The following is a 144179-nucleotide window of genomic DNA, read 5'->3' as shown; positions in this document are numbered from 1 at the left end:
CAGTTTAATATTAAAGTATGGAGTGCAGATGAGAGATCAGTGCAAGTTTTGATTTGATAGAAAAAAAGGTAGTTCATCTTTGGACCTTTCTTTGCAATTGCGCTACTGCTCTAGCAAATGCAACGTTTCACAGGTATAATGCATTGAAACATTTCACTGCTATATTCCTGTGAGAAGCAAGAACTCATAAAAACCAAAATAAAGTTTTGTTTTATTTGTTTCACAAATGAGCAGTTTCATTTTTATAGGAAAGCAGTTACCTTTCCCCTGCTTTTTATTTTTTTTATTGTAAATGTTGAGGAATTCTGGCAGTAGCTAAGACTTTTTGGAGCCAAGTATGCCTTAGTTTTCTTCTATTATAACAGTTTCTCTTTTTCAATAAGTGTTTTTGCCATTTACCAGTTAGAATAACTTTCCAATGAAGGAGATTTCTCTGGAATTGCAACCTAACAATTTCTAAGCAGGACCATCTCCCTCTTCCTCATTAAAGAAAGTCACTAGAGAACTATTAAAAACTTTTCTTAAGAGTCAGATCCTAAGTATATTTTAGGTGTAGAACAGATTGAGGTAAGTTGGTGGGGAGAGAGGTGGTGGTGGAAGGGATGCCAATTCTAATTCAATTTTTAAGAAAGTTGCTTCTAAATAAATTGTTTTCTTAAAGGATTATAAGTCCTTTTGAACCTTTGCGAAATACAAGCATAGTCTGTGGTCAGTTGTCTAATTTTGGGTTAGTTTTGCTCACCCTCCCACAGGAAAAGGAATACAAGTTGATGGCACACCAACTGGTCCCTTGCCTTTCCTTGCTGCATCTGTTTATTTACTTCTAGATTTTTCGTACTGTTCTGCAGATTAGTCTGTGGCTCAGTCAGTAGACAAAATTATTACAACAATATCTTTGATTTATCTAATGCCTATCTCTTGATTGACTTCCCATGTATGATTTCACCTAAATTTATATGATATTTCTGTCACTAAGTTAGAGAAGGCAGGCACTATTATTCCCACTTTTTGATCGAGTTAGTGACTGTTGGAAACAGGGCCAGAACACAGATTTAATTTTTTTTTTCAGATTTAAAAATTTTATCTTAAAAAAGGGAAAAAGCAAAAAAAGAAAGGAAGATAAAAGATAAAGGAAGGAGGGCCTCCTCTGGTGGCACAGCGGTTGAGCTCTGGGTTGCGAGGCTGCCTGCAGCCTCTGCAGCGCCGGTTCATTCCCCGGCTGCCGGTGAGGGTCCCACCAAAAAAAAAAAAAAAAGGAAGGAGGTAGGAGAAAGAGTAACAAATAGCAAGTAAAATGAGTTTATTTCTTCAAGAAAACTTTTTCTTCAGCATCTTCAAAGTTCTTATTGCTGAGAACACAATGATGTACAATGATGTACATGTTCCTGGTTACATGCCAGGAACTAAAACTCCAGTGGGAGAGATAAACCTATGAATGTTATGGTATAACGGGAGAATTAAAGAAGGGCCAAGGAACAAACTCTGCCTGAAATAAAAATAACACAAAGTAATTTTTGTCAATGGCCTCAATTCTCAATCCCAAATAGCTAATTTGTTTGTCTTAAAGTGGTTGCCATGTTTTATTATATGTTGTTATTTTTCATTTAGGTACTTTTGTGTCTTCATACTGCTTTGTCTATGTTTTGGCATAGGATTCTTTGATTTTCTCAAATGTGTGTCTCTCAATACACAGTAGCCCACTCAGGTTGTTGTAATCTCCCATTTTCAATTTCATGCTTCCAGAATTTTGGATTTGGAGGAGGATAGGACTACTGAAGTTCTTCCCACCCTGTCTCCTGGGATCTCTAGTATTTCTATGGGAAACCTTGATGGAGCACCATGTCTTACTGCTGGACTTCCATATACCAAATTTTCCCTATTACAATCTTGTCTAGGGGTAAGAATGGACTGGATGCTATACCTTGGGCTTACCTTGTTTTAAAAATTATAAAAATATAATTGTAAAAGATCTTGTTATAGCATTATTGAGCAGAATTGTTTGGAGTTGAGTGCAGAAAAGGTATGGTAACTAATATAAATCATTTAACAGAAATTTAATTACCTATTTATTTATTTATTTTTAAAGATTTATTTGTTTATTTATACAAGCACTGGGTACAGTCAGAAGCGCAGGAGGGTGAGAGAATTCACCAGAGCCAGAGCAGAGAGCAGAACAGTAGACGGACGAGATACACTGCTGAGGGGCGCAGCGGGCGGCAGGAGAGGTCTGTGCGCCATGTGGGACCCTCTCCCGGAGGCCGGGGAATGAACCGGCGCTGCAGAGGCTGCTGGCAGCTTCGCAATCCAGCGCTCAACCACCGGGGGAGGCCCTTAATTACCTTTTTAGTGGAACATATCATGCTACTTTGTATGTGTGCATGTGAATTTTCAAGATGCAAACCACTGCTATTTTTTTTCATTTGAGATGTTGTAACTGATTCTTATGCTCAATTTGGAAAAGGAAAGTTTGCTTACATATACATTTATTCAAAAAGTATTTATTGGGGCCTCCATGGTGCCACAGTGGTTAAAGTCTCAGCACATACCAAGCTATGGCCAGCCACTGGAGCATGAGTTCTATTCCAGCCAGGGAGCTGACCCACATGATGCAGCAGACCTCTCCTGTCTCACCTGCTGCTTCCCTCAGCAGCATATTTTAATAGATCCACCTATTCTGCAACCCCCTTCTGTCTCTGGTGAATCCTCTCACCCCCACACCTCTGGCCTACACCCCAGTTCTTGTATGCATAAGTAAGTAAAAATAAATCTTTAAAAATAAAATGAAATTAAAAAAAAGTATTTATTGAGTACCTACAGTATTCAAGGCATACTTAGATACAGGAGAGATACAGAGGTGTACTACTCCCAGGGTGGAGGCAGGGTTCAAATGAGTACTAGTATAACATGTTTATGTGAAAACTGCTTTATAAAAACCGAAGTACCTGCAAATATTTTAGTATTGTTATTTAAAAAAATCAATTCATCTCTTCCTGTGGCTTTTTCAGCACAGAGGTGAAATCTTTCAGTTTTGCACTTATAAGCCCGAGCAATTGAACAGCATTAAGTCTGCCTTGGACTTGGTTTACATTCTTAGATCTCAGGAACTATAGGGACTCTGAGTGTGACAGTACCATTCATCTTGTTCTCTGTAAGCCCATAGAGTTATAATCTTCACTCCAATTTGGGTAGAAGAGGAAGTTGAGACTAGTTTTGCCTTTTGAATCACGTAGACATTTGAGGAACATGGATTTTCATCCTCACTGATTTCTTTTGCAAAATGGCCTTGTATGTCAGGTGTGGACAGAGAAACTATGGCAGACTCCCTCCCCTTGCAAAACAAAGTGGAGTGTTACTGTCACAACAAACACAGCTTTTCATTTCCTCTAGTTTTCATAAATGTCCAGGTGCTTAAACAAATGTCATAGGAGTATTTGTGCGTTGCTAAAAGTTATAATAATTTCTCTGTCTTCCATGTTTGAGATCTACTTTTGCCTCTTTCCCTAAATTCTGTTATCTGGTTTACCAAGGGGTGATGCTTATTCTCAAAATATAAAGAAAACTAAGGCTCCATATAGGGAAACCAGTTCAACCTGTTGGGCCCTTCTTCACAGACTTGTATATCTTGTTATGGTGTATTAATTGCTCTGAAATCTATGGTACAAACTAGTAATGACCTTACTTGTATTTGGCATTAAAAATAGCACACATTTTATTCTGTGGAGTAGTTCCAGCTGGTGCTGACTAGAGCCACCTGACTTTTAAACAGTGTTTATTGCAAAGGTCATCTTACATCATTGCTCTGTCATCCAAGGTTAATTGCCAATTTGCTTTAAAATATTATGCAAAAGCATTGGCTTAGTTGTAGAAAACTTTATCTTAGAGAATTTGATTCACTTAGTGATGAATAATTAATGTCCCATGAAGTCACATGCCTGAAAAATAATCCTTAAGTTCAACAGGACCGTTCTTCCTTCTAAATGGAAACTATTTTTAAAAATTCATGGAAACTACTCTTTTTAAAAAAGAAACAAAAACATAATAACAAACATGCTGTGAAAATATTTATAGAAAATAACATAGGTGAAAGATGGCTAGTTTTGTTATAAATAGCTTTATATGAACTTATAAGATTTTAATTAAGAATCATTAGGTAAATGGAGAAAGGAAATGAACAAACATTTGCTAAAAGACGATTCAATTAATAAACATGAAAAATTGGTCAATCTAACAAGTATCAAAGGAAACCTGAGATTATAATATTGGTGAGAGTATGGTGAAATAGGTACTATCACATTATTTTTTGAGTGCATAAATTGATAAGATTCTTTGCAAAGTAAGTTGGAAAATTATATGAAGATTCTTAAAATTACTCATACTCAATTTTCAGTAATTCCACTTCTAGGAGTCTACTCTAAGAGTATAATGTTCCACAAAACACATAGTGAATAAATATACTAACCTAAAGCAAAAACAGAGAACCACAATTAGCACGTTAAACAGTAGGAAATGAAGTAATAAACTATATATATTTAATGCTTTGCCCTTTTAGTTTATTCATTTATATCAGCATAAACTCATGGATTCCTGCCTTATTTTTCTGAAAAATTTTTTTATTTATGCATTAAAATATTTTTTATTGATTTACTATTGGTTTATAATACAATATAGTTTAGAGTAGGATAGTTGCACACTTTGATATATACTTTGATATATGTATGATAAAGGATATATGTATGATGGTGTATGTATGTATAACATATACGCCACCAAAGTTCTTTTTTTTTTTAAGATATATTTATTTATTTATGCATAGAAGAACTGTGGTGTGGGCCAGAGGTGTGGGGAGTGAGAGGATTCACCAGAGACAGAGTGGGGAGCAGAGCAGGCCGATCTACTAGAGTACACTGCTAAGGGAAGCAGTCAGTAGCAAGACAGGAAAGGTCTTCTGGGCCATATTGGTTTAGGTAATAGCTTGATAGCACTGAGACTTAACCCCTACACCACCAGGGAGGCCTCCAAAGTTCTAATACTATTCACTTCCATCTAATTGAGCCCCTCTACTCATTCTTCCTATTCCTCTCCCTTTTCCCATTTTGTTCTCAGGGTCTGAGATTTTTTTGTTGTGTTTTGTTTGTTTGGTTGCTTTGTTTAATATATGTCATCATGACAAAGAGAACTATTGTTTAATGGGTACACAGTTTCAGTTTGAGAAGATAAAAGTACTGGAGACAGTGATCATTGTTACACAGCAATGTAATTGTACTTAATGTCACAGAACTATACACCGAAAGATGACTAAAATGATAAATTTTATCGCATTGCAAGATCCTTATAATAGTATGAGGAATGCTAATTATATGATCTTAATTAAAAAAATATTAAAAAATTAAAAAAAATAACACCTCCCCTAAAAAAAAGCATGCATGTTTTTGCAAAAGTGATTTTCAAGAGGAAGAGAAGAGAAACTACAGAATGGGAGAAAATATTTGCAGAAGACATATCTGATAAAAGAGTATTATCCACAATATACAAAAAGCTCTTAAAACCCAACAAAAAAAGAAAACAAACCACTTGTTAAAAATGGATCAAAGATTTCAATAGTCTCATCACCAAAGAAGATATAAATGTAGCAAATTAACCCATGAGAAAATGCACAGAATATATCTTTAGGGACCTGCAAACTAAAACAGGAATGAGACACCACTACATGCCTAAGACCATGGTAAAAATCCCAAACACTTACAATACCAAATACTGGTGAGCATGTGGAGCAACAGAAACCCTTATTATACATTGGTTTCAATGCAAAGTGGTACAACCTCTTTGGAAGATAGTTGGTAGTTTCTTATTAAACTAATTATACTCTTATATGATGCAGCAATTATGCTTCTTGGTATTTTCTCGAAGGAAGTGAAAAGTTAACTCTATACAAAAACTAGTACAGATATTTGTAGTAGTGTTATTCATGACTGCCCACCCTTGGAAACAACTAACCTGTCTTTCAGTAGGTGAATGGATAAATAAACAGTGGTATGTGCTAAAAAGAATTGCATTATCAAGCCATGAAAAGACTTGGGAGGAACTTAAATGCATATTACAAAGAAACCAATTTGAGAAGGCTACATACTGTATAATTCCAACTATATGATTTTCTAGAAAAGGCCAAATTATGGAGATGGTAAAAAGATCAATGTTTCCCAGGGGTTTGGGAGGTGGAAGAAATGAATAGCTACAACACAGAAGAGTTTGGGGGCAGCACAACTATTCTGTATGGTACTGGACTAATGGATACGTACTGACATATTTGTGAAAATTGATAGTACAATACTAAGAGTGAAATTGATTTAAAACTACAGTCTTTGGGTGATGATATGTCAATGTGGGCTCGTAGATTGTAACAAATACCCTTTATTTCTTCAGAATAGTCTTCATTTCATAAAAATTGAGAAGAAGATATAAGATGTATAAGTTTAAGTTGTATAACATGCTGATTTGATACGCTTATATGTTGCAATATGGTTGCCAGTGACACATTAGCTAATACCTCTGTTACATAATATACTTATAATTTTTTTTAAAGATTTATTTATTTATGCATACAAGGGCTGAGGTACAGGCCAGAGGTATGGGGGGTAAGAGGATTCACCAGAGACAGAGTGGGGAACAGAACAGGCAGATTGACCAAAGTACACTGCTGAGGGGAGCAGCAGGTGAGGCAGGAGAGGTCTGCTGCACCATGTGGGTTGCTCCCTGGCTGGCCAGGCGATTGAACTCATGCTGCAGAAGCCGCAGACAGCTTCATAGGTTGCATCTTAACACCGTGTGCCACCAGGGAGGCCCTTTACAATTTTATTTATTTATTTATTTATTTATTTTGTAGTGGTAACAAAGTCAAGTCTCATAGCAACTTTGAAGCTTAAAATACATATTGTTGTTTATAATCACTATATAGATTGACTCTTCAGGACTTAACTACTGGCAGCAAAGTTTAAGATACGTGGTTAAAGTTCATCTCCCAAACTCCCCGACCTTCAGACATTGGTAAACACCATTCTACCCTGTTTCTATGAGTTGGTTTACTTAAGAGTCCACATATAAGTGTAACATACAGTATACATATTATTTGTTTTTTCTCTCTGACTTATTTTGACCTTCAAAGTCTACCCATGTTGTTGCAAATGGTGGGATTTCTATCTGAATCTTCTCTATTGATAGGCACTTGGGTTTTTTCCATATCTTGGCTATTGTGAATAATGTTGCCATAAACATGGGGTTATATATATCTTTCATATTGTTCTCACTTCCTTTGGGTATATGACCTGAAGAGGAATTGATGGATCATATGGTAGTTCTATAGTTAATTTTTTTTTGGAAACTTGATACTGTTCTCCATAGTGGCTGAACCAATTTGTGTCCCCCCACCCCCCAAATAATGCATATAAGTTCCTTTTCTTCACATCCTTGCCAACACTTATTGTCACTTATCTTCTGGATGATAGTCATTATAACAGGTGTGAGTTGATATCTCTTTGTGGTTTTGATATATATATATATATCTGATAATGAGAGATGTTGTGTTTCTTTTTGCCATTTGGATGTATTCTTTGGAAATTTGTGCATTTAGTTCCTCTGCCTATTTTTTTATTGGCTTTTTGTAATTATGTTATTTCTTTGTATATTTTAGATATTAACTTCCTTAGATATATGGCTTGTGGATGTTTTCCTTCATTCTAGAGGCTGCCCTTTTTATTTTATTTTTTTATTTCTCTCTTTGGTTCTACAGAAGCCTTTTAGTTTGATGCAGAGTTAGGAATTCCTGATACTTTCATGAGTTTTACCTCTAGGAATTCCACTATATTCTTGGAGTGAAGAGTTAAGAAAAACCCTCATATTCTTGCTAAGGATAAGGGAAAAACAATCTTTTTAAAACACACCTTAGTATTCTACTTAACAAAAGTCCACTCAGCAACAGAAAAGATAACCAGATCCTTATCTGAAGTGGGGCAAGAAGATTACTCAATCCAACCTCCTCTTACTTAAGGGAGAAAAAAAAAATAATAGCCATGGAACACAGACCCACTAAAAGTCTGAGACAGGATTATAGAGTGCTTCCCTCCACTATTATGACTGGGGATTCAACACTCTTCTTTTGGCAACTAATAGATCAAGGAGGCATAAAATCAGTGAGGAATTAGTTGAAGTAAACAGCACCACCAATCAACTTAACCTAATATTGACATTTATAGAGTACTTCATCTAACAACAGCAGAATACACATTCTTCTCAAGTTCACATGGAACGTTCATTAAAATAGACCACATTCTAGACCAGAAAACACACCTGAACAAACCTAAAAGAATAGGAACATAAAAGTATGTTAGTATGTTCCTCAAAGTACAATGAAATGAAACTAGAAATAATAAAACAGATAGATGGAAATTCTAAAATATTTGAAGATTAAATAGCATACTACTAAATAACACAAGGGTCAGAGAAGAAGTCTTGAGAAATTTGCTTTTATCCACATAGATATCCATCAAGCACATACTACACAAGGTATGGCCAAGCCTGACTGATTTGATCATAAAGACATAATGAATAACTTATAGATTCAGATAGTTTATTTTGACATAGTCAGTGAATAAATGAAAGCTGTCCATGGTTTTTGTCTCATACACCAAAAAAGATAATACCAAAACAGAAGGGGGAGGAGCTAAGGGGCCAAAGAATATGCTCTTTGGAATTACACAAATCTGGATTTGAAACCATATGATTACCCATATGATAATCAATGATATCTCAGAACCTTCATTTTCTCATCTATAAAGTGAAAGTACTATAGAAGTACTTCTATAAAGGAGTAATACTTCTCACTAATCTTAAATGATTATTTATCTAGCTAGATATAAATATGGAGGTTAGTACAAGTGCATAGTGTAGGAATTTAATGCATATGAGCTATTGATAAATAAGGCAGAGAAAAATAAATAAGTGCATTTAATGATTACAGAATGCACAGTTTCCTCAAACACACATAGAAAGTCTTGAAAAATTGAACATCAAGGGCCTCCCTGGTGGCCCTGGGGTTAAAATCTCAGCACTATCAAACTATCACCAGCCAGAGTGGCATGAGTTCAATCCCTGGCCAAGGAGATGACCCACATGGTGCAGAAGACCTCTCCTGTCTTGCCCACTGCTCCCCTCAGCAGTGTATTTCAGTCAATTTGCCTGTTCTGCTCCCCACTCTGTCTCTGGTGCATCCTCTCACCCCCTGCACCTCTGGTCTACACCCCAGTGCTTCTATGCAAAAATAAATAAATAAAATCTTTAAAAATAAAAAATAAATGGGTGTGAACTTTAAAAAAAAGAAAACTTGTACACCAAGCAAGTCTCAACAAATTTCAAAGAATCAATAACATACTATTCTCATCCTCTGACCATAATTCTCTGAGTTAAAAGTCAACCACAAAACAATCAACCTCACAGGTGTTCCAATCACTTTGGGAAACTGTTTGGGAAGCTGAATATACTTATAAACTATGACTCTGCAATTCCATTCCTTTAACAGAAATGCATACATATGTTTAACAACAACAAAAGATGTACTAGAATGTTCTCAGCAGCACTACTCATAATATCCCAAAGCTGGAAATTACCCAAATGTTCATCAACAGTAAAGAAATGGTAGTACGTTCATACAACAAAGGCCTGTACAACAAGGACAATTAACAAACTAGTTATAATCAGCAACATGGATGAATATAGATATAGGCTGAATGAAAGAAGCCAGACAAAAACAGCTAACATATTGTGTAAAATTTTATTAAATACGAGAGTAGGCATAGCTATGCTGTTGGAAGTTAGGAATGTACTTTACTCTTGGGGAGGGGTAGTAAGTGGAAGGAAATATAAAGATGATGTCTAGGATACTTGCAAAGTTCTGTTTAGTGATTTTGGTGTTGGTGACATGGCTATATTTAGTTTGTAGAAAATTTGCAAACGGTGCGTTTTTAGCATGTCCCTTGTGTATGCATATTGTTCTTCAATGAAAAGTTAAAATTAAACCCATATGACCTTCATATATTGGAAATTTTAAAGTGTTTACTAAGTAACTCATGAATAAGAGTATAGTCAACAAATCTGTAAATACCTAGAACTGCCAGAAAGTGCTAAACAAAAATTCATGAAACATAGCAAAAACAGAGGAAAATGTCCAGTTTTGCATGTTTACATTATAAAAGAGGGAAAGCTGAAAATTGATGAGCTAAGCATCCAACTTAAGATAGAAAAGTATTAAAGGACTAAACTCAAAGAAAACAGAAGGGAAGAAGATAAGGGCAATAGAAAAAACATAAAATACAGAGGGTCAACAAAGCTAGAAGTTGGTTCTTTGGAAAGGCTAATAAAATAGACAAAACCTTGACAAGACTGATCATGAGGAAAAGGAGGAAGGGAATAAATAAACAATGTTAATAATGGAAGAGATCCATCATGCACATTCAGCAGAAAGTAAAAAGACAATAAGGGAAAGTTATGAATGACTTTATGTCAATGAATTTGCAAATGTAGATAAACTAGACAATTTCCTAGAAACCGATAACATGCCAATACTGATTTAGGAAGCAATAGAAAGTTTGAGACATACTTAAGAAATATATAGCATAACCTCCATCCCCAACTTAAAGTAGAGGGTGATCCCTATAGACTCTCACTGTGAGCATGAAATATAGTGCAGCTGTACACTAAGCCAATACTTACAAACCCAGTGTTGATTTAAGTTGTGATGCGAAGGGGCAGAGAGATGATAGGTTGGACTCTGGACTAATATGGTGACATAGGAAGATCCTGACTTTTTCTCCTTCCACTGATTTACTGAATATAAAACTATACATGAAACAAACCTCTGAGAGAAATCCACAAACTAGATGAATGACTCCTACATTCAATGCCTGAGAAAACACCTACCTTAAAATGGGTTGGAAAGTCTGAGACCATACTCTTTTCATAACCACACCTCAAGTATAGCACCATAAGATAGTGAGGGAATCCCCAATTTTACTTCTCTCTGAAGAGCAAAAGGTTTGAAACTGCACTTAGTGCCCCAATTTTTATGACTGCCAACCAAGAGATGGGCCCCCAAATCATCTAGCTCTGATAGCCAATAGGTCTTCATTCATAGGTCTCACAAACCTATAGCAAATTAAGAAGCAGTTTAGAAACTGGTATAGGAGTAACTCCCCAGTGGCTATACACCTGGGCTCAGTGGAGAAGGAGCAGAGAAAACCACCCATCTCCCAGTTTCTCCCTGGAGGGGATTTGACTACATACCTTATCAGTTGCTGCCTGAGGGTTCCGTTTCTAATAAGCCTTCATCTAGATGAAGATTGTAATCCTCTTTCCTGAGAAACTAATGTGTCTTATCACACCCTCAACTACTGACAGTCACTGAAAACAAAAACAGTAGTTTAAATAGTCACAGAGACTTGAGAGGCAACCAGGAGCTTGATGATTGATAACATTTACCTCCAACACAAGACCAGTCTATCAAGACTGGAGGAGATGGTTATTTTAACTAATGTGCAGAAACAAACATAGAGAGTCAAGGGAAGTGAATAAACAGGGGACTATGTTCCAAATAAAGACATAAGATACATCTTCAGAAACCAGTCCTAATGAAATTAAGAGAAGTGATTTACCTGATAGAGATTTCAAAATCACAGCAGTAAAGATACTCATTAAGGAAAGGAGAGGAAGGCAAAAAGAAAGTGAGAACTTCAACTAAGAGAAAATATTAAAAAGTACCAAGTAGAAATCATAGAGCTAAAGAATACAAAAACTAAACTGAAAATTTTGATAGATTCAACAGCAGATAAGATCAAGTGGAAGAAAGGATCAGCAAATCCAAAAACAGGGCAATGAAATTTATTTAATTAGAGAAGTAAAAGAAAAATGAAGCTAGCTTAAGGGACTTAGAGGACAACATCAAATAGGTCAGTATATTCATTATAGGGGTCTCAGATACAGAAAAGAGAAGGGACAAACTCTTATTAAAAGACATAATGTGGGGGCCTCTCCAGTGGCGAAGTGGTTGAGCGCTGGGTTGCGAAGCTGCCCGCAGCCTCTGCAGCATCGGTTCAAACCCCGGCTCTGCTCCCCGCTCTGGCTCTGGTGGATTCTCTCACCCTTCCACGCTTCTGACTGTACCCAGTGCTTGTATAAATAAATAAATAAATAATCTAAAAAAAAAAATAGACATAATGTGTGGGGGACTTCCTGGCGGTGCAAGGGGTTATGCACAGCACTGTGAGGCTGTCCACAGACTGCAGCATGAGTTCAATCCCTGGCTGGCCAGGGAACTACCCAAATGGCTCTGTAAACCTCTCCTGTCTCACCCACTGCTCCTCTCAGCAGTGTATTTCAGTCTGCCTGTTCTGTTCCCCACCCTGTCTCTAGTGAATCCTCTCACCCACCCCCCACACCTCTGGCCTGTACCCCAGTTCTTGTATGCATAAATAAATACAATTTTAAAAAAAGGAGAAAAAAAAGAAATAATGTGTGAAAACTTTCCCAACCTGGTGAAAGAAATAATTAACTAAATCCAAGAAGTTCAGGGAGTTTATTTTCGATATATATATATTTTTACATCATTGTTCATTTTTAAAAAATGTTTGCCTCTACCTCCTCACCTCAGGCATAGTCCCTATAGAATTTCCTTCCCCAATGCACTGTGTGCCATCACCACAGGCCCCTGTGCTCCTCCCTCCCTCCCTCTGATGGCTCTCCCTCCTCCTTCCCAGTTCAGAGAGTTTAAAATAATAAGGTTGGTAGATGAAATAGAGAAAGGCTGCTAAAAGGTACACACATTTATAAGATTAAAAAAGTCTGAGTCTGTAATGTATAATACAATGACTATAGTTGATTATATTCTTGTATAATTGAAATTTGCTAAGTACAACTTAACTGTCACACACAAAAAAGATAAATATGTGAGGTGATAGGTATGTTAATTAACTTGATGATGGCAATCATCTCACAATACATACATATATCAAATCATCATATTATACAAATACACTTAAATATAATTTTCTTTGTCAATTAAACCTCATAAAATTGATAAAAGGAAAAATAAAATAATTCTGCATCTGAATCACTTGCCATATTAAAAAAAAAAGTAACCATGCTATACTGATTCAAATGCTAGTTGTCTCACAGACACATCCATAATAATGTTTGATCAAAAGTCTGGCACAGTGACCTAGTCGAGTTGGTTTATAAAATGTCCCATCAAACTCCATCACTTTTCTGCATACCTGTCACTTTATGTGACTCTCAGCCATATGCTTCCCACAGATGACATGTGCTTTATTCCTGTCTGCAGATGAGATGACTGGGTCTTATAAGTATTCTCCCAAGAATTGAAGATGAGGGAGATATGATGGGATAGGATCAGTGATGTCATAATTGCATAGAAATGATAGAAATAGTTATAATTTGGCATGTGAATACCTATTTTCAACTACAGGTTTCCCCTGCCGCCCCAAAGTATAATCTCCCTACTTGGTAAGATCTGGTAAGTTATTTTTTGAGTCTGGAAAGTGCAACATTTTTTTCCATATAAATGAATGGTAATGGCATCCCCAGACCCAAGAAATAACCTGTCAACTCTAACAAGTAAGAAGGTTCTACCTTTTGATAGTGGAGGAAACGTGTATTAAGAACGACAATTTAGTTGAAAGTAAGTATTAAGATAAAAATGCTGATGATAGGGGGCCTCCCTGGTGGCGCAAGGGGTTAAGCACCGCACTGTGAAGCTTACCGCAGCCTCAGAGGCATGAGTTCCATCCCTGGCCACCAGGGAGTAACCCACATGGCACAAAAGACCTTTTCTGTCTTGCCTGCTGCTCCCCTCAGCAGCGTGCTTCGGTCAACCTGCCTGTTCTGTTCCCCACTCTGTCTCTGGTGAATCCTCTCACTCCCCACACCTCTGGCCTGTACCCCAGCTCTTGTATGCATAAATAAATAAATTTTTAAAAATGCTGATGATAATACTATAAATAACTACCAAATAAAAGCCTTTTGTGTAAGCTGAGCAGTATTCTAACTATTTGACATATATCACCTTATTTAATCATCACTACAATCAATACTACAAGATAAATCCTGATAACTATCTTACAAATTAGGAAATTGAGCAGAGATGGGTACAGTTACTTGGCAAGGATACAAAGCTTGATGGTGTGGAGCCGGGACTTTTTACCCGGGCATAAAAGTATATAATACCCACATAGTCATGGCAGAGGCAGAGAGGTGTGATGTTCCCAGGAGAAAACCTTCACACCTCTGCAATCTATTACACACATTCTTGGTGCCCCCCTCACCCCCTGCCCCCCAGCATTCCTTGTATTCTTGCCCAGCAAAGGTGTGTGTTTTTGTTCCTTTCCTCTTGTTTATTTTTTCTCCTTAAAAATACTAGTAATTATTTTAATAAAAACCTTTCTGGAAAAGAAACACCAGGCACCACTTGCATTCCAAGCCTGGTTTTTGTTACCAGATTTGCTTTCCACATATGATTCTCACCATGAGCCCTTCTTGTGACACAATGTAGTTGGCTCTGCTTTGTAGTTGGTGCTGCCAACCTCTGGATTAAATAATAAAGAGCCAATTGTATATTTCAGGGCTATTATACCGTTTAATCAGGATTTTAAAAAACTGTATAGAGTAATGGAATCTGTAAGTATATTTATAATTATTGCTATTTTCATTTCACTGAAGTAAAAACACATTATGCGGATTATGAAGGAAGGACTATTCTAATTTTTCTTCTCTAGAAATGAGCATTTTTCCATCTAGAGTCTCCCTTCTCAATACCAAAAAATATGCATGTCATTATAATTTCCTGTCGGAAAAAATGAGATTGGTCAACTCCAGCATATTTTTAAACTAAAAAAAAACCCCTAAATAATAGGGTATAGCTCACATTACTATATATAAATAAATGTAATGTCTTTTTTAAGTTTTCATACATCATAAGGAGGGGGAAAAGCACTGAAATGGGGTAAATATTCTGATAATTTAATTCCCTTCTCAGGATTTTTATTTTGCAGAAATCTTGTTAAATGTGCTTTTATAGGCAATGAACATTTACCTTGGAGGAAAAAGAATTGTCAGCATCTTAAGTGACCGCTCTATAAACCGTGGTGTTTTCAGAGCAAAATCAAAGTTCTTTCCCAATTTTTCTTGATTAACAAATGAGATTAAAGAAAATAACTATCCTACAAAGCACTTTTTGATGGAAGAGCCATAAACTGGGCATTTAAATGTTAGAATGGAGAAGTTTTCTAGAGGATTCGCTGGTACCAGACCTATGCATAAGCTGCTGTCTTTGGGGCTAAAAAGTTGAACTCACTGTCAGTTTTCCTTTGAGGGAACAACATTGGCTTCATATTGTGGGGCAGCTAGAGGAATGATTCCAGAGAATATATGAGAAATATACTATGTATTTAGAAATGTTCTTTCTCAGCTGTGAAAGGGCTGTTATTTGTGACCCTAAAATATTTTGGTAGAGAAGTCATTGGGCATTTTCCACTCAATAAAGACTTTTCAGTGTGTCCCTGGTGGCATAAGGGGTTAAGCATCGCACTATGAAGCAATCCGAAGCCTCTGCAGCACAAGTTCATTCCCCAGCCCGCCAGGGAGCAACCCACATGGCGAAGCAGACTTCTCCCATCTCGCCCGCTGCTCCCCTCAGCAGTGTATTTCAGTTAGTCTGCCTGTTTGGTTTCCCACTCTTTCTCTGGTGGGTCCTCTCGCCCCCCACCCTCACATCTCTGGCCTGTGCCCCAGCTCTTGTGTGCATAAATAAATAAATATTAAAAAAAAATAAGGACTTTTCAGGAACCCATACCCATATAGAAAAACTGCAGAAAAATCCATGCTCCAACCAGAAAAAAATATATCCCTTTTGTCTTTTAAATTCCTTTTGGTGTCTGGATTCATGAATTCAGACAATTCTGGAACAGAAGAATTGGAGCTATAGAATTGGAATAGAAGTTTCTGGGGCCAAATTTGGATTGACCTTGTGCAAGTCACTTACCTCTTTGGGCCTGGTATTTTTTCCCCTGCTGCATTTATTTATTTATTTTTAAATTCTTTTTTTTTTTTTTTAAAGATTTATTTATTCATTTATACAAGCACTGGGTATAGTCAGAAGTGCGGGAGGGTGAGAGAATTCACCAGAGCCAGAGTGGGGAAGAGAAACAGGCAGACTGACGAAATACACTGCTGAGGGGAGCAGCGGGCAGCAGGAGAGGTCTGCGCGCCATATGGGACCCTCACAGGTGGCCGGGGATCGAACCGGCGCTGCAGAGGCTGCAGGCAGCTTCGCAGGCCAGCGCTCAACCGCTGTGCCACCGGGGGAGGCCCCCCTGCTGCATTTAAATAAACTGGACTGTTTTCCAGATTTTCTCATCTGGAAGAAGAAGAAAATGTGTCCTTGACAAAGAAGTTAGAAGTCAAATGATAATTTTATGTGCTTTATTTTTAGCTATTAAAGACTTACTTTCTAACTTAAAAGTAGAATCATGATAGGTATTGTCAAGAATTTGATCAATGAATGGATGACACTGATGGACATGCAAATTACTGCTTCGATGTGGCTTTCTTCTCTCAAGGATCATAGGGACAAACCTGCCTGTAATTATATGTCGCTTAGATATGGCACTTTTCATTACAGGATGTCAAAATGTTTTGTAAACATTAATTAAGGCTTGCATCTTTCCTGTGAAGTGAATATGATTGTTTTCCTATTACAGAGAGCAGCAAACTGAGACACAGAACACTTCAGAAGCTGCCCAAGATTAGATTCCTAAACAGTGCCATCAAGAACCAAGTTACTTGCTCTAACTTGCCACACCATACGTTATTCGGTGAAGGTCAAGTAATTAAGAAACTTCTGAGCAGCTACCCTTGTTTGGGGGCTGTTCTGTACCCAAGGCAGGAGGAAGGTGGCTGCAAAGAAGACAAATAGAGTTGCTGGAGTTCATCAACTGTAGTCTCCAACTTGCTATGAAAAGTAGAAAGTACCTACTGGAACACAGGCAAATTCTGAAAATGATTACACATGGCAAAGCAAAACCTGTCAGCCTCACAAATAACTTCCCGCCTAGAGGAAATCTGAAATAGAATACTTCCCATATTGGCCCAAACTGGTGACAGTAAGTTGCAGTGGCCATAATACTGAGTTGGGCACAGCCTGTGGAAAATACCACAGAGTAAGCACACTGGCTGTCTTTGATCCAGATGATTCTGATATCACTACACTTGATCTTGGCCAAAAGACGGAGAAGTGATGGCTCTATCATTAGATGGAAGCCAGAACAGACTGGTGAAAAGTAAATCCTGCAAAATGTTTAATAAAGCTGACCAAAGCTTGTTTTAAAAGATGAAAATAATACAAAAAAGACATTTTTGAAGAAGGCCAGTTAGCTTTGGTGCTTCTCAGATGCTTGGGAATATTTGTCTTTGTAGAAATGGAGACAATCCTACCCATGAGCATGAGGGAAAGGACCCAAGAGGTGGGCCGACTCTGTCTTCTCATCAGAAGTTGTGGGCTTCATTGCCACCTGGTGTGCTGGATAGATTCTACAGCATGAGGTGGAATTTGTCAAAGCAGGGTTTCTGAGGAAAGGGCACACTGCCCAAGGGTTACCGTGGCCTCACTGGGAGCCTCAAAGTCTAAGTGGAGCAGGCAAGGGTTGAGTAAGTGGCCCTGGCTGAAACTGCTGGAATAATACCTGATTGCCTTCTAGGATTATCGAACTCTATTTGTATAGGTTTTCAATGTGGGAAGATTTTGCTGTCTTGATTGTCCACATGGAGGCCATTGGAGAAGTGGCTGACAGACAAAAATAATAGTTACAGTGGAACTTATTTTTTGTTCCTCTGCCCTCGTTGCTCACTCCTGGATCACTGCCTCCTCTTCAGCTCTGTCATATTTAGTTGTCACTTCTTCACTCTATCCTCTGCAAAACTGCCAGATTATGCTAAAATACTGAGTGCCTGGCACATCTCTTAGAAATTTCCCACACCTTTTCATTGCACGACATCAACAATGGCAATAACTAATAAAGCGGAGTCCCTAATTATGAATAGACAGTGAACTCAGGGCTTTACATGGCTAATTTTTATTTAACTCCAGAGTCTGTGTAACTTTGAAGACTCCTCCAAAATTGGATCCTACCATCCCCCCTCCTTTTTTTAAAGATTTATTTAATTATGCATACAAGAACTGTGGTGTAGGCCTGAGGTGTGGGAGGGGGTGAGAGGATTCACCAGAGACAGAGTGGGGAACAGAACAGGTGGATTGACTGAAATACACTGCTGAGGGGAGCAGTGGGTGAGGCAGGAGAGGTCTGCTGTGCCATGTGGGTAGCTCCTGGCTGGCAGGGAACGAACTCGTGCTGCAGTGGCTGCGGATAGCTTCATAGTGCTGCATCTTAACACCCTGTGTTAAGGACCCTGTGTAAGGACCATGGGTCCCTACCATCCCTTTCCAATTATATTTTCTTCTGTTTTAACGTGAACTCTCCGCTGGGTTGAGAGTCTGTCTCTTTTTTGTGCCTACTCCCCTCCCCCACTCTCAAGGCCATTTTCACTGCTTTGGTTCAATCTGTTTTCCACCCATTGAATGGGCCCATTTCCCTCTGCCCATTCAATTCGTCTTTCAAGAATAAACTTGAATTTCACTTTAGGCTTCTATCAACAATTCTATCTTCTTTTTATATACTTTTCACTGATGTTTAGCACTCAATTACCTGCCAGTCCATTTTCTGATAGACTGTTAGGATGTATTGAATGTCAATATGCAAGATATTCCTTGATCTTTTCACTTTGTCATGGATCATATCTTTTTCAAACTTGGTTCCTATACCAGACAGGATAGGTAAAGTTACACTGCAGTAGCAAATAAATCAAGGGCCCAGCACCCTTAATCTTTTGCAAATTCCAAACTTCTACTCAGTGAAAATCCCAGTCCATACATCTTTATATCTATCCTCTTGCTACTAAATACTACTAGTGAAAAATCATCTCCTCATGAAGACTCCGTGGAGGGTGGAAGCCATACATTTGTAGAGATCCACTCCCTAAAATGGTGTGATCCATGCAGCACCTCTCCACGCGTCCTGATCCAGCACCCTCTTCTCTGCAAATGTGTAACAGTGGAGGCCTTTTTGGACTTGCTCCTACAACTTTTCACCTCATGTACATAAACTGAACAGTATCTACATTCATTTTCTTTCACTTCCTGGTCTCAGAGAAGGAGTTGCTACATTATGATATCTTAAGGGCTCTTATTATTTATTATCCCGATTCCTCCAGGAGCAGTACTATTTCATTGGACTTGCATTCTAATCATCCTACCTACCTACTTACCCTACCTGGATATAGGATGTCTTTGGTAAGGTGTTACTTTTCTCTTGGGCTCATTTGGTGGCTGGTGTTCTTAAATGGCAGCAATCCTATAGGAAGTGCAAGGCAAATAATCTTTGGTCTTCGAAGCCAGCCCCTCCTGAGTCACCTGGAAGAGGCCTCTGCTCTCTGTTTTCCTAGGTTGGGGGTCAGGGAAGATCTAGCCTTACCATTGGATCTCTCCTGACTTTGGAGGTTGGGAAGACCATCATGCTCATGTGTAGAGTCAAGGTCAGCTATCCCCACGAGTCAAGCTTTGCTGAATACCATGTGTCCACTGACTCCATTCTCACCCTTGAGTCTAGTTCACAGAGAAGGAAGCACCATACTAGGTCACCTCACTGGGAGGCTATATAGCTACAGCTTTATCCAGTTGCCTGAATGTTTCAGCAACTCCATGACTTAGGAGAGTTAGATACTTTTGGGGAATGGACAGGAAGGAGCTGTCTTCAGGATGCCCTTTTGGGGGGATCTAGATAGCTAATTATCTCTCTAGTTTTGTGCTTATAGATTACTTTCATGTATTGCCAATATTCTAATAAAATAAAACTACATGTTTTCTCCCTTTCCTATCTCATGTGCACTTTCAAATTCACTGAAGTAAAGCATTATCTCCACCACTTCCCTGAAATTGTTTTGGTAAAGACAACATTGACCTAATTGCCACATCCCTTGGAATCTTCATGGTTCTCAGGTCTTTCTTGACTTCTCAGCTCCATTAACTCTTGGTGATTACCCTCACTCTCTTCTTGACTCTTTCTTTGGCTTCCATTACAATTCTCTCTTCCAGTTTTATAATATTTTCTTATTTCCCTGGTTCTTTTTAGTCATCTCTTTTGACTTTCCATCTCTCCTAAGCTCTTAATTTTGGTGTCACTTGTAGTTCTGTTCTCACTTTACTTGCTTTCTCATTTAATTTTTTTTCTATATTTAGCCACTTGTATGTGAATGATTCCCAAATTCAGGTCTCTAACCCAGATCTCTATTCCAAACTACAGATCCATTTATATAACACTCACCCAGTAGGATATTTCTACCTGGACATTCCATAGGTGTTCTGAGCACAGTGATCCAAAATGCAAAGTAATCTTTCTCAAAAGCAGTACCATAAAGCTCAAGGATTGGAAAATTTAGATTCATAGGTCAGATCTGGCTTGCTACCTATTTTTTCTATGACCTGAGAATACAGGGTGTTTTTTATATTTTTAAGTGTTTGGAAAAATCAAAAGAAGAATATTTCATATACACATGGAAAGTATATGACATTCTAAATTCAATGTTAATAAGGAAAGTTTTATTGTAACATAGTCCCAGCCATTTATCTATGTTACTGTTTATATTTACTGATAGCTTTCTACTTCAGTAGCAGAGGTTAGTAGTTTCAACAAGTATCAAACGATCCACAAAACTGAAAATATTTACTATATGGTCCTTTACAAAAAAAGCTTGTTGACTCCTGGTGTAGGTAAATGGACCTAATTTTAAATCTCAGCTCTATACTTATTCTTTATGTAACCAGAGGAAATTATTTCACATTTCTCAATCATTGTCTCTTCATCTATAAAATGAACATAGATGTATTTACTGCTCAAAGATTTTCTGTAGCTTAAGTGAGACAAAGCATGTAGGACACTTGGTCCAATGCATGGTATGAAGTTTTCCCCAAACTCACTCCTCCTCTTGATTTTTCTCTCTGGGAGAGCAACATTGTTCTACCAGTCACCCATGTCAGAAACTCAGAGGTCATTCTAAACCTTATATCATATGTGTTGTTGGTTTTACCTCCTCAAAATCTAAGATGTTCTCCTTTTTTTTTTTCCACATGCACTGCTACTGCTGTAAGTCTCACCTAATCTTTTCCTGCCTCATCTAATATTGTTCCCATTTCTCTGTTTTCTATACAACACTTGGAATTTTTTAAAATGAAAAATTGATCATGTTACCCTTAAAGCCATTTAAGGACTCACCATTGTCTGCATGAAAAAGCTGAGACTCTTTCTTTGCTTCCCCCTTAACTCTTATTATGTCTACCTTGGACACCAAGAGTCAGTCCTATTATGGGTTGGCATTTCCAAGGCAGTCTAGAACTTTCCCCAGCTGTGAATGCAGGTAGCTCTACTTCATTTTCAACATGCAACTCAAGCATTACTGCCACAATGAAGTAAGTCTTTCTTCTAACCTCTTCTATTACTTTTTTACATCCTGAAAGGACAGGTTTATTATGAAAAAGGGAAGGAAAGGTAAAGATGCTTGCATAGACATAAGCAGGCAGCAACAGCTGCCCCTGAAAGAGACAGATATGTGAAGCGAAACACCTACAAAGCCACGGGTGGGCAGGAGATCTGCTGACTTCCCCTGTTCTTGTACAGAACCAAGCACATCCTTCTTTGGGTTTCATGGACCTTTAAGTTCTTTTGTCACAGTGTGTAACTGTGATTTTAGGTTCTAAGCTCCCTGGGGACAGGATGCATATTCAAATTTAGGAGTTTAGTACAATAATTGACACAGTGTGGATCCTTACAAATGTTTATTAAAAGAAAGGATGAATAAAGTTCCACAAATACAGAATATAGACACACATATAGACAGCCAAACGATCACTTACCTACCTATCTTTTCACTCTGATTTAAAAAAAACAAAATGGTTCTCAAAATGTGGTCTCCTTGGATAGCATTATCTGGAAATTTGTTCAAAGTAGATATTCTTAGACCCTATTCCTCATTTCTGGAATGGGAAACTTTGGAAGTGGGGCCCAGCAAACTATTTCAATAAGCAGTACGGGTAATTTTGATGCATGATAAACCTTGAAAACCACTGCCCTAGACTAGTTTTTCTCAAATTGTATCCGTGGGGCCCCTGTATTAGAATCACCAAACCTCTTGTTGAAGCTAAAGATGCTAGTCTCCAGACTCCATCCCAGAGACTGTGACTACATAAAATAGCCATGGTTTCAATCCTGGCTGTATATTGGAAGTATGTGGGCAAGACTTGAAAAAAAATAAAAACAGTGCTCTGTCTTTATTCCTAGAGATTCTAGTTCTCTGAGACCCAGCACAGGTACGGATGTTTTTAAAGATACACATCAGCTCTCTGAGCATTGGCTCTGAGATCTGATGACACCTCTAGTCCTAGCCATGTGGCTTTGGGTTAACTGCTTCAGATTTTTCTTTGTCATAAGGATTAAGTGAAATAATATATGTAATGTGCTTAACACAGGGTCTGGTCCACAGCCAGCTCTGTAATAGAGTGAATTATATATTTTCCTTAATGAATATGATCCCCTAAGATTCTTTATGCACATTAACATTTAAAAAGCATCAAACTAGAGAATATTCTTATTCCCTGAAATGGATTGGGTGCTACTTTGCTCTTCAGATGGTTTGATATGGAACTATGGCCATCTCTCAATTTTTGGTTGTGTTATTTCATTCAGATAATTGGTCTGTTTATTCCTGGTGGTGGTGACAGGTGCACTTGCAGACACACACAATGTTGGAAGTAACTTAAAAGTGTATATCATGATCTCTTACTCATAAATATCTTATAGGAGTATCTCCTTCCTAAAGAGATTTCATTTTGTGGGCAGAATCAACTTATACTTCCGTTTCATATCACAGCATCTAGCAAAGTGCTTGGCCTATAAGATCCTTACCTTGACTGTAATGCAGGCTCTGCATATGCCAATGTCAGCACTACCTTGTGTGATCCTGATTAGGTTTTTTGAATTCCTTTTGTCTGGATTTTCTTATCTGGGAAATAGAATGCATTAGATATTTCAATTTATATCTCAGGGCTTCTGTGAAAAATAAATATCTACCTACACAAAATGAAGCATGGCTTCATTTTGCAAATAAACAAAGAAAACAGATATAAAACTTCCCCATAGCTGGTGTTGGAGATCTGAGTGTTTATTTTAGGTTGATGTTGCTGGTATTACCAGGTAGCTGAGTACATACAGCTACCCTCACTGTAATAGCTCATTGTGGGTGGTCATTTTAATATGAATTGTATAAATGTCTAACAACAAAAGGAATAGTTTTTCAAAATGAAGTTGCTTCCTTTTTTCCTTTTATTTTCCTCTTCTTGAAATTCCAAATGGCATCTGTTCTCTAAGAGTTAATTGGCATTTTTTTAAAAAATGAAAATAGTTAATTATGGAGGCACAGAAAGCCTCTCTTTAAATCTTATATATTTTATGGACTAAGAATATGTTAAGTAAGCAAAGACTGGGTTTTTCATCTATGATGAAATACACAAATCTTATTTTCCAGGATATTGATATGGGTGTTTCAGTAATCAAGGCTTTGTAATGATGCCACCTACATGATTTTTTTTTTTTATTTATTTGTTTGTTTGTTTTGTTTATACAAGCACTGGGTACAGTCAGAAGCGCGGGAGGGTAAGAGAATTCACCAGAGCCAGAGCTGGGAGCAGAGCAGGCAGAAGGACCGAAGTACACTGCTGAGGGGAGCAGCGGGCGGCAGGAGAGGTCTGCGCGCCATGTGGGACCCTCCTCCGGTGGCCGGGGAGCAGCTGGGGATCGAACCGGCGCCACAGAGGTCGCCGGCAGGTTCGCAACCCAGCGCTCAACCGCTGCGCCACCGGGGAGGCCCGCCACCTACATGATTTTAAGTATTTTAATCCCATTAGGAATGTTTTTCACCTCTCAAGTGTTTTGGTAAGAAATGGGTACATCAGAGACTAGTTCCTTTGAAATATTATTTAAGTGGAACTTTGACTGAAGTAGGCTGGAGTGATTTTCACAGGCACCTTTTCTCACTAGAGTTATGTTCTGTACCTTTCTCTATCTTCAATTTATATTACATTACATTTATATAAATTTTTATATAAAGTCATTCTACTGCTTCAAACAGCTGGTTTTTATTTTAGTTAGGATTAGTCACACTGTTCTTTGGCCTTGGACTTTGTAAGAGTTTTGGATTGAGAGACTGTTCTTGGAAGCTGTAATTTTGTTAAAGTTTTTTTGGCTCGCTAAATTCACTGTTGTGGTTCTTGACAGATGAAGGGTGTGTGTGAACTGGCTGTATTTCTTTGTTGTATCAGGCAAACTCTCCTCTAGTGACTTAATAAATCAGTTTGATTTACTTTGTGAATGTTAGACTATTACATAGACTCCTATAAAGAAGTTGGGTAGTTTTGAGTGCTTGCAGATTGTTTTAACACTGTAAGATGCCTCAAAATGTCTCTAAGTGTGTACTGATATAAGATATGCAATTCAGGTTTATGAGCATTTGTAAGATTATTCCAATTTTCTTGAATGTTTGCATTTGGATAATCTATTTAAGGAACTGTCATATATATATATATCATAATTTATCCTACAGATAAGCCCATTAAGAATCACTTAATTTTCCACAATGGAGGTTTCCAGGAATATTGTGCCTTTGTATATCAAAGTTGGTTTAATTTCTTGTATTTAATCAAACCAAAAACTAATGTTTTGCATTGCAATGTGCAGAGCTAGTTGGTAGAAAACATTTAGTATTGATGTTAAGTTTGATTTATTTTTCCACCTGAAAATTCCAGTGGGTTCTTTCACTTGTCAGATGTTTGTTGATTTTCTGCCGGTGCAGAAATGCCTGCCCATGTTCAAGGCTGGGATAGCTTGGGAATGCACAGATGGAGGGCAGTCTCTTCTCTCAAGGAGCCCACAGTCAAGAGGATGTCATTTGAGTAAGCAGTCTAATACAGTGTGCTAACGGGCTGAGCTGGACACTGTTGCTTAGAGCGAATTCCAGTAGTTTACTCCTTCTGTCCAGAGAGAATCAAGGGACAGTCTTTCTGGTCTTTTCCCACCTGCAACTTCTCCAGAAAACTAGTGAAGGCTCCATGATTCAGAGCAGAGGGATGTAGGCTTCTGATTGGTTCTTGAGGAAACAAAGCAAAACAGAAAGCAGAAAGCTTTTGCTCGCGAGGTGGTGCTGCTGCTCCACTTAGAGCAAGAACTGGCCGGTTCGCTTGGAGAATTCTTAGACTGCTCTCCTTGGCTTTCTAGAACTTTCAATTCATAGGTACATTTATTTTCTGAATGAAAAGACCTACTTCATCTCTGAAGTGCTATTCATCTCCCAGCTTACAAGGGAATGCTTTTGCTTCCATTGAAGTTATCAAGCGGGAGTATTCTTGAGAAATATGGTATTTACTGCTTGAATGCCCAAGGTTTTTTTGTTTTGTTTTGTGAGTTTGGTTGGCCTAAAAAGTTTTGGAATGGCTTCAGCTATTGAAGGGGTTTTTTGGAAGGGTGGAATGAAGGCAGGAGAGGGAGGCCCCGAAGCACTGAATTGCATTAGAGAATTTTACAATTGCTGCAGTATTTCTGGTAAGAAAAGTTATTAGGTGTTTATGGATGTTTCAAAAGACCAAGGGAAAATAAGCAGATTCCATGTTAAAATATCCACTTGGGGACCCTTAACACTCAGAACAGAACCTACACTGGGAATGCTGAGGGGTGTGATCAGTGTAAAGCAGCAGTTGTTTCTAACATGGGGGCATTGGTTGGCTGCAGTCCAAGAGGAAAGGGGTCGCCAGGGCATTCCCAGGGGCCGATGGGTTGCCAGGGCCAGGTGCATCAGGAATATGGGTTTTCTTCCTACTGAGTCATACCAACTTCTTCCCAAATAGAGAAAGCCCAGCTTAGTTAATGGAGGACTCTTTCCTTGTCTGCCTGCTTTAGGAAGTGTGGCGGAAAGCAGGCTAATGGGAAGAGGTGGAAAACCAGAGTTCCATGAGGGACACAAAAAGGAAGTGTTTCAGGCTAATAATTTTGGGTTGTTCTTTTAGAACAAAATAATCCCTTCCAATTCCCATTAGAGATGAGGTTGCTTGGAATTATCTTTTGTTGTTGTTGTTTTTGCACGACAAGTGAGGGAGTGGCCTTGATCCAGTCCACTTCTCCGTCTGACCCACTTGGGAATCCACAATAGTAGAATCCAATTCTACTATTACCAATCTAGCATTTGGCCATGGACTACTTTACATTCCATAATTAGAGTATTATAGAGGGAAAACTTGTTTTTGAGGTTATATTTAAGAGATGATGAAAATTGTGTCAGATATTCTTTTCCATATAGTGTTTTGAATAAGTGGTATGAATAATGGGGGTCAATGTTCATCTCTTTCTATCTCTTCAGTGGGATGTAGTGAACAGAGTGTCCTGCCACTTCTCATGATACTGTTAGATGTGAATTATAATGTATTATGGAAAGAACTTGTATTCATTCATATTATATCAAAGTTTAAATAGTACACTGTGTATGAGTCATGTATACAACACTAAGATAGGACTGTAATCAACATTGTAATTTTATATTAATGTGTATGACTTCTTTTTATTGTGTGTAGTGGGATATGGGGGGGCAATAAAAAGATTTCTACTTTGTAAGGCCTAGAACTATCTAAATCAGTAATTATATATTCTAAAGTTCATTACTTTGGCCCACTCTATAAAATTTTTTTAGATACTCTATTTGATATATCCATAAATTCAGGACAAAGTTATGAAAAATTAAATGAATTAAGCAATACCCAACTTAAAATGGGTTTTGTTCCAAATGTTTCTTTTAAACCTTCTTGTAAATCAGAACGTATTTCTATTAAATGTATTATATATGTTGTTAGTTTATCTGAGCACCCATCAAAAGCTCAACTCAAACATGAAGGTTTTTGCAATTAACTCCAACTTGATTTCTGGGTCTTGGAGGGAAGAAGCCTTGCAGCATAGATTAGAAGAAAGAAGAGTTTTTCTGCTTTTTTGAAGCAGAACAAATTCTAGGCAAAACATTTTTAAATAAGAAAAAATTTTGTCAATACCAATTTCCTTTTTGCAAACTTCTGTCAAGGATGCAGGGCGCCCATGCCATCCTAAATGCTTCCCACATTGTGATACCCCAAGCAAGTGTACACTCGTATTGCTCCAGGTTCTAGAGTTACCCACCCTACCCACTGTATTAGTGATTTAGAAAATGTGATCATTTCACCACCTGCATTCAAATCGCCTGGCTTACTTGTTAAAAACAGATTTCTGGATCCCACTCTAGACTTGCTGTCAATCAGAATCCTATCCAAGGACGGGGACTGGGAATCTATCTGGATTTATAATTCCTTGAATCATATTTAGATTGTGCCTCTGAAATGAAATCTCTTCTTTCATTAAAGAGACTATAGCATACAATATTATTCAATCTTAAAAAAAGAGATTATCCTATTTATGACATTGTGGGTGAACCTGGGGCAGGGGGAAAAATGGGAGAGATGCTGGTGAAAAAATACAAAGTTGCAGCGCTGTGGGATGAATAAGATCAAGGACTAGTGATTAACTTAATGACTATTGTCAATAATACTATAGTGAATAATGGAAATTTGATGAGAGTGGATTTCAGGTGCTCTCAACCATACACCAAAAATGGTAACTGTATGAGGACATGTATCTCTTAATTAGCTTAGCTGTAGTATTATTCACTATGTATATTATATCAAAACATCTTGTTGTAACTTTAAATATACACAATTTTTCTTAAAAAGTTCTCTGCGGGGGCACAGTTAATTGGGTAAATCAATGTTTTTCTAACTTTGGATATATCAGAATTCCACGAGGGTTTTCTAAAGCACAAATTACTGGGTCCTGAGCCCAGAGGATTTGATTTAGAAGGTTCTCAGGTGCCTCATGCTGCTGACATGAGGACCACACTTTGAGAACCACTAATCTGTTTTGCAGATTCTGAAATCCAGAGACATTTGCATTTTAGAAAGAGGATGCTCAGTAACCCACACGGATCTCAGAAAACAGCTCATTGTGAAATGAAGATGGGAAGGATATACATGGTTAAGACTGTTGGGTGAAGGCGTGTGTGTGTGTGTGTGTGTGTATTAGATCTAACTATGCATTTGTCTGGATTCCTCCCTACTAGACTGTTTTTCACAACTTCTTTTTAACTTCTCTTTAGCCCCAAATTTTCCCCCTAGTAGTTTCAGTTGCAATGATAATAAGAATATGAAAACCAAGTGAACAGATGTAAGGCACGGAAGTTAATGCCTTTTCTGAAATTGTTCATTTCTGGAAAGCTATTTTGTTCCAGTTAAAGTTTCCAACATTAGAATTTTACTTTGGCCACCAGAGGGCTCTCCTAACATTGTTTAAACTGATTCTGCCACAGTGGAATAGAGAAATGGCTTAGCTCTAAACCTAAAAAGACTAGAGTGTATGTTAGAATTTACAATCAGGTGATTTCACGCTATTTTGATCATTAGGTTTTCCCTGAAAAGGTAGTAAGATTGCAAAATTAGTAATAAGTAAGTAGAAAAGAACAGTGAAATAGGTAACAATTAGGGGGGTTCTGCGTTATTTTAAGTTTTCCTTGAAATTATAATAAAATTTAAAAATTACTTGGTGAGTGGAAAGAACAATAATAGGTAAAAAACCAATAAGTAAATAGAGATATGGAAGTATGAGTTCTTACTGTGGATTTTGTCTAATATATAGGTATGATAATTGCCAGATATCAGATATTTGGGGCAGGTATGTAAGAATGAGTTCTTAAAAGAGACTTTTATTTCAGACTCAGAGAGGTTTTGTTTTGTTCTGCTGTCTAGATAAGGGAGACTTTATTTAGAGTTAACAGTTTGTAGGTAAGATTTTTTTTCTATTGTGGTGGGGTTATGAAATATGAATCCAAAATGTCTCTACACAGTGGTTCTGTAGTTCAGTCTTTTATTAGACTTGACAAAGTGAGGGTGTTTTCAAGGCAAATTAAGATGTTTAAGTAGACAATAATATTGCTTAGAGAACAGTTATTTGTGGGGTCTTAGAGACAATGAATACCACATTGAGAAAAGACATACATATCCTAGCTATTCCAAAGAGACTTGTTTCTAAAAAATAAAGTAAAATACTTAGTTTGGTTTAGTAAAGAATGGAATCAAGGCTAGTTTCACAGGAACGTGGCCTGGACAGTCACACAGGGCCCTGTGCTTAGAAGGACCCAGTGCTTGGTTCAATACTCTAGTCATCTTGAATTCTTAATAATTTTTGAATAAAGGGCTTGTAGGAGCAGGAACAGGGCACTGAGCAGGTTTTCTATGATCTAGCAGACCGGGTAAAGGAGGAGTCAGAGTCCTCAGTAGCTTTTTGCTTTTATCGGGGTTTACCAGGTACACAGCAGGCAGGGGTACAGGGGGGGCGGGAGACTGGCAGGCCTCCCAGCCCCCAGCAAGTCTTCACTCTATCTGGGCTCTCCGGCGTTCTCTCTCTCCCTCTCAGCTTCTGCTGCTTCTTTCTCGACTTCTCTTTCAGTTTCTACTGGCTCCTCATGATGCTGCCCTTAAAAGCCCAGAAAAAAACCCTGAAAACTATGTAGCTGATCCTGAAAGGAATAGATAATTATCTTCCATCCTACTGTTTAGCGTTTCTCTAGAAAGGCAGTTCTTGTCCTTGGTTGGATATTAGACTCACTTAGGGGGGTTTTGAAACAACCAATGCTCAGGCCCTCTCCCAGAACAATTACACCCTAATTTTTATTTTATTTTATCTTATTTTCAAAGATTTATTTATTTATGCATACAAGAACTGGGGTACAGGACAGAGTTGTAGGGGGTGAGAGGATTCACCAGAGACAGAGTGGGGAACAGACAGGCAGATCTACTGAAAAACACTGCTAAGGGGAGCCATGGGTGAGACAGGAGAGGTCTGTGCACCATTTGGGTTGCTCCCTGGTCAGTTGGGGGATCAAACTCGTGCTGCAGAGGCTATGGATGGCTTCATAGTGGTGTGCTTAACCCCTTGTGCCACCAGGGAGTTCCACACCCCAATTTTATAAGTGGGCTCCAGGCACTAGAATTTTAAAAAATTCCTAAGGTGATTCCAGTGTGCAGCCCAGGTTGAGAACCACTGTAAATTTGACACATCTCATTTTCAGAACCTTCCTTCTTTACCAATCTACTTGGATTGCTCTTGCAGCTTAATGGACTTGGAAGATTTTGGCTTCTTCACACAGGCTTTAAGTGTGAAGAACATAAAGAAGAACAAAAATACGGAACTCCCTGGTGGCACAAGGGATTAAGACGCAGCACTATGAAGCAATCTGCAACCACTGCAGCACGAGTTCAATCCTGGGCAAGGAAGGTAACCCAGATGGTACAGCAGACTTCTCCTGTCTCACCTGCTACTCCCCTCAGCAGTGTATTTCAGTAGATCTGCCTGTTCTGCTCCGCATTCTGTCTCTGGTAAATCCTCTCATCCCCTGCTTCTCTGGCCTGCACCTCAGCTCTTGTATGCATAAATAAATAAATCTTTTTAAAAAAGGTTAAAAAAAGAGCAACAATATATGAAACTTGAGTTCTCTAAATAATGTATTTTATTTTTATTGCTTACTTTAAACATTGTTGCATTACAAAGAAAACCATCTTCCTTAAAAATAAGGTCTAATCACACGTATTCCCTTGTAAGTAGCAAATGAGCACACTCTGGGAGGAAAAACCTCAGGTATTTAGTAAGATTAAAACTGAAGAGGGAAGTACATGGACTTTCCTTTGCTAATAGCTGAATATTTCCTAAATACCTTGCCCTGGCTGGCCCTGCATCAGGTTTCATTAAATGCTTCTTTTTCTATCTGAAGGTTTTTGGGACACTAATTGTTTTCTCCTCATGAGTCACCTGTGGGCTTTTGCAATAATCTAGAAGCATCTGGTCCCAATCCTTCTGGATTACAGGAATTGAAATTCCCAATTAGAGACCTGGGGTCCTGCAAGGGCAAATCCTTTTACCTTAATTCACTGGAGGCCTCCTCTTAACAGAGCTGCTTTTGCTTCCTTCAACTTTCTTGTTCCCTTACAAAACTGCACAAAATGAATTGCTTTCTTCTTAGTTTGTCTTTCTAAAGTTATGCCTACATGCAGGTAAATTAAGGATTAATTCCAATCCTAGGTAATTTACTATAAGATTTATATTAATTCGTTCCATTTGTTTAGCTTTGAATTGAGCACTGAGCTGGGAAAGAATCACTTAATAATAAAGTAATTAAATGTTTAATGAAAATATTAGTAAGCTGAAACCCAAAGGGAGATGAAAAACAGAATAATCCTTTGGCTCTCAAAGCCCAAAGATTCAGACTCACAGGGAGATGACCTTTTACTGCTATCGTTTATGACCAAATTAGAAATAAAGTTTGGGGAAGTTAAAGTTTGAAATAAGATATTTTGATATTAATAACTGTCTCTTTAGCAATAAATAGGAATCTAAATAATTTATCTATAACGTCAAATTTTGAAAAGTGAATTTGCTCTTTAAATGAAATTGAAATGGGTATTTTTTTTTCATAGACTATCATTTAACGAGCATCCACTCAGGTGCTTTACATATACTATCTCTAAACCTCACAGCAATCATGCAAAGTAGGGATTTTCCAATTAAAAAAATTATGATAAAATATTTAAACCTTTTCAAGTATACAATTCAGTGGCATTAAGCACTCTCACATTTTTATGTAACCATCACCATTTTCCATATCAACAATTTTTTTTTGGATCTTAAATTGAAATGCTGTTCCCATCAAATAATAACTCTCTATTTCTCTTTCTTCCCAGCTATTGGGAAGCACTCTTCTACCTTCTATCTTCATGAATTTGACCACCATAGGGACTTCATATAAATTAAATCATACAAAGTTTGTACTTTTGTGTCTGGCTTGTTTTACTTGGATATTTTTAAAGGTTCGTCCATGTTGAGGCATGCATCAGAATATTATTCTCTTTTGAGGCTGAATAATATACCATTGTGTGTATATTCCACACTTCCTTTAGGCCCTCATACATCCATGGACAGCTAGATGGTTTCCACCTTTTGGCTGTTGTGCATAATGATGCTTTGAACATTGGTGTTCAAACAGCTGTTCTTTTGGGCCTTCCTGGTGGCGCAAGGGGTTAAGCACTACACTATGAAGCAATCCTCCACAGCCATTGCAGCAAGAGTTCGCTCCCAGGCCAGCCAGGGAGCTGCCCACATGGTGCAGTAGACCTCTTTTGACTCACCTGCTGCTCCCCTCAGCAGTGTACTGTACTCCACTCTGTCTTTGGTGAAACCTCTCACCCCCCGCATCTCTGGCCTGTACCCCAGCTCTTGTATGCATAAATTAATAAATATTTTTTAAAAAGCTATTCTTTCAATTCTTATGTGTGTTTACCTAGAAATGGAATTTATATATCAAATGGTAATTGTCTCTCTTTTTTTTTTTAAAGATTTATTTATTCATACATACAAGAACCGGGGTATAGATCAGACGTGTGGGAGGGTGAGAGGATTCACCAGAGACAGAGTGGGGAACAGAGAGGTAGATCTACTGAAATACACTGCTGAGGGGAACAGCAGGCGAGTCAGGCAAGATCTGCTGTGCCATGTGGGTTGCTCCCTGGCTGGGGATCAAACTCGTGCTGCAGTGGCTGTCAATAGCTTTATAGATTGTGTCTTAACCCCTTGTGCCACAAGGGAGGCCCTCAAATGGTAATTCTAAGCCTAATTCTTTTTGAAGAACCATCAGACTGTCTTGAAGGCAGAAAATATTACATTAGTGCATCTGATTAAAAAAAAATCCACTACATAGAATATTGAGGTAAAATTCAACTACTTAATGAGTCAACAGGACTAGATCTGTGTCCTTGGTTTGTGGCTTCTGGGTCAGGTGTAGAATTAAGGGAAAAGTCTCTGAAGGAGATGTAGTAAGGAACTGATCTTCCTCTTCCCTGTGGGGCCTAACCAACAAGTGGCCATCCACAGTTGTCTCTCTCCTACCATGAGTATTCCAGAAAAAAGGAAGTTCTTTTGAAAGTATGTACGTAGATTTATCTTTCTCAAGAAAACTAAATCCTAGTATCTTTCTTTCTGGATGCTGGAGGAGCAAGACCTAATTTCTGAGCAGACAGCAGAACCACCTTACTGTTGGTTTGTATGTTCTCCTGATCGCTAAACCAACATGCCTTCTTGTTTTCCTTGATATCTCAGCAGGAATCCCATAGGCACTTCAAACTCCACAACACCAAAACTGAGCTCAGGACCTTTCTTTATGCCTGCTTTTCCTCCAGTATTCACTGTCTTAATAAAGGGCACTGTGGAAACCATACCTTAGCTATTATAAATAGTGCTGCAATGAAATTAGGAGTACATAAAATTAGATGGATAATTTAAGCAGAGATATAGAAACCATAAGAAAGAATTAAAATGAAAAACCAAAAGGGCCTCCCCGGTGGTGCAGCAGTTTGAGCGCTGCACTGTGAAGCTGTCCACAGCCTCTGCAGCGCGGGTTTGATTCCAGGCCAGCCAGGGAGACACACACATGGCATGTCAGACCTCTCCTGTCTCGCCCGCTGCTCCTCTCAGCAGTGCTTTTGGTATGTCTGCCTGTTCTGCTTCCCATTCTGTCTCTGGTGAATTCTCTCACTCTCCTGCGCCTCTGACTGTACCCCAGTTCTTGTATAAATAAATAAATCTTTAAAAAAAAATTAAAAAACAAGAAAATTTGGCCTCCCCGTTGGCAAAGCAGGTTGAGTGCTGCACTATGAAGCTGTCTGCAGCCTCTGCAGTGCGAGTTTGATACCTGGTGGCCAGGAAATACCCACATGGCGAGGCAGACCTCTTCTGTCTTGCCCACTGCTTCCCTCAGCAGTGCTTTTGGTATGTCTGCCTGTTCTGCTCCCCATTCTGTCTCTGGTGAACCCTCTCATCCTCCCACTCCTCTCGCCTGTACCCCAGCTCTTGTATAAATAAATAAATCTTTTAAAAAATTTAAAAATTAAAAAAAACAAGAAATGAAAAATACAGAAACCGAAATGAAGAATGCCCCTTTTGGACGTATCTGTGAACTGACCTGGACAGGGTAAACAATCTGCAGTTTGAAAAAAATGTTAAGAAGGGTAAATTATTATTTTTTTTTTTTTAAGATTATTTATTTATTTATTTATACATACAAGCACTGGGTACAGTCAGAAGCGCGGGAGGGTGAGAGAATTCACCAGAGCCAGAGCAGGGAGCAGAGCAGGCAGAAGGACCGAAGTACACTGCTGAAGGGAGCAGCGGGCGGCAGGAGAGGTCTGCGCGCCATGTGGGACCCTCCTCCGATGGCCTGGGAGCAGCCGGGGATCGAACCGGCGCCGCAGAGGCCGCGGGCAGCTTCGCAACCCAGCGCTCAACCGCTGCGCCAGCGGGGAGGCCCAAGAAGGGTAAATTATTTAAAATATTGAAAGAAAAACCCATAATTCTAGAATTTTGTATTCAGCAGACATATCTTTCAAAAGTGAAGGGAAATGAAAACTTTTTCAGACAAGCAAAATTAAGGGAATTTGATGACTGTAGACATACCTTCAAAAAATGTTCTACAGAGAAAAGGGAAATGTTAGAGGTCAGAAATGCAGATCTACATAAAGAAATAGGATTAGAAAAGGAGTAAATAAATTAATATAAAATCTTTTATTTTTCCTAACAACTACAGATAATAGTTTGTTTAAATTAATAATAGCAATAATGATTATAGCTTATAGATAAGTACAATTAATCATGGTAGAATAAGGGACAGAAGTGAGGAACTGGGAATGCTTCTACTCGAGTAGAAGGTATTTTAACTACCTGCAAAGTAGTAGTATTATTTGAAAGTGGACTTGGATCAGTTGTAAATGTATATTGTACTTCTGGAACAATCACTAAATTTTGTTTAAAATTAAGTATGGTTTATATGTTGAGACACAAGAGAAAATAGAATCACATAAATTTCTCAGTTAAAACCAGAAAATGAAGAAAAAAATGAAACAAAAGAAACCAACAAAGATCAACAGCAATGAATAGAAAAGTTACAAATATGATAGATAGTATTGCAACTATATCAATAAATGGGAGTAGCCTAAAGATACAAATTAAAAGACAGATTGTCACAATGGATAAAAAAAATAAGTCCTAAATATTTGCTGCTTGCTAGACACTTATTTTATTTTATTTTTTTAAACTGGTACCACTTTTTAAAAAACATTTATTTATTTATGCATACAAGAGCTGGGGTACAGGCCAGAGGTGTGGGAGGGGTGAGAGAATTCACCAGAGACAGAGTGGGGAACAGAACAGGCAGATTCACCAAAGTACACTGCTGAGGGCTGCAGCAGGGAGAGTCAGGAGAGGTCTGCTGCGCCATGTGGGTTACTCCCTGGCTGGCAGGGAATCGAACTCATGTTGCAGTGGCTGCAGATAGCTTCATAGGTTGCATCTTAACATTTGCACCACCAGGGAGGCCTCTAGAAGCCTATTTTATTTTATTTTTTAAAATAAATCTTATTTTTATATTCCCCATACAATTGCAACCCCCTTATTTTGACCCCAATCCCTCTCCTCCCCGCCGCCTACCCCCCATAGAGTGTCTCTGGTTCATAGTTTTTTGTTGATTTTGATTTTCACTTTCTTACAGTTATTCATTTTCCTGGTCCCTTATTTAAGTTTTCTAGATTCCTGCTATGAGTGAGACCATCCAGTATTTTTCTTTTTCTTTCTGGCTTATTTCGCTGAGCATGATCCCTTCCAGCTCCATCCATGTTGCTGCAAATTGCATGTGCTTATCTTTTTTGAATGCTGAGTAATATTCCATGGTGTATATGTACCACATCTTCTTGATCCAGTCATCTATTTTTGGGCATTTGGGTTGTTTCCAAAGCTTAGCTATTGTAAACAGTGCTGCTATAAACATAGGGGTGCAGGTGCTCTTTGGAATGGATGTTTCTGTGCCCTTTGGGTAAATACCTAGGAGTGGAATTGCTGGATCATATGGAAGCTCTATGTTTAGTAGAAGCCTATTTTAAATGGAAAGTCTCGGGTAGATTAAAAATAAAGGGATGTGGAACAGAATTCAAAGTCCAGATATAGGGCCTCCCTGGTGGCGCAAGGTGTTAAGATGCAACATTATGAAGCTACCCGGAGCCATTGTAGCATTAGTTCAATCCCGGCCAGGGAGATAACCCACATGGCAGAAGAATGTATTTAGCACACAACAGTTACATGAGTTTAAGAAATAATTCAGAGGCAACACCATGCTATGTTTTGCCTCAGAGATTCAATAGTAAGAAATAGTACATTTTAGGAAGTCTCCCTGGTGGAACAAGGGGTAAGATGCAACCTAAGAAATTATCTGCAGCCTCTGCAGCATGAGTTCGATCCCTAGCCAGCCAGGGAGCAACCCACATGGTGCAGCAGACCTCTCCTGTCTCACTTGCTGCTCTCCTCAGCAGTGTACTTCAATCCGTCTGCCTGTTCTGTTCCCCACTCTGTGTCTGGTGAATCTTCTCATCCCCCACCTCTGTCCTGTACCCCAGCTCTTGTAATCATAAATAAATAAATCTTAAAAACAAACAAAAAAGAAACAGTACATTTTAAAGGAAACTAAAAAAAAAAAAACAAAAACCAAAATCTTTGATTAGGAAATGTCACGTTAACAAGTAGATAAAAATGAAAAACCAACATGCCAGTGGTGATTCCTGATGACTCAGCAAAAGCAGTCTGGTAATTCTAGTACAGGTTGTTTTTTGATGTCCTCCTCAGTTTTAGGATAGTTTTTGTTGCTTTTTTGTTGAGGAGGGGATGAAGAGGGACAGAGGAAATCTAATGTTTTTCATTTAGGAGAATTAAAATTATGCAAAATTACTTTTCTTGGTTTTTGCAGTATGACTAGCAAATGAAAATAAGCACATGTCTACTTGGCACACTCTATCACACCTACCCGGAAGCTTAAACATGCAGGAGCCCTCTCTTACAAAGAATGTATGGACTCTGGAATAGTTGACAATAGATATATTTTACTTTTGCTCTTATAATAATTTTAGATATAGAAATTTTGCAAAGATAGGACTAAGATTTTATGCTTCCCCCTGGTTCCTCTAGTGTTATCTTTTTAGGTAACTATTGTACAATTGAAAGACCAAGAAATTAACATTTATCAATGACTATTATCTAAATTAAGTGCTTTATTTAAAGTTCACCAGTTTTCCCCCAATGTCCTTATTTTCTGTTTTGAGATCCTATCTAGGATTCCACATTGCATTTAGTTGGGGGTCTCTTTAGTTAATCTGTGACATTCTTAAGTCTTTCCTTGTCTGTCCTAACCTTGATACTCAATTTGGATTGAGTATCCAAATTTTGCATTTATGGCAAAAAACGCCATCTAAGTCACCTAGTGTCCTCAGGACTTCATAACAGAGGTCCATGATGTTGATGCATCTTATTACTAGTGATGTTTACTTTTATTGCTTGGTTAACTTGGTTGTGTTAGCTTAGGTTTCTTCACTTATAAGTTACTATTTTCCCTTGTGTAATTGATAACTATTTGGGATATTTCAAGAATAAGCCAAGGGCCTCCCCTGGTGGCGCAGGTGGTTGAGCACCGCGCTGTGAAGCTGTCCGCAGCCTCTGCAGCCACGGTTTGATCCCGGCCAGCCGGCGAGGGTCCCACCTCTCCTGTGGTGCCTGATCCTCCCCTCAGCACTGTATTTCATCAGTCTGCCTGTTCTGTTGCACGCTCTGTCTCTGGTGAATCCTCTCACCCTGCCGCGAATCTGGCCAGTACCCCAGTTCTTGTATAAATAAATAAATAAATCTTTAAAAAAAAAAAAACCAGCCAATATCTTGTTTCTTCCCAAATGTTTGTCCACTGAATTTTGCATCCATATGTACAATTTACCTACAATAATTATTTCTGCAGGACTTACCTAATAAAACTGATGTTTCAAATCATGAAACTCCAGGGTCTCCCTGGTGGCACAAGGGGTTAAGCACTGCACTATGAAGCAATCCGCAGCCTCTGCAGCATGAATTTGATCCCTGGCCAGCCAGGGAGCAACCCACATGGCGCATCAGACCTCTCCTGGCTCACCCGCTGCTCCCCTCAGCAGTGTATTTCAGTCAGTCTGCCTGTTCTGTTCCCTACTCTATCTCTGGTGAATCCTCTCATCCCCCGCATCTCTGCCCAGTACCCCAGTTCTTGTAGGCATAAATAAATAAATCTTAAATAAAAACCCAAATCATGAAGCTCTAGAAAGAGTTTATGACCTAAATGAAGTCATATAAACCACTATGATGGATAATGCTAATAGCAATAAAATTAAGCAGGTTTTTGAAATCAGTTTTATTGAAGTATAATTTACATACAACAAATTTCACCCACATGAAAGTATAAATTTTGATTAAGTTCTAACAAAAGGGCTCTGTGTTCTGGAAGGAGAAACACTAATTTTTAGATAAAGAATTCTGAGTTCTCTGTGATCCTTTTTTTTTTTATGAAATAATTTTGCTTGAACCCTTTGCATTTAGCTCCAACATTACTGTCATTATCATCACCAGGCCTGTTTGCTTCATTTGTTGAGACCTCTGAGAGTGCATATCATCTTTATCTCTGAATTCTTTGAACTATCACATTTTTTTAAACCAGAGCATGGTGCTGTCACTATACATATTAAGAAAGTAGGTTTTTCCTTTCATCTTGTACGCAAATGATCTATACCCAAATTAATGCTACTTTTATTTATTAACGTATTTAGTTTTAACTTAACTTTTGAATAGTCAATGATTCACCTGGTTAAAAACATACCAAGTATACAGTGAGAAGTCTCTCACCTCTGTCACCTTCTATGCTTCTGCTTAGTTGTTCCCCCAACTGGAAGTCACTGTGTATAGTTTACTTGTATTATTCAAAAGTTTACTTAGATATGAATAAATATGAATATACTGTCTCATTTTTCCACCTTTAAAAAATCTCTGGCACATTTATTATTCACTATTTTTTCCTAGTCATGAGTGGGCCATTTCTACTTTAATTTTTTTGCTGTAAAAGACCTTTTTTAATAACTTTAGATTATTCAGGCTAAAATATCTTGAACTGAAACAAGGAGATTCCAGGTGTCTTTTAGTTATGTTCATTTATTCATTCATTTAATTCATTCATTCAGCAAAGCTCTATTGATTTTCTGCTGTGTCAAAGATCTTGCACTCATTTCTAAGCTGATTACTGAGATTATGAATCTTGCTGTTGAAGAATATAGATATAGTAAGATATATTTGACATGAAGTTAGGTAACTAAAAGAGATATATGACATGCCAAAGCAGTTCACAGAAGGCAGTGACCAGTTAAATCCTAGGATCCAGGAAGGCTCTGGGGAGAAAATGGCCTTTGAATTGAATCAGGAAAGTTGGTTCTATGTATCTGTGGAGACAGGGTGAAGAAAAAGGAAGAACATTCTCTGTTATATCTTAGTACTCTTGTTTGAATGTGACAGAAACTCCAAGTAACTTAAAGAAAAAAAGAAGTACAAGGGCAATAGTAACCCAAATCTACAAAGACAAGACTGGAGCTAGCTTCAGTGTCAACAACATAAAAGACTGCATCAGAATGAGCTTATTCTGTTTCTCTTTTCTCCATCCTGCTGTTTCTTGTAACAGGTAATAGAGTTGCCAACAACTTTGGCATCATATTCTTACCATTCTCAATCCAAGTGTAAAGAGAAACAGTGCCCCACTGCTTCCAATTCAGAAATTTCTGGAAAGAACTGGCTGAGTTTGGGGGTTATGCCCCAATGTGAATTTGGAAGAGAGATCCTGTGATTGGCAGCCTCATCAGAAACACACTGAATGTGAAGGAACATTTCCCTAAAGGTGCTGCCACCAGGAGAAGGTAGGACCCGCACAGGGCAGGCACAAAATACAAAGGTTCATTTACACTCGTAGCATGAACAAAAGCATGAAGGCAGCAAATTGCAGGTCATGGATGCTCTGACTATGTTGAGAAGCTCAGTTATGTTTCAATAGCAGGGCTATGTTTCAGAGAAGTCAAGCATGGATGGTGCAAAATTTAAGGAAATACTCTCTGGTGCCAAGCCTGAACTTGTAGGACCCTGAGTAACAGCGCCTCCTTAAATTTTGTTCCTGAGGCCCCCTGCTTGTCTTAATCCAATCTGTACCTGTTTAAAAGGAAGGGATGCCCAACAGTGTTGAAGATCAACAGGCTGAGTAGTATGAAGATCAAATAAAATGACCTCTGATGGACAGTTTTGATGCAATTATGCAAGTAAAAGTCAGATTTGCAGGGGTTAAGGAGAGAGCATGTAGCAAAGAAACGGAGGCAAAGAATGCAGGCTATTCTCTTATAAAGTTTGGTGATAAGGGAATGATGGAGAAAAATTTGCAACTTAAGGGAACACTGGCTGACAAATTTATTTTACTTCATTTTAAATATTGGTGATATGTGACACAAAAAGCAGTCATCTACTTCCATGGAATGATTTGAAGCATTCCTGGCTCTCTTCCAACCAAAAATAATTTCTACTAGACCACTAGGGATGTCTGAATTGCTACCATTAGTGATGTGGGGTTATTGAATTAAAGGATTATCTCTTAGCAGTAAGTACCCTCCCAGGTCCCCATCTGTAGGTAATTCATTAAGCTTTTAGCAGCTATTTGTGTGTTGATGTGAATTGGCTTATCTGATTTTTTTTTCCTTTGGCAACAACTGAGAATAGATTTTGATAAACAGAGGTGGAAGAGCACTGAAGGGTTTTTGACAGCTAGGGATGGGGCACCAATAAGGAGACAGGTGAAGAACCCCCTAAAAGGAAAGGTAACCAGGTACTGATAGATTATCTTTCTACCTCACAGTTCTACTCAAGGCCAGCTTTCCATCTGCATTCTTCCTCTATCCATCAATGACTCTCTTAAAGACAGCTGTTGAGTAGAACCTTGTTAAAACTCTCTGGGAAAAATACATTATTCCAGACAACAGAAAAGGGTACTGCATTTGGAGACAGAAAACTACATCTCATCAACTACTTCCTGGGACCCAGGTTAAGGTAGAATTACATTGAAGTAAATGATGCTTAAGTTTTAAGACACCTTACCGGTACAGACTGCGTCTGTGGTCTGGGGGGAGATCCTAGCAATATGTTCATATTACCTTGCATTTTTGAAATATTTGCAAAATCAGATAATTTAACTATAACACACCACTGTCTCTTTCCACTCTTATCTATTCTTTGTCATATTTCCCTGGTGTTGGGTGGCACATTTTTGCAATACAGAAGTTAAAAGGGAGTTGAGGGCCTTCCTGGTGGCACAAAGGGTTAAGACACAACCTATGAAGCTATCCGCAGCCACTGCACCATGAGTTCAATCCCCGGCCAGGGAGCTACCCACATGGCGCAGCAGACCTCTCCTGATTTGCCCACTGCTCCCCTCAGCAGTGTACTTCAGTCAATCTGCCTGTTCTGTTCCCCACTCTGTGTCTGGTGAATCCTCTCAACCCACCCCCCCCCCCAACACCTCTGGCCTGTAACCCAGTTCTTGTATGCATAAATAAATTAATCTTAAAAAAAAAATAAGGGAGGGCCTCCCCGGTGGCGCAGCGGTTGAGCGCTGGGTTGCGAAACTGCGCGCGGCCTCTGCGGCGCCAGTTCGATCCCCGGCTGCTCCCCGGCCACCAGAGGAGGGTCCCACATGGCGCGCAGACCTCTCCTGCCGCCCGCTGCTCCCCTCAGCAGTGTACTTCGGTCCTTCTGCCTGCTCTGCTCCCCGCTCTGGCTCTGGTGAATTCTCTCACCCTCCCTTCCGCACTTCTGACTGTACCCAGTGCATGTATAAACAAAACAAACAAACAAACCAGCAAACAAATAAAATAAAGCATGCCTCTATAAAAAAAAAATAAGGGAAAAGCGATGTTCCAGTCACTAAATATCTATTATCAGGGTCAATGTGTTGGTGGGGTGGGAAGGATGTCCTGTAACAAATGCTAGGTGTTCTATATACAATATCCCACTAACAATATTCCACTTTGCAAATGTGAAAATAAGGCTCAAAGAGTTGATTGACTTGTTCAAATTTACAATGATTTTAAGCAAGGTCTGTTTGATCCTACCTACTCAGGTGCCAGTCTGTTGCCTCATGCTGCTTATCCTACAGTTTTCCTTTTTCTATATGCTTGTCTGTTTTAAATTGAGTCTAGCTCATACAGTCACCATTGCCTGCAAAAATGATTTTGTAGATCAGCTGCTGAATATATACTCATAGATCTTTAGTTAAAATGCATATATTCTCATGACTTTATGGAAAATCAGTATATGCAAGGCAATAAAAATCTGCTATAAATGGTGCTTAATTTAAATGGACAAATGTTTAACAGGAATTTTAAATATCTGAAATGCATAATAAATGAGTATGCCACCAACCAGACTGATCGTGAATTAATACATATGATCTGATCTTAGATATTTGATTTCATCTAGAAAATTCAAGACTAATCTCTTTCAGCCTGAAAAAGAAAATATTCTCAGGTTGCAGATTGATAGTGCCAGACCAAAATGGCTTTCCAAGAAGATAGACAGATAGATAGTCAAAACTCAAAATTATAGTTCACTGGTTTCTGTCTATCAGTTTGAAAACTGAGATGAGTTTGTAGCCAGTAGACCTTCACCAGGGTTTCTGTGATTTAAGATTTTAATGAAAACTCTGGGGTTTTTCCCTGGAGTTAAACTAAACGTGGCAGTGGGATGCCCATGTACTGTCTTAAAATTGAACGCCTTGTCTGAGTCTACGATTGTGTGTGTGTGTGTGTGTGTGCACTCATTTACTTTTAAATTTGCAGGTTGAATTTAAAGGGGGGGGTAGGAAGAGATAAAAAGGGTAAGTTATCTTAGAAAGGAGAATGCCATTCTAAACTTCTATCATTCTAGAACAAATACTAGGTATTATATTGTATAGGATTCAGAAAGTGCAATAATTAGAATTTTTGAAATATGAGATGATGCTTACCTTAGTTTGAGAAAGTCTGTGTATGAGAAAAGATAATTTTCATTTTATGAACCCAAAGCCACAGGGGATTCTGAAAAGCCACATGCCTAGAGGCAGAACCATCCCAGTGAATCTGAGGTAAGAGCCAGTAACCTGAGCTGGTAAGGATTACCAGCTGGTAGGATAAGTAAACTGCGGATCCAGTCAAAACTAGTCCTCTTTGTTGTTCAAAGAGGAGCTAGGCTTGCTCCTCCACTAAATCGGCAAAAGCTTCAAGGAAGATTCATTAATTCATTTCGTTCTAAAATATCTTTTGAGCGCCTACTAATGTAGGCCAGGTACTAGAAATATAAAGATGAATAAGATTCACTTCTTGCCCTTAAGGAGCTTACACTGGGGCGGGGGGGGGGGTGGTGGTGGAGGAAGGACGGGTCAAACATATAGAAAAATAAACGCACAAACGTATTACAAAATTTAAAACAGACGTTTAGGTAAAATACAGTGGAAACATTAAAAAGGAAGTGGAAAAAGTCTTTGTTGGGAGCCGGCTGGATGGAAAGAAAGTCGAGGTAGGGTAGGCTCGAAGAATTGACAGGTGAGCTGTCGTGGCAGGGGGCAGCGACCCAGCCCAGCGGCCCGGCTGGCGGAAACCGCGTGAGCAGAGGCCCCACGGCGTGGAGCTGCTAGTTCTGCCCCGGGCTCGCCCTCACACCCCTTTGTCTGCAGACAAGGAGGCGAAACCGGTTCGTTCCCCTACATTAGTGTAGGTCTGAATAACTTTAGGAATATAAATCCTAAAAAAGAGAGCTGCAAGGCAGACTATAATAACCTTGGCTGCATAATAAAAATGGGCTGAAATGGGAGCCGTAAAATTTCTCAAAGAGGGAGAAACGAAGAGTCGGGGGCTTAAGGTCCTCAGGGCGCCCTGGCCGCGTCCCAACCCGGACAGTCGCCCCCAAAATTGCCCAGACGGTAAAGTCCTCTTGAGGTGTCAGCGCCCACAAACCCCCGCTCTCCGCGTCTGCCTCCTCCGTCCCTGCTCCAGCGACTCGACCGGCACCGACGCGAAGGGTCGACGGCGACCTTGGCTGTTCTCCCGCCTGGCTGGGCCACAGCGCTCGCGGCGACCCCCCCAGAGCGCGGCGCTCCGCGGGTTCGAAGCGGGCGTCCCGGGTGCAGGTGGGACCGCAGCATCTTGCTCAGGCTGAGCGCAGACGCGCGCGGCGGCCCCGGCCCGGGGCTCCGGGTCCTTTACGCGCCGCGCCGTCAAAGGCTCGAGCGCGAGCGCGCGTTTGTGTGTCTACCTCCTCGCCTTGAATTCAGCCCCAGTGCCCCCCGTAGTTTGGAGAGGTGTCCCTCCTCGAGTCCCTCGGGTCAGGCAGCCTAACAATAGGAGTGGCTCGAGGCCGGGCCGTCGGGGGGCTCCCGGGCGCGGCACGGAGAAGGCGAGTTGTGGTTTCAGTAACTCAAGAGTCGCGATTGGGATTGGGACCCCGGGGGGACCACCCGCCCCCAACCCCCGGGGACCGTGGGCCTTCGCAGAGAACCCATTTCGGGCCCTGACTCCTTGAGAAGGGCTGCCTCGCCCAGGGCCCCGACGGGCCGGCTACTCAGGCACGCACCACCTCCCGGGGGGCCTCCAGGGCGCCGCGCCCCAGCCCGGTGGGGGCGGGGACGCGCCTCGGCGCCCTGGCCCGGCCGCGGACAATGACTGCTTCTCCCCTCGCGCCGCCGCCTCCCGACACCGCCCCCCTCGCAGCCCCCAGGCGAACCTATTAGCCATTGTGGCCGACAAAACCCCGCGGCCCCGCGCATTGTCCCGCCGAGCGCCCGGCCGCCGTCATTAGCCCTGATTACGCGGAGCCGCCCCGCCGCGCCGCGGGCCGCCGGGCAGACCCCGCGGGCACCGCGCCCCCGGCCCCGCCGCACAAAGGGAGCGGAAGCCGCCCGCGCCCCCGCGTCGGGCCTGAATAGGGCAAAAAGCTGCTGCTCTGCTCTGCCCGCCCTATTCACGTTCTCTTTGGATACATTTTTTTTTTCCTTTTTGTTAAAATTTGGGAGAGAGAACGAGGTCAAGGAAGATTTTGCTTGAGCTCTTTGCCTGTCATTTGTTTAATGTAAACAAAGAGCAAGTCCTCTCCAGCCCCAGCCTCCCATCCCCTCCCGCCCAGATTTTTATAAACAAGCTGGGGAAGGCGGCGGGTGGAAGCGGAGTGGGTCGTTCAAGTGATGGAGACTGGAACGGTGGCATTTGGGGGACAGGAGCCGTCGCGCTTTTGGTGGAGATGCGGGTGGTTGTAATATTCATAAGCGGTAAAGTTGCCCGAGTTAGAACCAGGGCAGGGGAGAGTGTAAAATCCTCTCATTGAGCAGGCCCGGTGAAATGTAAAAATGTAGTTTCTTTCCACTCCCCTGGTAGACGTGCTTTTTGGGAAAACCCAAAAGAAAGGAACCCTTAAAAAAAAAAAAAAGCATCTTGACCAGAGTAAAACTAATACGGGAAAAAAAAAAAAAAAAAAACCTTTACAATACCTGTCCGTGGGAGGATTTGGACCAATTAAAAGCAACTGAATCTCTGTGAAGATTTTGATCAATTTCCATCATGTGGTAGTCAAAGAATTAATTATTCACAAAAACAGGGGCCAACCCAGATAAACATTTAAAATATTTTATATAACATTTCACCCCTAAGAGACTAAAAGGAATTATGTAAATAAATCTCCAGGTTGGTGAAACAGAATAGCAGAATATACTTTATATGTAATCCTTAATTTAAGCATATAGTAAACGTACTTTAAAGACTTTCACCAAAGAATGAAGAAAAATCCTCTCTCTCTCTCTCTCCTTTCTCTCTCTCTGTAATTAAGCATTATTTAAAATGTGTTTTCTAAGGAGAAAGTCTTATTTCTAGGTGAATTCTGTTTTCTTGAGAATGCATAATAGACATTTCCTTCTGCTTTTAGGCACCATTTGAACTGGTGAGTAGGATAGATTTTTAGAATCTCTAATTCCTTTACATCATTTCACTAATTCTTTTCCTTTCCTCTTGAATATGGAGGTGTCAGTTTAAAAGATAAAAATTGTCAACTAACTTCTCCAATGTGAGTTCTGGAGAGCCCGATTTAAAAAGGGGGTGGGAAGTGTGACTGGTAAGCAAGATTGAACATCCCTATATTTTTCATTGAAATACAATGAAATGAATGGCAGTGCAGGGCTAACATGAAGCAAATGAGACCCTAAGAGTGCTTTAAGGAGGCACTCACTCTCAGATGCCTTGCATTTTCCTCATGGAGTCCAGGAGCTTCTCCTTGGCACTTTAGAAACAACCAGGGCTCCATGAAACAAAATAGAATTTGGGGACGCTCTACCATGCTAGCCTTTCCAGACCCACAGAAAGCCCTTTGCTTGCTTTCCGTTGCTTGTTTCGAGGGAAGAAGACCAACTTAATCATATAGACTTTCCCACTCCTTCAATCTAGAGCTCTTGTACAGTAGTTTTGATATCAACAATTCTCTGGATAACGGCTACTGTATACACAGTGACAACCATTTATAAAACCCACGTGAGGTCAAATCTGTTTAAGTGATTTGGAAACCCCCAAATCAACCCTTATTCATGTCATGGGCTTCTCCCATATATTGCTTTTTGTCTTCCGTGACTTCACTTATTTTGGGTTGCATTGCATTTCAACACTTGTACCCAAGTAGGTTAACCAGTTTCTGAATCCAAGAACATCTGCTAAGGACAGAGAAGCATCCATTGAGGGCTGAGGGTGGCTTGAGAAGGGAAGTTCAACTCAACTGATTTAAAGATCAGTGTCAAATTTTATAATAAACAAGCATTTCATTAGAGAAAAAGCTTACAGAATCTCTGGATAGCATTTATTTTCTCTAGTGCAAGGAGAGTAGCTGTGTGTATGAGTGTACACACTTTGGGAAAGCAAATTAGGTCTTAGGACTATTTGATATTTTCAAGTGAGGCCATTACCAGGATAATGGGTTCTGGATGATGTTTTATATTTAATACAGAGGTCATATTTTTAAATAATTTCTATGCAGCCTTCTAATTCATCTCCATATATGATGCCATCATATCCTTATTCCCATTTCAGTATTCCTTTTATTGAAAATAATTTGTTTGATTAAAAATGGGTTCTTTAGAGCCTCCCCTGGTGGCGCAGCAGTTGAGCACTGGGCTGCGAAGCTGCCTGCAGCCTCTGCAGCGCCTGTTCGATCCTTGGCTGCTGACGAGGGTCCCACATGGCACGACAGACCTCTCCCGCAGCTCCCGCTGCTCCCCTCAGCAGTGTGTTTCATCAGTCTACCTGTTCTGTTCCCCTCTCTGGCTCTGGTGAGTTCTCTCACTCTCCGGCTCTTCTGACTATACCCAGTGCTTATATAAATAAATAAATCTTTTTTTTTTAAAAGGGGTTCTTTAGCAAAAAGATGCTAGTCTAGGTATTAAACCTCTCTTATCTTCTTTTTTCTTATTTTAATATGAGTTTAATCCTAAATGTAGTGTATTCTTACTCTAGCCTAATCATGAGTACCTACTGCTTTTGAATGACCTCAAAGGAGATGGAAAGTCTTTCTCATTGCACAGTCTGTGTCAGAACAGTCTTGCATTTTATAAATGGGACTCACTATTGCATCCCAGAGTTTATGACTTCTTAAATTGTTCCTGAAAACCACTGATATGTCATTAAAGTGAGTGTCAGGTGAACACACCATAGTTAGCCTGTGCTGGCATGTGGGGAGTTGTCTTATAGGGGATGCTCATGTTGCCAATTTCTAGGTTTAAATATACATACATGCATATAAACATACACACATATACAAACACACATACAATTTGATGAAGGAAGTGGTTATAGGACTACTGTGGGCAATTTTTAGAATATACTGAGACATCAGAGAAGACAAAAGATACAGAGAGGACAATTTGTATAAGGGCCCCTGCCTGCTTAGTGAAGAGAATGGTTGGTTTTGTTTGTCAGGGTTTTTTTTTTTTTTTTTTTTAAAGGAATCTGAGCACAGCTCCCTTAATTAGGAAAGATTAATCACCAGTTTTTATTGTTTGGCTTCTTCACACAGAACCCATGACTCCACCCTGTGCCTTTAGAAACAGCAAGTTCCCAATATATAGAGGAAACTACCTCTGGCCAGTCACTTAAATAAGTAAATAAACAGCATATTTATGTTTTGTTTTAAAAATTTTAAAGCAAAAGTTTATATATATATAAACGGTGTCCTTTCGACGTGAAATACCCAATGGAGATTCAGGATAGCATTCAGCGTGCAATTCGGGTTCTATGGGCATCTTTTCGGCACAATCCTTGGGAAAAAGCAAAGCAAGGAAAACGTGGCTCTAGGTTGGGCCTCACTGCCAGGTCCTGTGGTGGCCACTGGACCCCGCCAGTGGAGCCTGTCCAGAGGTGGGGCGGGTGAGCAAGCAGGTCCCCGGGTCTCTGGCCACCGGGAGCCTGGTTACCTAGTTTCACAAGTGCTGGGTTTGCTTGGTCTCTCATCCTCCCTCCACTTTGTCTCATTTTTTACACCGGATTCTGTTCCTGAGCGTGCTGTGTGGGCAGCTCAGATATCGCACTCGCTGTCGCTGGAAGTGATGGAGATGGCCGAAGTGGCTGCCTTGCTGGATAGGCTGGCGGCGGGACTGGCTGCGGTGCCCAGCACCTCGGGGGTGCCCTCTTCCTCTGCCCTTAGCACCCGCCCAGAGCCTTGCGACAGGACCTGCTGCTGGAGTCTACGGGGAAGGGAAGGGATAGGAGTCACAAGTAGTAATGCAGCCATCTGTGGCCTCCCTCCCTCACCCTCCAACAGTGTTTCCCTTGTTGGCAGCTCTCCCTCAGATTTGGGCAGTGAAAGTGGGTAAGGTGACATAAAAGAGGCCAGGCAGGTGTTGGTGGTCGCCACTTGGTGCCCCATCCTTCCAGTCTTCTCTGCCTGTTTCCCGCATGTTGGGGGTGCTGGGTTGCAGGGCCATTCTCTGTTGCTCACCACCCTTGAGAGACTAGCAATACTGTCAGGTGTGGGTGATAAGGATAGATTAGGCTCTGGGTAGGGGAACCCCTTCCCAGTCTGTGTCTGCCTGAGGCCCACACCTGTGTCAGAGACTTCTAGGGTAGCTGGGTCCAAGTTAAAGGCAAACCCAACTGCCTAAAGAACTGCATGGAGCTTTTGGGTCTGTGAAGAAAAGGCTGGGTTCTTGGCCAAAATATCTGACTAATTGAGAGTCGCACAGTGGGTATGAAAAACCCCAACTATCTAGTTTACTGTTTTAAGACAGGGCTGGTGATTAGTGCAAGAGGGGACCTCCACTTCACACTTCTTAGAAAGAGAAGCCCATCAAAAGGTGATGAGGGAATCATCTGAACTTTCGTGAGGGAATCGTCTGAACTTAAAAAATGACAACACACTCACAAAACAACACTAAAGTGCCACCTTGCTAACAAGTTAGACTTCATGTGATAGGAGCCCAGACCTGTGCTGAGTTAGCTTTGAGCCAATGTCCCTAATTATCTCTGGGACTTTATTTTTTATTTCTTTCCGCCTCCCCAAGCAGCCTTGGTTTGGTGAGAAACAGTTGTTGGACTGTCCCCCAGGTGCCCAGAAAGGAGAGTGGGGAACCAAGAGCAGGGAAGGTAACTCCCACCCCAGATCCCAAAACACAGAGGGCTCTTAACCCAGACAGACCCGTTCCCCACTTGTACGGAATCTAAGTCCCAAGGGCGCCCAGGGTGCTATTACCCGCCAGCTCCTCGGTGAGAGTAAGGCGCAGAGGCCTTTAGGTACCAACCTGTTCTTGGCTGCAGCCGCCCGGTCCCTTTGTCGGCGGTTTTTGAACCAGTTGCCCACCTGTGTAGGGGTCAGTCCGGTTGCTTGGGCAAGCTCCCGTTTTTTGCTGGGGTTGGGATATGGGTCCTGCAGGTACCATTCCCGTAGCAGGTGCCGCGTGCGCTCCTTGAAACAGTGCGTCTTCTGTTCGCCGTCCCAAATGGTGCGTGGCAGCGGGAACTTCTTCCTCACCCGGTACTTGTCCACCGGCCCCAGGGGCCTTCCGCGCAGCTTCTCAGCCTCCTGGTAGTGCGCTTCGAGCCACAGAGCCTGCAGCTTAGCGTGCGACTCCTTGGTGAACTTATGATTTTCCAGGATATGGTAGAGCTCGCGGTAGTTGCCACCGTGAAAGGCCACGATGGCCCGCGCTCGCAGCACCGATTCATTTTTATTGAGGGCCTCGCAGGCCGCAGGGGCCACGGGTAAGGACCAGAGGAAGCGACCCAGGCGCTCCACGTCGCCGCTCTCCTCCAGAGTCTCGCATACCCCGGCCACTTGCTGGGGGCTGAAATTCAAGAGTGGTAACTGGAACATCGAGGCAGCACTGGCGCCGGTGGGGACGCTGAGCCTGGAGCGGGACGCGCAGTGGGATGCCTCTGGCTTCGGCCTGCGCGCCAGGCTCTCCTCGGTGAATCGACTCGGGCTACCCGGGAGGCACCTGGGCGGCGACTGCCCTACAAACGCCGGGAGCGGGTGGAGCGCAAAAGGAGTGGAGGAGGTGCGGGCTTAGCCGCGCGGGTTCAGCTCCGCTGCGTTAGGGCAAGCCGGCGGGGCGAGCGGGCGCCGCTACTGGGGTGGGCGGATTGGCGGCTCGGGCGCCATGGAGACCCCCTGTCAGTCACTGGCCCTCTCTGCCAATCAAGACTGCGACCTGCGCGCCAGGGACATTTCAGCACCTCCCCGCTCTCGACAGCGCCCGCCGTTCACCCGTGGACTTTTCCTCAGTTTTTGCAGAACCTGGAGGAGGAAAAGACCGCGAACGGCTGTGAGAGTGGCAGCGTTTCAAACCCCATCTCCCCAGCCTCGTTGCTCCTTCCTGTCCCTCCATCCCCACCCCCAAAGGGGCAGTGATGCTACGGGAATCCACTGTGGGACGATGAGCTGCCTGGGTCTAGAGGTCTCCAGAGGACAAAGAAGACGGGGCCAAATCTCAATCCTCCTGAATTCGCTGTTTCATTGTAAACGAAACAGCAAACCTGGCGGGGGGCGCGCGAATGGAGAGGGAGGGGAAATGGATCGTTTCATTTCTTCCCAGCACCTATCCTTCCGCGCCTTTGGTCCTTTTCTAGCTGCCAAAGCACCCGAGTGGGAAGTGACTCTGAAGCAGAAGGACCGGGACTGGGGATCTATAAGGAGGTCAGTTTGGACTCTATCCCCACCTCCAGACATTCCTGAAATCATTTGAATTACCAACTGGGACGCTTTTACACCTGATAACACAGGTGTGAATCCAACACTCGCAAGACAAGGGGGTTGCACCCAAATAAAGTTTTTACTTTTTAGAACCCCTTCCCTCCTCCCCAGTTTAATGGACTTGCACAAATGTGCAGCCTAGCCGCATCTAGAGTGAGAAGTCATTGGCAGGTCAGGACGGCAACTTGAAAGCTTATTTCAAAATATCGATTTGCTTTTCTTGCGGGTTAATTTTGTCCTACTCTGTGTTAGCACATTTAACTCTTGAGCTGGGGATAGAAACTCTAACCTTTACTTTTTAGCCCAAACTTTTTTTTTTCTTTCTGTAAAATCTAAATGAAAAAAAGAGGGAAGTACTGCAATTGTGTGCCTGCATATGTGTGTGTTTGTGTGTGTGTGTGTAGAAAATACTTCCTAAGTCGCTGAGCACTGCAGAGAGGAAGAATTTTCTTGGCAGTTTTATATTTAGATGAGTAGGTTGAATTGACAACTTTTATTGATTCCCAATTGGCATTCACATCATACCACTTTCTGAGACTTTGTCAAAAGAAACCATGATCTCACCTCGACCTTTGATAGGGGGTTGTTTAGCTTGAAGAAAATAATTGGGACAAGGGAGTCCTATGAAAACAGTCTTTGAAATATTCATCCCTAGAAAGGAATCAGATAGGAATGTTCACCATGGAACTGGACTGGGCCCTGCTGTCTTTTTTTTTTAGTATCAAGTACAATTTGTATGTGACTTGTACCGATCTAATAAATCAGAAGGCAGATAGATAAGCTCAAATGGTTGGAGGTGCTGAGCAGATCATGCTACGCATGAGTGCAAGGCAAAGCTCTTCAGGACGGAAAACCCTGATATTATTTTCACAGATCTTCACCAAAGTGAAGATTTTATTTTTAGTTCACTTAAAAAGAATCGGGGGTGGGTGAGGGGAGTGGAGAAAAAGGCCTGCAACCATTTACATCATTTTGGTGAATTTGCCAGCCATCACAATGAAGAGACTTTCTTTTCTTTTCTAAGAGCTTAATTTCTTGAAATGCGACTTGGGCAAGGAAAAATAGAGTGCCATGAGGATAAAGAGAAAGTTCAAACCGTCTCTGGCACAGGACTCCTTCCGAATCCGCCAGAAGGACAACTTTTAGTGAGAAACTGCGCGTCCAAGGGCTCAGGATAATCTGTGCAGAAAACCCCACTGGTTTTGAGATCCCACTGGGGTAACCAGGGTCCCTGGAGGGCTGCATTCCTGGCAACTCTTACCAGAGTAGAAAAGCATCCTCACATGCTTCATTTTGCCCGCGATTCTTAATTTTTCCTCTCAGGTCTTCTCCCCGGGCTCTGAGCAGAATCGGTTCTGGTTAGCCCTCGGCGCGCAAGGGAGTCGCAGGTCAGCTTACAGCGGGGAGCCCAGAGCAGATGCCAACCTCTGCCCATGGTTAGCTGCTGGAGGTGAGAAGCAGTGCGGGTCCAGGGGCCGCTCTTCCCCCTCGCGCTTTTGGCAGTTGAAAGCAGCGAATTTGAGGGAAACTGGCTTCTTACCCTTAGTCTTTGTGGGTGAGTCAGGTCAATTTTTCGAGTCTTGGTGCCCTATTCAGGAAATGCGGAATTGGTCCCATTTCTTGGACGACAGTTACACAACAATAGATGAAAGGGCACTGTGGCTTCTACACGTCTGGGGTTCTCAGGAGACTGGGCCCCAAAGCCTGGGCTGGGCGCGCTGAAGTCCTCTGGCTAGGGGCCGCCGAGGCTAAGCAAGACTGGACGCGGCATCTTACTGGCGGGGCCATACAAGTGTTTAGAAGTCAGGTCCTATCTTCGCCATTGCAGGGAAAGTGGAACGTTGTTTGATTTTATTAACTCAAAGGAAATAAACTCCCCGGGGCCACCTTGGAATCACACATTAGTGCACCCGCTTTAAGAGGGACAGCAGGGAATGTGTGAGCCGCCCTCTCCCCTCAATCCCTGGAAATGAGAGAAACTGCTAAGATTCCTTAGAAATAACTCCATTGTTATGCAATTATCCCAACCCCTTTTAATGTGCACTTCTCCCAGGTTTGCCAGGTGAAAGCTGGACCTTCAAGTTATCTTTCTTAATTTAACAGGATAGATTTTTTAAAACCAACTTTGGAACTTTGTGCCAGCCCTCCAGGCAACCCCGACTTGCCACCTTTGACTCAGCTTTCTTTTGCGCTTCATCAGGAAAACTAGAAAGTGCAGCAGCATCCTTTGACTAAGGACCTATCTGGGCAGCATTGCAACTTTCTGCTATTGCTTTGCAGCTAGCAAATTTGGTTCACAAAGCTGTGGGCAATGCTTTATTCTCACCAGGAATCATTAAATGTCTTTTCTGCATTGTGTAGACTCAGGAGTTTTATTTTATAGGGGAAATATGGAGGGAAAATGTTCTGGAGTAGATTTCTATGTGTAACAGTTCAATGCTGGACTTAAGGCAATTTGCCCCCCCCCCCCCCCCCCCCCCCCCCCCGAGCTGCCAGGGTCCATCCAGAAATCTTCAGTGTTTAGTCTGCGACTTATTGCATATGTCTGGTCAACCCTCATTTTGCGCCTTCTGACTTTACTTGTAGACTAGAAAGACATGTGAAAGCTTAGCTATACCCCAAGAAAAAATGATTCCTCAATAGGAAGCACTGCTTAGAGGTCAACACATTCTTACCTAATCTCTTGTCTTGCTTTGTCTTATCTTTTCTTTGACTTTCCCTAAGTCAGCCAGATGCCTATAAAAATTTGTTTTCTAACTATTTCACATACTCAGGGATTTTATGAATATATTAATTGAATGCATCTGAATTCTGTGATAAAAACATCTGTATTGCATGTGAGAATCACAGACTGGAAGACAATGAGGGCCCAGCTTTTTGTGTACATCCATTTCCACTTGTGAGAGAGATCTTGGTTTCCCTTTCCCATGCCTCAAAGCTGCATGCTGCTGGTGGGTGAGAATAATGTAAAATAAAAAAATCTAAAAAGGCACCTTAATATCTTTGAAAAATATATGATTAAAATTTCACACTCTCAAAGATTTATTCATGGATTTTGTAATCTGATCATCAAGTGATACCATATGCATAAGTAAAAGATATAGTTCCTTTTATGTTGTTGGTGACCCAGATCTTCAGATTATGGAATTAATTCAATATCTGAGTTTTAAAGTACTAACTACCCTAATAAGCTTCCAAAATAGATTGCTCTATTTCATGCATTCCTTCCTTTCCAGTATGCACCTTGTAACAAAGAATAGAGATGCCTCTTTATTGTGCATTCCTGAGAACAAACATCATTTGAGAAATGTTTGTAGATTTTCTGGTAAAATTAACTGATAAAAAATACTGATCTACTTTTAAGAGATTATTTTGTTATTCACAAAATTATTCAGTTATATTTAAATGAGGTGCAGTTGCTTATATTGTTAAGTAGAGGAGATTTTTAAAGTTGAAATATGGCAAGACCAATTGAAAGTAATGATTGATGCTGGGTTTTTTTTTTTTTAATGTTAGGATGACTATACAATTCTTTTTTGACCTTTAATCAATGGTTGCTCCTAGGCATTTTGATGAGAATTTGTACTTAAGCCAAAGAGTATATTACAACTCATTGTCTTGTTTAAATTATGGTCTTGAATTCGCTTCTCTGTCTCTCCCTCTCCATCTTCCTCTCTCTCTGTAGGGTAAACCTAAATCTTCAGAGGACTACCTATACCACCACATTTCTTGCTTAAGGCAACATATCAGTGGGTTCTTGTGTGATTAATGCTTAAAAATGTAACCTACATGTCTTTTATAAACACATTATCATCAGAGATGAAATACTAATTGAATGACTAAAGGTGTGGTTAATTCACAGTTCTCTACTTGAACACTTTTTTCTACCAGCATTTTTTCATCATCCTCAAATTCAGGATGAAAACATCTTTCTAAAATACACGCAGAGGGCCTCCCCGGTGGCGCAGCGGTTGAGCGCTGGGTTGCGAAGCTGCCCGCGGCCTCTGCGGCGCCAGTTCGATCCCCGGCTGCTCCCCGGCCACTGGAGGAGGGTCCCACATGGCGCGCAGACCTCTCCTGCCGCCCGCTGCTCCCCTCAGCAGTGTACTTCGGTCCTTCTGCCTGCTCTGCTCCCCGCTCTGGCTCTGGTGAATTCTCTCACCCTCCCGCGCTTCTGACTGTACCCAGTGCATGTATAAACGAACAAGCAAACAAACAAATAAATAAATAAATAAAACATGCCTCTATAAAAAAAAAAAAAAGAATAAATTAAAAAAAAATAAAATAAAAAATAAAATACACGCAGAAACATGAAAATTCAATGATGTGAAAGAGTGTAAGTTTATTAAATTCTCTGAGACAAACATTATTCACATTAAATAGTGTATGTATCATATATGTGTGTTAATTACATATGTTACATGTGCACTAAATACAATTCCCATCTAAGCGTGGTAAAATCAAATAAATGCATTAGCCTTCAATAAATCCTTTAAATGCTCTGAGTTAATCCACTAAAATAGTATAAAATTTTTGAAATTATAAAAATATATTTACGGCCCTCCCTGGTGGTGCAAGGGGTTAAGCACCACACTATGAAGCAATCTGCAGCCTCTGCAGCATGAGTTCGATCCCAGCCGGCCAGGGAGCAACCCACATGGTGCAGCAGACCTTTCCTGTCTTGCCTGCTGCTCCCCTCAGCAATGTATTTCAGTCACTCTGCCTGTTCTGTTCCCCACTCTGTCTCTGGTGAATCCTGTCATTCCCCGCATCTCTGGCCTGTACCCCAGTTCTTGTATGCATAAATAAATCAATCTTAAAAACAATATATTTAGATGCATCTTACCCTTCAAAGCAGCAGATCTCAATGAGGGCAATTTTACTCCCCACTACCAGGGGACACTTGGCAATGTCTAAAGAACTTTTGGTTGTCACAACTGGTATCTTATGGATGGAGGCCAGAGACTATGCTAAACATCTTACAATAAACAGTAGCTCCCCACAACAAAACATCCATAGCACCACTAAGAAATCCTGCTTCACAGGATCTCAAAATAATCAACAAGACAAAGCATACAAAGCCTGCTAAATTCTGTTTGTTCTAGAGTTGAAGCACTTTGAAAAGACTGAGTGACCTTTTAATTTCAGCTTACTTCTAGGTCACACCAAAAAATCTGTTCCTAAGAACCTACGGTAATTTTGTCTCATCTTAAAATATATTGTTAATTATACTCATTGTAACTAGTTTATAACCCATTTATAACTATCTCTGGGAAAAGATAAGGTTTTGTTCCTATTATTTTGGAATCTATGCTTTTTAAGAAATTGGTGGTCAGGGTCTCCCTGGTGGCGCAGGCAGTTGAGTGCAGCGCTGTGAAGAGCCAGCCGCAGAGCAATCCATATGGCGCAGCAGACCTCTCCTGTGTCGCCCACTACTCCCCTCAGCAGCGTATTTCAGTCAGTCTGCCTGTTCTATTCCCCACTCTGTCTCTGGTGAATCCTCTCACCCTCCTGCACATCTGGCCTGTACCCCGGTTCTTGTATAAATACATAAATCTTAAAAAAAAGTTCCCATGAGAAAAGAAAGAAAAAATAATAAGAAGAAATTGGTGGTCAGTCAACGATGGTTGGATTACTCCCTCTCCATCTTACAGATGGATAAAACATGAAAACCAGAGGTTAAATGATTACTGTATTACACAGTTAGTTAGCAGTAGAGATAGGTTAAAGACACAGATTCAAACCTATATCTCCTATATTTGTTTTTTTTCCTATATAAGGAAGATAGTATAAATGTTGGTGAGTGTGAGGGCAGAGGGTCTGAATCCACATGACTATTTCTTGGTGACTGCCATGTGTAAGATCCTATGCCTTTTCCTGTTGCTGTGACTCAGAATTTACTACACTCAGATTTAAACTTTACTCTGGATCTTTGAATCTCAAATATAACTCCGGAATTTTAATCATCTTCTTTGGGGGTGTGGAATGTTGGAGCCAGGTTTTATTGAAGACCTTTCCCTTAGTAATTGTACGGTACACTAGCAGGAAAATGGAACTAAACCTGGGTTCCTGGGGAGGAGAGGTTAGGCTTTGAGGTGCTGTAAGGCTTGGCTTAAATAAAAAAAAAAAAAAATAAATAACTGAATTCTTTTGTCAGGTATTTCTAAAGAATAAGAGTGATGCTGACTAGCATTTCTATAATTAACAAGCTGTCAACATTTCTATTATGATCACAGAAGTCTATTACAGACCACAGAATTGTGATAAATGTTTCTTTAGATCTGAAATGTTAGCCTTCATCTTCTTTTCAGCCTTAGGGCAATTTTTGAAACCAATTTTGTTTCAATCATTTTGGATCAGTTGTGTGGTAATTTTGGAAGTGCAGATGCTCTAGGCCCACCTATTGAAATAAAGATTTTTAAATGGAAACACAGAGAGGAGTCTGCTTAAGCCCCAGTGGGGACCAGCTGCCAAGCTCTGGCAGAGGGAATTATATAGGCAGACAGTAGGAGTAGATTTAGAAAAAATTAAGGGACAGAGAAATGCGTGCATGTTTCCTTTAAGAGCAGATTTTTTTCCCCTCAGATCCTTCAAACTATGAAATTTAAATCTACCATTTTTTCTCTTTTATATTTTATCTCATTACATTTTCTATCATTCGTTGGTTTTGGTGAAATTAATGTGAGAGAATTTGTCATTATAGCAATTAAGGTTTGGGGCTGAACTTCTTTTTTAAAATCTAATATTTAATTTTTACCCTTCACTAACTTAAATTTTCTGTCTACCCCATTCATATTGTTTCTGCTTTTTCTTTATCTTTATCAATCCCTTTCTTAGACTCTAAAAGTTCATATCTCAATGATTCTTTGTATTTTTTTGTATTGTAATAATATGTATTTAAGTTTTCTCTTCTGCTTGTTCTGACTCCATGACTCTTTCCTTCTGTTTCCCATTATTTATTGCAAAATAACTGCTTCTCTAAACTAAATCTTGTTGAAATTGTGAGATAGAAAAAGTGCTCATTCCTGAAAGCTAGCTGGGAGATGGGAGTGATATTCAGAGAAGAGGGATATAGTGTCACTATAATGATATTTTTGGACAGTGATGCTTCTCAAATTAAACTTTATGAAAGCAGACAAAATAGTAAAAGCAGTAAAGACTTTAGCTAATTTATGTTTATTTCTTTTAAAATTGTATTTTTTTAAAGATTTATTTATTTATTTATGCAAGCACTGGGTACAGTCAGAAGTGAGGGAGGGTGAGAGAATTCGCCAGAGCCAGGCGGGAGGCAGAGCAGGCAGAAGGACCGAAGTACACTGCTGAGGGGAGCAGCGGGCGGCAGGACAGGTCTGCGCGCCATTTGGGACCCTCACAGGTGGCCGGGGATCGAACAGGCGCTGCAGAGGCTGCGGGCAGCTTCGCAACCCAGCGCTCAACCGCTGCGCCACCCGGGAGGCCCTAAAATTGTATTTTTTTAATTGAGACAACTGTTTGTAACACTGTATTTGATTTAGAGGTATAGTTCACACTTCAGATGTAGGTCACCATACCACATCACACCCAACAAGCCACCACAGTCCATGGGCCCCCTCTACACTTTGCTCCTCATCTCTCCCCCTCCCCTTTTGGTAGCCTCAATTCTGTAGTCAGATTTCTAGGATTTGTTTTGATTTAGTTTTGTCTGTTGCTTTCTTTCGTTTCTTTATCATCCATATATGAGTCCACATATGAGTAAAATCATCAAATATTTGTCTTTCTCCTTCTGGCTTATGCTTAGTATAATACCAACCAGTTTCATTCATGTCACAATGGCAAGATTTCATCTTTTTTTTTTTTTCTTTTATAGCTGAGCAGTATTCCATCACATGTATGTATTACATCTTTTTTAACCTACATATCTGTCTTTGGGCTTTGAGGTTGTTTCATTAACTTGACTATTGTAAATAGTGTTGCCAAATACATAGGAGTGCATATATCCCTTCCAACTATGATCTTATGCTGGATCATAAGATTGATCTATTTTTAATATTTTGAGAAATCTCCACACTCTTTTCCATAGAGGCTAGACCTGCATTTCCACCAAGGGTTCCTTTTTCTCCACATCCTTATGAGCACTTGTTGTTTCTGATCTTTTTGATATGGGTCATTGTCAAAGGTGTGAGATGGTATCTTATTGTGGTTTTGATTTCATTTCCCTGATGTTGTGATGATGAGCACTTTTCATGTGCCTTTTGGTCATTTGTACGTCTTCTTTGGAGAAGTTGAGTTCTGACAATTTTTTGATTGGTTATTTATTTTCTTTTTATTGAGTTGTATGAGTTCATTGTAGATCTTGGATATTAGCTCCTTGTTGGATGTATGATGTGAAATACCTTCTTTCACTTAGTAGGATATCTTTTCATTTTAATGAAAGTTTCTTTTACTATGCAGAAACTTTTCGGTTTGATGTTTGTTTGTGCTTTTGTTTCCCTTCCTGTTGGAGTTACGACCCAAAGACATCTTGAAGTTAATGCCCTGCAGTGTTACTCAGATTTTCTTCTATTTATTTTGTGGTTTCAGGTCTTACATCGAAGTCTTTAATCCATTTTGAATTAATTGCGGTATGTACTGATCTCAAATGTCTTAGGGTGTTCCAGTTTTTCCCCCAAATACACAGCCTTTTGGGTGCAGAGTCCCTCTGGTTAACTGGTAGATGATGCTCTCAGGAACTAAGGAAACTTTTGTGTTGCCATCTCTCTCTGTTGTTTAACCTTAAATCATTGTATTAATCACATGATTTTAGACCACAGTCTATTGGATAAATAGCATGTTTGTTACATAGAAAACTCTCAACAAATATTTCCCCTCTTTTAGAAGCCCATCCACTTAATATGTTAGTTCAATCCTATGTATTAGTGATGTCTCAATGTTGATCTTCTTTTGGTTTCATAACCCCTTTGTGTTCTCCTCAGGTCTCTTGAAACTTTCCAAGCAATAGGTTCTTTTGTAATAGACTCTCCTGTTCTGTGGACTTTATTTATTATTTTTTAAAGATTTATTTATTTATGCATACCAGAACTGGGGTACAGGCCTGAGGTGTGGGGGGTGAGAGGATTCACAAGAGACAGAGTGGGGAGCAGAACAGGCAGATCTACTGAAATACACTGCTGAGGAGAGCAGCAGGTGACAGGAGAGGTCTGCTGCGCCATGTGGGTAGGTCCCTGGCTAGAGACCAAACTTGTGCTGCAGAGGCTGCCAATAGCTTCATATTGCTGTGACTTAACCCCTTGCGCCACCAGGGAGACCCTGTTCTATGGACTTTAGTCTCTACAAGTCAATAAATAGCTTACACAAAATTCCCCCAAAGCTCACGCCATTAATTTCCTGTATTATAACAAATGGTCACAATCTGGGTGGCTTGAAAAAAACAAACAAACAGAAATTTACTGTCTCACAGTTTTGGAGGCCATAAATCTAAATCAAGGTGCTCTGCTTCTTCCAAAGACTATAGGGGAGAATCAGTTTCTTGCCTTTTCCTGATTTGGGTGGCTGCCATTATTTTCTGTTTGTGGCCACATCTCTTTAATTTTTCCCACTTTCTTCATCTCTCCTTCTCCTCCTCATCCTCTACCTTCCCTCCTGATTTTTTTCTTCTTATTCCTTCCCTCCTCCTCCCTCTCTCTCTCTCTCTGAAAATTCTTCTTGCTTATATTTTATAAATGCATGTGATTACATTTAGGGCCTACCTGTATAATCCAGGATGAGCTCCGCTTTTCAATATCCCTTACTTAATCATCTTTTGACATATGTAGTGATACTCACAGATTCTAAGGCTTAGGAAGAGACGATATCTTTTTGGATTTTTTTCTCCCTCAACTGACCACACTCACTTATATGGCACATGTGTTAGTCTCAAATGTTTCTTGAAAGTAAATTAAAAGGATAGAACAATTTAAGTGGCCAATCTATAAGTAGTAAAATAATCCTTGTGCTTCATTTTCTTTTCTTTTCTTTTCTTTTTTTTTTTTTTGTAAATTATAGACTTTTCACCTGAACATTATTCCATGTTAAGATTGGGAAGAAAGCTCCCAAACAAAGGTGAATTGTCATTAAAAATTTCTTCATGTTTATATTGAGTTTTGCTCTTAATGCTTCTTTTGAGACATTAGTAAAAATTAACAAATAAGTAATAGATTTACATTATTAGATAAGATAAATGAAAGAAGACTTCATCTTCCTCTGCAAGGGTTAATTAGCATAGTATGAAAACATGATATTATATTGAAATATAATTCACAGATATAAGAAGAAATGTGTGGTTTATTTTGTATTTTTCTAATTGCAGTGAGTTGGAATAGAACTCTTTCCACTTTTTAGTGAAAACATATGAAAGTAATCTCTAGTCTTATAAGACAGAAGGGTCAAATGAATTTTGTAACAATAAAGATTTTTACCAAATGATTTAGTTGTTCAGTACAACTTACTTAATATATGGCAATGAGTTATTTGGGTTTAGTATATACCCCTATCAGTTAATATCCTACTTTATTTTACTAAGTCTTCCCCCCCACCTCATGAAGGAGTAGTTAATATTGCAGTAGCATTATTCTCTTAGATCTCACCCATGTGGAAAACAAGCAGATGTCAAAATATGCATATACAAAACTCATTTGCTTGATTCAAAAGAAAGCTCTGCCGGTCTAATTCAAGAAGTTAACTTCCCCCAACCCCATTTTTGGTGTGGCTGTTTCCTCATTTTGCAATTTCTTATTTTTGTTGGCTTATGTGACAATATTCCATTTTTTGGCATTAATTTGAAAGTTCTGTTGTATTTTCTAGGCCATCACACGTTATCTTTCCTTTTCCTGTTCTTGTAATTGTTACATGTGACACTACTGTTTAAAAACAAGATACTGGGCCTCCCCGGTGGCGCAGCGGTTGAGCACTGGGTTGGGAAGCTGCCCGCAGCCTCTGCAGCGCCAGTTCGATCCCCAGCCACCAGGCGAGGGTCCCACATGGTGCGCAGACAACTTCGTCTGCCTGTTATGCTCCCCGCTCTCACTCTGGTGAATTCTCTCACCCTCCCGCGCTTCTGATTGTACCCAGTACTTGCATAAATAAATAAAATAAAATCTTTAAAAAATAAAAAAATAAAAACAAGATATTTAATATACCCCCATGAGGTGCATTGTTTTTCCTACCATGCCATGCCTACTGTGCCCATTCCTTTCTTCACCCAAATAGGATCAGACTTTTAGAGTAGTTTCACTTCCTCACTTCCTTCTTCCTCAATTACCCCAATCCCAAAGTTTTCTGAAATGATGTAATACCTAGACTTTTCCTTTTAGTCTATTCCTTCTGATTCAAGAATATGTAGTAATTGTGTCACAAAGTTCTAGACAGTCTAATACCGCTTTGTTTTACTCCTGAAAAAAAGAACTACAAAAAGATTATCTCAGGGACAATTACTATTAATGTTAGGTATGTATCTACATAGACTTTTTTTTCTACACATACAAAATTACATTTTTTTAAAAATGCCATTATATTATGCATATTGTTTTATAACATTTTTTCATGATAGAACTTTTGTGAATATTTTTCCTAATAACAATTACATGCTACCATTGTTTTTTAAGATTTAGTTATTTTTATACAAGAGCTGGGGTACAGGCCAGAGGCACAGGAGGGTAAGAGGATTCACCAGAGACAGAGTGGGGAGCAGAACAGGCAAATGACCAAAATATACTGCTGAAGGGAGCAGTGGGTGAGAGGTCTGCAGCGCCATGTGGATAGCTCCCTGGCCGGCCGGGAATCAAACCAATGTTGCAGAGGCTGCAGACAGCTTCACAGCAGTAAGCTCAACCCGCTGCACCACTGGGGAGACCCCACATGCTATCGTTTTGAATGGCATTGTATTCCACAGCATACAGGACATAACTTGTTTAACCAGTCCCTATTAATGTTTGTTTAAATTGTTTTCAGCTACCCATCATTATAAACAATAAAGCAATAACATCTTTACACATTATCTCATTTTTTTCTTCAAATTCTTATGTTAAATAGAGGGTTAAAGGACTTGTACTTTAAAAATATTTATTCAGATTTGCAAATTGCCATCCAAAAAATATTTTTACAAACTTTTATTTCTATCCATACTGTATGAGAGTGCAATTCCTCCCTTTCCACTCTCCACACACTTGACAGTGTTCTTTAAATTTTTGCCCATTTGATAGATGGAAAAAATGGTTCCTCACTTTAAAAAATAGGCATTTATTTGATTATTAATAAGATCATGCATATCACATTTTTTTGGTCACTTATATTTCTTTTGAGAATTTCCCAATTATATCCCTTGATTGGGAAGTTTGTTGCTTTGTTACATTATTTTCAAATATTAATGACACATTTTTTCCTGTTATTTACAAATATTCTTTCCTAGTTTTTCACTTGCCTTTTAAATTTATAGAGGTTTTTTTTTTCTTTTGGTCCTATAGGTTTATAATATTTGCATAGCCAGTTCTATCAAATTTAGTTCTGTCTTAGGGTCATGCTTAGCATAAGCTCCCATATTAGTTATAGAAATAAGTTATATTTTCTTTTTCTACTCTTCCTAGATTTAAAACATCTTTAAATTTTTTAAACCATCTGGATTTATTTTAGGGTCTTGTGTAAATCTGGAATTTAATAGATTCTCCTACTTCAAATCATTTTCTAGTTCTCCTGCCATTGTTTATTGATTGATACATTGTTTTCCCACAGAATTGCTACACATTAAATTTCTGTATATACATAGGTATTCTTCTGGACCTTATATCCTCTGTCACTGATATGTCTATTTATTCCTATACATTTACAACTGGAGTTCAAATACATATTAATATTTGGTAAGGAAAGTTATTCTTCAGCATTTTTAGGAGAATTCTTTAATGGTTCTTTAGAAATTTCTTCCAGATGAACTTTGAGGTCAGTTTTGTCAAGTGTCTTTTCCACCACCCCAAAGAGTCCAGTAGGAGTTTTCATGGAATTTCATTTTACAAATTAATTTGTGATAAACTATCGTTTCAATGTTGAATATTCCCATTCAGGTACATGGAATGGCTCTCATTTATAAACATGTTCTTTAATGTCGTTCAATAAAATTTTAGTTCCCTCATGTGGGAAGAGGTGAAATGAGAACTCAAAAAACATCATATTTTAGGCTGTTATTGTATCTTTAGGTTATTACTGTTTGCAGCTCCGTAGATTCTGAAGACATCATTGTATGAGAGCATTGTATTACAGCACAGTACAATAATTAAGACTTACTATTGTTTAAAACAAATGAGAAAGTTTTTCTATTGAGACCCCTTGAGTTGGTAGATACAGATAATTGGAAGGGGAAGAACAGAAAATGAGGTTAGAGCATGGAGGACTGTCTAAAGGAAGGCTATAATAATTGGTTTCTCCCAGCTCTCCCCACTCCTAGGACTGCACCAACCAAAGCCTAAGAAATAATCTCACATAAAATCACGTTCTTTCAAAGTGCAGGGTTTGTGTATATTTGTGTTTACTCTGAGCTTAATCTGACCATTCATCAATTAGTAAGGAACTAGAGGGATTTAGTGATATAGTGAAAAGACGTATGATTCTTCTATACATGAGAGAAAAGTAAATTCAATAGTGTCTTAAGTGTTCATTGCATAGGTTTTCCACCTTTGTTAAGTTTATTCCTAGTTTTTAATTCTTTTTGATGCCACAGTAAAGGGCATTGTCTTCCTGATTTCTCTCTCTTCTGGTTCCTCTTTGCATATAGGAATGCAACAGATTTTTGTAAGATGATTTTTTAACCTGCCACTTTAAAATACTGGTTTATTGTTTCTAATATTTATTAGTCTTTAGGGTTTTCTATGTGTATTATATGCATATTTATATTTAAAGTTTCATGTCATATGCAGTAGTGATAGTTTTACTTCTTTTCTCCCAATATGGATCCTTTTATAGCTTTCTCTTGCCTAATTGCTCTAGCTTCCAATACTATATTGAATAGTAGTATGAGTTAAAGTGGACATCTTGTCATATACCTGATCTTAGCAGGAAAGCTTTCAGTTTTCACTATTGAGTATAATTTTGTCTGTGGGTTTGTCATATATGGTCTTTATAATATTGGGGAGTCCTCTTTCTATCCCCATTTTTGTTGGTTTTATCATAAATGGATGGTTTTTATCATTCTTGCAACTTTGGAATAAACTCCACTTGCTCATGATATTTGATCCTTTTAATGTATTGTCAAATTTGGTTGCTAAGTTTTCTTGAGGATTTTTGCATCTATGTTCATCAGGAATATTAGTCTGTAATTTTTTGTTTATGTGATGTATTTGTCTGGTTTTGATATCAGAGTAATTCTTTTTATTTATTTATTTATTTTAACTTAAATTTTATTTTTATATTCCCCATACAATTACACCCCCCTTATTTTGGCCCCAATCCCTCCTTTCCCCACCCCCCACCCCCCATAGAGTGTCTCTGGTTCATAGTTGTTTGTTGATTTTGATATTTTCTTTCTTATAGTTATTCTTTTTCCTGGTCCCTTATTTACGTTTTCTAGATTCCTGCTATGAGTGAGACCATCCGGCATTTTTCTTTTTCTTTCTGGCTTATTTCACTGAGCATGAACCTTCCAGCTCCATCCATGTAGCTGCAAATTGCATGTGTTTATCTTTTTGAATGCTGAGTAATATTCTGTGGTGTATATGTACCACATCTTCTTGATGCAGTCATCTATTTTTGGGCATTTGGGTTGTTTCCAAAGCTTAGCTATTGTAAATAGTGCTGCTATAAGCATATTGTAAATAGTGCTGCAGGTGCTCTTTGGAATTGATGTTTCTGTGTCCTTTGGGTAAATACCTAGGAGTGGAATTGCTGGATCATATGGAAGCTCTATGTTTAGTATGTCAAGAAATCTCCACACAGCTCTCCATAGTGGTTGGATCAGTTTGCACTCCCACCAACAGTATCAGAGTAATTATATCCTCATAAATTGTTTGGAATCATTCCCTCTTCCTTAATTTTTTGGAAGAGTTTGATATCTTTTCTGTTCTCTGCTTTGGAATGAGCGGTATAATAGTGTGGATTGGCTCCATTTGACCTTTTGGAGTGCTGTGCAGACACCCTTTGCTAGCATCTGGGCTTTTAGATATTTACCTTCAGAGGTAAAACACTATACATATTGTCCTCTGTCCATATACCTTTGTAATTAGTCTCTCTCTTTTTTTTTTAATAGAGGCATGTTTTATTTATTTGTTTGTTTGTTTGTTTGTTTTGTTTATACATGCACTGGGTACAGTCAGATGCGCGGGAGGGTGAGAGAATTCACCAGAGCCAGAGCGGGGAACAGAGCAGGCAGAAGGACCGAAGTACACTGCTGAGGGGAGCAGCGGGCGGCAGGAGAGGTCTGCGCGCCATGTGGGACCCTCCTCCGGTGGCCTGGGAGCAGCCAGGGATCGAACCGGCACCACAGAGGCCGAGGGCAGCTTTGCAACCCAGCGCTCAACCACTGCGCCACTGGGCAGGCCCTGTAATTAGTCTCTTTACTAAAATTTGAGTGTTCACTTGAGTATTCTGGAATGATTTTGTTTTCTTCTGGGACCAGAGTGATAAAGTACTGCTGACTAATTTTAAAAGGTCACTGAGGTCATTGATTTAATATTCCCAATTACCTATGTATATGTCTACTAGAGTATTTATCACATTAAAGTCTATCTCCATTGTTAAATGGTGAGATTTTAGAGAGCAAGAACTTTTTCCATTTTTGTATTCCCATGTTTAAAATATTTTGGAATTAAGTACTACACACAGTGCCATAAATGTCAGAGAAATTGCATGGACTTGGAAAAATGGGTGTCTGTAACAGTCAGGTCAGGCTTTCTGGGAAAGTTGGAACTTGAACTCCGAAGAATGGCTAGATCTTGATTGTGTCAAGTAGTAGCAGCTTTCCCGTTGAGAGGCACAACTTGAACACCAAGCTACAGAGGCTTAAATGACCATAGTGTCTTCACTAGTCAGTGAAGGAACTGGCATGCTTAAAATGGAGAATTGTTTTTTTTGGAAAATAAAGTTGAGATCAAATTATAGAAGTTCTAAATTTCTGCCATGTATGCAAATGGATAATGGTCACATTCATGGAAAGAGAAATGAAAAAGGACTGACAGAAGTGAGGAGAATACATGAGTTGTTTTGGCTCATTAAGTAAACAATTACATATGTGAATCTGGAACTGAGAAGGTCAGTATTACAGAAAGTTGCTATTATTTTGACTTCCCAGCATTTATTTTTTATTTTTTTAAAGATTTATTTATTTATGCATGCAAGAGCTGGGGTACAGGCCAGAGGTGTGGAGGGTGAGAGGATTCACCAGAGACAGAGTGGGGAGCAGAACAGGAGGAATGACTGAAATACACTGCTGAGGGGAGTAGTGGGCAAGTCAGGAGAGGTCTGCTGCGCCACGTGATCGAACTCGTGTTCAGTAGCTGCAGATAGCTTCATAGGTTGTGTCTTAACCCCTTGCGCCACCAGGGAGGCCTGACTTCCCAGCATTTAAATCTACTTCTTATGTTGGAGAATTTCCTACTTTTACAGTCTGGGAGGAAAGAAGAGATAGAGTTGGCAGAATAGGTTTCTCCAAACAAATGTATCCACCTAAAATTTTTAATTGGGAATGAGTGTCACAAAGCAGAGTATTCTGGAAAGACTCATCTCTTGCAGTGGCATCAGTTGAAGTAAGATCAAGTTTGTAGGGCAGATGTAGTAGTGTCAGGAACAGAAACATCATGTGCTAGTGGTAGTGGTTTGAGCTGCAGTGTGGGCTTGTGGTCCTGTTGTCTTGGGATGTGGGTCTGGGCAGCTTTAAACCTATTTTTCTAGCAATTTGAGGGGATTTTGTTAAACACAGTATGCTTTTTTATTTTATTAATTTTTTAAAGAGCAGACATTCTTTTTTTTTTTAAGATTTATTTATTTATGCATATAAGAACTGGGGTATAAGCCAGAGGTGAGAGGGTGAGAGGATTCACCAGAGACAGTGGGGAGCAGAAAAGGCAGATCTACTGAAACACACTGCTGAGGGGAGCGCGGATGAGGCAGGGGAGGTCTGCTGTACCACATGCGTTTCTCCCTAGCTGGCCAGGGATTGAACTCGTGATGCAGTGGCTGGCGATAGCTTGATGGTGCTGTCTTTAACCCCTGTGCCACCAGGGAGGCCCAGTATACTTTTTTAAAAAAAAGATTATCTATTTATGCATGTAAGAATTGGGGTGTGGGCCAGAGGTGCAGGTGTGTGTGTGAGAGAGGATTCATGAGACAGAGTGGGGAGCAGAACAGATCTACTGAAATACACCGCTGAGGGGAGCAGCAGGCTAGACAGGAGAGATCTGCTGTGCCACATGGGTTAGCTCCCTGGCTGGGGATTGAACTCAGGGCACATAGAGTGATAGCTCTGATACTTAACCCCTACACCACCAGGAAGGCCCCACACAGTATACTTTTAACAAATTTTAGTTTTGCATAAATCAGTCAGAATCTACTATTGCTTGCCACTAAGGACTTAAATTGATCTCTAGGTCTAGACTAGAGATACATATCTGTGAGCATCATGTGCAGTACTTGTATTGGAAGTTGTGGGTAGGAAAGAGAACTTAAAGCTAGAGTAAAGAATAAGAAAAGGGCTAGGCTCAAGCCTAAGAAATTTATAACATTTAATAGCTGAGTAGAAAAGAATGAGTCTGAACGAGGAGATAAATTATTAGAGATAGGAGATAAGTCAGGAAAATACCGTGTCTTGTTTTGTATTTGAGGATTTTGGTTTAGGTTAGAAAATTCCTCATTTTTAACTTAACAAATGTCAGAAGTTGAATTCATATCTGACTGCAGAGACAGTTTTTAGAGTTGATTTGATATAAAGGATATATCAAAGAAAAATCAACATGTGCATTATTTATGAGAAATTAAGGGAGAAATGAGTCATAGTAGATACCAACTGTTCTTTTATTGATTTTTGGGAGAATTACTGTGCCGCTGAGACTGTATGTTAGAGGGAGAGGAAGAGATGACTTTGGATTTAGATTAGATAGAACCTAAAATGATGGGAAAAACATGTAAATATTTGGACAACTCTCACATAATAGGATAAAATTGGAAATAAAAATTTGGCAGTTTTAAGCACAGAAGTGAATTGAAGCCATTATGGGTGAATAATCCAAAGAAAAGTGTTAGAAAAAGAAATAAAGAAAAAGCTTTGATAAGAGTATATAGTTGGGTAGTAATGGTGAAAGGGAAAGTAGAAGCCAAAATCAAAAATGCAGATTGAGGAGGTGGAAGGACTAGAAGTGGAGTATTGTATTGAAAGAGGTTGTAGAGAATTTGGAATAAATATACTTTATCAATTGAGAAAGCAGTTAAATGTGATGGGATAGTGGCAGAGTGAAAATGTCACCATGGAAAGGAATTTTAGGTAGGAGACACGCTTTCTGTTGTATAACTTAGCAGTAAAAGAAGGATAGGAAGATAGCACAATTAGAATAGTTAATGGGTTTAATTAAGGATTTCTTCAGATTCTGATTTGCGTGTATGGAGTAAGAAGGGAATGTTCTAATTACAGGTGGGGGAGACTTTTGTGTTAGGGGAGTACTTTCCAGGAAAGTGATTTGTTAGAATAAATGAGTCAATGCTTTATAAATTTTCAAATTAAGCACTCTATTTCATTGGGGGGGATTTAGAGGGAAGAATTAAATTTATTATTTAAATCTTTCCAGTAGATGGGGCATCTTCATCTTCATTGCTTTTCCAGAAGGGGTTTTTAAAATAAGATAAACTCATATTTATTTTCATGACAATAACCAGAATATGCATATAAAAAATTAAATGTAGACAAATTTGGTTTTCAGGTCTCAGTGAGGTGATGTTTCTAGGTTTACACCAATTTTCATATAAAATATACTGTTAAGTTGAATGTCAAATTTTCTTGACAGTCCTAGCAATGTAGTGCCAGCACGACTAAACAATAATTTATCTTCATTCACTCACGTCATCCTAAAAAGGGGGTGGTTAATAAATGTATTGAAAACAAATATAAAAATAAAGCTGCTCAATCTCTTACACCATCAAACTTACATTGGTTTTGATGACTCACCATTATTGAGCAACATTACATCACATTATTATAAAATTCCTGCGCATACCTTATCTGAGGTACTTACCCCCAAAACACTGCTGAAAGTTTCTTTTTCATTCTAATAATTTGTGAAGCCACTTAGGCTATAGTGAATTAAGGCAATTGTTTAGATGATTTAATATTAAAAATACTACCTAGAAATATACCAACAATAAAGGCAAGTTGGGGGACTGGTTTGTTTAAATTATTTTTCTCATTCTATTTCACTTTGCTAGGCAGTTTAAAAACATACATCATGTAAAGACAGCATTTTGGACAGAATTTGTTCATGTGCACATTTGATACTAAACACATGCATCACACAAAATGTTGAACGACAATAAATACTGTGTTTGCTTTGTGTTTGCTTTCAAGAAGTTTGATTTGTGTTTGCTTTCAAGAAGTTTTGAAAAAATGCTGAATGCAAAATTGAATTTTGACGGATGGTTCGTTTTTACTGTCATATTAAAGTTAATGTTAAATTTGGTACTTAAATTTAGTATTTACTGTCATGTTAACATTAAATTAGAATTAGTACTAAAGTTAATTTTATGGCTGTTCTCCAAAATATTTTTAAAAATGTTTTGTTACAAGAGGAATGAATTTTTTTTTTTTTTTAGTTGTCTGTAAGGCAACAGGAGAGACACTGACAGGTGCCCTACTCTTTAAAAAAAGCATCTCTCTGTCTCCTTGCAGCGGTGCTGGTCTTGCGGGGCGGTGGGGGGGGGAGTGGAGGGGACGCAGAGTCTGGCGGGGGGTCTCGATTCAGCAGGTGTCTCCGTGTCCCGCGGGGAACCCGGTCTCGCGGGGTCTCAGTCTCGCGGGCGTCTCGGTCTCGCGGGAGCCGGGTCTCGCGGGGGTCTCAGTCTTGCAGGGTCTCGGTCTCGCGGGATCCGGGTCTCGCGGGGGTCTCGGTCTCACGTGGATCCGGGCCTCGCCCGGAGCGTGGCCTCCTCAGCGTGATCTGCCGCTGCCGCTGTGGGTCCCACGGGCCGGGGTGCGGCTGCGCGGATCCGGGGATCTGCGGCCGGACGCCCTCCCTGCTCGAGATCCCGAGTGGGATCTGGGGCCCGGCGTTCGTTGGAGTCCTGAGGGGCCGTTGAGGTGGGCGGGAGAACGGGCCCTGGCGCGGCTTCGCCCAGGGTAGCAGCTCTGTTCCCGGGGTACGACGGGAGGTCGCGTTCTGGAGGCTTCGCGGCGCGACCCTCGACGTCGGGCGCGGTGCCTCCCGAGGCTGCCGGCGTCGCCGCGAGACGGTTGGAGAGCTGGGGGCGGGCGGGGCGCCGGGAGAGGCGCCGCGGGGCCCGGGGGCGTCGGTCCTCAGGCTAGTGAGCTCGCGGGGAGGGTGGCGCCGTTGTCGGCGGGGACGAGTCTCAGAAACCCCGCCTCAGGCGTAGCTGGGGCCGCGCCCTGGCCGTCCTTTGAAAACCTCCACATTTTGCTTTCTTGATGGTAAATTGGTAAGTGTAAAATCGCGCTATTCCTGTGGGTTTTACCTCGCAGACGGTAAAGAATTTTCCTCAGGGCTCTTGGCACACGTAGTAAGTTGTACACACACGAGAGAGAAGACACTTTCAGAGATAGTGTTTATTTTGTTAATTTATTTTCTTTTGAAAAATCTGGAAGTCCATGGACTCCAGAAGATTTAGACAAACTGCGGTACCACGTACGAGCAACTTCCAGTCGGCGGCGGCATTCAACAAGTGCCCAAGTGCCTACCCGGCCATGGCCAGCAATAGACTGGAAGGTTCTCCCTTCCAGTTCTTGGCGCCAGCCATATTTTTCTGTGAGGAATACTGTGTTAAAAGGTTCTTGTTCCTCAGTATATGCTTGTCCTGTTTTGCATAGACTCCGAAAATTCTTCTTTATAATTTTTTTTTTTTTAAGCCATAGTGTCCAAGATGAATGACAGCCTATTTGTCAGTTTGGACAGACTTCTGCTAGAATTTGGTAGGTATAAAATGAAAATAAAGAGAGAACATTTGTATTATTGTTTGATTTTAACATGAAATGAAGTCACACAAAATTATTTATTTTAGTTTTCCAGTATGAGCAAGATAAAAGTACTAAAGAAGATATGATTCAGCGGATTAATAGTAAGTAGTTTTGCATGACAAATACATTTTAGTCTTTTTTGGTATATTAAGAAATACACAGTTGTCTTGTTTGGGGTAACTTAGAGTTGGCATTGTGACTTTTGTGCAGGTTCTGTCCAGTCACTAATAATGAGGCATTTTCCCTAATTACAGTTTTTGAATAATTTCTGTATTCAGTAGTTAAATTACTTTATGTTGAGGAATTTTGCTTTAAGCTGAAATAGCCCCTTATTTGGGTGCAGTTGAAGATATGTTACTTTTCTCAAATAGCACAGGTACTTTAAAATATTTGAGTGAATTTTTAGAAATCTTTTTAGAAATCACTAAAAATCAGAAACCAGAATTGATGGGTGCTACATTTTCTGGAATAATAATTCTGAAAAATTATGTGAGTGAAATGGCAAGGCAAATTGCATAATGTATTTTAAGATCCTACATAAAAACTATCAAAAGAAAATACAACCATTCTTTTTTTTTTCTGTGGAACCCTTGCCGGTGGCCTGGAACGAACGTGCAGCCCAGTGGTCAACCGCTGCGCCACCAGGGGAAGCCCATACAACCATTCTTAATAGCTCTTAAAAAATAAAATTTAGTTACCTTTTCTGCAACAAAAAAGAGTAGAGTGTGAAGAATCATTTTTATGTTATGTTACTAGTAACAAGTGGGTTGAAAATGTACTTAGTAATTAAGTGACATGGAATTAATGACTATACATTTCACATTTATCAAAAACAGAAGTCTTATGTTAGTATTGTGTTACTGTTCACATGAACTCATAGCATCATAAGATTCCATGATCTTAGATATCACTTAAACTAACATTTTAATGTTAAGGATGACATTAATTTCTCTTCACCCCAAACATAAATCCTTAGTTTCTGTGACAAGGATTAAATATGCTTGATTCTGCAGATTTTGTTTATGCTTTTTAGTACTGGCTCCTTCCCATTTCAAGCTCCTTTCCTCTCCATTCTCTGGCTCTCCTCCTTTTTTAAGTAGGAGAACCTACCCATACCATGTTTCTACTGTGTTTTTATACTGAAGTTATGATTTGTATTTTAAGAAAATAAAATTTTTCTCCTTCTAGAATGCTGTGAAGATATTAAACAAAACAAAACAACTATTAGTAAAATACATGAAACTATAAAAACAACAGATGAGGAAATTGGTCATTACTGTAAACATAGTGAGGAGATCAAAGACAGTTGTAGTAAGTGAGTATTTGAAAGAAATGATTGTTCAATAATTGTCACCATATTGTTTTATTGTTTCTGAGTTTATAATTGAAGATATTGGTGCTCTAAATTAATATTTTATATTAACAAAATGATAAATCAAGTCTTAAATTGCCTTATTAAATGCCTCTGTAAAAAGTTATCAGGGATCAAAAGAAAAATTTAAGTGCTATAAGAGCTAATTCAAAGAGCCAGTTAGTTTAAATACAGATTTTTGATAATCTAGGCTCAGTATATAAAATTCCTATTAGATAAATAAGAAAGAATTTTCATCTTAGAATTTTTAAGATCTTCTCTTTTTGAAAGATTTATTTACTTATGCATACAAGAACTGGGGTGCAGGTCAGAGGTGCAGAGGGTGAGAGGATTCACCAGAGACAGAGCATGGCCAGAAATGACTGAAATACACTGCGGGGGAGAGCAGCGGGTAAGACAGGAGAGGTCTGCTGTGCCATGTGGGTCACCTCCCTGGTCAGGGATTGAACTTGTGCTGCAGTGGCTGGGAATAGCTTCTTAGTGCTGCATCTTAACCCCATGGACACCAGGGAGGCCCCAGGTCTTCTTTTTGACTATAGGAATCTACCCTAAAATTAGCAGTTTTTCAAAGTAAAAGTACTCAGTGTTAATTCAGGTTCTGAATTCTAGTAGTTAAATAGGAAATTTTGAACACAAAGATGCTAATGGAGCTTTATTGTATATTATAAATACTTACAAAAATGTCTTTATTTCCTGTGTTTAGTTTTACATTACATTAACTAATATAGAATTATGCTTGTTTTAAAATGTTATTCAGAATTTTAGTAAGTCATTCAATGTTTTTTTTCCCACGTTTCTTTTTTATACTGGTTGTAAAGTAACACATACCTAGTATACAAATTTTTAAGTTATACAAATGTACGGAGTAAAATGTTTTCCCCTTCATGTACTCCTCACCCCATCCTCTCCTCTTCTTTATGAAGAATAATTCAACAATTTGAGTAGCCTTTCATACCTTTTCCAGTAAATATTCTACATCATTATTACATATACTTGTATACACCTTTATTTATGTATCTTTCCTTTTTTGAAAAAATGGGACCATACCATACTTCCTTAACGTGTTTCTTAAAATATAAGCAGTGTGTAATATAAATGATATGAAACATGTCATGGTTATATATAGATTTCATTCTTTTTAACAGCTCTGTAGAATTGTTGTATGGATGTATCCTAAGTCATTTAACCATTCTATTAAAGAGAAGGTTATTCCTTGTTTTCCCCTATTATAAGCAATATGTAGAGATATCCTTGGATATTTACAAACATATTGTTATAGAATGAATTCATATAAATGAACTTACTAGAGCAGAGAATGCATATTTATACATTTGATAGATGACAAACTGCTCTCCAAAAGGATTGTGCTAATTTATATTCCCACCAAAGTATATGGGAATTCCTATTTCTTCACACCCGTGCTACCACTGAAATTATCAATGTTAAAATTTTTTGACAATCTGATCAAAAAAATCCTACAAATTGTTGAGCTTTTTGACTCAACTTATGTTTTATTGTATTAGGTTTTACCAGTCATTGCCCTCAAAGAGCACCATTGGGTGCTGGAAAGGTATTGAATGTTTTTCCCTTAGAACCTGTCATATTCAAGATGTACATATTCTATACAACATAATCTCTGCTGGTTTTAATGACATAAATTCCTGCTGTTCATGATTTCAGCATACTGATTAAGAAATTTAAATGTGAAATATGAATTAATGAAAGTACTAGAAGAAAATAAGGGTGATCATGTAATTTTTAAGAAGTCTTTCTCAGTATATCATCAAAGTAGATCAGAGTCCTGATGCATCCACTAGGATGCAATGGATAAATGTTCTACATAAAAATTAAAAAATGTGGGCCTCCCCTGGTGGTGCAGCGGTTGAACGCTGGGCTGCGAAGCTGCCCGCAGCCTCTGCAGCGCCGGTTCGATCCCGGCCACCAGCGAGGGTCCCACATGGTGCGCAGTCCTCTCCTGCCATGCCCACTGCTCCCCTCAGCGGGACTGTTCTGTTCCCCGCTCTGGCTCTGGTGAAGTCTCTCACCCTCCCGCACTTCTGACTGTACCCAGTGCTTGTATAAACAAATAAATAAATCTTTAAAAAATATTTAAAAATGTATATGCCAAAATGATGTAAAAGGATAAGGTAGTAAAATGTTAAATACAGGTTAATTAAAAACTATATAAAAAAAAGAAAAGGCCCACTAGACAAAAGGGCAAGAAGGTAAACAGGTAAATCCGAACATGAAGAAAAATATAAGTCTAATAAACATGTGGATAGATATTTAATCTTACTGATAATCAGAGACATCCAAATTAAAGCAATAATACTTAACAGACAGTTAAAGATAATACCCATTGTTGGTCAAGGAATAAAAAAATGAACTCTGACACGCTATTGGAGTATACATAGGGAACAATCTTTTGTACAATATGTCACTATATTTTTAAAAACTTTCTGATTGAACAGTTTATGAGAATTTTTCATAAGGAAATAATTGGGCAGTCTCTCAAAGATAGAATTACAGCAAAGTGGTTATTCCAACCTTTTTTATGATAGGAAAACTGGAAGCAGCTTTAATGTTCAACATTAGGTAATTCGGTATATTCATATGAATGAATATTAGGCAGCCAATAAAATTATGTAAGTGTATATTTATTGACATGGAAAGATCTTAATAGTGTGTTACAAGTTAAACAAAGCAGTATTCATAGTAACATTCACAGTATGAACCCAATTTAGCACTGTATATTTATATATAATTAGAAAATATGTATAAAGGTATACATCAGAATGCTTACAGTTAATATCTTTTTAGTGAACAAGTATTTCTTATGGATTTTTTATTTTATTTTTGCATGTAAGAACTGGGGTGTAGACCAGAAGTGTGGGGGGTGAGAGGATTCACCGGAGACAGAGTGGGGAGAAGAACAGGCAGATCTAGTGAAATACACTCGTAAGGGGAGCAGAAGGTGAAACAGGAGAGGTCTGCTGCGCCATGTGGGTTAGCTCCCTGGTCAGTGATCAAATCAGGCCATGGTGAAGGTCCTTTGAGGTGGTAGTGCAGGGATTTAACCCCTAGGCCACCAGGGAGGCCCTCTTACGGATTTTTAAAAATATTCAGACTATATATATATATATATATATATATATATATATATATATGTAACCTTTGACACTATAATTCCATTTGGAGAACATTTTCTAAGAAAGTTATTAGAAATTCAGACAAATATTTAAGTATAAGTTCTGTTTACCACAGAGAAACTTGGAGTAAGCAAAATTGGTAAACCGTATGGGAATAGTTAAATTATGTTTTTGATGTATTTATTAAAACCTTTACAGTAATACCTAGTATACAATTTAAAAGTAAGTGATAAAGGAGATGTTGTATATGAATATAACCTCAGAAATGTTCAAATATATATGTATAGTAATATCAGGAAATGATTTATTAAAATAATAGTATCAATGTAGTTACATAGGTAATAATTGTTTTTCTTAAATGTACTTTTCTGTGTTTCCAAAGTGGGAATGTATACTTTTTGAATATGAAAAAATAAAAAAGACTAGTAAAAAGAGTAAGAGGAAATATTTGACTAATACTTAGAAGCCTTCATGGCATAATCCTCATTTTCAATTTTTTTACATTGGTAACGTTTTTGTCATTTAATAAAACAAAAAATGTAGGGCCTCCCCGGTGGTGCAGCCATTGAGCGCTGGGTTGCGAAGCTGCCCGCAGCCTCTGCTGGGCCGGTTCAATCCCCGGCTGCTCCCGGCCACCGGAGGAGGGTCCCACATGGTGTACAGACCTCTCTTGTCGCGCCCGCTGCTCCCCTCAGCAGTATACTTTGGTCCTTCTGCCTGCTCTGCTCCCCGCTCTTGCTCTGGTGAATTCTCTCACCCTCCCACACTTCTGACTGTACCCTGTGCTTGTATAAATAAACAAATAAACAAACAAATAAATCTTTTAAAAAAATGTAGAAGATGAATATTTTTTTCTACTATCTGATTTTATAATTCATTTTGTCCTAGTTTCTGAGGAGGTTGTAAACAACCTGACTTTTTAAGTTGCAAAGGAAGCTGCTCTTTAGCCCTTATGCTAACTCTTTGAATGCTTTTTCCAAAAGAATTTAACAGTATCTTAGATGTATGATAAGCAAGAACACCTGGTGTTGGAATGTTGCATAGATGCCATGTCATATTTGTTCTTTTCCTAGTCATGATTCCTAAGCAAGTTTAATGTAAAAGTTAATGGATATTGATGTTTGAGTATCTTTATAGTTGCGTGAATGATGAATGGTAATGGAAGATGGGAATGTTTTTCTTCATGTAAGCTTGTTTCTCCAGCGTGAGAAAGATTCCTCTATCTTTAAATGATTACTTTAATTTTTATTATCTCTTATTTTGCTTGTAATTCTGAGATGCTAATTGTAATTTTTCTCATAGCTGGAAGCCAACCTGTGATGTTTTTCATAAACATGAAGACTATATGCAGGACCAGTTTGCTGTTTTTCAAGAAGCTATTGAAAAAGACAAGTACAGTACATATTTTTAAGCTTATCAGTCTTATAAATTAGTCTTAATAGGACACGCTTTGATAAGAATGTTAAATGAAAAATGTAGAAATTTTGTATATTGTGGGGGGTTTTTGTTAAATCTAGTGGTTTGTATTTTTTGGTTACCATTTGAGATCTACCTATTTTTTTTATAAAGCTCTTGAACCCTGGATTTGTTTAGAAACTGTTTAACAGTAGCACTTACTATGGCATGGTGCTTTAATTAATGAACTTTATGACTGAATTGTTACAAGCAAACATCTGGGGAAATAATTAGCTGTAGAATTAGCTTATGAAAAATGAGAGTATTTACTTAGAGTATTTTATGCCAAACTTCTGTTTTAAAGAATGCTGACTTAGTGAAGTGTTGTATTCTGATGGAGAAACACCAGTATGACTTTATTATGTGTAAAATCACATGGTCTTGGGGACTAAATGTAATTAGTAAATATAATAAAATAAGTTGAGGGACTTTGAATAGATTATATAGTGTTAAAATTTCACCTAATTAAAAAATTTGAAATGTTTATATTTTTAGCATAATTTCATGAGAGCAGTATCTATTTTCATATACGTGTATTTGCATGTGCATGCACACACATATATATGATTTTTTAAAAACTATTTTTTCCCTGGCTGAGAAGTATGTGCTCTCTCTCCCAGGCTGGACTTAGGGAACTCAGGGGGAGGAAGACAGGTATCCCTCCTGGTGAACTGGGACAGTTCTTACTGTTTATCAATTTCTTCTACCCTTTCCAATGGTTTTTATTTCGCCTCTTAGTCCTTACATCCCCATTTCCATTCCATGTGCCTATCTTCAGTGTCCCTGAAGGAAGCAGTAGCTCAAGGATCCTGTCTATCCATCATCTTCCTTCAGCCCCACCTTCTTCTGTATTCATCTTTTTACCCCACCGCCATTATATCCCTGTCCCTTTCTCCCTTTTCCTTCTTAACCTCAGAGCTCTCACTATTTTTTTTTAATGTCTGCTCATTTTTGTATTTTACTTTGTTAAATCATATGTTAAATGTCTGCTATTTCATTTTGCAATTCTGACTTGTTTTACTACAAATAATTCCCTCAATTTCTCTCCACTGAAAAAGGAACTCTTCTGCACTGCTGGTGGGAGTGCAAACTGGTCCAGCCACTATGGAAAGCTGTGTGGAGATTCCTCCACCTGCTAAAGATGGAGCTTCCATATGATCCAGCAATTCCACTCCTAGGTATTTACCCAAAGGACACAGAAACATTAATTCAAAAGGGCATCTGCACCCCTATGTTTATAGCAGTATTATTTACAATAGCTAAGCTTTGGAGACAACCCAAATGCCCAAAAATAGATGACTGGATCAAGAAGATGTACATATGCACAATGGAATATTACTCATCAATCAAAAAAGATAAACTCATGCAATTTTCAGCAACATGGATGGAGCTGGAAGGGATCATTTTCAGCAAAATAAGCCAGAAAGAAAAAGAAAAATACCAAATGGTCTCACTCATAGCAGGAATTTAGAAAACCTAAATAAGGGACCAGGAAAAAGACTAATTATAATAAAGTAAAAATCAAAATCAGCAAGCAGCTATAAACCAGAGACACACTACAGGGGGAGGAGAGAGTAGGATCAAAACAAGGGGGGTGATGAGAATTGTATGGGGACTATCACCAAGATGAAAATGCATACATTGTGCAAAAATGAAAAAATGATGTAAAAAATATATAAAAATAATAATAAATTTAAAAAAATTACTGTCCATTTTGCTGTGAATTGCTACATTTCATCTTTTCATTATGATTGAATGTCATTTCATAGTGCGAATATATCACATCTTAATCTGATTGTCTGTTGAAGGGCATTTAGGCTGCTTCCATATCCTAGCTATTGTAAATAGTACTACTCTTAAACATTGTAGTATATTAATTTTGCATTAATGGTTTTGTGTTCTTTGGACAAATGCCCAAGAGTGGAATTGCTGGATCATAGACAGTATTTCCATTTTTTGTTTTTTAAGATGAATCCAGATAGATTCATCACTTCCAGGTATGGAAAGGCTTTCCATAATGGTTACACTAGTTTACATTCCCTCTAAGAGTGTAATAGGGTTTCCCTTTCTCAGCATCCTCTTATCCTTGTTGTTGGGGGTCTTTTTGATATGTGCCATTCTCACAGTTGTGAAGTGGTGGTATCTCATTGTGGTTTTAACTTGCATCTTTCTTATTGGAAGTGATGTTTTTGTTTTGTTTTTGTTTATACATGCACTGGGTACAGTCAGAAGCGCAGGAGGGTGAGAGAATTCCCCAGAGCCAGAGCAGGGAGCAGAGCAGGCAGAAGGACTGAAGTACACTGCTGAGGGGAGCAGCAGGTGGCAGGAGAGGTCTGCGCGCCATGTGGGACCCTCCTCCTGTGGCCAGGGAGCAGCCGGGGATCGAACTGGCGCTGCAGAGGCTGCGGGCAGCTTCGCAACCCAGCGCTCAACTCTTGCGCCACCGTTGAGGCCCTCCAAAACATCTTAATTGCTGATGTCATAGCTTATTACAGAATCTTGTAAGATATTGTATGGCTTGATTTAAAAATTTAGGGAATTTTGAGGAACATTAAAAACTATATATATTTGGAAATTTTTCTATGAATATTTTTCCATGAAACTAGATATTTAATAATTGGGTAAAAGCAGGATCCAAAAATCTATTTTTTTTTTTTAAGATTTATTTATTGGGCCTCCCTGGTGGCGCAGGCAGTTGAGCAGCGCACTATGGAGCTGTTCGCAGCCTCTGCGGCATGGGTTTGATCCTGGCTGGCAGGCGAGAATCCCCATGGTGCAGCAGACCTCTCCTGTCTCGCCCGCTGCTCCCCTCAGTAGTGTATTTTGTCAATCTGCCTGTCCTGTTCCCCACTCTGGTGAATCCTCTCACCCTCCCGTGCCTCTGACCTGTACCCCAATTCTTGTATAAAAATAAATAAATCTTTTTTTTTTTTAAAAAAAGATTTATTTATGCATTCAAGAACAGGGGTACAGGCCAGAGATGTGGGGGGTGAAAGGATTCACCAGAGACAGAGTGGGGAACAGAATATACAGATTGACTGAAATACACTGCTGAGGGGAGCAGTGGGCAAGTCAGGAGAAGTCTACTGCACCACATGGGTCGCTCCCTGGCCTGCTGGGGATCAAACTCATGCTGCTGTGGCTGCGGACAGTTTCATAGGCTGCATCTCAACCCCTTGGGCCACCAGGGAGGCCAAAGAATCTAGTTTTTATAATGAACCTGAATTGAACTTTTTTAATGTTGTAGATCAGGTTTGGCAAACTTTTTTTAGGTTTCAGGTGTTACACAGTTTCTGTTAACTGTTTAATTTGCTATAGTGGTGCAAGAGCAACTCTATATAATACATAAATGATTGGGTTCTGATAAAATTTTAATTATGGACATTGTAGTTTGAATTTCTTATACTTTTAATGAGTCATGAAGTATTCTTTTCATTTTTTAATCATTTAAAAATATAAAAACCATTCTTAGCTCATGGACCATACAAAAACAGGTTGCAAGTCAAATTTGACCCATAAGTCAAAACTAACCCCTGATCAAGGCCAAATGGGAAGGAAGAATGCTCATTGCAAAAATTATGTATCCCACTCAACATGCTTAAATAGATGATCACCCACACACATACACACACCCCTGAATTTGATAGGAGTTTCTCTGAATAGTGCTTAAGTTTTGAAGATAAAATAAGTTGTGGACTATACAAGAATGATTGTGAACCCAGAGTTCTGACACTCAGAACATGACATCATGTGATAATGTTCACTTAGAAAATTGAAGTAGATTTAAAAGTCAAAGTTGTAGGGGTATTTGAATTTGGAGAGAGTAGAGACTCAGAATTCTATGAGGATAGAGATTCAAAGGTGACTGATCAAAAGAACCAGGTTCTGTAGTATAGTATGTCAATTATTAGGATGAGAACTTAAAAAGAGATCACTGAGTTGGACAAATTAGGTCATTATTGATGTTGGGAAATAGAGTTTCATTAGAATAGTGGGAGTGGAAGTTAAATTGAAGAGATTAAGTAATAAATAGGTAGTAAGAAAGAGTTGATAATTAAAAATACGTTGGAGTTAAGTGAGGCAGACAGCACTGATAGAAGCAAGCATGGTAGATGTTTTGACTTATGCATAATTTAGTAGACTTTAACAAGTTATATGTAGAGAGTTTTTAGATAAACTTGTTATGTCAACTTCATTTATTTTCATTTTAACAGAAAAATGTACCATGACTATGTATGTCAGTATAAAGATGTTTTGAAGCAATATCAACTAAAATACTCTGAAACACCCCTTTCACATGAATATTATGAGAAGAAAAGAGAACTTGAAGAAATTCAAAGCAGAGTGTTGGCATGTACTGAAGAACTAAAAATGAATGAAACTATTTTTATGGAATTTCTAGGTATTCACATTTTTTTGTTATAGTTTTAATAACAGTATTTTTGTAGTGAAAATAATGTATCAGTCTAAAATATGATTTTTTTTTCAGTGCCTGCTCCTTTTCCATCACTTACTAAATGGGCATTACATATGTATCCACAATAGTATTTCTACTTGGAATTGTATTTTTAGAAAAGTTAGAAAAGTATTATTTCTGCATTTTAATTGCTATTATGTTTTCTTTGGAAAAGTCACATGAATTTGTTCTATATTTAATTTAAAATTTTTAGAAGTTTAGAAGTTACTTTAAAGGTCATCTGGAATTTGTTTTCATATATGAGTATTCAATCAGAAGCAAGCATTTTTAATGAGAATCAAGTGGTATATGTATGTGACTTTATGTTGTAATTCTTAGTGACCAAACCAGTGAAAAAATCATGTTTGTCTTAGAGGTCCAGTTAAATCAACTGATTATTGCTTGGTAGGATGGAATATTTAAGGAGATGAGTCCATTATTTGTTCATATATAGAAATTCATTGGCTAACTATGTTGTGCCAGGTAATACTCAAGAAGATACAGCTTTCCTTTCTGTCTGAAAGTAGAGTATTCCTATTTGGTAGATTATTACTATTTTTGGGGGGGTGGAAATGCTATTCCCATTAATTTTTATGGAAAAATTTTTGAGCATTCTCAGACCCAAAAATAATTTACCAAATCATGCCAAATAGGAACATTGTTATTTTGGATAATGGGGGAAAATCTGTACAGAACTTTTTTGCAAGGAGCTTGTAGTTTAGTAGAGGAGGCATACTCATGTATTAATTGGCATTGCTCAATGCTTAAGTAATTCTTAATTGTTCTGAGTCTCTCGTGTTTGTCAGGATCTTCTCTAGTATAATCTTGGAACTTTAATCTTTCAATTTCCATAATTCTTCATATGCTTACCTATCAAAACATAACATTAACTGTTTGTGCTGAGTCTTGTATATCTCTGTGCTTTACCTTGCTTTATTCTGCGTCATCCTAAATCATCCTTTTAACTTCTTTGTTGCTTACTCTCTTCATGTTTAGGTTTTAGCTTATTCTATTCTTCGTTACTCATTTGCTTTCCATCTGTGTTTTAACTTCTCTGTGGCAAGGGGCAGAGATTGGAGAAGATATACCAAGGGTTTAGGAAGTTGGATGTAGGATAGGATGAGATGTAAGATTACATGGTTAAGAAAATAACTGAAATGTTTTCTTAAGTTCTTGTTCACCATCACTATTCTATTCATTTCTAAATTCTCCTAGTGGATTGTAGAATAACTCAGGAATTTGTATTAGCTAATAACAAATCATGCCTGTTAACAGCTGAGAAATTCTCTACTTTAAATTGGGTATGAATCCTGCTTAAGCAGAAAGTATAGATGGAAGATCTAGCTCTTTTCTGAATTCTTCAGGGTACACTGATGCTTTTATTGCCTTACAGAGCAATAAAAAGGGAAATTGGGTGAATTTTTAATGTTAATTTTATAATAAAAAATAGAAAATTAAGATGTTAAATTTGAAGCTGAATTGATTTTGTTAGTCTAGCCAAATGACATGATGAACTTCGTTTAAAAAGCAAAAGCAAAACACCATCCTGTGAAAAAATTTAGCTGAAAGAAAAAAATCCTACCAGTATTTTGGAAGAAACGTTATTTTTTTTAAGCTTAATATTTGACATAGATTAAAAAATTATCTTTGCCAACTAATTGCTCTTATCTGTTTCAGATACTATTATTGATATTGTTATTTGCTTATATGGAACATATGTAAATAATGTTACAGAGGAGAAATTATTCTGGTATAATACATCATTATGTATTATATATTTCTTATATAATACATATATTATAAATGTAAATTATTTTTCCATAACATAGTTCCTTAACCTAAAAGGGTTAATTTGAGAGGGAAAACACAAGATATTCTTAAGCAGGTCAGCAGCTTTTCCAAACATTCATCTGAATTGAAGAAAGAAGTAGATGAAGTGGAAATAGAAATTAATTATTTAAACCAGGTATATATTTTGTTATATGTTTTAGTATAAGTATTAATGTGTGAGTGTAATGGTATGTTAATTGACAGAACTATTTCTAAAAAGCCTAAATATGGACAAGGGCTTAAAATAATTTATTTGCTCAGATTCTTAAAGCCAAAATGTGTTTCGGTATTGAGTGTGTTGAACTCTAAGCTTTGGGGGAGTGTTTAGATTTCTTTGTGGGAGGGTGGTGAGTAAAGAATAAAGATAAGGCATTAAAAGAGCTACAACAGTGTTGTCAAAAATAAGAGCAAGACAGTAGTAAATGTTTTAAAGAGCTTAATATTGAAAATTTATGACTCTAATCTTTTTAGATACTCTTGATTTTCACAGCTGTATGATTGACATGGTATGAAATCTTTATAGAGCCAGACTAAAACTAGCTAAGTTTTTAAGATTGATGGTGTATAATATTTTCTTGAATATATTTTTAGTGACATCTATTGAAATATGGCTTCCCTTGACAAGTATGAGAACCCATCAAAGTCATTCCCAAATTTTGAGGAAAAAATTGAATAGCTAACTTTCTAAATTTTTTGAAAAGTGTTAAAGATGGTATCTTTATCATTCATAGGTATGAGATTCCAAATAACAGTTATGTTTTAGTAATAAGAAAGTAGAAGTCATTTTCTTTAAAAAATATGGTAACTTTGTCTCAGTATAGGGAATTAATATATACTTTGCTTCTGACCTTTTTTGAAAAGAAGATAGAAGTTCATTGAAATCTAGGTTTGCTAATGGAGTTATAAGGAAAAGTTAAAGCTATATGATTTATTGTTAATTTTGACTCTATTAGTAGCAACTTTCACTAAAAGATAGCTAATACTACCAAAATTATGTCTTGTGATTACACAGAAAACAGTCACAGTCATTTTTTAAGATAAAGTGTGTTTCTTATGCTTTGCAGGTAATTATTTTGCTGTCATTTTTCTTTTTCTTTTTTTTTTTTTAGCATATTACAAGACTTTATAAAACTAAAAATCTTTCAGAGACCATAGAAGAAAAAAGTAAAAGTATAGAGAAGAGAAAGGATTTGAAAGAAAGGTATAGGTCAATTTTAAAACTCAATTTTATGTGACTAGATATTATTTGTCTAAGAAAATTGATTCTAGGTATTATCCCAAGCCACTATTATTTATATAGTACCTGTATAATTTATTACGCAGATTATTTTTATTCATTTATTTTAAAATTTATATCTTTAAAAATCTGTGACTAATATTCAAATCTGTTTGTTATTTAGTAAGGCCAAAGATAATATATAGTGAGAAATAAGGTGGTAGCAACACATCTGCTGTTCTGAAGACTGTCAGTTGTACTTTTTATCATATTCTCCATGATGATCACTAATAGAAGTGAAACAAGAGAAAAGTTTTTGTATTTACCTTTTAAACACCTGTTTGACCAGTTTATCCTTTGCCATAGAAAGTGAATCTATGACATAATGGTTTTCTTTGTCTTTCATCGTAATAGTGATAAAATAGATATCGGTGTTTTAGGCATTTAAAAAATTTTCATTTTGCCTGTTACTGTTGCTATTTCTGATAAAAGTTTCTATGTTTTCTCTTCTGCCTACATCATTATTCATTCTTGAAGATTTATGTACTTATGCATATAAGAACTGGTGTCCAGGCCAGAGGTGTGGGGATGAGAGGATTCACCAGAGACATAGCGGGTAACAGAACAGGCAGATCTACTGAAATACACTGCTGAGGGGAGCAGCGGGCGAGTCAGGAGAGGTCTGCTGCGACATGTGGATATCTCCGTGGCCAGCTGGGGATCAAACTTGTGCTGCAGAAGCTGCATATAGCTTCATAGATAGCTTCATAGGTTGTGTCTTAACCCCTTGCGCCACCAGGGAGGCCCATTATTCATTCTTAAATTCCTTTCTTCAGGCTTTATTGTGCTTACCTGATTTTTCAATGCACTGCTTTTCCAAATTAACTTCCCTGATTCCATTTCTTTGGATCTGTTATTTTACTTTTCCTTCCTTCCTTCCTTCCTTCCTTCCTTCCTTCCTTCCTTCCTTCCTTCCTTCCTTCCTTCCTTCCTTCCTTCCTCCCTTCCCTCCCTTCCCTCTCTTCCCTCTCTTTCTCTCTCTCTCTCTCTCTCTCTCTCTCTTTCTTTCTCTTTCTTTCTCTCTTTCTCTCTCTCTCTCTCTCTCTCTCTCTTTCTCTCTCTCTCTCTCTCTTTCTTTCTTTCTTTCTATTTTATTTATCTATTTTTGCATAGGCCAGAGGTGTGGGGGGCGAGAGGGTCCACCAGAAACAGAGTGAGGAGCAGAACAGGTGGATTTACTGAAGTACACTGCTAAGGGGAGCAGCAAGAGAGACAGGAGAGCTCTCCTGTACCATATGTGGGTTAGCTTCCTGGCTGGGGATCGAACTCAGGCCATTGTGGTGATTGTGCTGAGACTTAACCCCTAGGCCACCAGGGAGGCCTTGGATCTGTTATTTTCTTAGTTCCGTTACTCTCACATCTCACATCTATGGTCATGTATCTTTAATTTTATAATAGAACTAATTAGGAAAATAGGCAAATGTACAGAATTTCACTTCATTGACAACCTTTTAATATTATAAAATTTTTTCTGTATTGAAAGGAACTTCTATAACTTGAAATTTTCACTCATATGTATTTTGATGTCATTTAAGTTATTTTGATTACTGTAATCAAAATTATTTAATTTAGGAAAATTCAATGAAATTATTCCAGTAAAAATTGTGAAGACCCAGTTATGATTGGAATACTGCTGTAATTATTTCTTTATTCATCCTAGTGGATTTGTTTCTGAGTAAACAAAGTTTGAAATACTCTGAAATATTAAGCATGCTATCTGTGGATAGTTTTGATTTAAAATGTTTTGGATATGTTTAGAAGGTCTTTAAAAATGATTAAATTTTAAAAATGATCATGCTATGCTGAGAAGAAGCACTGAACTTAAATTATATTTTAGCTATGACACTAGTAATTTAATAATATTGAACAGATCTATTAAATTCTCTGAAATTCAGTTTCATTATTTGAAAAATAGTAAGTTTGAGCTATTCATTATCCAAATATCTCTTCTATCTTTAAAATATTTTGATTTCTACTTGACTATTTGATGTAACTTTCTCTTTAGAATCTTTGAAAAAGATGAAATTGTACTTATGTTGAATAAAACCCCTCAAGATAACCAAGTATTTCTTCCTTACGAATCTCAAAAACTAGTCACAACAATAAAGACATATTCTTCAGAACCAAGAGTTTTAGGTACAGTATCAAAAACAGCTTTCTTTGCAAATACATAGAAGATATAGAAGCAATTTTAATTATCATTTGGTATAGAAGCAAGAACATACTATAGTAGAGACTGATAGACTCAGGAAAGCACAACTTTGATTTTTTTGTGAGAGCAAACAAGATATATCTTGTATACCTCATTTTTTTCTCTTTGAGGGAGATATTAAAGTCTTGTCTGGTTACACAGCTGTCAGAGGAGAATGAATACTTGCATATTTTTCATTTGAAAAGTTTATTGGCCTGTTGATTATGGTGAATATCAGATTTGTGTTGATATTTGTGACTTAATCACTGAGATGTTTGAGTCATGTTGCTTGCAACGGATCTGCAGATTAGATTAATAACTGCACTGTATTAGATTAATTATGTTGTCTGTTCCTCCACCAATTCCCCCTTTACCACAGCAGTTGTTAATATCACCACTCTGTTTTCTTTATTTCCTCATAAAGATGTAGTGTTGTCAGGTGGTTTTCATTTTACATTCATAGTTGTTGTAATAACTATTATGTAGTGAAAGAATTGAGTTTTTAATAATTTTATTCTATATTCTAATTTAAATATTCATGTAGACTTTTGTAAATTACAAGGTTTGGTTAAGTCTTGGGCATAGTATTTTATTCTATCTTCAGAATTGATTTTGAAGTTTTATTATTTAATAACCTAGATAAAAAAGAAGACCATTTTGTGAAGCAGTTAAAGCTTGCCAATATTGAGCTTGGACAAACAGAAAATGATACACAGGTTGGTATTTTTTTTTTTAACTAGTACAAATTAAATTCTTACTTGCTTTATTTTTTATTTTTTTTTAAAGATTTATTTATTGATTGATTGATGCATACATATAAGCACTGGGTACAGTCAGAAGCGCAAGAGGGTGAGAGAATTCACCAGAGCCAGAGCGGGGAGCAGAGCAGGCAGAAGGAGCGAAGTACACTGCTGAGGGGAGCAGCGGGCGGCAGGAGAGGTCTGCGCGCCATGTGGGATGGGACCCTTCTCCAGTGGCCGGGAGCAGCCGGGGATTGAACCAGTGCTTTAGAGGCTGCGGGCAGCTTTGCAACCAAGCGCTCAACCGCTGCGCCACCGGGGAGGCCCTTAAATTCTTACTTGCTTTAAATGAAATAATGAATGTACTACATTTGGATATAAGGTTATGTTTGTGTGTGTGTGTTATAAACATGTTAAATCAGCCATCAGTACAACCTCAGGGTCTAAAATTCCTAAGAGTTTCAATATGGCAGCTTGAGTATACTGTAACCTCACTGCTAAAAATATTTGAAAATGTATTTAAAAATACCAGGCCATGCACCTGGTGGACCCAAAACTGTGAGACATTTCTGAAAGAGAAGATTGGTTTTGAAGAGGGAAATTGTAGCCCACTACTTGCACAGGAGAATACTTTTTTTTTTAAAGATTTATTTATTTATTTGTTTTTTATTTATTTATACAAGCACTGGGTACAGTCAGAAGCGTGGGAGGGTGAGAGAATTCACCAGAGCCAGAGCAGGGAGCAGAGCAGGCAGAAGGACCGAAGTACACTGCTGAGGGGAGCAGCGGGCGGCAGGAGAGGTCTGCGCACCATGTGGGACCCTCCTCCGGTGGCCAGGGAGCAGCCGGGGATCAAACCGGTGCTGCAGAGGCCGCGGGCAGCTTCGCAACCCAGCGCTCAATCACTGCGCCACCGGGGAGGCCCAGGAGAATACTTTTGCAGAAGGTATATGTCTGGGGACAATAAAAAGGGTAATTGTTTGGGTTTCTTCAGTGTTGAGGTAGTTTAATTAACTTCTACTTTTGGCCGGGCATAAGCAATGCATGGCAGTGATATCGGGGGAAGATGAGCATGGGAGCTTGGGTTAAAAAAGATGAATGGTACTCTGGGTGGTTCTTAATTTGGTTCTTAATGCTCATGAAGAGCAAGGATCATACCACCCAGAAGGAAAGTTTTTGATGTAGCACATCAGTCTTCTCCCATTCCTTCTGAAAATATTCCAGAGGGAAATTCTTAAAGAAAAATATAGTTGCATTTAATTAATTCATAATTTAATTAATTAATACAGTGTGACCATAGAAATCTAAATATGTTATTAATTATAAAAATTTTAAAACCTGTTACTAAAATTTCAGACTAAAATCCCATTCCATTATGGGATGAAGGTGGGAATATAAATGAGGAAAACAAAACTTTATTCAAGGTCTTTTTTTTGTTTGGGAATGGAGTTAAGGAGGAGATAGGAATAAAAATGTCATGAATGAATGCTTAGTAAACATTCAGTGTAATCACTAGACGAGAAATGGTATGTGTACGTCTTAAAACAGTAGAAGAAGAAAAGATTAAACAAAGAAAACTTGATTGGTTCAAGAAAAGGCAAGAATGAAAGTACAAAGCAGGTAGACAGTAAATAGAAAACAAAATGCCAGAAATAGCTCTTGCCAAATCAGTAATCATAAAAATGTGACTGAGTTAAATGCCCATTAAAAATAGAGGTATTCCGGTGGCACAAAGGGTTAAGATGCAACCTATGAAGCTATCTGCAGCCACTGCATCATAAGTTCGAACCCAATCCAGGGAGCTACCCACATGGTGCAGCAGACCTCTCCTGACTCTCCCGCTACTCCCCTCAGCAGTGTATTTAAGTCAGTCTGCCTATTTGTTACCCACTCTGTCTCTGGTGAATCCTCTCAACCCCCACACCTCTGGCCTATACCCCATTTCTTCTATGCAAAATAAATAAATCTTAAAAAAAAACCAGAGGTATTCCTATGGGATATTAAAGAAAACATAGTTATATACTATTAAAACAGAACAACTGAAACAACTTGACAAATAATGACTAAAAAGAAAATGGAAAATATGTATTAGGTAAATGCAAATAAAAAAGTAACAATACCATATAAAACTGAGTTCAAATAAAAAAATTAATAGGGATAAATATATTTTATATTTTAGAAATGATAATTTATAAAGAAGATATAAGAACCATGATATACCAAATTAATACAGTTACAAAATATATAAAGCAAAAATGAATAGAATTCTAAAGAAATTATTGAATACACACTTAAAACAGGATATTTCTCTCAGAAAAAGTATTGACTCTGAGTTTAGGAGTTGAGTTTGACTACATATAAAACAATACAAAGCCAAACCAAAGAAATAATATCATCTTAAACAAGATAAACATTTATTTTTTCCTTGCCTGCCATGAAATTCTAAAATACATGATTCAGATTTACTTATAAGGGCTGATAGCATCATTCCACAATGTCATTATTTTTCAGACTTTATCTATACTTTGTTTTCCTACTGTCTTTGATGCTGTGGTTACCTTGTGCTAAGGTTACCAAGGTTACTGCATAATCAGAAACTGACCATTGCGACTTTGCCATCAAATCTGCCTCCTAGGCAGGAAAGAAGAATGGGGTGGGGGATGAGCTAGCTGTATCAGCCCCATTTTTAGTGATCTTTCTTGGAAGCTCCCTAAGCAATTTGTAATAAAGTTTCATTGGCCAGAATATAGTCACATGTACACCTCTATTTACAGGAGAGGTTGAGAAATACAGGTGTTCTTTTGTTTTTAAAAATAAGAATACAGGGGAAATGCAGACATTTGATAAGGATAACTATCAAATGATAACTGTTGTTTCTGCCACAGGAACAAATCAAGTAAGTGGAAAAACAAGTGAGGATGTAGACAGTCTAACACAACTAACATACTGTGTGTCCAGCATACACAGAATTCATTTAAATTTTTGCTTGCACTATTCACCAAATATTGATCATTTACTATAACAAAAAAAGATAATCAATTTTTTTAAGTTTCTGTCTTACATCAATATTAAAAAAAAAAAACAATTTAACAAAAAGATAACCCTGGCCTCAAAAATTACTTTGCTGAGGAGAAAGAAAATCATATACTTTCCAGTTACCTTGGGTTATAAAAGAAGTCAAAGCAGGCTATTAAAACTTTTTTAAAAATACTATAAAACAAGTCTTTGGAATAATAGCCAAATTGGTCTTCAGAGAGAGATTTATATTTGAAAACAAGAAAGATTAAAATTAGCTGAACTTTTAAGAACCCAAAGTATGAAAAGAACAAAATAAGTGCAAAGAAATAATAATAAAAAAAGAAAGGCAGAAATTAAGGAATAAAAAAGTTGTGTTGGTCAATATAGACAAAAGCTAATAATTTTTATTTTTATTTTTATTTTTTTTATAAATTTTATTGTTATATTCCCCATACAATTGCAGCCCCCCCATTCTGACCCCAATCCCTCCCCTCCCGCCCCTGCCCCCGCCCCCCTAAAAGTGTCTCTGGTTCATAGTTTTTTGTTGATTTTGATTTTCACTTTCTTATAGTTATTCATTTTCCTGGTCCCTTATTTAAGTTTTCTAGATTCCTGCTATGAGTGAGACCATCCGGTATTTTTCTTTTTCTTTTTGGCTTATTTCGCTGAGCATGATCCCTTCCAGCGCCATCCATGTTGCTGCAAATTGCATGTGTTTATCTTTTTTGAATGCTGAGTAATATTCCATGGTGTATATGTACCACATCTTCTTGATCCAGTCATCTGTTTTTGGGCATTTGGGTTGTTTCCAAAGCTTAGCTATTGTAAACAGTGCTGCTATAAACATAGGGGTGCAGGTGCTCTTTGGAATTGATGTTTCTGTGTCCTTTGGGTAAATACCTAGGAGTGGAATTGCTGGATCATATGGAAGCTCTATGTTTAGTAGGTCCAGAAATCTCCACACAGCTTTCCACAGTGGTTGGACCAGTTTGCACTCCCACCAACAGTGCAGAAGAGTTCCTTTTTCTCCACACCCTCGCCAACATTTGTTGTTGCTAGTTTTTTTAATATGTGCCATTCTCACTAGTGTAAGATGGTATCTCATGGTAGTTTTGATTTGCATTTCCCTGATGACAAGTGATGTTGAACATTTTTTCATATGCCTGTTGGCCATTTGCATTTCCTCTTCAGAGAAGTTTCTTTTTAGCTCTTCTGCCCATTTTTTGACTGGATTATTTTCTTTGTTGTTGTTGAGTCTCATCAGCTCTTTGCAGATTTTTGTGATCAGTCCTTTATCATTAGTGTTGGGTGCAAAAATGTTCTCCCAGTTGGTGGGGTTTCTCTTTGTTTTTGTTATTGTCTCTTTTGCTGTGCAAAAGCTCTTTAATTTGATGTAGTCCCAGCTGTTTATCTTTGCCTTCACTATCACTGCTTTGGGTGATGTGTCTGTAAAGATGTCTTTGATGTGCAAATCACGTAGTGTTTTGCCTATATTTCCTTCTATATATTTTATGGTTTCAGGTCTTATGTCTAGTTCTTTAATCCATTTTGAGTTGATTTTTGTGTATGGTGTGAGGTAGTGGTCAAGCTTCATTCTTTTGCATGTAGCGACCCAGTTTTCCCAGCACCATTTATTGAACAAACTTTCTTTGCTCCAATGCATAGTCTTTGCTCCTTTGTCAAAGATTAGTTGACCATAAATCTGTGGGTTTATTTCTGGATTTTCTATTTGATTCCATTGGTCTGTATGTCTGTTCTTGTTCCAATACCATGCAGTTTTGATGATTATGGCTTTGTAGTATAGTTTGAAGTCTGGGAGTGTGATGCCTCCATTCCCTTCTTCTTTTTTCAGGAGAGCTTTGGCTATTCGGGGTTTTTTGTGATTCCATATGAATTTCATCAATAATTGTTCTGTTTCTTTGAAGAATGACATTGAAATTTTGATTGGAATAGCATTGAATCTGTATATTGCTTTTGGAAGGATGGCCATTTTAATAATGTTTATTCTTCCAATCCATGAGCAGGGGATGTCTCTCCATTTCTTTGTGTCTTCTATTTCTTTTAACAGTGTTTTATAGTTTTCTTTGTATAGGTCATTTACCTCTTTTGTTAGATTTATTCCCAAATATTTGATTTTTTTTGTTTCAATAACAAAAGGGATGGTTTTTTTGATTTCTTCTTCTTCAGATTTATTGTTTGTGTATAGGAAGGCTACTGACTTTTGCGTGTTGATTTTGTATCCTGCCACTTTACTGAACTGATTGATGAGTTGAATTAGCTTTTCTGTGGAGTTTTTGGGGTTCTCTATGTATAATATCATATCGTCTGCAAATAGTGATAGTTTGACTTCTTCTTTTCCTATTTGGATTCCTTGGATGTCTTTCTCTTGTCTTATTGCCCTGGCTAGGACTTCCAGTATGATATTGAAAAGCAGTGGTGAGAGTGGACATCCTTGTCTTGTTCCAGATCTTAATGGAATTGCTTTCAGCTTTTCACCATTGAGAATGATACTGGCTGTTGGCTTGTCATAGATGGCCTTTATGATGTTGAGGTATGTTCCTTGTATCCCAAGAATTTCAAGGGCTTTTATCATGAATGGGTGTTGCACTTTGTCGAAAGCTTTCTCAGCATCTATTGATATTATCATATGGTTTTTATATTTCTTTTTGTTGATGTGTTGGATAACGTTGATTGATTTTCGGATGTTAAACCATCCTTGTGTCCCTGGAATGAATCCTACTTTGTCGTGGTGAATTATCTTATGGATACATTGTTGGATTCTGATAGCTAAAATTTTATTGAGGATTTTTGCATCAGTGTTCATTAGGGAGATTGGCCTGTAGTTTTCCTTTTTTGTGTTGTCCTTGTTCGGTTTTGGTATTAGTGTAATGTTGGCTTCATAAAACATGTTTGGTATTGTCCCTTCCTTCTCAATTTTTTGGAAGAGTTTGTGAAGGATAGGCACTAATTCGTCTCTGAATGTTTGGTAGAATTCATTTGTAAATCCATCAGGTCCTGGGCTTTTGTTTTTGGGGAGGTTTTTGATTACCATTTCAATTTCGCTAATTGTAATTGGTCTGTTTAGGTGTTCTATTTCTTCTTTATCTAGCTTTGGGTGATTGTAGAGTTGTAGGAATTTGTCCATCTCCTCTAGATTGTTGAACTTGTTTCCATATAACTGTTCATAGTAGTTACTGATTATTCTTTTGATTTCTGCTGTGTCCGTTGTGATTTCTCCTCTTTCATTGATGATCCTGTTTATTTGTGCTTTCTCCCTTTTTTCCTTTGTGAGCCTGGCTAGGGGTTTGTCTATTTTATTGATTTTTTTCAAAGAACCAGCTCTTGGTTTCATTGATCTTTTGGATTGTTTTTTTAGTTTCAATTTCATTTATTTCTGCTTTGGTTTTTATTATTTCTTTTCTTCTACTGGTTTTGGGGTTTTTTTGTTGTTCTTTTTCTAGATCTTTGAGCTTCGAGATTAGGTTGTTTCTTTGCGTTCTTTCTTGTTTCTTGATGTGAGCTTCTATTGCTATATATTTTCCTCTTATTACTGCTTTTGCTGCATCCCATACATTTAGGATATTGGTGTCCTCCTTGTTGTTCAATTCAAAAAATTTTTTAATTTCTTCTTTGATCTCCTCATTAGTCCAATGGTCTTCCAGTAGTGTGGTTTTTAATCTCCATGAGGTAGGAAAGTTCCTTGCCTTCTTTTTATGGTTTATTTCTAGTTTGATGCCTTCATGGTCAGAAAAGATGGTTGATATGATTTCAATCTTGGTGTATCTGTTGATGTTTGTCTTGTGCCCCAGTATGTGATCGATCCTGGAGAATGATCCGTGTGCGCTTGAGAAAAATGTGTACTCCGTTTTTTTGGGGTTTAGTGTTCTATAGATGTCTGTTAAGCCCAATTGCTCTAGGTCCTTATTTAGAGCTTTGGTTTCTTTACTTATTTTTTGTCTTGTTGATCTATCCATTGTTGATAGTGGTGTGTTGAAGTCTCCCACTACGTATGTGTTTTCTCTGATGTCTGTTTTCAGAGAGGACAACAGTTGTCTGTTATATTTTGGTGCTCCTTCGTTTGGTGAGTATATGTTAATGAGTGTTATTTGTTCTTGAAGTATTGTCCTGTTGATCATAATGTAGTGACCATTGGGGTCTCTTTTTATCTTTTTGAGTTTGAAATCTGTTTTATCTGATATAAGTATAGCTGTTCCTGCTTTCTTTTTTGGTCCATTTGCTTGTAGGATTGTTTTCCATCCTTTAACTTTGAGCCTATTTTTATCTTTTGTAGCTAAATGTGTTTCCTGGAGACAGCAAAAGGTTGGGTTTTGTTTCTTAATCCAGGCTGCAACTCTGTGTCTTTTTATTGAAGAGTTTAGTCCATTTACATTTAGAGTTAATATTGATATGTTAACATCTGTATTTGCCATTGTGTTTGTCTTTCCTTTGATTTTATTTATTTATTCTTTTAATAACTTTTTTTTTTTTGGCCTTCTTTCATTGTTATTCGTCCCTCTGAGGTTCTGGCTTTAGGACTCCTTGTAGTATTTTTTGGAGTGGGGGTTTAGTTGCAATGAAATTCCGGAGTTTCTGTTTGTCTGGGAAGGTCCATATTCTTTCTTCAAAGAGGAAGGAGAGCTTTGCGGGATAGAGTATTCTTGGTTGGCATCTGTTTTCTTGGAGTCTGTTGACTATGTCCCTCCACTCTCTCCTTGCCCGTAGTGTTTCTTCGGAGAAGTCTGATGTCAGCCTGATTGGTTTTCCTTTGAATGTTATCTGTTTCTTCCCTCTTGCCAGCTTCATTATTTTTTCCTTGTCCTGGATTCTTGGGAGCTTTACTATTATGTGTCTTGCTGTATTTTTCTTTCGTCGTGGAAGTTTGGTGTTCTTCTTGCTTCTTGTATATCAATTTTCAGCTCCTTCTTCACATTTGGGAAGTTCTCTTCAATTATCTCTTTGAATATTTTCTCTGTTCCTACATCTCTCTCCTCTCCTTCTGGTATTCCTATAACTCTTATATTTCCTTTCCTCATGGAGTCAGATAGTTCCCGAAGTCTTTCCTCGTTCTTTTTCCTTCGTACTTCTCTTTCCTTTTCTGTTTTGGTTCTTTTTATTTCTGTGTCTTGAAGATTACTTATTCGTTCTTCCATTTCATCTATTCTGCTTTCATTGCTTTTCCCAGAATTCTTTAGTTCTTCCATTAATTCTTTGATCTCCTGCATTTCTTTTACTTCCCTCTTTAGGGACTCAATTTCTTTCTTCTGACCATTGTTTTCCCTCTCTAGGGACTCAATTGCATTCTTCTGATCGTTGATCATTTTTCCCTTATCATTGTTTTCCTTTATGACTTCTGTCAGTTTTTTAATCATGGCAATTTTAAATTCTCTTTCTGGAAGGCTCAGAAATTCTTCCAAGTTATTGTCGTTGCAATCTGGGGGCTGGTTTTCTTTTTGTGGTGTGCTTTTTCTCTGGAGAGTTGCTAGGTTGCGTGTGGTTCTTCTCCTCCCTACTGTCTGTTTTCTAATTTGCCGTATGCGTTGGGACACTGTGTTGTTGGGACTCGCCGGCATCTTGGGTGGGCTTCTCTGCTCCCCTCTGGTTCCTCCAGGAGTCATCTGTCAGTTTCAAGCAGTCTTTACTGGAGAAAGGTCCCTGTTCTAAAATGCCGATATGGGGACACACTCCCCTGTGCGCCTGGTCTGCCCCGGCGGTGGGTTCCTGCTCCCCCTCTGGGCTTGGACTGCAGGCCAGAGTGGGTCTGGCGTGGGCGAACTTCCCCCACTCACCTCTGGCTCCTGAGGAAGCCTTCTGCAGGTAGTCTTTACTGAAGAAATGTCCCTGTTCTAAAATGGTGATGTGGGACACACTCCCTGCTCGTCTGGTCTCAGGCACACTCTTCTGCGTGCCTGGTCTGCCCCGGCTGTGGGTGCTCGCTCTCCCTGTGGGCTCAGACTACTTGTTCGGAAGGGGCCCGGTGTGGGCTAACTCCCCAGCTGGCCACTAGCTCCTTCAGGAGCCTGTGCTGGCTTCAAGTCGCTAGGTGGCGCCAGAGATCTCTCCTAGAGCCCTTGGGGAGCTGATTTTCCACCCTGTGGGACAGGGAGCAGAGCGGGGATGGTAGGGTACACCTCAACGGCTTTGGGGTGCTGTGTCTGCCTTGTGCCCCACTGTCGTGGGGAACCCACGCCCCTAATTTCGTGCCCCGGGTCTCAGTTCCAAAGCCCTCAGTTCCAGGACGCGGGCTGTAGCCCAGATCAGTGGCGCGGGAATGGCGCCTTTTGAATCCCGCTTCCCTGCCTGGGCGCCTTGTTCCTGCTCACTCAGGGAGGGCCTCCGTGCGTCTCCCCGCAAGCCTAGGTCGCAGCTGTGGGGACCTGGGCAGCTGCGATCCGATCCGGATCCGCGCCTGCTTTTCCAGCGCGCCGCTTTCCGCGCAAGCTTACCGGGAGGCCGGGCCGTGTGCTGGTGCTGGTCTCCTCCTGGGGGGCGGGGTCTCTCTTTAATGGCGCCCGGAGCTCACCTCTGCGGCGGATCCTGCAGGGTTCTCCACAGCTCCCGTTCACGGGGTGTGGTGGCTGAAATAGTTCCTTTCCACTCACAGTCCCACTTGCTGCGTCCGTTTTTCTTGTTGGCCGTTTTGGTTTGTTGTTTCCCTCCTCTCTGCCGGTCGGAGAGTGCCGCCTCTGTGGGCGGGGGAGGGGAGCAGGGTTCTGTGCTTCCCTCCCTTCTGGTCCTCTTTTATGGCAACTTTCTTCTTCGGGTAGTTTGCTGGAGTCGTCCGTTTATCTTCCGTGTCCCAGTTCTCACTGGGACCTGCCGCTTTTCCTCCCTATTAACTTTTTTTAATGGGAGATCTTACTCGCAGCGTCTCCTCGCCGCCATGTTGCTCCGCCCCCTCTTCAAAAGCTAATAATTTTTAAATATCAGTAAAATTTCAGCAAGTATAAAGAAAAAGAAAGCCCCCCCCCAAAGAAAAAAAGGGGGGGGGAGTGCATATCAATACACATATGGAAAAAATCTTTTCAAATTCCTAAGAGAATGCTGTGTAATGCTCTATAATAATGAATTTGAAAATTTAGGTAACATGGACAATTTTCTAGGACAACAGAAATTGTTACATAAACTAAAAAGAAATACATGAATATATCAATAACCTAGAAGAAACTGAAATGTAAGCAAATACCTGCTTCCCTCTTTTCTCCATTCCCAACCTCCCTCCCCCAACACTACCACACATATACTCTCATGCACCCTTGAGAAGACACCAGCTAAGTTTTTCTGGTGAATTCTATAAGACTTTTAAGAATTAGGTCAGTTTCTCAATTGTGATACTGTAGATATTTGGATGAGGTTATTTGTTGTGGAGTTGTCTTGTGACCCAGTAGAAACTAGCACATCTTACTCCCCAAAATATCTCCAGACATTGTCAAATTCCCATAGAGAAAAATGGCTGCTAGTCAAGAATCACTAGATTACATAAGGTCTTTATACAGAGCAATATCACAGTATTGAAAAAGTTGGGAACTACCCATCAAATAGCATGACTGATGCATTAGATTGCAAGGATAGTGATTATGAAAGAAAACTTATGTCAGTCTGAAGAATGAGCATAGATGTAAAATTATTAAATTATTAGAAAAGCAAATTTGATATATAACGTTAAAAAAATAAATATTATGATTAACTTTGGTTGTCCCAAGAAATGTAATTACGGTTTGACATTAGAAAAATCAGTATGTTTAAATACACTAACTGACTAGTACATGATTTTAAGTAAAGATTCAAAATAAAAGATTTTTGAAAAGAATGTTAGAGAGACTCACCTTACCAGATATCAAAATGTTCATTTTCCCTTTTTCTGTTGAGATATAATTCACATGCCATAAAACTCACCATTTTAAAGTGTATAATTTAGTGGCTTTTAGTTTATTCATATTGAGTATAACCATTACCATTATCTAATTCCAGAATACTAAAATGCATCAGTTTTAACACTGGAGTAAGAAAAGACAAATTGATCAATGGACTACATCAAAATAAAAAGCTTCCGTGTGACAAAACACTAAGAAAGTTAAAAGACAATGACAAATAGGAAAGGAAATTGGTATCCAGGGTATACAATAATATATGAATAAATACATAATTCTTACAAATTAATTTAAAAAAATGGGTAAATGATAAGACAGTTTATAGAAAAGGAAAGACAAAGTTGTTGAAAATAACAAGATGCCTGACCTCGGGGTTACAGGGAAATGCAAATTAAACTGAGATACCAGGTTTCATCTATTAGAATCCAGATATTAAAATGTTCAATAACGTTTTTATGATTGTAAAAGTTCTTATCAAAAAGATGGTAGAATTAAGGCCAATGACTATTATAATAAAAATTAGTGAGATAAATTTTTCTATTAAAATATTTTCATTTTGGACCAATAAGAATAATCAGGGACTCTTCAAAATGTGTGACTCAAGGAGAAAGAAAGTCTTAAAACAGTCAATACAAACATTAATGTGGGGCTCCCTGGTGGCCTTAGGTTTAAGTCTCAGCACTAGCACTGTGAAGGCCCACCACTATGACCTGAGTTCGATCCCCGGCGAGGGAGTTAACCCATGCAGCAGACTTCTCCTGTTTCGCTCACTGCTCCCCTCAGCAGTGTATTTCAGTGGATCTGCATGTTCTGCTCCCCACTCTGTGTCTGGTGAATCCTCTCACCTTTCCACCTCTGGCCGACACCCCAGTTCTAAGCAAAATAAAGATCTTACAATAAAGGAGTAATTCTTTAAAAAAAAAAACCCAAACATTAGTAGAGCAGTAGTTTAGTTATTCATATTAAACTATTTATAGCTAATAATGAAATACTAACTCTTTCATACACATATTAAAGGTTCCAAGTTTTAATCTTTTTTTTTAAAGATTTATTTATTTATACAAGAGCTGGGGTACAGGCCAGAGGCACGGGGAGTTGAGAGAATCCACCAGAGAGGGAACAGGGAGCAGAACAGGCAGAAGAACTGAAATACACTGCTGAGGGGAGCAGAGGGCGAGACAGGAGAGGTCTGCTGTGCCATGTGGGAATCTTCCTGGCTGGCCAGGAATTGAATTGGTGCTGTGGAGGCTGCATACAGCTTCACAGAGCTGCATTCAACCCGCTGCGCCACCGGGGAGGCCCTCAGGTTTTAATCTTTTAACCTATTTTCCTATGTTCAATTTGAGAGATTGTAGAAAATAGAGGCACACAAAAATCAAGTCATCAGTTAAGAAAATGCTAAGGTTCGGGCCTCCCCTGGTGGCACAACGATTAAGCTCTGGGCTGCGAAGCTGCCCGCAGCCTCTGCAGTGCCAGTTTGATCCCCGGCCACCAGGGAGGGTCCCACATGGCATGACAGACCTCTCCTGCCATGCCTGCTGCTCCCCTCAGCAGTGTGTTTCATCACTCTGCCTTTTCTGTTCCCTGCTCTGGCTCTGAAGAATTCTCTCACCCTCCTGCATTTCTGACCGTACCCAGTGCTTGTATAAATAAATAAATAAATCTTTAAAAAAAAACAAAAAAACTAAGGTTCACTTTAGTTATCAATAGGGGGAAAATTTAAATGTAGAAATACTACCATCCATAGTTACTATACTTGGTACAAACATCAAATTCTTTGAGAATCTGAAACCTTTTTTGTTTCCCAGTATTTGACTTAATATTTTGTATGTAGAGTTTTCAGTTTGTTTATAATCATTATTGTTAATAATGGTGACTGTGACAAGACTGACAATACTTAAGGAGAGTCCTGATTAGCCATGAGAAACAAAAAAATTTTATTGTTTCTGTGTAGCTAATTTTAATGTTTGATTTCTTTTGTTCAGGTATTTAATGATTCTTCTGTGAATAACCATTCAAAAGGTTCTGCTATTAAAAGTTCACAAGATTTTTTGCAGTTCAGGTAACTTAAAAAATAAGAAATGCTATAATTTCTGAAATAATTTGTCAATTCAGCAAATAATACAAGCATTTTATTTATTGTGTTTTAGATTGCTAACCCCACAGAAACAACCAGCTTGTAATTGGTGGTCTGAAAAAGGAGATAAAGGTATTTGCTATTTATGTTTTTCCTAAGAATTGAGAGTAATAAATTATATCAGGTTTTTATACTGTTCAAATCTGATGAAATGCTTGGATGTTTGCATCTCTGCTTAACTAAACTTGCATGCCTAAATACATTTCATTGCAGAAAGTTTGAAAAACAGAAAAATGTAAACAAAACAAAAATACACTACCCAGACATAAACTGACACCATACCTGCTGGTGTATATTTTTGTCTTTTTTTCTATGTATATGTATGTTTTGTCCTGGTTTTTCTCCCCAAATATTGAACGATACAGCATGTATGATTTTGTATCCTTTTCTTCCACTTGATATATGGTCGATGATATTTCTTCAAGCCATTTAATAGATTTTATTTGTAATATTTGTGTAATAATCCATTGTATAGATGTTACAATTTATTTAGCCAGACTCTCATGAAATATTTTGTTGTTTCCAGGGATTTTCTTTTGCTATTATAAACAATGCTTCTATATTCTTTCACATAAATCTTTTAATATCTCAGAGTATTTTCTTTGAAGAATCATAAAAGTGTATTAGGATATATGTGCATAAATAAGTTTATTATCTTAGGACCTATTAGCTATTGGAACTTTTACACACCTTTGAAAATAACTCATTCTCTATATGTGTAAATACATTATACATACATCTGTAGTTGACCTTTAAACAGCACAGGGGCTAGGGGCACAAACCCTTTCCTGCACAGTTGAAAATCTGATACAACTTTTGACTCCCCCAAAACATAACTACTTAAAACCTACTGTTGTTTGGAAGACATACCAATAGCATAAACCATCGGTTAATATATACTTTATAAGTTATATGTATTATACTACTGCAATCTTACAATAAAGAAAGCTTAAGAAAATCATAAGGAAGAAAAAATATATTTATAGTACTGTAGTGTGCTAGTGCTGAACATTTACATAATCTCTAACATTACAAGAAAATTTGAATAAGTAGATTCATGCAGTTCAAACCTGTGTTGTTCAAAGGTCAACTGTATTTATATATTAGCATCCCAGTAAAGAATAACAATTATCCCACTCATTAGGCTATATAAAAGTCTATACATCTTTTTATCTGTAGCAAGTAAATATTAACTTTTATTTCGAATTTTACAAATGCTCATTCTGGCAATATAAGTATTTTATAAATATATACATATATTTAATATAGCCATATAATATACTATGGCTCTATTTCCCCCACTCTTGATATAGGATTCAGCCAACACAATATGCTTGTTTTATGCAGATGGATATTCTTGTTTTCTTCTGAATGAAAGAATTATATTTTATCTGGACAGGTGATCTATTCCACCTACTTACAATCCTCTATAGTAGCCAAGCCTTGAAGAGAGTCAAGGGAGAAATGGGTGTTATCTGAAACATTATGCCCCTCATACAGATATGTGGGGAAATGTATATATCTGGCATAATCCTAGCTGTCATTGAACCTATATGGTGAGGCTTCATAAGAAAGTATCTTTTCAAAAATCTATCATTCTGTCTTTTGAAAAAGTTAATATGTGGTGAAATAATTAGAACTTAAATGTAAGATGCAAAACTACAAAGCTTATCTACAAAGCTTGCAGATGATCAAATAGAAACGTGTCTTTTTGATTTTAGTATATCAAAGAATTTCTTAAATGAAAATTTAAAAACCCAATTATAAGAGATTGATAAATTTGGCTGTATTGAAATTAAGAATTTCTGTTAATCAAAAAAACACTGTGAAAAGAATGGAAGACAAATCACCAAGCCAGAGTATATATTTTCAATACATAAATCTGTTAAAGAAGTAGTTTCCAGAAATGTATAAAGGATGTCTACAACTCAAGAAGAAAGACAGGCAAACCAAGTATGTACAAAATACACAAGTAGTCACTTCAGAAAGAGAAATCTTTTTGGAAGATAAACATGAAAAGCTACTTAGCAAATGAGGAAACTGAAAAATAAATCCATAATATTATGCCATTATATATCCACCAGATTAGCAAACTTCAGAACATCTGATAATAGTGTTAATGAACATGTAGAACAGTATATTCTACTTTAGGTAGAAACTGTTATTTATAAATGAATATATATTGAGACCACATCTAAATTATAATTGGAGCTAATGATTTTGTCTGGTGAAATTAAGTGATTTCCTAGTGTATCCCAAAATAATGTGTTGCTATAACAAAAATTGGTACAACTACTTTGGAAAAATAGTTTAACATCTGGTAAAATGGAAGATGCAAATCCACTCCTGGGTATATGTCTAGAGAAATACAAGTATGTATATACACATACATATGTAGAAGAATGTTCACATTGTCATTGTTTATAATAGACTCAAAGTATAAATGTCCCAAATGCCCATTTGTAATATAATGAATAGACATATTGTGTTGTGTTTTGTACAGTGGAGCACTTTACATCAGTATAAATAAGCGAACTATTTCCATAAGCAAAAGTATGCATGGATCTTACAAGCATCTGCTAAGCAAAAATAAGTAAAACAAAGAGCACATTTATAATTATTTCATTATGTTAGATTTTATCATGGGACTAATAAACTATATTGCTTATAGTTACTGTGTATCACTATGTTAGATAATGAAAACTATATAAAGCAAATCAAGGAAATGATTATCACAAAAGTCATAACAGGGATTACCTCTGAGGAAGAAGATACAAGTTCTCATTATCTTCCAGGTTTTTTAGCCTGACTGGTATTTAACATGGGTGTTCTCTTTGTAATTTTGTTTCCTTAACTACTCAGATTTTATTATCTGATTTGGGTTATGTACAAAATTGCCATTTTGTGAGGTCATGAGCAGTTTAAATATTCAGACTATCATATGGTTCAACTCATCTGTTTTATTTTACAATGAAATTGCAAAAAAAAATTCGTTTGTTCTCATTTAACAAACAGATGCTGAGTGTGGAGATAAAGGAACAGTAATACAATTAAGAGAATCAAAATGTACTCCACAAGTAAGTCAAATATTTGGTTTCTAATTTCTAAGCAAAATTTAAGTATTTTTTCCATTTTAATATCAGATTTAGTGTGATGAAGATTATTTATGTGAAATCTAGATGTTATTAGCTTGGTAATTCAGTTGCTATGGTGTTACTGATTCTACCCTTAGAAGAGTTTTAGATTAAAAAATAAGATGCAAAATATTTACATATAGACATACAAAAAGAGTTGTTATTAATAATTAATTATAGATATTGACACCACAACTAAATCATGACTGAAGAAAACAATTTTATTTGGTAAGATTGATTTGCGAAGATAATTAAAGACCAGTAGGTTGCCACAAAAATATCTTTGAATTTTTTTAGTAGTGGAATGCTCTAATGATGATATAGAAAATATGTGTCAAACTTAACATACTACTAATGGTTAAAAACAAGAGCAGTGATACACTGGTATGTTGCTGTAAAGAAATACAGGTAAAGTGTACATTTTATTATTTTTGGTGGAAGTACCCAAATTGCTTCTGTAATGGGATTTAGTATAATGACCATTTGATAAATCACATTTCTAATCTACAAAATGAAATAAAGAAAATAATATTTAGATTCTCAACTTTTGCAGAGGGACAGTAATGAATTTACAAAGGCCAAAAAGTACAAAGAACATAACTATGAGAGCAAGATTGCTTAGTAGTAAATTACTTTTCCCTTTCAAGAAGGTATCATATACAACTCTTGGCCCAAAGCATGATATGGAAATTTTAAAGGAAAAATCATTCTTAGTCAATCTTTTTTTTTTTTTATTAAAGATTTGTTTATTCATGCATGCAAGAACTGGGGTATAGGCCAGAGATGGGGGGGGCAGTGAGAGGGTTCACCAGAGACAGAGTGGGGAACAGAACAGGCTGATTGACTGAAATACACTGCCGAGGGGAGCAGCGGGTGAGTCAGGAGAGGTCTGCTGCACCATGTGGTGGCTCCCTGGCTGGGGATAGAACTTTGCTGCAGTGCTGCGGATAGCTTCATAGGTTGTGTCTTAACCCCTTGTGCCACCAGGGAGGCCCTCTTAGTCATTCTTAACATAAATTTGAGTATGTCCTCGTTATCATTTACTTTTTCAGGGAAGGGTAGGGATACAGGAAAAAAATAGATAATTAAATATTATACTTAAAAAATGTTGGGTGCAGATATATTTTGTTATCAGTTTCATCAATCACTGTTACTGATTTTGATTGTGAAAAGGTAACCGCATAGATTAATATGATGTTTTCTACCTCACACATTTTTACATGTCAGTTTATTAATGCAATAATGTTCATATTTAATGTTCTGTTACTTTGAATTTGCAGGTTATATTTACAGAAAATTTGGGGAAGTCAAAAGAAAATGATAGTGATGAAGTAGAAGAAAGAATTGAGAACTTTTCACAAACTTCTGAAATACCTATATTTTTAAGAACTCCTGAACCTGTAAAAGCACCTGAATCTTTGGAGAAATTACTGTTCCCTAAAACCCCCTCATTTGAAATGTAGGATTTTAATTAATAATTATAAGTAAAGAATCTACATATTGAGTTGAGCTATGTAAATAATTGATAAGAATAGAAAATGCTTAGTAACCTGTAGCTTTAATAGTTTTTATTATGTAATATTTCAGATATACAAAGAAGAGAGACTAGAACAATGAACCTTTATGTACTTATTACCCTGTTTGAACAATTATTAATATTTTGCCATTCATGTTTTATGGCACAGTTTATCCCCATTTTTCCTGCAACACTTAGGTGAAGATGACATGATCATGAGTGCTTACTTGGTGTAGTAATATATAGATTAAAATTTTTACAAAGGATTAAAAAATATGGATATATGTTAAATGTCAAACTAAAAAGCAACTATTGCATATGGTAGATTTGGGACTTCGCGTAATGTTTCAGCAATCATTTTACCTTATGTTGTGTCTAAAGCAAGAAATGTGATTCTGTTGAGTAACCTCAGTAGACATAAATGTCTCTGGTTTGGTTATTTAACTTAAGTAATCTCAGTAGGCATAAATGTCTCTGGTTTGGTTATTTAACTTTGGAAACAATAGATTTGTAGTTTGCAGCTGAGGAACTGTGTTGCATTCAGCATTTTGTTTATTTCAATCCATTCCTTAATTTTGAACACTGAGATTCCTCTAAGCCATATGTCAGACAGATGTCATTGCATCAGGGACCTGCAACCTGTGTTCTACTTCTATATTTTAAGTTTATAGTAAGATTTTATATTTGAATGTCATATTGTTGACTCAAATACAGCATATTCAAAGAGAAACTCATTATGAAATCTGAGAACGCTAGAAGGATATGACAGTCACACCAAAACCTGTCTCCCAAAAACTTATCTGTAAAGTTAAGTGACTCATCAGTAGTTATGGAGATAGTTATGGAAGTATATTTAGACTGGAAGTATCTTCTATTATGTTTCACAAATACTTAGCACCAACTGTGCCTAAGCATTTTTTGAATATTGCATATTTAATATCAATAGCAACTTTGAGATGTAAGTACATTACTAGCTTCATTTTACAGATCAAGAAACATAATCACAGATGAAGAGCTTGATAGTGATTGAGTTAGGCAGCTCTGCTTCCAGAATCCATGCTTTACACTGTCTTAATTACTGCCTTGTCTGGTTATTCCTTCCAGACCATTTTATTGTTTAGCCCCCTGTAAGAGCTGCCTGCTCATCAAGACCAAAATCTTGCAATTGGATTTCAAGATCTTGGGGACAGTAAAAATCAGGTTTAAGAACTTGAATCTTGAATCTGGATTACTACTTTCAAATTCCAACTCTGTCACTTGTGTTTTTTGAGCAAATCATTAACCTTACCATGCTTCAAAATCCTCTTCTATTAAATGGAAGTGATAATAGTATCTATTTTATAGGGTTATTATGAGGAATGAGTATGTTAATGATGATGGAACTACCTAGAATAGAACATGACAGTATATGCTCAGTAAGAATTCAGTATTATTATTCCATAATTGATTGTTCTACTTTAACATTATCCTCCATCCAAACCATCTTTTGCTCCATAGGTTTGTCATTTGAATGTCTATTTACTCCGTTTACCTACTTCACTAATTCTTGCCTCTGTGTCATTGCTTATAGTGCTTACCAGTCTGTAATATTAAATAATAGATTTTTAGCATTTTGATAATTTCTTATTTCTCTGTAACAGAAATAGAAATACAATTCCTGAAGGTCAAACACAGAAAGAATCCCCTGGACTTTCTTTTCTTACAAGTTTTACGTCTAGATCACCTGGATTGAATCTTTTTGATTCTTCTGTATTTGATTCAGAATCATCATCATATCAGGTAATATGAGAAGCTAAAATTTCATTTCTAAAAAATATTGTACACTGGAAACCTTAAGTTATTTTATTTCTTTAGCACCAAATTGTCTTGGGAGCAGAGCACAAAAAACAGGCAACTAATATTCTGAATATTGATGCTATAGTAAAGTTCCTTATGAAAGTTTTTGTTTTCAACTTCAGGTACCCCAAATTGAATATGTTTATAAAAAAAATCTAAGAATGATTTCAATGGCAGTACTGGCTGTTGAAAAATTAATATGGCTGTATAGTACATGTGTGAAAACTCTAAAAAAACTTCAGATATACTTCATGTCAAAAATGTTCCAGCTTAGGGGCTCCCCGGTGGCGCAGCGGTTGAGTGCTGGGTTGCGAAGCTGCCCGCGGCCTTTGCGGTGCCGGTTCAATCCCCGGCTGATCCCTGGCCACCGGAGGAGGGTCCCACATGGCGCGCAGACCTCTCCTGCCGCCTGCTGCTCCCCTCAGCAGTGTACTTCGGTCCTTCTGCCTGCTCTGTTCCCCGCTCTGGCTCTGGTGAATTCTCTCATCCTCCCGCACTTCTGACTGTACCCAGTGCATGTATGAACAAACAAACAAACAAATAAATAAATAAAACATGCCTCTATTAAAAAAAAAAAGTTCCAGCTTATTATTTAGTAATTACATCTGCATTATGTATACATTGCAACATTATCATTGGCTAATTTAGAAGAATTACCTTCTAATTAGTGATTTCTACTGTTCAGTGATAGAAGTCATAAGAAAGTGCTTATTTCTGTGTTCAGCAGTTAAAAGTGAAAATTACAACCTACTTTATTTGATCAGTAGAGACAGCATATTTGTCTCTACACATAGTAGTGTAGTCGTCTCTTAACCACATAGTAGTGGTTAAGACTGGACTCTGAAGCCATATTATGTGGGTATGTACTAGATTTGGGATTTGGGGATTCTCATCTGTAAAATGGAAGTAATAATTTTTACCATGAAGTGTGTGAATATTGAGTTTATATACATAAAATATTAGAAAAGCTCTAGCCAATAGTAATACTATGAGTCTCAATGTAATGTAATAATCATCAGTGTTAATTGTCATAGTTAGCCACTTTTATATGAATTAGAATATTCCTATAATCCCATCATTAAACTGTTGAAATTAGAAATGTATTGATGGATGATACACTACTGTACATTTCATAGTATTTCATGTGTTCAACTGTTGTCTCAATTTTAATTTGAATGCTTATTTCAAAAACAGGTAATTTCTAGAAGGGGTATATGTGCTTGGCATGAATATATAGACTACAGTTACTAACTCTCATTTATAATAGTTACAAATGCAAAATACATGTTTTAGCCTTAATAGGGAACATGTATATATCTGGATAAATAAAACTATAAAAATTACAGATAAAGCAGTTGAATACATAGATATACTAAGTACCCATGTAGGAAGAAAATATTGTAAATATGTTTCTTCCCAAAATAATTTATAAATGTGATCCAGTTCAAATCTAATTGTAATCCTGGAATTCTGGCAAGATTGTTTTTCTTTAATTTTTGTTTTGTTTTTATAGTAGTAGGGTTAGAGAAGATAATTGGCAAATAATTGCTAGATTTTCTGATTAACAATAATCAGGAAAATGTTAAAAAATAAGATTTGTAATAAAGTAAAATGGCATTCTATGAAAAGCTTAACCCAAAACAAGGCAGAGAAGAAGGGCGACAGTAACAAAACAAGGGACAAGAAGAAAACAATTAGTAAAATGTTAGAGCAATAAGAACTTTCAATGATTACATTAACCATGAATGGATTAAACACTCTATTAAATATCCAAAAGATTGGATAAAAAGCACAACCAAGCTTTATGCTATTTATAAGAGACACCCCTCAGAAATAGAGTAAAGGACAGACTGGAAGTAAATGAATGAAAAAATAGGCGTCATAAAAATTGTAATAATGGCCATATTAATATAATTTAGGTAGTCTCAAGACAAAGAATATTGCTAGAGGTAAACAGGGATTTTTCATAAGAACAATAAGTCAATTTTCATAAAGAATATATATAATGGTGACAACTGTGTATGTGTCTGACAACAGCTCCAAAAAATTACAAGAATTAATAGAATTAAAGGGAAAAGCTGACAAAACAACAAACATTGTTGGAGATTTTTAATACCTCAACCTCAGCTATTGTTAGAAAACACAATCAACAACAAAGATCTTCTATAAAATATGAATACTGTCAATCTCCATGATCTAATTGATACTTATAAACACCACATCCAACAATTACAGTATATATATTCTTTTCAAGTACTGATGGTACATTTGCCTAGATAAACTATATTATGGGCTATAAAATAAGTCAATAAATTTAATTTAGAAGGATTGAAATTATAGAGTATGTTTTCTAACTACAGTAGAGTTAAATTTGAAATCAGTAAGATACTAGAAAATCTTAGTAAGCTATGAATCAATGAGGAAATCATGAGAGAAATTAGAAAATACTTTGAAATGAATATGAAAATTCAACATGTTAAAAAATTATGAGATGCTGTCAAAATAAGAGCAAAATGATAGCTTTAAATAATGTAGTTAATAATTTAAATAAATTAATAGAAAGGAGGAAGCCTAAAATCAGTGATTTAATCAATATTGATTAAAAAAAAAGAATAATGAACTAGACAAAATACATTCAAAAATAATAAAATCAGCAGCCTCAGGTTCCACCTTGAAAAGCTAAAAAAAGAAATAAACCTCAAGTAAGTAGGATTAAAAAAATAAGAAAGATAGGAAATCAGTGATAAAATAGAACAACCAATCTGGGTCATCAGTCTGGGACCACATATTAGTGGGGATAAATCAGTCACTTATATGGTATACCAATGGACGTTACATATGCATTAAATTAAAAAATGTTAACTATAAAATATTTCAGGGGAAATATGGGTGACTGTTTGCTAGATCTTTAAAGGAGGAAAGATTCGCTAAGCCTAAAAATAGTAGAGGAATATCCAAAAAAATGCAAAAGAGTTTGGGTTTGGAAACATAAAATTTAAACTTCAATATGCTAAAAAAAATTTAAGAGAAGATTAGAAAGTGATATAAAATGTTTGGAATAATGATAAATATTATTGTTAACCTATAAAGAATTTATATGTAGTAGTGGGAAAAATTACTTCCTCAAGTGAGATATGGATAAAGTCCATTTGGTGAAAAGATAACCAAAAAGTTAAAATAACATAATAATCTGTGAGGAAAACAGCTTGCCTTACTGATTGCCAAGAAATGTAATGTACAACATAGTGTTTATTCATGTGCAAATGACATTAGAAAAAGAAATTGAGACTACCTAAATTTCCTAATTAAAAGAATGAAACTATATGGTATGTTCATATGGAGGAGTATTATAATGTCACAAAAAGACCAGGCTTTGTAAGAATAATGGGATGGAATAATGCTCATAATGTAATATATTAGGCAAGGAACTATGTTCCGTGTTCCTGTTTTTTTTAAGGCTTTTTTAAAATAGAGAAAATATGAAGCAAAACTTGGAAACAAAACTTGTTCTGAACTGACATGAAGCCATCATACTTCCTATTCCTTTTTGTAGGATGTAAGACAATACCAAGAACCCGATTTATAAAAGGCCTTTATAATAAAGCGATAAATTAGTTTTAGAGTTATTGGTTAATTTATTTACAATTTTAGATTATATTTACATTCCAAACTAGGAACTATTCTGTTGGTCCTGGCAATAGAATATATGTAGTACATTAATATTTTAACAATTGGCAGAATCAAGTCATGAGGCCTTATTTTAATATAAGTAAATGATAGATTTTCTTTTTTTTCTTTTTTTTTTAGTAAATGATAGATTTTAAAGATCAACCTTTTTTTTAAAAGTGTAATAATGTGCTGTAGATACAGAATATTTTCATTTCATCCATTCCAATTTAAATACTTTATGTACTCTTCTACTGATATGAGTATAATATTAAATGGAAATTATTTTTCAGTTTAATGAACATTATTCTTCTGGAAATTCAAATCCTCTCTCATCACAACATGAAACTGGTAAGTAATTTGAAGTTTGCTACATATAAAAACATAATTTTTTTTAAAATTTATTTTTGCATAGAAGGATGGGAACATAGGCCAGAGATGTGGGTGATGAGAGGGTCCACCAGAGACAGAGTGGGGAGAACAAGTGGATTTACTGAAATACACTATTGAGGGGAGCAGCAGGCAACATAGGAGAGGTGTGTTGCACCATATGTGGGTTAGCTCCCTGGCTGGGTATCAAACTCAGGCCATTTTATGATAGCACTGAGACTTAACCCCTAGGCCACCAGGGAGGCCCCATATAAAACCATTTTAACATTCCCCTTTTGTATTGTTTCTGACTGATTTTCTTAGGTACTCAGTTTATTCTTAAATTACTGTTATTTCTGTATCACTCTTGATTATTATTGAGTTTTGCAGTTTAGCTTCTCTCACCACTCTAGCAAAATTTGCTTTCTCCCATATACCTGATGACTTCCTAATTATCAAACATTATGGGTATTTTGTACTTAATATCATACTCAGTCTCTGTAGCATTGTGTATACTTGACTATTCTCATCTTTCTGGAGTTTTTTAAATTTCCTTCTATCTCTGGTGCTTTTTATTTGATCTTTATCTTTTTATTAACTCATTCAAAATATTTATATGTCTGTATACATAGTATATTTTATATCAGGAACTGTTTTTGACTGGCATAGAACATAAACAAGAAAGCAAAGTTCTTATTATATTGTAGTGAGAGAGATTAAAAATAAACAAATGGTTATTTAACATGTGAGATAGTGTACTAAACAATTGGCATAGGTTTGAGTTAGTAGACTCAGATCGCAATTTTTAATCTAATATGACATTGCTTAGATGTGTGGAAAGATGCAGGACTAGAGATAACAACGTGTGCAACATTTTTATATCATTGAGAGGCCCCCCAGCTACCCAAGTAATAACCTTTCTTTCGCTTCTCACCCACATGACACATATAAGGCTACTGTGAACAAAAGACCTGCTTCAAGAAAGTTGCATACTCAGTTTCCCACTAGTCTTTTAATACTGAGATACTAACTCATAGTTCTTCTAATTCAGGTGCAATCCCATGTAGTTGACTGGGCAGACACACAATCCTACCTTTACATTTACCTTAATTCTGTATTGTCTAAGAAAAGGTCTTTCTTCCAGGTAGATCTAGATCAGCCAGACGATGTTAATGTTTTACTCACTGGTGGTAATAAGTATGAAAAAGAAAACTAGAGCAGAATAAGGAGACTAGAAGTACTTGGATTAGAAGGTGGTTGCTATGTTTATAAGTCAGGGAAGTCATCATTTAGAGGCAACATTTGAGCAGAGACCTGAATAAGGTTTAGGTATAAATTGCTGAGATAAGTGTTTTAGGCACAGAGTGCACAGGCCTTGAAATGGAAACATGCTGAGCATGTTCGTTGAACAGGTAAATTGATGTGATTGGAATCAAATAAGAAAGGAGCAACTGGCAGAAATGATCTCACAAGTTTTAAAAGAATTATTTGGCTGTTAAATGGAGAACAGATTGTTTAGAAGTAAGGGTGAAATTAGGGAGATTACTTTGGAAGTTATTAATATAGGTAAGAATTGATGGTGAGGTTTATAGCAATGGAAGTGGTGAGTGGAGTCAGATTTTGGTCATTATGGCTTCTGAAGGTAGAGTTGTAAGGTTTTGCTTATGGATTGTAAGGAGGGATTAAAAGAAACAAAAGAAACAAGGATTATGCCAAGACTTTGACATAAATAACTGTAAGAATGAAGTTACCATTTATTGAAATATGGAAAGTTGTAGAAGTTAATTTGAGATAGACAGAAGCTGGAAGTTTAATTTTAGAAGTCTTATCATTGAAAAATGTTTTGAATTACTATATTATATATGTAAGTGAAAATAAAGTAGGAAATTGTGTGTATGAATTTGGTATTCAGTGGAATAGACATAAATTTTGGAGTAAATCTACCAATTGTGGACAGTTTTTAATGTCTTCCATCAAAAATGCTAGATATTTATATACACTTTTAGTAATCTCATTCAATACTCACTCACTTAAATGATTCAAATATTGTAATGCAAGTGATGATCAAAATCATGTCTTCATTCCTTAATTTCTCCTAAATGCTAGGACCTTATTTCTGATTGGGTAGTTAATATCTTTTTATATCTAAGGCATCTGTTTGCATTGAAAACTCAGCATAGTTGAAATAAAAATTGTTCTCCTTCTGATGTACTTAATATTTCCATTATTCTAGGTACCAAGACTCAGTACATCAATAATAATTTTAATTTCTCTCTATGCCTATGACTATATTCAGCTAATCATCAACTTTTATCAGCTTTCCCTCTGAAATACTTCTTTTTCTGCAATTTTCATTGAGACTATTGTATTATATTTCAAACTCTTACTACCATTCATGTGGGCTTTTACACTAACATCATAACTGGTCTTTTCATCCTTTCAATTTACCTATAGGTCACCTATAAGGTAGATCCTTTCAGCTTACCTATATATTACAGCCTAATTAATGTTCCACAGATGTAATGATGATCATGTCACTGCCTTAGTTAAATACCTTCTGTGACTCCCCAGGGACTGTCAAAGTATACTCCTCCTTTTCTACCTTAGCTGAAACATCTTTTTTTTTTTTTTTTAAATGCGGTTCCCTGAATTAACTTTTATTTTGCAGGCTTCCACTTCTGGATGTTCATATAGTGTACATTTTCTCCTTCTGGTTATTTAACAAGTAACTGAGCACACATACAAATGCTAATCAGTGGTTGTATATTCAGTAGCAAAATCCCTGCAGTCATGGAGCTTACATTCTAGTGTACATTGATTCTGGAATGCCCATCATTATACTTTTGTTACACCCCAATCCAAATTCTTTCCCTTTCTAAATACTGTCTTCTAAGTAACATCTCATATATTTTAAACCTGCTCTATTATAGGAATAATCTCTGTTTTGGCTTGACTGAATAACTCATTGCATAGCAAATAAGGCTACACTTCCTTACCCACTTTTTTCTTCCTGAAGTTTTCAGCTTCAATCTCGGCCTAACCATATTTTCAAGATCTCGCTTCCATAAAACCTTTTATTTCCCCCTTCAACATTTATTCCATTCCAAGAAAGAACTCTCCCTTACTTTCCTGGTCTCTCTTCTTTTTTAACCTTTTCTGTGTATGTGTATTTTAATTTCCTCTAACCAGAGGTTCTTTGAGAGCAGGGGCTCTTGTTTCATTTACCTTTGAAATCTCCATAGCACCTAGACATACTGCCAATAATCTATTAACATCAAGAGGAATTGATTTCCTGTTACCCTATGCTTCCTATACATGTCTGTTTACCTCAGTGCTATTAGTCCATTTGAAGTGTTTTACTCATTTTTCTACCTTATATACTACTTCTTTATACACTTGAGTTCAGATTACTTGCATGTTCAGTATAAATTTGAATCTTTTTAGCCTTCCATAGTACCTAGGACAATGCTTTACATATAAGAAGAAGACAGTTAATATCTGGTTAATAGACAAATGATTCAATGCTACCCTACTTATGGTATACAATAGACTATAATTTAGTAGGTTATGACAAGAGTAGCATGGTAATTGTAATATTTATTTTCCTTAGGAAACTTATTTGGGAAACCAGAAAGAGAAGAGGCCTTTACATTTTCTTTTCCATCAGACTCTTCAACTGGAAAAGATGATTTTAGTTTTCCATTTTCATTTGATCAGAATCAAAGCACAGCACCTTCTTCTATAAAAGGGTTTTCATCTTCACAAAATACAACACAGTTTGCCTTTTTTTGAAGTAATGACTAATTTCCTTGAATTATTTATTATCTCTGTAATCATCTAAGATATATATTTATATTATTATTTAAAATATGAACACTACCTTTCTTTTGTTAGATAAAGCAATATCAGGTTATCATAGCTACATAATTTGATTCTGTTTATTTAAATATTGAAAAATTTAGTTTGTATCATCGAATTTTGTTTTTATTTGTAGAATCAGCTATCATTATTTATTTTGGTTTTGACTTTCCAAGCCATATTCAGACAAGAGTTGTTATTAATCTTAATAGATTTTCCAATTAATCTTAATTGTAAATATTAAGCCTGCTTCTCCCTGGAACCTCAGTTTCATTCTGATGGTATGTTAAATACTTTGATAAGTACAAGAACTTCTAGAGGCCATCAAAAGATCTTTTAGGGCCTCCCTGGTGGCTCAGGTAGTTGGGCAACACACTGTGAAGCTGTCCACAGCCTCTGCAGCGAGTGTTCGATCCCAGCTGGCTGGTGAGAATCCCATATAATGAAGTAGACCTCTCCTGTCTTGCCCACTGCTCCCCTCAGCAGTGTATTTCGTCAGTCTGCCTGTTCTGTTCCCTGCTCTGTCTCCCGTGAATTCTCTCACCCTCCAGTACATCTAGCCTGTACCCCGGTTCTTGTATAAAAATAAATAAAATCTTTTAAAAAATAAATGAAATAAAAGATCTTTTAGCAATAACTGTGCAGAGTTAGCAGTGAAGTGTACTTTTTTACTTTGTACCAAAAAATGATTCTAAAATTACTGTGATGCCCTTATTCTTTGTTGCAGCAGACAGAATGGTGCTTTAGTAATAATCTCAAAGAATTTGTTATTGATAGTGAATAAAATGTGTTATTTTCTTTAATATATCAAATGGTAAAATTCTAATTTTTCAGTTATTTTAATATCTTCAATGTAAGGAACTTAGGTGAAATTAGACTGGAGAAATTTCTGAAAATTTTATTGTTGTGTTAATGATAATACTGTTAATATAATTTTTTGTTTAAACCTATTAAAAAACATTTAAAATTTTGTTTCCTGGTTTCAACAACAACAAAAAAACAACTTTAAATTTTATTTAAAGTATTTGTTCATCAATCAGTTTCATAGATTCCATGAATATATTTAAAATTTGATGGAATTATATAAACATATGGCCCAATACCTTTGTATTTTTGACTTAGGTCTATTAAGTTATGAAGTAATAAACAGTCTCACTCCATGTCTTGCTGTGTGACTGATGACATATTTCAGCCTCACCTGTTTTCTTCCCTTCTGCGCCACATCTAGTCAAGCTGATAATAATGCCTGGATGCTTCCTCCTTTGATACTAGTGGGAAGTTCAAACCATGTATATTAACTCTTGCCATGCACCCACCCCTAACCACCATAAAAACTCAAAGCTGGTCTCTGCTCTCTTAAACCATTTCCAAAATTGTTGTATTAGGGTTTAAAGAAATAAGCAATGGCAAGCATATCTTATCTATAACTAGCTATTATGTATTATCTTCCTACCTATCTAGCTGGTTTATTTCAAGAAATTGACTTTGATGATTATAGAGATTGTGAACCTGAAATCTGTAAGACAGGTTGGCAGGCTGGAAATACAGGTGACAGTCTGTGTTGTGCTCTTCAGCCTTTATTCTGGCGGGCAGACCAGAGAGGCTGGAAATTTAGGCAGATGTTACAGACTTGATGCCAAGTTTCTTCTTCAGGAAACTCACCTTTGTTCTTAAGGCCCTCAACTGATTGGATAAAACCCACCCACATTATGGATATTTATGTGCTTTACTAAAAATCTGCTGATTTAAATAATCACATTTAAGAAATACTTTGACAGTATCATTTAGAATGGTATTTAATCAAACTGGACACCATAGCCTAGCCAAGTTGACACATAATTAACCATCACAATCAGCATCTTCTGCTCACTATTCTGCTCTGTCTTCACATGGCCTTTCTTACTGTATATGAAATCTCCTTCTGCTTCCATTTTATGAGGATACATGGTTGCATTTAGGATCTCCGTGGGTGGATAATTCAGATAATTTCCCCAACTCAAGATCCTTAATTTAATCACATCTGCAGTGACCTTCCTCCTTTTTTCTTGCCATATAAGGTCATATTCACAGATTCCAGAGAGTAGAATGTAGATATCTTTTGGGGGGTCATTTTGTGGCCCACGATCATAGGATTTGATGTCTGTGTACTTTCTTTTAGTCTTTAGCCTTAGAGTATGTAGTCAAAACACTTTTATAAAGTTACTTAGGATAACTCCTGTCTTTGATGTGTCACTCATTTATAATATAGTTAAATTCTTTTGTAACCTTCTGCATTCCTTCTCAACTTTATCTGAATTCCTGGCTGGCTGATTTTAAGAAATTTGTATATGTAAAATTTACTCTTCATAATGTGCAGTTCTGTTGGTTTTGACAAGTAGAATTGTGTGTCCACCATTTCAGTACTATATAGAGTAGTTCCATCACCCCCTAAATTCCCTAGCATTGACCATTTGTAGTCATGTACCCCTTCTTTTAAAGCCTAAAAACAAAGGATCTGTTTTCTGTTCCTATGGTTTGTCTTTTATAGAATTTCATATAAATGCAAACATAATCTATGTAGCCATGGGGGTTTGTCTTTTACTTAGCAAACTATATTTACATTTCATCCATGTAGTTGCGTGAATCAACAGTTTGTTCCCTTTTTTTTTTTCATTCTTCCTTCTGGGCTCAATGCCAGCACAGATTTTATTTTGGATAGTTGCTATGAACAAAAACACTGTGCATTTGAATTTCATTTTTAAAGAGTAAGAGATAATTTGTCATTGTCGGTTCATTAAGTGATTGTTCTATGTACCTCAGACTCCCTTTTGACTTTTGTTCCCTTTTATCACTAAATATTCCACCGAGTGGATATACTATAGTTTGTTTTCCTCTTGTCTGGCTTCTAGAAGGCTTTTTGGTGAATATGAATAAAGCTGGCATTCATATATAGGCTATGATCTGAACAAAAATTTTCATTTCACTTGAGTAAATACTTAGGAGGGGAATCTTGGGTTGTATAGTAAATATATGTTTAACTTTATAAAAAACTGTTAAACTATTTCCTAAGTGACTATCATTTTATGTTCCCACCAGCAATGTAGGAGTTCCACTTGTTTCATAGCGTTGTCAGTGCTTGTTATCATCAGTTTTTAGTATGTTATGTATTCTAATAGCTATAAAATAGAATATTGTAGTTTTAACTTGTATTTCCCTAGTGTCTGATGATGTTGAGCATCATTTTATATGCTTATTTGTTATCTGAATACCTGTTCATTTAAAAAAATTGCTTGGTGGTTTTCTTAGTGTTGAACTTTGCAACTTATTTATGTGTTCTGGATACAGACCTTTTATGAGATAAGTGAATTGCAAATATTTTCTCCCTATCTGTGGCTGTAATTCTGGTGTCTCATCTAAAACCTCTTTACCACCCCAGGTCATAAATTCATCTCCTGTGTTAGGTCTGTGATCTGTATTGTTAATTTTTTCTGTAAGATATAAGGTATGTATTGTGATACAATTTTTTGCACCATTTGTTAAAAAGATAGCCATTTCTTGGAGGCATCTCACTCCCAGACTTCAAACTATACTACAAAGCCATAATCATCAAAACTGCATGGTATTGGAACAAGAACAGACATACAGACCAATGGAATCGAATAGAAAATCCAGAAATAAACCCACAGATTTATGGTCAACTAATCTTTGACAAAGGAGCAAAGAATATGCATTGGAGCAAAGAAAGTTTGTTCAATAAATGGTGCTGGGAAAACTGGGTTGCTACATGCAAAAGAATGAAGCTTGACCACTACCTCACACCATACACAAAAATCAACTCAAAATGGATTAAAGAACTAGACATAAGACCTGAAACCATAAAATATATAGAAGGAAATATAGGCAAAACACTACGTGATTTGCACATCAAAGACATCTTTACAGACACATCACCCAAAGCAGTGATAGTGAAGGCAAAGATAAACAGCTGGGACTACATCAAATTAAAGAGCTTTTGCACAGCAAAAGAGACAATAACAAAAACAAAGAGAAACCCACCAACTGGGAGAACATTTTTGCACCCAACACTAATGATAAAGGACTGATCACAAAAATCTGCAAAGAGCTGATGAGACTCAACAACAACAAAGAAAATAATCCAGTCAAAAAATGGGCAGAAGAGCTAAAAAGAAACTTCTCTGAAGAGGAAATGCAAATGGCCAACAGGCATATGAAAAAATGTTCAACATCACTTGTCATCAGGGAAATGCAAATCAAAACTACCATGAGATACCATCTTACACCAGTGAGAATGGCACATATTAAAAAATCTAGCAACAACAAATGTTGGCGAGGGTGTGGAGAAAAAGGAACTCTTCTGCACTGTTGGTGGGAGTGCAAACTGGTCCAACCACTGTGGAAAGCTGTGTGGAGATTTCTGGACCTACTAAACATAGAGCTTCCATATGATCCAGCAATTCCACTCCTAGGTATTTACCCAAAGGACACAGAAACATCAATTCCAAAGAGCACCTGCACCCCTATGTTTATAGCAGCACTGTTTACAATAGCTAAGCTTTGGAAACAACCCAAATGCCCAAAAATAGATGACTGGATCAAGAAGATGTGGTACATATATACCATGGAATATTACTCAGCATTCAAAAAAGATAAACACATGCAATTTGTAGCAACATGGATGGAGCTGGAAGGGATCATGCTCAGCGAAATAAGCCAAAAAGAAAAAGAAAAATACCGGATGGTCTCACTCATAGCAGGAATCTAGCAAACTTAAATAAGGGACCAGGAAAATGAATATAAAAAAGTGAAAATCAAAATCAACAGAAAACTATGAACCAGAGACACTTTTAGGGGGGCGGGGGCGGGAGGGGAGGGACTGGGGTCAGAATGGGGGGGCTGCAATTGTATGGGGAATATAACAATAAAATTTATAAAAAAAAATAAAAAAAAATAAAAAAGATAGCCATTTCTCTGTTGCGTTTGCACCTTTGGCACGAATCAGTTGACCACGTTTATATAGGTCGATCTCTAAGCTCTCTTTTTTCATTGATTTGTGTGTCTACCCTTTAACCAATACCATGCTGTCTTGTTACTGTAGATTTATAATGAATCTTGAAATCAGGTGGTGCAAACCCTGCAACTTCTTTTAAAATTTTATTTTAGTTCTTTTAATTTTTGTTATTCTATGTATATTATAGAATCAACTTGTTGATACCGTTAGAATGCCTGTGATTTTAATTACTATTGCATTAGACGTATAGATTCAACAGTTTTGAGTCTTCCAATTATGGGCAAGCTATATCTCTATCTGAATTCCTGCATTATATTGTACCTTTTTTACATTTAAATCTATATCAAAGATCTCTGAACTTATATCATCTTTCATTTCTTTTATCAGTATTTTATCCTTTTCATTATGCAGATCCGGAAATATTTTGTTGGTTTATACTTATTTTTCTTCTTTTTCTGTTTTTGGTACTATTGTAAATGAGACTCTACATTGTATTTTGAATGTCAGCTGTTTATTCCTAGTACAGGGAAATACAGTTGATTTTTGTATATTAACCTTATATGTTGTGATCATACTAAACTCAATAGATCTAGTAGCTTTTTTGTAAATTCTTTGAGATTTTATATATAATTTATCATGTAACCTGCAAAGAGAGACCATTTCTTTCCTTCCTTTTCAATGTGTATGCTTTTAATTTCTTTTTCTTATATTATTTCACTGGTTAGGGCTTAAAGTAGGTTGTGACTAGGGATGAGGAGAGTAGACATCCTCACTTTGTACCTGATCTTTCCTTTTTTTTTTAGTTTTTAAAAAATTAAATTTCCCCCCTAAGGATAATAATACTAACATGGACATGCGCACACACACATCAGGGTGAATAATGAAAAGTCCCCTCGCCTTTGTCTTCTCTACCTGTTTCCTATCTCCTTCATATGTAAGCACTGTTATTTTTCTGTTCTAAGATTTCTGTGCATAAAAAGAAAATAAGGGCACTCATATTATTTGCTTGTTTTTAGATTTAAGATAGTACATATTTTTATATTAATTTTTTAATTTTTTATATCATTGTTCATTTTTAAACAATATTTGCTTCCCTCCACCCCCTCAGGTGTAGTCCCCAGAGTTTCCTTCACCAATGCACCTGTGCGGGACAGGGATCAGAGGGAGGGAGGAGCACAGGGGACTGAGGTGATGGTGTAAGATAGTACATATTTTATGATACATTATATTGTACCTTTTCTTACATTTAAATCTATATCAAAATCTCTGACTTAGCATTTATATGAAAGTTTGACTAGAAATTAACATTTTAAAGAGTTGCTTTTGAAACTGAGGCATATGGGGGAGTGGAGGTGGAGAAAATATTCAGGGGTCAGCTAACCTGCCTGCATTTCTCAACTCTAGACCTTGATGTTTCCCCACCATTCCACATCAGCAACGTGTTGCTGCCACCATTGATAAAGGGCATATCATTAAAGTTCATTACAGTGTAGCTCTCCCAAATTTGTCTGGGCCACTGGGTATCTATTAATTCCTGAGTGTTTCTGGGAGAGTGCCTGGATGATTTATGAACTATCTTAAATCTTAAATATTTTGATCATTAAACATTGAATCTGTAGATTGACCTCCCAAATGTAGGAACTCATTTAACCTGCTAAAGACCTGAATAGAACATAAAAGGCTAATAAGTAAAAGAGAACTGTTGACTCTTTGTTAGGCTGTATTCAGCTGGGACATTGGTCTTCTCCTGTCACTCCAGTAAGTCTAAAACTTACACTATTGGCTCTCCTGGTTTTCAGGCTTTTGGGCTGAGATTGAACTTTACACCATCAGCTCTTTTTCTTCTTAGGACTTCAGACTCAGACTGGAATTATACCATTTGCTACCCAGGGTCTTCAGCCTGCCTACATCAGATCTTGGAACTTTTCAACTTCCATAATTATATAAATCATTTCCTCATGATTTCATTATATATACACACACACACGCACGCACACACACAATACCCCTACCCTATTGGTCATATATATATTATACACACACACACACACACCCTATTGGTTCATATATATATATATATTATAAACACACACTATACACACACACATACATACACATCCAATGTAATACTAGTCAGCTGTAAGAAAGATAAAATCTTGCCACTTAGGACTATATGGATGGATCTTGAGGAAATTATGCTAAGTGAAGTAAGTGAGATGGAGAAATACCATTTAATTCATTTGGAATATAAAGAAAGGCAAACAAACAAAACAAAAGCAAATTCTTAGATGTAGAGAATAGATCAGTGGTTACCAGAGGGGAGGTAGTTGGTGAAATGGGTAAAGGAGATCAGTTATATGGCAGTAAATGAAAACTAGATGTTGTGATGATCATGATGTACTTTATACAGATGTTGAATCATAATCCTGTACACCTAAAATGTAAACCAATGTTAAATCAAAAATTTAAAGAAAGAATATAATGTAAAAAAAGTTTATGTGGAGAGGCCAAGACCCAGAATAATGGGATGGAGAATAACAAAATTGGAGGACTGAAGCTACCTGATTACAAGACTTATTATACAGCTGTGGTAATCCGAAATGGTATGATGTTGACAAAAGAACAGATAAATATACCAATAAAATAGAATAAATGCTCAGAAATAGATCCACACAATTCAGGCAACTGATCTTTGACATAGGAACAAAGGCAATACAATGAAAAAGAATAATCTTTTCAACAAATGGTGCTGGAATAAACATATCCATTTATAAAAAATTATAAATCTAGAAACACAGACTTCATGTTCATCATAAAAATTAACTCATGTGGCACAGATCTAAATGTAAAATGCACAACTGTAAAAGATAATATAGAAGAAAATATAGATGATTTACAGTTTGGTGATGACTTTTTAGATACAATACTAAAAGGATAATCCATGAAAGAAATTCTTGATACACTGAAATTCAATAAAAAATTTCTGTAAAAGACACTGTCAAGAGAATAAAATGAAGTCCAAACTGGGAGAAAATATTGGCAAAGACACACCTGATAAAGGACTGTTAATTCAAATATACAAAGAATGCTTAAAAGTCAATAATGAGAAAATATACCACTGATTCAAAATATGGGTCACAGACTTGAACACAGCTCACCAAAGATGGTGGCAAAGATGCATATGGAAAGATGCTCTACAAGATAGGTCATCTAAGAAATGTAAGTTAAAACAGTAATAAGGTACTGGTATACACACATTAGAATGGCCAATATCCAGAACACTGATACCACCAAATACTGGTAAGAATGTTGTGCAACAGGAACTTTCATTCATTGCTGATAGGAATGTAAAATGGTACAGCTATCTTGGAAGACAGTTTCCAGTTTCTTACTGAAGTAAATATATTTTACCATATGATCCAGCAAGAGTGTTTCTTGATGTTTTACCCAAAGAGAGTGAAAACATATATCAATATGAAAACCTGCACTTGGAAATTCATAACAGCTTCATTCATAATTCCCAAAATTTGGAAGCAACAAAGATGTCCTTTAGCCGGTGAGCAGTTAAACAAAACATGATGCATACAGACTACAGAATATTACCCAGTGTCAAAAATAAATCAGGCCATGAAAAGACATGGAAGAAACGTATATTACTGAATGGAAAGCTAGTCTTGAAAAGACTACATACTATATAATTCTAATTTTATGATACTGTAGAAAAGGCAAAACTAAGAGACTATAAAAAGATCAGTGGTTATGAGGAATTTGGAAAGAGGGAGGAATGAATAGACAGAGCATAGAGAAATTTGAGGGCAGTGAAAATAATCTATGTAATACTATAATGATGGATACATATCATAAATTTGTCCATACCCATAGAATGTATAATACCAAGAATGGGCCCTGATGCAGGCTTATTGACTTGGGTGATAGTGACATGCCAATGTACAATAGATTCATTGATTATAACAAATGTATCACTCTGGTAGTAGATGGTATGTATATATGGGAGGAAAGGGTATATGGGAAATATCTGACCTGTTCAATTTTCCTATGAACCTGAAACTGCTCTAAAAAAAATAAAGTCTAAATAAAAAAAAAATGATAGAGGGAAAATTTGAACAGCACAAACAAGGTTTACTTTTTATTTCTACTTTGCCTATAGCATAGTTGTAAATCTGTCTTGGATAATGAAAGATATAAATATTAATTTTTTATTATATCTAAGTAGGTATTAGAATTTCAGGGGCTTAATCATGTAACTGACTAGAGCTTTCATAACTTCTAACTTACAAGAGAATATTAGTAATTTTCAAGTAGTAGTATTACAATTTTAAATATAAAGATTTTATGATCTTTTGTAAGAATGAACAAGCAATAAACAATATAATCTTGACTGACATGCCAGTGCTTTCCTTTTGAATTTCAAAAGCTGCCATATAATTTGCCTTTTATATTTTGCTCTTGATTTTTTTAAAGTTGACATAGGTCACATGCAATCAAATATATATATTTGGTGGACAGGCCTGTCTAATATTCTCTGACTCACACTCAGGTTATAATTCTGTTTGTATTCTGATTGTAACATCTTGCTGAGAATTTGTGACATAAAATATTATTTCTTTAATATTGTATATTTTTTCATTTGATATGACTAATACTTTTTTTTAAAGATTCATTTATTTTTCAGATTTTTCTTTTTTTATTTTAACCTTTATCATTTTTTACATTTTTTAGACAATATTTGCTTCCCTCCACCCCCTCAGATTGAGTCCCCATAGAATCTCCTTCCCCAAGGCACCCATGCACCATCACCACAGTCCTCTGTGCTCCTCCCTCCCTCCCTCTCACCCCTCTCCCTCTTCCTCCCCTAGAGTATGTCTCTGGTTTATAATTGTCTGTTTTTGCTTTGTTGTGTTTTGTGTTGTTATTATTTTTTTTACACTGATGTCTTATTCCATTCCCCTATATTCCTGCTATAAGTGAAACCATCCGATATTTTTCTTTTTCCTTCTGGCTTATTTCACTGAGCATAATTCCTTCTAGTTCCATCCATGTTGCTGCAAATGACATGAGTTTATCTTTTTTGATTGCTAAATAATATTCCATTGTGTATATATACCACATCTTCTTGATTCAGTCATCTATTTTTGGGCATTTGGGTTGTTTCCAGTTTTTACCTATTGTAAATAGTGCTGCAATAAACATAGGTGTACAGGTGCTCTTTTGAATTACTGTTTTTGTATCCTTTGGATAGATCCCTAGAATTGCTGGATCGTATGGTAAGGATTTATTTATTTATGCATAGAAGAACTGGGGTAAAGGCCAGAGGTGGGGGCAGGGGTGAGAGAATTCATCAGAGACAGAGTGGGGAGCACAGCAGGCAGACTGACTGAAATACACTGCTGAGGGGAGCAGCGAAGGAGTCAGGAGAGGTCTGCTGTGCCATGTGGGTAGCTCCCTGGGCGGAGATGGAACTCATGTTACAGAGGCTGCAGATAGCTTCATAGGTTGCATCTTAACCCCTTGCGCCACCAGGGAGGCCCTGTAATACTGTTTTTAAAACTGAACTACCCTTCATTTATTGAAGTAGCATTGCATTATAACAGGTTTCACATGTGCATCATTATACATCAATATCTGTATATACTACATTAAGTTCACTACTGAAAATTCAATTCTACACCATACAATTAACCCCCTTTACTTGATTAAATCACCCCATCCCCCTTTACCTCTGGTAACCACTAATTTGGTCTAAAATTTTATATTTGTTTCTTTATGTACCACATATGAGTGAAATCATACTGTGTTTTTCTTTCACCATCTGAATTTTTCACTAAGCATAATATCCTCTAGGTTTATCTGCTTCTTGTAATGCCAGGATTTCATCATTTTTATAGCTGAATAATATTCCATCATGTATATATACCACATCTTCCTTATCCAGTCATCTTTCATTGGATGTTTAGGTTGCTTCCAACTCTTGATTATTTACAAAATTTTTATTTTACAACTATGATATTTGCATGGATACAGTCCAGATACTTAGCAGTTTCACAAACATGTGTTGCCCTTTTATAGCCACCCTCCCCCATTAATGAGCTTATTCTCCATTATCATTTTAAGAATGTTATGTAAATGGAATTATATGGCATGTAATTTGGGGGATTGGATTTTTTTTCTCTTAACATAATTTCCTGGAGATTCATCCAAGTTGTTATCTGTCTATACATGCATAAATACACATATGTATATACATAGCTCTTTCCTCTTTATTGTTGTGAATTATTCCAGGGTGTGGGTGTACCACAATTTGTTTAGTCATCCATTGAAGGCCACCTGACTGTTTCCAGTTTTGCCTTTTATATTTTGGGTTATCATAACTAAAATCCTGCGAACATTTAGTTATCATAACTAAAATCCTGTTTTTCAGTGCTCTAGGATAAATGCCCAGTAGCTTAATTGCTGGATCATATGGCAGTTTCATATTTACATTTTTTTAAAAAGCTATCAAACTACTTAGTGACTATACCATATTACATCCCTACTAGCTATTCAATTTCTCTGCATTCTCACTAGTATTTATTGTTACCACTACTTTTTTTTAGCCATTACAGTAGGTATGTAATAAGATTTCATAGTTTTGATTTGCATTTCCACCATTGGTTAACCATGTTGAACATATTTTCATGTGTTTATTTGCCATTTGTATGCCCATTTTTAAGCTTTTGCCCATTTTCTAATTAAACTATTTTAAAATGTTACATTAATATTTATCCATTTTTTTTTTAATTTTCTAGAGGCATGTCTTATTTATTTATTTATTTATTATTTGTTTGTTTGTTTGGTTTATACATGCACTGGGTACAGTCAGAAGCGCGGGAGGGTGAGAGAATTCACCAGAGCCAGAGCGGGGAGCAGAGCAGGCAGAAGGACCGAAGCACACCGCTGAGGGGAGCAGCGGGCGGCAGGAGAGGTCTGCTCACCATGTGGGACCCTCCTCCAGTGGCCAGGGAGCAGCCGGGGATCGAACCGGTGCCGCAGAGGCTGCAGGCAGCTTCGCAACCCAGCGCTCAACCGCTGCGCCACCGGGGAGGCCCAATATTTATCCATTTTTTGAGTTAATTTTTACATAAGCTATGAGTTTTAGGTTAAAGTTTTGCTTTTTGTTTTTTTACCAACAAATGTCCAATTATTCTATCACCTTATGTTGAAAAAGTTCTCATTCCTCAGTTAAATTGCTTCACACCTTTGTAAAAAAATTAGTGGAGCATACTTATGTGGCTCTATTTCTGGTTTCTCTCTTTTGTTCCAGTGATGTATGTGTCTCTCCCTTCAACAGTGCCACACTGCCCTTATTACTATAACTAGAAGGTAGACCTTAAGAGTAGAGTAATTCTTCCCATTTTATTATTCTTCTTAAATGATGCTTTAGTTATTCTAAGGTCTGTGCCTTGCCATATAAATTTTAAAATAAGTTTCTCTATTCTACAAAAAAACTTTGCTGGGATTTTTTTAAGCAACTGTTTTTAATCTATAGATCCATTTGTCCCTACATGACTTTTAGCATCCTGCAGTATTTGCAGCTTCTCAAGCACCAGGCTCCTGTAGTGCGTGGTGACTAGCAGCATCCAATGACATAGCTTTTCTTCAAAACTCCCTCAGGCAGTTTTGTAGTAGAGAGCTCCAATAAGTCATCACCTAAGAACAGCCTTCATCAGTGCTCTACTGGACATATTTCTAGTAAGTTCCACTGATGTGACATTACAGTGATTTCTGTCAGTCATGCCATAACCATACCTTTAACAAGTCTGCATGTGAGCTGTGGTGGTACTTCTTTCTTGGGCACTATTTCTTGGTCCTAAAAATAATAGCTGCTCCTTAAATCTGCTTTCTTTAGAGCTCTCTTTATTTCTCACTAGCCAGGCTTTTGTTGCTTCAACCTGTTCTATTTAATAATGCTTAGCTATATTAAACTTTTTCTATTCATATTACTATATAGATAATATTTATGATACAGAATATGATGAAGGACTTATATCCATAAGATATAATGAATTCCTACAAATCAATAACAAGAACACAGAACAATTAGTAAAAATATGCACAACAGAAATGAATACACCCTTCTCAAAAGGAGATACGCAGGTGACTGATACAAGAAAATGTACTCATCATCGGTTATAAGGAAGGTATAAAATAAAACTACAATGAGATCATATTCCATACCTATTAGAATGACTAATCTTAAAAAAGTTGACAATAAATGGTGGTGAGAATGTGGAGAAAGAAGAGCTTTTTTCACTTTGCTGGTAGGAGTGTAAAGTGGTGAATCACTTTGGAAAACTGGCAGTTTCCCATAGTGTTAATTAAGCATATATATCTTATAACCAATTGCTATACCATTCATAGGTTTTTGCCCAAGAGAAAAGAAAATATCTTTACACAAAGACTCAGAAATATCCATAGTAGTTTTATTTATAATAGCCTACAACAATGCTTTGTACATAATTGGCACTCAGTAAATTTATGTTAAATCGATGAATAAATTACTCTTTCCTTTTCTTCCATTACTAACAAACCCCCTTACTAGTGTAGTTATTTTAGTACTTTCAATCACCTTGTTGGTCTGGAACTACAACTTTAATAATAATAGTAATTAATAAAAAATTAAATAATTACTACATCCAGATGTTAGTCCAACAGCTTTGCATGTGTTAATTACTTTATTCTAAAAACAATCCTATTAGATAGGTACTATTTTTACTGCCAGATATAGAGGAGGAAACTGAGGAAAATAAATTACTTGTTTAAGGTTGCATAGCTACTAAACAGTGGAGCTGGAATTTGAGCTAGTCTGTATCCAGTGTCATCGTTTATGTTATATTGCCTCTAATGTGATATTTTTAAGTCACCATGATTACTTCATATTTGAACTCTCAAAAGCTAATCATATTTCCCAATTCTCAAACCTTAGAAGTCAATTATCTCATTGTGACCATACGTGACATATGGTCTAAAATGCATATTTCAAGCATAAAAAGTGAAGGAGCAGATTGTGAGGGACCCACCTAATAGTTGCACCCATTGAGACCGATTGCCGTTGTTTAAGTGAAGGAAGATTGTAGCGAGGTTGAGAGTGGTTGTGATGGTAGGGAGGTGTATAGATTTGAGAACCATTTAGAAGGGAAAACCAACAGGACACATTTATGGACACATATAAGGCTAGCTGAGGAGTAGGGAGGTGCCAAAGCTGACTCAGGATTCAGTCATGAGCAGTTGGGAGCTCATGAATTCCGTTTTGGACAGATTGAATTTTGTTGGATATATAGCCTAGAGCTTAAAAGAGAGGAGGAGGGGAAGAATCAGGACTGAACTTTAAGAAACTCTGATGGTGAAAGATAAAAGGATAAGGCTGCAAAGGGGATAGAGAATGAACTGCCAAAAAAGTTGTGCAGGAATTAGGAGAGAGTTGTTCCCCAGAAGTCAGTCTTTCAGAATAGGAATAGTTAAGTGCCCCACTTGAAGCCTATTGGGATTTTGGGAGCCCCTTGCTTGCCTCCTGAAAAATGTAGAAAAGATAGGTAGTTTCTGTCCATTGTCTCACACTGTGTCTACTAGATGGTGCCGATGCTTCTCTCCCAGGCTTGCTATCTGCTGAGGTTTCACTGTGAGATAGGACCCAGGTCGTCTGCACTCTGCATCTGGATTCATGAAGTAATGGTTAAATGTTCAACAAGTAAAATATCTTTTTGAAATCTAGGCCATATAGTCCACTCTAATCCCACCCCCAATACGTTGAGCTCTGCTTCAAACGTCATGTGCCTCAACTGCCAAAATATTTACACCAAGCATTCTGAGGCTCCTAATTTTAGCATGACTTCTGGGTACCTGATGCTGGAACAAACCATCCCCAAAGTAGTTGTTTATCACCATAATGTTGGAATTTGCTTTGATCATGAATCTGCAAGTTGGTCAGGGTTCCCAAAGAGACAGCTTGTTTCTTCTCCATTTGCAGAGACTAGAAGTCTGGGGTTGCGATCACCTAGGAAGACAAGATCAGCTAGGTGTGGAACCACTGGTGCTCCACATGCATCGCTGTATGGTGTCCAGCTTGGTAGCTTAAGAGCAGTCAGACTTCTCACCTGTCAGCTCAGGGAATGAAAGAAGCTATATTGCTTTATATGACCTACCTCAAAAGGTCCACAGTACCTCTTCAGTTACATTCTCTTCAAAATAGCAAGCTTCATCTAAACAAAACTCCCAAATTTCTGAAAAGAATTACAAAGGATTATTGCAGAAAAATGGTTAATAAGTTAACAGTTTTTAACAGTAAAGGGAATATTAATAGAGTTCTATTAGTGCCTAGCTCTCGTTATACATACTTATGTCAATTAGCAGAACTTATTAACTAAAAAGTAAATTTTTGAGCACTAAATGAAAAACAGACTCTTTATGTTTGCTGCAAAATCAAAGATAATCAGCCACCAAATATTAGAATTTACTAACGAACTTTATTCTAATTTTCTCTAATTATATTTTACAATGACAAAAAATATAATGGCTCTTGGTACATACATATAACTTACTTGTTACATTTCTTTAAAAACTCATTAAACTGAAAAGGGAAAGATATATGATTTCCAACTTTCAAGTTCAGATTTAAAATTTGAGCATTCAATCCATTTTTAATTGTCAAAACCACTGAATATTAAAAGACTAAAATTTTTTATTTTAAACATCTCAAAAATTAAAAACAATAAATAAATAAACATTTCAAAAATTTAGTCACTTTTCCTCAGGAACAGGCAATGAATAAAAATTGTTTTATTCTATTACGGATACGGAGAAATTAAATCGATAGGTTTATTTTGTGATTTTAAACTAATAATGAAATTGCTTAGCAGTTCACTGAAAAGCCAAGAATTTATTAAAAAGAGAACAGGAATGAAAATGAGAAAATTTAAAGTCAAGTTTAAAGTAATCTTTCAAATTCATTTTAAAGAGTTAGATTTTTATCACTTTAAGAAAAAAACTAGTGGAAAGCCATGAATTCAAGAGAGCCAATAATTGATACCAGAATTTCCCTTTAAGCATATTAGGTTATTAATTCTCTTGCTAACTAGTTATTGTTAAGCTATGATATGAGCACCTACTGTGTACCAAGCACTGTGCTCAGTGCTCGGGATACAGTGATAAACACTGCTCATGATCCCCGCCTCGTGGAGTTTCAGCCGCCAGTGATGCTTTATCTGGCAGAGACATACTGTGAAGCCTCACAAACTGACTGCAGTTTTAATCTCTTATATGACTTGGTTTTGGAGCAAAATCTTGTAAAAGTGTCCAAATATGAAGTAATAATTCTATAAGTTCAATTAAAATTGTCACCTAAAAAGTCACCTAGCTTTTTTTCAGACACAAGAGAAACAATTTTTTGTTCTGTCTACATCGTACTTGAATCATCAAGGAAAATTAATAGGGAAATAGTTTGAGGCATGGCCCAAAGGAAGACAGATCTGTATTTCAATTACTCCCCTGTTGTAGAATTACTGGGTCATCTGGGGAAATAAGTCAACAAACAGGCTTACACTTTCTCACTTATAAAATGGGATTATCTATGAAGACTTTAAGATAATTGAGATCAAATGAGAGTGCTCAAAGGAGCCACCTATATGAAACTACTGTGTTTATAACTATAGTTATAAACTATTAGTTTATAACTGATGGTCAATAGGAAAGAAAGGGAAACAATATCCTAAAACAAGTTCCATTCATTGTGGTATGTGGGTTCAGATGCTCTTCATAAGAGACTGGGACTTGTAGCTTACGCTTAGAATATCGGAAATAAAAGTTTTCTAGCTGCCTTGTTATGTTTGGTGGTGTAGGGAGCACTGATCTGGGCCCATATTCACCAGCAAGATGATCTCATCTCCATCATCACAGACACAGATTTGCAGGCAGCCACATTTCATAGACATGTATTAGAGAGAGTCAAAGGCAAAGAATTAACACCTGCATAAAGGATGCAAACCAGGCCATCACATTAAAGAGTATAAATTGATCAAATGAAAATGTAGCAAATGATGTCTCCTAATGGTCCTTATTCTGGCTTCCTAATTCTCTATGCACAAGGTGCTTTTATGCATCACTGAAGTAGAGCCATCACAACCGCCAACTAGCCCCAGTTAGTCTAATTACAGCCTAATGCTCTCCAAATATGTCTGGCATAAAAGCCTGCATAACCTGCCTTTCTTTAATTTAGATGGGTCAGATTGAGCACTTTTAAAAACCTGAACTATAGTATAACCTTATAGCATACACAAAATATACATTGTTAAGAAAAATGTGCATTTATGCTGAGTTTGGCATGGCAACCTGTCTCTGTACACAGATGGAGAATTTGTGAAACTAGAGGAGTTTGAGGATTAATAAAACGTGATTAAACTGCTCTGAACACCAACAAAAATTATTTAATATCCATGTCTTAATATTTTTATTTGCCATAGACATGCAGCTTTGTCATATTAAGACATGGAAAAAATCAGTCATATTACTGTTTCATTTTATTACAGTATAATAAATAATAGCTAAAAATCAATTTACATAGATTAACTCACTTAATCCTATAACAACTGTAATCAGAAGGTACTGTTATTATTATCACTATTTTAGAGTTGAAGTAACCAAAGCACAGAGAGGTTAAGTAAGTTACTTTGGGTCACACAACATGTAAATGGTAGACCTGGGATTTTAAACCAGCTCATAAGTCTGTTTCCAGGTCAGATTGTTTAACTACTATAGCAGACTGCCCAGGGGGTGTAGAAGTTCAGGTGAAGGCCTGTTGTATCAGTAAGGGTTCTTAGACTACATCTTATGTCACAGAGTATTCAGAAAGGTCAGAGAAATAGGTGTGGGACCATCATGACAGGAACAGTGTTGAAATCATGCCACAGACCTTACGGTCCTTTACAGCCACTTTAGTTCTTCCTCTGGCTATAAGGTCACACTTGAACCTCTGACATCAGCCAGACCGAATTCTGGAAATAATTCTACTATAGCTAGAAAGAAGCAACTATAGCACCCCCCATACACTGGAGTAACCACTGTCTCGCCAGAATTGATTCCGTCAAGTCCCTGCTTCTTAGCATCCTGCATCCAAGTCCAAGCTGTGTGGCTAATAATGACCACAGAGAATCCATCCTATAAGATGTTGGAGACAACACATTTGAGGTGACACGATTACGTAAACCTTTGAGAAGGAAAGCGATTTTTAATTGATTTGTGTCACCACTGAGAGGAATTTAAAGTCACCAAGAACATTTCAATTAATTAGGCACAAGCCAGCTGTATAGGTAATGGAAAACAGAAGTGTCTCCTTAAGGATGTCTTTTCCATTCAGATTAGCAAAAAGTATCTGAAAATCTTCAGAGGAAGTGAGTAATCACCAGCAATATTTACTGAGTCTACATCTTTCATTGCACTGTAGAATGTTTCACCTCATATGACGCTAATGGAGAAAAAAATAGTTTGTTGTTTGAGTGTAAAGACGAAACAATGATAAATTGGTTGCCTGAAGTGCAGTAAAAAAGAAACAAATGGATGTGTGCCATTAACAGAGTTAATTATAGATGCAGATTAAAAGGCAAGATTAAGTAGTAGAAGAAAAGCAGAGTCACCTTCGGCCCAGACCAGCCAAGCAGCAGCGGTCAGTCACCTAGCAACAAGTTTCCTATCCCCGCTGTGCTCTTTAATTCAGCAAATCTGCTCAGGATGGCAGGCTGTTCTCCTGACAAAACGCATTATGTTGGAGACGGAGGGATACAAAAATCCACTGTACACAGCACTCTGCTCCCTATTGACCACTGATCCTTTCTCTCAATCCACAAAAGAGGCCCACATAATGCCCTGAAAGGAGAAGAGTCTCCACAGAGAAAACATTTGTTTGTAATTGAGATTGACTACATAATGAAAATGATGTTCTTTTTAAAATTCTGCTTGTTGAGGCCACACTTTTTTGTCTCCTGGCACTCAAAACACATCCCTGCTGGGAAAAGGGGCAAACATTGTAAAAACTCAAAACTGTGATTTTTTTTTTCCCTTTGCATTGAAAACACCCATTCTATAACAAAATGTCCAGGTCTCTCTCCTTAGAACTTAAACAAGTGATAAGAAGGTAAACAGGAAAACTTCTATTCAGAGTTACTGTCACAAATGCTCGCTTTGCTGAAGGCACACAGGCGGTGCGTGCTCATTCATTTGTGCAACAACTGAACAAAATGGTAGAGAATTTTGATTTCCTCATTGTGCCCTCTTTTAAAAGACCATAAATTGGTGGTCAAATCTCAGTCACCAATTCAAACATGTGGGTTGAAAAACCCATTAAAATTTAACCTGGCTCAGTGGAGGAGGTGGAGACAAGGAGAGGGCAGAACAGCTCATCTTAATCTAGAGGACACCATTAAAGTGACCTGTGTAAAACTTAAGGTGATTTCCTATAAAAAGATTATGTTGGGATCTCTGTGAAGACTGATCTAGCAATCACAATGATTTAAAGTTATTTTTAGTAAGTTAGCAAGCTATAATATATATCCCTGGTTCTCATAACTCAAGGACTTTATCGTCAAAGTGAATGACTTTCACAAAAAAGAAGTAATTTCTCACACATTAACAAACCATTCTTATGGCACATGCATTCAACATTTGCAAGGTACCTGCTTGTGGCAGGCACTATTCTAGATGCTGTGGATTCAGAGATAAAAATACGGCGTCCTGACCCTCAAGAGAAAAGAGGAGTAGCACACATTTCCAGCATGGAGTGAATGGTGTCCGGTAGAGTTCAGTGCAGGGCCTGAGGCTCACCTGGAGTGATATATGACCAAGAATGTAAAGAAAGTGGTTGTCTACACTCAGTAAGATTCTCTGGGGAAAATGACACCAGAGCTAACCCCTGAAGCATGTGTTATTTATTAGAGATTGTCCAAGTGAAAAGGAAGTACTATGCAAGGGGAACATCGTACAAAGCCTAAAAGAGAAAGAGTGTGGGGGCCTCCCCGGTGGCGCAGCGGTTGAGCGCTGGGTTGAGAAGCTGCCGGCGACTTCTGCGGCGCCAGTTCGATCCCCGGCTGCTCCCCGGCCACCAGAGGAGGGTCCCACATGGCGCGCAGACCTCTCCTGCCGCCCGCTGCTCCCCTCAGCAGTGTACTTCATCAGTCTGCCTGCTCTGCTCTCCGCTCTGGCTCTGGTGAATTCTCTCACCCTCTGCGCTTCTGACTATACCCAGTGCTTGTATAAATAAATCTTTAAAAAAAAAAAAAAAGAGTGTGGTATTTTGTGGTATTATGATGGGAGGCTAGATAGTGAGGGATTGGAGGACCAGATCATATAGAACCTTGAGTGCCAGGTTAAGGATTTTCCTGAAGAGAGTGAGGATTGATAGATCTTATTCAAGGATGATTAGACTTGTAGTGGCATTAATAGGTGATTTTTATTTCCTCTTCCTGAGGAAAACCATCAGATAATAAAGGAATGCAATTTCCCCACTATAAGTTATCGTTTAAGTTTGATGATAGAGTTGAGATTTTGCTGAAAATTCTGATGGAAAAAGAAGATTGTCAGCTTTGAGTGGTTGAAGATGAACAATAATACTTCAGTTTTCAGGGCATTGTGAAGTAGTGGGTCCATGATATTAAAGCTGCATAGAGAGAAACAAAACAGAAAATAGTGAAGACATTTGAGCAGTATTATGCTGATTAATAAAATTGTGGCAGTGACTAAAATCAAAATAACGGGGCAAAATTGGTTATTTTTTTTAAAGACGGGTTTTATTTATTTATACATACAAGGACTAGGGTGTTGGCCAGAGATGCGGGGGGATACACCAGACAGAGTGGGGAGCAGAACAAGTGGAGTTACCGAAATACACTGCTGAGAGGAGCAGTGGTTGAGACAACAGAGGTCTGCTGCGCCATGTGGGTCAGCTCCCTGGCTGGGGATCGAACTCATGCTGCAGTGGCTGGCAATAGCTTGATAGCGTTGAGACTTTAACGCCTGTGCCACCAGGGAGGCCCCCCAAAAATTTTATTTTCTGGCTTTCCAGCCTTGAAAGTGTAAGTGTCATGTCCCTCTAATGGAAAACACTAATATATTTTACTGTGTCACTGCATGGACTGAATTGATGGGTTGTGTGGACCATGCATCTAGGCAGGAAAATGGATTACATAAAACACAAAACAGATCCCAAAAGACCAGTGTAGTATCTTTAGAGACATGATCAAAGACATGTAAATACATAGTATAGTGGTTGTGTAGTTGGTATCATAGGAAGGCAGGTATGTGTATTGTCTGCAGGCATGAACACCTGCCTGCCCTTACCACCCATCACCTTTCCCACAGTGCCTGGGCACAGTTCTGTGTATGTAAGGCACGAGAGGAAATGTCCGGTATGTCAGAACCAGAGATGAACCAGTTCTAAATGATGATGTCATAGCTCTGCTGAGTGGCACACCTCCACATTTGTCACATTGCTGATGGCACCCAATCAAAGCCCTGCACAAAACAAGTCCAGGGCCTCCCTGGTGGCGCAAGGAGTTAAGACGCAACCTATGAAGCTAACCCCAGCCTCTGCAGCACGAGTTCGATTCTTGGCCAGGGAGTTACCCACATGGCACAGCAGACCTCTCCTGACTCACCTGCTCCTCTTCTCAGCAGTGTATTTCCGTCAGGCTGTCTGTTGTACTCCCCACTCTGTCTCTGGTGAATCCTCTCACCCCCCACACCTCTGGCCTGTACCCTAATTCTTGTATGCATAAATAAATAAATCTTTAAAAAAAAAAAACACAAGTCCAGGCACAGGACTTCTTGCTTGGATGGCTACCTAAATTTTAAAAAGGCATGTCAGTACTCAAGATGTAAAAAAGATGATGTAAGATGATAAAATTGAACTACTCTGCTATACAGATAGGCATGATGTGAATAGTAGATGTAGGGCCTTTCTATTTTGTAACAACTTATAGCTAAACTGATGCTAACTGGCTTAGCAAACTTCAGCATTCCCTTTTTCCTTTATCCAAAGCTTATCCTTGCAAAAAGTCCCATCGTGGGTATTTCAAATAGTGGGTATTTCTGCAGTAGCTTTCTAGGCAGACTTCATTGGGAAAACAGGGTCACAACAATGGTGATCATGTCCCCATAAGAGGTGAATTTCAACTTTCAAATGAAAATGGACCATATGAAGTGTGCACCATGAGCCACAGGGGATTCGTGAAAGACAATTATGTCTGGGGTTGTGGAAATGTAAGAGTTAGGCAGTCTCACTCCAGTAGTTTCTTTCAGAGCGCAAGCTTACTAACTTTGCAAATATTACCTCCTCACATTTATGTCTAATCAGTTAAACCACATTATATACCTTCTTAACTTTCTCGTAGAAGATTATCTGGCATTTAGCATTCACCAATTTTTCTGAAAAGGTTAATAGTTCACCAGCCAAAGTTAGAACTAAACAGAATTGATCATTCCTAAAACTCTAGGCTGAAATGTGAGGGCTTTGTGTTGACAGCCTAGGGGTTGTAATGAGTCCCTAGGACATTCTTAAAGCTTGTTTCTTTTACCCTGTGAATGGAGTGAGCAAAATTATAGTCTCTAGGTGTTTTCCACGGTTCTTTCACTTGCAGGCTTCCCGACACCAATTAAAGAGATTATGTCATCAAGTGAAAGGAAAGCTATAACTTGTATGTTAATGCTGTGATTACTTGAGACAGGGTCACAGGACCCAATAGCATAGTGGCTGACCTTCGAAAAATTAACTCTGAGTTCAATTCCTAATTAACCTTTTTTTTCAATACAAGACAGTATAATTTCAGGCCGTTGTCCTCCCACCCTCTTACTCACTTTTTCTTATGCAATGAATGTATTACCAAAATCAGTAATTATGGAGTTTTTTTTTACCCCAATGATGTCATCTTTGAGAATGAATTTTTATATCTACTCAAAAATCTAATGTGCAGGAAACACGTTTAATCCTGGGAAAAAAAGTGTTAAAGTAAGTTGATGTCATACACAAAAATGCCATTAAGTATTGTACTTTGCCATTGTATATTCAACAGTAGAAGATTATCAATCATGTGAACATATGGAAATTTATGTGAATTTTTAAAAGATTATATTGGAATACTAAATTTAATTCTTTTGAATTAATGTGCTCTGTAATTCTTAAAACCTTACTCTGCTATGTGATGTGTATTTTATTCCAGAAATTGCTCTCTGATAAAAGTCCTCTAGTTATTTTAACACTTAAGGCCTGAAGTTAATGGCTGATGGACTTTACATTTCTTATAATCTCTAGTACCCTCTGGCTGAACAAAGGGAAAAGCTACATTTAAAGTAGAGCTGGTAATGGTTGGTAGCTTTGATTCTCATGTCCATGATTTGCCCCTGGAGGTTATAAGGATTCTCTGAATAAGTGATTTTTTAAATCACTTATTAATTATTCTCTTTTGACCTCCATATTAAGGCAGCATTTATCATATTTAAAATCAAAATTACCGCTTTTGCCATAGATTTAGTAACTACTAGGTCACTTCTTTGACTGTTGTGAATCCAGATTTTAAGTAACACAGGCCAAAATGCTGTTTTACTAGTAAATTAATCAGAAGCTATCCTAGCAACATCTATGTTTTTCTCTTTTACATTTTCCCCTCATTTTTTAATAACAGCCCTTTTTGTTCGGTAGTAGTGGACAATGCTGCATAAAATCCCTATAATATTTTAAGGGAAAGAATTCATTATTATTCTCCTGGCTAAATCACCCCAATACTCAGGTCTAAAGTGGTAGAATTGGAGCAATAGACATTTTTAAAGGACCCCACAAAATGCCCTGCAAAACACTGGCAGATATGAATTTTTCACACACTCTCTGCTTCATGAGTAGCATAAGAATATACTGCTGTTTTGTTTATTGGTGGTTTTTTCTTGGAGCATTCATACATATCAGCATTGAAAAGAAGAGCAAAGACCAGTAATGAGACACAATTAATGTCTTGCATAGGTTTCCCTTAAATCAGAAAAATGACACCAAGGACACAGTAGTGAGCACAATAGAGAACAGTTGGAGCACAGCTGGAAAAGTTGCCTTGATATCTAACTATGCAATTGGCATTGATCCTTAAGCTTTCAAAATGAAACGGGAAAAATATCTTCCAGTTCTCAACCCAATCTATAAGCTAGAGAAACACATAATGTTAAGAAGGAAGGCAAGAATTGCACATTTTAAACTAATTTTAAATAGGTTTACTGTTTCATAGTAAAAAATATTCCTTGAAAGACAGTTCAAGGTCTTTGTAAAGTATGTGTGTGCATGTGTATGTGTGTGCATGTTTATGCATCTACTTGTCACTGAAGAAATTGGCAAAAAAAAAAAAAAAAGAAATTGCCTACAGAAGGATGTTTAGCATGGTTATGAAATGGAATTTTCAGTTTCAGGGAAAGGCAAAATGACTTCTAAAAATCACCATCAACATGCTTGTGTACTTGTGATTGATTCTTTTGTACTCTTTGATTCCCTTGAATTCACTTTAAAAGAACAGTGTAATGAAGATTTGAGATACACTAAATAAGTCCCATTCTTCGACTGGTGGCTAAGAAGATTGTGAATAAGCAGGCACTATTAACATTTACCTTTATTTGGTCAGCTGAAATACAAGACAACTCATTAAAAGGTAATGTGTAATTCCAGAGGTCAGTTATTAATACAATTTATTAAATCTTAGCAGCTGTGTTAAAATATTCATAACATAAATGAAATAGTTACTGGATTTTTAGTATTCAACTGGAAATATCTCCATGGTACATGACGGCGATGAAATGTAAGGATTTCTGGGTGCTTTTCTCAGCTCTCATCGAACTTTATTCTACCCCACCAAAATGCTCTAAAATTGGGAGGAAGGCTTTGCTCTCTAGTTTCCAAAGGAAATAAACACCAGAAACAACCACTACCAGCAGTAATTCTCCATGCCTTCCACCAGTTGTAAAAGATCAATTCCCATAACATAAACATTTTCTACTTTCCTACTTTCTTGCTACCTAGAACTCACCTGTTCAAAAATATATCTTTTAAAGTCTGAATTATTCTCCCTATTATTAATTCACAAACATTTGATTATCACCTCTTACTCTACTCCCTCCTCAGTCTCTAGTTATCTATACACATTGGAGTGAGGCCCTTAACCATTCTGAATCTTAATCTTTTCATTTAATACAAAATTTCTGAAGTCCTTAGTGTGTCTATTTGAAATCTTTGGTAACTCTGCAAGGCCTGTTGAAACCTTTTCTTGAAAATAGACAAAGCGTTTATAAGATAATGACAAATGTATTTTCAATGTATGTTTTCTATAATCAATTCATTTATAGATGCCTATGTATTCATGACAAATCTCATATCAAGAAATTACTGCAGATAAAATATCTTCAAGTTCTTAAATAATAAGTAATAGAGAGTAGGTAGTATCACTTAGTCCCTACCACTTACAACTCAGTTCCTTTCATTTAGTTGAAACATATTCAAAGCATCAAAATTCTAAGACGATTGGGAGAATTGGTAATCCAATAAAATTAACTTCCATGAGATATGATCCTCATACATATGTATTGCAACTATCTACATGTGTATGCAAAGATAAGTATATGTATGTGTGCAGATGAGAATATGTATGGGTATAATATTTATATGTAAGATTGTGTTATAAGTAAATATTTCTGCAAATGTTTGGATGGAAATCTCTTTTAATCATTATTGGTGTTTGCCAAGAATGTTTGAAAGCAACTGAAGAAAGTATTTGACAAAGGAGCTTGGGAACCTCGAGGCTTACAAGCCCTGTTAATCATCATACTGTAAAGTAGGACACTATGAAGGAGAGGAAGGAGGCTTCTCCAATTGACCTCCCTGTGGAGCAGCTCAGGATGCAGCCAGGGAGTGTAATATAATTCCCGTTGTTCCCACTGATAAGCTTCCCTGAGCCCCGGGCCAGGAGGTATTGGGAAACTAGTGCTCAATCAGGAATCCTTCATGAAGACATTCCTGGACCTGGATAGAGCTCTACTGTTTGGATAAATGTCACACCTAGCTAACAACTACAAAGATTTACAGAGAACACAAACTGGACAAGCAATACGCTTGCTTGTCTTTGTGATTCAGCAGCAGAGTAAAAGAGAATTTTTTAAAACACCGAACTTGCAATGGTGTTACAGTGCTTAGAAAAGCAAAGCCAGCAAGTTAGTTATAGGAAGGATTTTGTTTGACAGTAGACTTGTCATTATTTTAAATATCATTGTTGATGTTTTAATGAAACAGTGAATGCTACATTTATTGGAGTTAATACTGAATTTTTTCAGCTTTTGTTTTCAGGCGACTTAAAAACATCACTGAAATACAATTTGGGAGCAGGGTTTACTCTGCCATCTGCTGGCCATTTGAAAATAATGCTACTCCCAGGAGCTTGCCACCTGAATAGCAAACAAGTCTTAGTAGTATTGGCTTGTGAAAATATCTTGCTGTAAGGAAAAATTCTTCTGGTCTGGGGGGTAGAAACAGCACTGTCAGGGGATCTGACATCAGAAAACCTGGGGTGAAGGGAACGGGGGTGAGGGTGCCAGAGTCACAGTTTCACCTCTTCCTCCATGGCCAGTTGCCTAAAGGCCTCCAGGTTCCTTCCCTATATAGGTCAGGATGAGGGATGGAATAAACGGCCATGCCGTTGTCCCTTGGCTTCCTGCAATCCGCATTTCATGTCAATATTGTCACAAAACTTTTAAAGTCCAAAATCAAACTGAAGTCACCTTAAATCATCTCGAGAGAAATGGTAAAGTGTAGTTGTGTGTGCATATTTGCACATAAAAAAAAAATCAGTTTCTAACTTTAGCAGATGCCCTGACCTATATCTTTCAAAACCCATGTTCCAATTAAAATGCCAAGAGGTTCCAAAATGGGTGGTTTGAAAGGGAGAGTACCAGTAATCATAAAAACACAATTACTTCATTATCTTTCCTAGTTATGCCAAATAGTATTGGGACTTGGGGAGACAAAACTGAGATACACAAAACATAAAAGCCAAAGTAGAACTGATTCAAATAGCCACACTGAACTTTCTTTTCTTAAAAAAAACAAAACAAAACAGCAATTTCTTGATTTCCTGACTGTGGACGATTCTGCTTTTAAAAGCCCCAATAAAATTTCCACAGTTTATCTTTGTGAGGGACTCTGTTGTTGAGATTTCACATAAATTTGCAGGTAGTCACAACAGGCAGGTCAGGCAAAATCACATCCTCCCCAATTGCTTTATTTCTTCACATAAATATCCCTTAAAATAGGCTTTTTCATACCCCTAAACAGCACTACAATCACTCTCACAAAACAAACACAGAATTCTGAACCAAAGCAAGCCACTAAGTCTATTTGAGGGAGACAATGTCTTCCTTGTCACTTGATTTTGTCTTTTTTTTCTTTTTAAGAGGAAAGGTTTTTTTTTCTTCCCCCTCCTGTTTGTAGACCACCCATGAATCTTTTTATTTCTCTCTTTTAATCTGAGAAAGAGGAGAAAAGGAGACTT

At 37.6% G+C, this 144179-nt stretch overlaps 2 protein-coding genes across 2 annotated transcripts; one reads left to right on the top strand and one right to left on the bottom strand.

Moving 5' to 3' along the window:
* Positions 1-48782: 48782 nt before the first annotated feature.
* SIX6 (SIX homeobox 6) lies at positions 48783-50657 on the bottom strand (the record flags this gene model as incomplete). Its single annotated transcript, XM_084240924.1, has 2 exons — positions 48783-49032; positions 50086-50657. The coding sequence occupies 2 exons, from the start codon at positions 50655-50657 to the stop codon at positions 48864-48866; spliced, it is 741 nt and encodes a 246-aa protein (XP_084097050.1). The 3' UTR covers positions 48783-48863.
* Positions 50658-72587: 21930 nt separating this feature from the next.
* On the top strand, positions 72588-116501 carry LOC311175520 (protein SIX6OS1; the record flags this gene model as incomplete). The annotated part of the gene is made up of 17 exons (XM_084240421.1): positions 72588-72651; positions 72741-72797; positions 73885-74011; positions 78520-78609; positions 82887-83074; positions 83162-83204; positions 84974-85094; positions 86068-86165; positions 88240-88370; positions 89065-89141; positions 102037-102113; positions 102202-102260; positions 105204-105265; positions 106603-106781; positions 108479-108617; positions 112634-112691; positions 116320-116501. The coding sequence occupies exons 1-17, from the start codon at positions 72603-72605 to the stop codon at positions 116499-116501; spliced, it is 1737 nt and encodes a 578-aa protein (XP_084096547.1). The 5' UTR covers positions 72588-72602.
* Between the last annotated feature and the right edge of the window lie 27678 nt (positions 116502-144179).

The sequence above is a fragment of the Talpa europaea genome, assembly GCF_964194135.1.
Source record: "Talpa europaea genome assembly, chromosome: 8".
Taxonomy (NCBI): domain Eukaryota; kingdom Metazoa; phylum Chordata; class Mammalia; order Eulipotyphla; family Talpidae; genus Talpa; species Talpa europaea.
Note: the sequence above shows the minus strand (reverse complement) of the source record. Positions and strands in the feature narration are given on the sequence as shown.